The 144,179-nt window shown below is 35.5% G+C and overlaps 1 protein-coding gene across 1 annotated transcript; it reads right to left on the bottom strand.

Moving 5' to 3' along the window:
* Positions 1 to 34,474: 34,474 nt before the first annotated feature.
* LOC126956287 (60S ribosomal protein L23a-like) lies at positions 34,475 to 137,095 on the bottom strand. The gene is made up of 2 exons (XM_050793130.1): positions 137,092 to 137,095; positions 34,475 to 35,028 (listed from the first exon to the last, which is right to left on the bottom strand). Exon 2 carries the CDS (start codon positions 35,014 to 35,016, stop codon positions 34,546 to 34,548), a length of 471 nt encoding a protein of 156 aa, XP_050649087.1. The 5' UTR covers positions 35,017 to 35,028; positions 137,092 to 137,095; the 3' UTR covers positions 34,475 to 34,545.
* Positions 137,096 to 144,179: the final 7,084 nt, after the last annotated feature.

The raw sequence follows: 144,179 nt of genomic DNA, 5'->3' as shown, positions 1-144,179 counted from the left end.
TTTTCAGTAGAGATGGAGTTTCACTGTATGTTGGCCAGGCTGGTCTCAAACTCCTGACCTCAGGTGATCTGCCTCCCTCTCCCTCCCAAAGTGCTGGGATTACAGGCATGAGCCACTGTGCCTGGCCCACAAGTTGAATATTTCTAACAGGTCTATTTCTAGAGACAGGACTATTTGTTTGCCATCATGCTCACCTTTGAGTCTGATACATCCCGCCATAGTACTTTCTCCTATCAACAATGTATAGATGGCCATTTGTCTCCACCGTGCCAAGCCAGATATAACTAATACTAATAATTACATCTTATTTTATTTTTGATTTTCTTGGTTACTGGTTGTGCTGATTAGCTTTTCAAATATTTATTTTCTCTTAGAAGTACCTATCTCTATTTTGATGATTTTTCTATAAGATTTTTTTTTCATGTTGGTATGTAGAAATACTTTTTTTTTTTTTTTTTTTTTTTTTTTTTTTTTTGAGACAGAGACTTGCTCTGTTCCCCCAGGCTGGAGTGCAGTGGCATGATCTTGGCTCAATGCAACCTCCGCCTCCTGGGTTCAAGCAATTCTCCTGCCTCAGCCTCTTGAGTGGCTGGGACTACAGGCGCATGCCACCACATCCAGCTAATTTTTATATTTTAGTAGAGACGGGATTTCACCGTGTTGGTCAGGCTCATCTTGAACTCCTGACGTCGTGATCCAACCACCTCGGCCTTCCAAAGTTTTGGGATTATAGGCGTGAGCCACCATGCCCAGTTGGTATGTAGAAATACTTTATATAATCTAGCTGAAATCTAGATATAAAGGAGGCAGAAGAGTGAGGTAACTTCCCAGTCCTATGTTTTTTTTTTTTTTTTTTTTTTTTTTTTTGAGACAGAGTCAGTAAAGGCATCTGCTTCATAGTAAGGACCGAATAATTTTTAGCTATTTTTATTAACCTTCTATGACTATGTATTGAAATCAACAGTGCTCTTTCTAAAGAAGTCTATTATTAAGATTCTTTACGGAATACAAAAGTACAAAATAGGATAAACATGTTCCAAAAATGTTACCTGTATGTATTTCTGTTACTTGATGTGCAGATACCTAAAGGGAATCATTAAGAGGGTCTGTGGGCACTTGCCACATTTTAAGTAGGAACTCATTATTTGACACGTTTAATCAGTGTTGACAAAGGGAAGTTTTTCAGGTCTCCTCTCCAAATATATATCTATCTGATTTATCTAAATGTACCTATTGTATGGAATAATTTAATCAGATAATTGCTGATTTTTAATGAATTATTTGTAGATATAACTAATGTATGTAGAAGATTTATGAGAATTAACTTGAAATTTGTTACACTTTTTCAGGTTACTGGTAAATTTTGTGGAGTTCCACTATTGTCTATTTTATTTGACTTTCTTTGAAATTTTAGTTCCAGAGTGTTTATTTTATGTATAGGTATGTACACACACACACACACACACACACACACACATATAATATACATACAAAATATATATGTGTATGTGTGTATTTGCATATTTTATCAGAAAAAACATTATTTAGAGAAATAGAGGACAGATGAACCTAAATCTGACCAGCAGACATGCCTTTTTCTTGAAGAACAAGAATCTAATACTAGTGTCTATGCAGACAGATTTTGACAGGTAATTTTCTTTTATTAAAGAATATGTAAAGTCTTTTTCCCTTATAACTTTTCATCATTGTAATTCCCTAAAATTACTAATAATCTCCAAAGACTCTTGCATACTTTTATCACCTTGCTCTTTTCATCTTCCTTCAAGTTGCTTATGCTATTGCTATTTTATTTCAAAAATTGCTTCTTACCCACTTTATCTGCCAACTGAGGTTTTACCTTCTGAGGCTCTTCGAGTTGCCTTTTCTTGCCAGCTGACTCTGCATGCTCTCAACGTGCTTATGTACACTCACTCTCTGCCTTTTCATCTTTCAGTTTATACCATCTCTCTCTTTCCTCTCTTCTTCAGCTGCACTGAGCTTGTTTTATTTTGTGTGCATAGACAGAAAATGCCCTTATGACAAGACATGCCACTGCTAATCTTATTTTCCATTTCTAGTGTATATTTTATTAAATGTTTTTGTTTCATTTTTTAACCTATGTACTGACACAGTGCCAGGCTTATTTCAAGATTTTTAACTCAGGCAACACCAACTGGCATGTGTTAAACTAGGAGAAAAAAAAAAGAAGAAATCAAACAGAATAAGAATTCCCGGAAATCAACGGCACTTTCTGGATGAAGGACTTTGGTAATTGAATTGTTACATAGCCACTAGGCTTAGGGAAAGGAATACAGAATGCCCAAGATAAAACTGAGGAGAATTGCTGAGTCCGTTAAACTAGATTTGAATAATTTGTTCCTGTGATAGAACCTATTTCTATAGAAAGGCATCATATGACTGAACCTGAAAATAAAATTACCGTCAGATATAAAGCTCATTGTGAACACAGTAGCAGTGCTAGAAATGTAGAACATTAAAAAATGTAACCAAGTGCCCAGTTATGATTTACCATCAGCATCAGGAAACAAACATATTGCATAGGCATTAGGTTTAGAGCAACTTTTTTTCTATATATGTTAATAAGAATAAGCAAATGGAGAGATTAATTTTTTTTTCTGTTTCTGACATGCTACTGAATACATTGAGGCCAGCCTAGAATTTTAAAACTTCTTGAAAATATACTTTCAGCATTTCTATTCCAGGATAACTCTTTGAACATTTTGATGTAAATATTTCCTGGTTTAAATAACCCTACACATACATGTGTGTGTGCACTATAAGGTTAAAAAAAAAGGCAAATAGGATTGCTTTGCTCCAGAAAGAACTATTGATATATAATGATAAAAAATAAAATTAAATATTAAATGCAATGAGAAATACGGGTTTAAATTGGTTCGCAGTAACACATTGCAATTATCTTTTCCAAAGACAGAGGTCATTACTGAATTTATATTTGAAGAATTCTTTCTATTTATAGGCCTTCAAAATGGTGTACTCTTGTTTTGAAACTTGGAGAATGCCTTAACACACTATTTGCAGGCCAGATCCCTTGTTTCAGCTGTAAGAATAGGTTGGTTGGTCTTCCACAGAAATAACAACTTTGGTTCTTTAGGGTCTGATGTCTTACATTCTGGAAAAAAAAAAAAAAAAAGGAACTTTGAGTTTTTTTTGTTTTTTTTTTCTATAAAAATATGGTAACCTTAAAAATGAACAAAACAAAGTGTTGGTATGATATTTAAGTATATAATTACACAATAAATTTAGAGTTTTATGTAGTCTAGATCACATTAATATTGATTTTTTCAATCCATTCTATAAAGATGTATACCTCATCAAACATAAATTGCCATTTCTTTATATATCAGTGTAATTTGACTACTTTTATTCAAAAACCACAATTGTCCCATGGGTTTTTTCTAGTTACGTCTCCTGTGAAAGAGGAGAATTTATGCTAAGGCCATCCCAATCTCTGTGCATTTCTTGAGGATTGGAAATTATCTAGTAGATAAGTGATTCTTATGGAAAGCTAAGTGCACATTGAACTTATAAAGATATTAAAAAAAAAAAAACAAAAACAGGGCAGCCTTGGAATTAAAGTCCTGCTGCGTCTGCTTCAGGTGCTTTTTACTTTATCTTTATCATTATAATTAGGAAGACTCAAGACTGGAATAGCAAATGATTAGTCAAGTGCGCAATTTCAATTCAGTGTTGGAGATGTAGGTGAACATCCTTGTTTGCTCAGGGATTTTTTGACTCCAGCTCTCCTGTCATTGTCCTGTACTTTTTCAAATGTTAAAAACATACCGTTGGAATAACATTCAGTATGACAATATTTTGCGTACAACATGACAATGTCAATACAAAGAAATCACAATATACCAATGGCTGGGTCTGTATATTTTATGGCCAAGTTGAAAGAACAACAGTAGCTAAAGATAAATAACATATAGCTTTTGTTACATGCTGAATTATTGGGAACATTACACTTTCTTATATATTCTATTGCACAGGTAGGGATTCCGAATACTTTTGATGTGTTTGTGGTTGGTGATGTGGAACAAAAAGATGCAGTTTTATGTATGTGTGTGTGTGTGTGTATATATATATATATACACACACACATATATATATATATTTTTTTTTTCATTTTATCCAAACTGTTAAATGTTTCCTCTCCCTTTTCTACTGACAATAATAATACCGTTTAGATCATTGAGGATATATATTTCCTAGGAGCTCAGATTATAATAATATAATATTTATATAAAACCTTACAATTTATACAAATCTTCATATTTATCATCTACTTAGTGTGGTCTTTATTGTGTGTGCCATGCATTTTTATTCCTTAATATTAAAGAACTAAAAGGAAGACAGTTTACTTAATGTAGCCTAGTTTTCCTCAACCTATTTAATACTGTTTTCTGTAAACCAGGTAACTGATCCCATGAAAAATTCTAAAGGTAAAAATCATAAAGAAAATAAAAGGACTAATCAATAAAATATAAAAATAATTATTTTGTATTTATTCTGTATTTATTCTGAGTGTAGTAACTAAAACCCACATAGAGTAATGAGGAGAATAATGATGCAATAGCATTATATTTTGAATTGTTATCTGTAACATATTTTTAACAGCTTCCTTCTTCTACGGAAACTTTCTTCATTCAGAAGCTCAGCATTCACCTTCCTTGTTTCAGAAAAGGGATAAGACCACAGAAAGCAGAGAAAACAAAGCACATTAATTCTGAATTTTCACATTCAAGTAGCCAATTCAAATTGATAGCTAAGAGTTATGGCTCCTTTTTACCTCCTATACTCCAACAAGAAGAATAGTTGTGCCACAAAATAATAAATATGTAGAAGGATGGATTCCTAAGGAAAGGGTCTTGGGAGACATTGCTTGCCAGGAATGGGCCTGGGTAAAGCAATAATATTTTGGGGCAATTTGGGGACACAGAAGACTTCCCTTTCCAAATAAGGCACAGACAATGTCAGGACCCAGAGAAGGCTGTAAGACGTATTTGGTCAGGGATAAACAGATGGAGTGTGGAAGTTTCATGCTTCAGTATGGGCCCCAAATAACAGAATGAGCCCCTGTGTCTCTGGCCAAGTCATATAAGTAAATGAATGGACAGGAGTTTCTGAAGAAGCCCTGCAGTTGGAAAAGGGCTGGTTTAATTGTACCTACATGGACTGATGTTTGTGGACCTACTGGAGTTAAATGTAGCTAAAGCTCTGTTTAGATGGTTGTCCTACCTGCCCTGGCACAGCTTCTTGAAATCTAATGCAATCCTGGGTAAAGAAGCCTAAAATGATTGCAATTATGCCTGAATTGCTGAGTTGAATCAGGTTAATAAGTAGAGGATTTTTTGATAATATAGATTTGGCAGATTAAAGTTCTTACCTAATATAAGAACAAGGTTTTCTTTCCCTGAGGCTAAAGAAGATTCTATAACAACGTGGTAAGGGGGCATCAAGACAAATATAGTAGAGTTTAGACAGTGGTGGGTATCTGAGAAGAAGGGCCTCACACTACATCTCCCAGCCTGAGCTGGAGGAATGGAGACAGAAATTCTAAGTAGGGTGCATGTACAAGTGGTCCCAGGACTTTATTTTTTCCTCATTTCAGGGTATGCTCAAGGAGGTAGCAACATGGCATCAGGAAACAAGCCCTGAGTAGAGAAGGTCTTAGGAAAACTTGGCAGAGTTTATGGGCACCCGTGATAGCCTGGGAGGAGTGGAAAATGCACACGAGTGGCAGAGGAATAGATAGAAACTTGGTTCTACAGACTTTAGTGGTGCTTGTCAGAGAATAGTCCTGTGGACTGCAGAAGGATACTAATATATTAGGAAAAGCTGGGCTTGACTTGATGGTTTGGAAAGACAGATGATTTAGAATAATGTGCATGAACTAAGATTGAAGGCACAATGTGACCAGGCACCTCAGTCGATGCTCAGGGCATCCCTACCAATCCCGGCAAAGTACACCTTTATACTTTGCACTTCATGCTTTTGATCTGTGAACACATCCCAGAGATAAGAAATGGGAGAATGGGGAGATGGTGGTGAATTGCCTAAGATTAAGTTCTACCGCAGGGAGGAATCTGGACTCCAAATAAAATCATTTCATAGAAACCTATAATTACATTTCTTGATCAACTGAGTTTATGAAATGTGATTTATAATACTTTTTATTTACATGCCATTTTACATTTTTCAAAATATATTCTTTTACTTCAGTTGCACATCTGCAGCAGTAGGTGCTAGCAAAACATATTTTATTTTGCCCATGCTGTTAAAATAGAATCTTTATAATTGAGACCTACTGAAATCAGGCATTTTAAAAGCCTCTGAAATTAGAATCTTTGTTCTTTCTTTTTCAGAATTTCAGAATATTCTAGTAGTCTGAAAATATCTAGATCTTAATGTTCTTCAGACTTTTTTGATTAATGGTTGTTCTTGATCAGAGTAATTTAGGATATCAATACAAGGAGCTAGGCATCAAAAGTCAATTCTGATCCTTATATTGTCATTAAATGACTTTTAAAATAGATTATTGTGATTGTTTTGCTTGAATTTCTATTGCTATGAAAAAATTTTAAGTAATAAACATGAATAACTTTATTATAAGGAATTGCTAATTCATCATTTTATGCTTAAAAAAATACCTTCCAAAGCAGGAACATTTTATTTACACCTGGTAAATGTTAAAATACAATCTACATAAAATGTTATTAAGGGCCGGGCGTAGTGGCCCTTTATCCCACCTGTAATCCCAGCACTTTGGGAGGCCGAGACCAATCTGGCCAATATGGTGAAACTCCGTCTCTACTAAAAATACAATAATTAGCCAGGTGTGGTGACACACGCCTGTAGTCCCAGCTACTTAGGAGGCTGAGACAAGAGAATCACTTGAACCCGGAGATGGAGGTTGCAGTGAGCCAAGATCAGGCCACTGTACTCCAGCCTGGGTGATAGAGCAAGACTCCATCTCAAAAAAAAAAAAAAAAAAAAAAAGTTATTAATGCCTTGATATATTTACTATTAATTCAAAAGGTTAAAAGGTTACATGAAACTAAATACAAATTTAAATAAAAAGCTGGGCATATGCACTGGGCCGAAAGAGTTACGAGTTACTTGTAATTAAATGTTTAATGTTACTTGTATTTGATGACTATGATGTAACTATAAAGGCATGCTACAAAAGAATGGATAATTTTGATAAGTTGTTTAAAGCAGTATTTTATTAGTCTTAGATATTTTAATGGTTTGGATATCAATTGTATGCTATGCTATAGTTCATACTTCTGAATTTTATTTCATGGCTTGTATGTGGAGTTTAATCTCATATTTTGAGGATAGTCTTTTAACTGACACAGAATTTTTTGTACTTCTGCTACTGCTAGTTATGCTTTTGTGGAACTGTCTTAAAAATGCACATTCAAATAAATTTGCTTCTTTTAATTGTTCCATATAATGATGTTTCTATAAAAGATACAATTTTAAAAAGGGCTGCCTATGACTTTCGTGTCTAATTTCTTTTCATTCAGCTTAGCTGATGATAGCATAATTTTGAATTTCACAAGAGTACCAGTTGGTTTATTTCAGTTGGAGGCTAAATTTACAGGAACTTATGGAAACTCCAGGAAATTCACATCATTCAATTACTTGACTCTCCCAACAGCCACATCTTCCTCACACAAAAAAGATTTGTGTAGAGTAAGAGCTAAACACCTGCAAATGGACATGAAAAGAACACGAAAAACAGATAATACATGCAGAAACCTGAGGGATTTAAAAAAATTTTTAAATATAATCATATTATTTCCCTCTTAAAATGTATTAGGCCTTTCCGTGGCTTAAGAATACAGTGAAAAAAAAATACTCATCATTACCTATAGGACCTGTCATGTCCTGTTCCCTGCTTACCCCTCAAAGTTCACTTGCCATCTTTTTGTCTCTTCCTGTAGCTTTATTGGCCTTTTATGATAACTTCAGTGTCCTATGCCCTTTTTAGCCTTTGTTCCTTTGCATGTACCGATTCCCAAAGCCTGAAAACTCTTCTCCCTATCCTCTTCAATCTGGCTAACTCTTATGTGTCCTTCAAGTCTCAGCTTCAAATATCGTCTCTTCTGTGAAGACTCTTCTGACACTTCAAACAGAATTAGGTTATTGCTCTTGAATAGAACTTTTTTTGTGGCTGTTCCCTACCACCTACCTCAGATCTTGACACATTAAGGGCATTCAAGAATGCCTCTTGACTGAGGAATCTTAGGAATTATGAGGCCTCTCCGTTTAGATTTAAGTATAGAAACATCTTTATGTGGGAGTTATTGATGTCTCTGCTGTTTCACTACTTCGTCATATTTCTACCTTACAATCGTAAGCTTCCATTCAGAATTAGTATCCAGGTGCAGTTCGAGAGCTCTTGATTATCAAATATGGAGCTGTAACCTTCAAAACTCAAATGCCAAGTCTTTCTTATTTTCCCTTTTCTTGATACCCATCATGAGGACTGATGGGGAAATACAGAGCTGGGAGGAGGTTGAGCAGAAGAGCTCAGACATACCCCTGAAAAAATGTCACATTTATGAGACCCAAACATGAGGCAATAGAACATGTCTCATTTTGGCCATCAGATATAGGATCTACTTCCTAACTTATTTTATGCCCTGATAAAAATGGGTAAAAGCAGTATGAAGACAGACAAGGTTAGATTAATCAGTCTGCAAGTCTACCCAGAGGCTGCATGATAAGCATTGCATCATAGTTTATTTATATCTGTTGAAAAAGAAATCATGATTTTAATAATAATACATTTTCTGTTTTCATAATTTCATTTTCTAGTTCAAGCTTATTTTCTCTCTTTCTTAATTCATTGTGTCGTAAGCATCCTGTGAGAGTGGCCCAGTTGGCTAAACAGCAGTCTGGAAACTCAGGTGCTGCGTAGCCTATCCCCTGCTGGGCTTTTAACTTGCTGTGTAACCTTGAACATACTTCTTAATATCTCTGTGCTCCAACATCAGGATTTGTAAAATAGTGGAAAAAGAGTATTAAACTGCAGGCATATTTGTGAAGAAACACTAGTAAATGTGGTTGAAAAGCTCTTTGAAAATATAAAGTCCTAACCATAAGAAAAAGAGGAAATCAGCCAAAAGAACAACTGAGAATGCCCTTGAATGTACTTAGCTGTTGATGGAGAAATTTAGGTCTGATGTGCGGAAAATTTTCCTGACAGTAGGTTGTTAAAATAGGCTACCTCTTTGGCTTTTAATATTTTCCTGCTGTTTCACATTTTATTATGTCAATGACAATCTCCCATCAAGGTATATGTGGAAGCTATAGAATAGAAACTGTGCCATACCTTGTTATATGAGACATGGCCAGGTTTTGAGTTAACGGTCTTCATTAGTGATCAATTTTCATCTGTATCTTAGACAATTACTAGGCAGAATCTGTCAAGTAAATAACGTTGTTTGGTGGCTCCAGAATTTCACAGCTTAAAGTATTGGTCTTCCTGAGAATATTTAGTACTTAACAAAATAGTCAACCTAGAAATCCGAAGTTGTAGAAACCGAGGCATTTGAGACCAGGGAAAGGGTATTTTTATTTATTTATTTGTAGTCAGAGGTCCTTCTTGGGGCTGCAGAAATCACATCCTAAGTGATCGCTTGTTTTCAGCTTAATTCCAAATTCGTTATCCGATCTATTTAATCTCTTTATTGAGTACATTTCTGGAGGGAAAGTTTAAAAGAGTGATTTAGGAATTAAAATGTGTATGTAAAATATTGTCTAAAGGGATTTTTAAAATTTACTTTTAGATGTCCTATAATGAATTCATAGAAACAGATTAGTTTCCAGAATGTTAATATTGTTCTCCTAAACTTTAATATTAAAATTTATTACAGCTTCTTTTTTCTATTTGGAACTTTAGTCTTCTATATGTGTGCAAAAACAAATACCCTACCTTAAAAATCAGATGTTTTTGCAGTAATACCCGAACATGATAAGGTAATAATATTGATGATATTAACAAGATATAAAATCCAATGTAAAAATCCTACTGCATAGTATATGGTTAAGTGGGTTTTTGTTGTTGTTGTTGTTGTTTTTCTTCATTTTTAAAGATTTTCCTAAATATGTCTGCTGGGTATGGTGGCTCACGCCTGTAATCCCAGCACTTTGGGAGGCCGAGGCTGGAGGATCATGAGGCCAGGAGTTTGAGACCATCCTGGCTAACACGGTGAAACCCTGTCTTTACTAAAAATAAATAAACAAAATTAGTGGAGCATGGTGGCGGGCGCCTGAGTCCCAGCTACTCGGGAGGCTGAGGCGGGAGAAGGGCGTGAACCCAGAAGGCGGAGCTTGCAGCGAGCCAAGCTTGCAGGGAGCCGAGATTGCGCTACTGCATTCCAACCTGGGTGACAGAGCGAGACTCCGTCTTAAAAAAAAAAAAAAAAAAAAAAAAAGAAAAAGAAAAAGAGATTGTCCTAAATATGTCACAAACTCTGATGGATGTGCATGATATTACCATTAATTTATCATAAGTAAATATTGTGATGCTTACACAGAAGAAAGGAGTCTGAGGATTATGAGATCACTTTGGTTTATCCATAGCTTTTATTTCGCAATTTCAGTGATTTATCTCAAGTTTCAGTCTCTAACTTGTCCTCCCTTGATAAAGATTTTTTAAGGAATGTAAAAACGTTATTTTCAATACGTCAGTAAACTTGCAGTGTTTCCTAATTAAAATCTAAACCTTTAGGCATATAGCTTTTAATTATGACTATCGTGAAATAAAATTAAATTTGGCCTAAAGCTGCCTCTGTGGATAACAAACTATAACCTAACTTACTATATAAGCAAACTGCAACCTAACTTAAGGATGTAAACAAACTGCAACCTAAATTGAAAGCATATTCTTACAACAAATAGCTGAGTTACAGCCAATCACAGCAGCCACGCTTCAGCTAATCAGAGGCCGCCAACTATTCAGACCAGGTTCATATAAGGGAAACACCTAGCCATAACCAATATACTTCTGTATGTCACTTTCTTTTTCTGTCTATATAAATATTGCCTGCCCACATTGCTGGGTCGAGCTCTATGAACCTCTTCTGGTTCTGAGTGCTTCCTGATCTGTGAATCATCATTTGCTCAAACTCTGCTAAATTTAATCAGTTTAAATTTTTAAGAGTATATTTTATTGCATTCTAGTTGTTTAATTGTTGAAAATATAGTGCAGGCTTTCCTTAAAATCACCGACAGCTTTCTGAGTTATGGTCACAGCACAATCGGCTATCAAATTGAGACGGTTTCCCTTCTTATCCTCAGCTTTGAAGTTTCTTCTTGATAAGACCTTTGTCTTTCTGTTTTCAATTTCCAAATTTTTAAATGGCAAAACTACAATTTTTTTTCCTTTTCATTATGACATGATTGAAAAATCCCTAATCAATACTCAGTACAATATATAGCATTAATAACATTTTAGGCTTATCATGGATTTTCTTTTGTGATCAGAGTAAGCATGTTATTTTCCAAGAGGAATATACAAACTTTTCCTTTTAAAAGCATAGGTTAAAATGAGGGAATCTTTATGAGAGTGAATGGAAGAAGAGCAGAACCAATGAAGCCAGAAGATATATTTTACTTAGAAAAGCAGACACAAAATTTATAGTGCCCTCTTTAAATAATATATTAGTTTGACCCTGCTGTGCTGTATATTTTTATATATTTAATGTGAACTTGGGGACTCATTTAGGTTTGAACCAAGCTAGTCTTACCTGTATCTATACCAGTGAAGTTGTTGCTACTTACAGGACAGAAAGAAGCAGTGACTCATACATGTCAATCCTATGAGACAAGTTGAGTTTTATTAACTGTCACAAAACATTTTCTTGGTGTAGTGTCCAAAGCAGCATTCAATAGGTGGGAGCTTTGTCATATGGCATACGTTCTACTGGTCATTAATAATATTAATACTTCTATATTTTATATGATTGATAACATTGAAATTATGTGCTTTGTTATAATGGAAAGTGAAGAACTGATCATATTTCCTGAAGTATACTCTATTGGTTTAAACATAAATAGTCAAATAAATACCTTGCCTTCAAATTTAAGCTATAGAGAAACTCTTTTCTCTAGACCTGATTTACACATACCATCAGGATTTATTTTCTTTTTCCTTTTTCTTTTTTTTTTTTGTAAGAATTGACTGGTTAATGTTTACAAAGTATTTTGAAGGTGTAAAGTGCTGTGCAAGTGCTAAGCCCAATAAAAAGTATTTCATATAAAATCTGAGAGCTGACTTGTACAGCATCCAGCTTTGTGAGTGAATAGAGCAAAGATGATTAAAATCAACATCATTTGTAATTTAAAATACCGTGAACAACAAAGAAGAGCCAACTATGGCTTTCATTTGGCAGGCTGCAAATATAGATTGCCGAACAGTGGTAGTCTGTCAATATAAAGCAGTTAGCACTTCACTAAGCAACTTGAGAGTTTTCTACTTTAGGAAAAGAAATATGAAATCAGATTTGGTGTAACATTATTATTTTAATGGATTAACTATGTCATTATTAAAAAGAAAACTACAACTCAACAACATCCAAGAAAGTCTTTGCTCTAGAACTTACCAGTGTGGTGAATGTTTAGAAAGGTGAAACTCTTTCCATGAAGCCTTTCCCTAGCTCCACCTGTCTTGAATGTGCAGAGGGATGATGACAGAATTCAACTGAACAGAAGAAAGAAAGCATTGTATTCGTAAGAAAGTATTGAGAATAGATAAAAGGTTGATATTTGTTGATCACAGACCACTCATGTGAAGAGGAGCTTTGGAATGCAGATTTCCACAATCCTAGTTTCATAAAATGAAAACTATTTTATATTACTGTAATAAATGTTGATTGAGTCCACAAAATATCCTCAGAACTTTGAGAGAATGCTTTTACTACTGTATTTTTATAAAACAACTTCTAAAAAGTAATTTAATTCTGCTCTTAGGGAATATACAGATGAATAAGACACAGCTCACGAACTCACAGAACTAGCAGTAGGGAAATTATAATAAAATGTGTAAGTAAACACCTATACTACAAAAGAGAATGCGGAAGTTAGATAATTAAGATATTAATTTGATATTGTGGGATTTTAGAGGGCGACATTCTGCCTTCATCAGGGGAAATCAAATAATACTTTTAATTAAAGTTATATAGTTCTGCCAATTTATATACCTGTCACCTTTGAATTATTTCAGATAAAAGGATTTAAGGAAACAGCAACAATAAAAAGATTAATTAGTTCATTAATTCTACAAGTATTTATCCTAACTCTGATTGTATTTATATTTTTTATGTTTCTGTTGTTGTTGTTGTTGTTGTTTTGAGACAGGATCTTGCTCTGTCACTCAGGTTGGAGTGCAGTGGAATGATCGCAGATCACTGTAGCTTCCAACTCCCGGCTCAAGTGATCCTCCCATCTCAGCCACTGGAGTAGATGGGACTACAGGTGCGCACCACCATGCCTGGCTAATTTTTATTTTTATTTTTTTCTGTATAGACAAGGTCTCACTATGTTATCTAGGCTGGTCTTAAATTCCTGGCTTCAAGAGATCCTCCCACCGCAGCCTCCCAAAGTGCTGAAATGGCAGGTGTTAGCCACCAAGCCTGGTCTCATCCTGACTCTTACAGTATTTAAAAACAAAGATCTTGGGTTTAGAGAAATGCATTGTTTTGTTGGTAAATCAAAGCTATATGTTTATGGTTCAGAGATTAATTAATTTTTTTTGTGATACATTACTTAGATTACTATGCTTGAGGACAATCCACTCATTTTTTTAAAGTTGCAACAAGATTCATTTCCATATTTTTACCTAAATTCTGGGCAGATAGGTTATAGTCAGTATGTTTTAATCATCCCATTGGCCAATGGACCTTCTCAATAACAAAATGAGATATGACCTGCCCCCAAATGTAAAGAGAACTAGATACTATTGAAGTAGAAAAACTATGCTTTATTACCATTGTAATACCTTCTACTGATAATCTTATTCTGTAGCTTGTGGCCCTCTCACACCCAGGTTCCTCATGTTGCTTCTTAATCTTCTATCATCCATATTCCTGGGACCTTATCGGTCACCAGTTTCTTTTCTGCTGCTAGAGTTTATCATAACTCTCTTTTAATGTGCACATTTAATAAAAAGTATTTGAAAATTTTTAAAGTATAAGGACATTAACAAAATCTCTCATGATCTCACTATCCAGGATAATTATTTTTCAAACTATTTTGGTGCATTCCTTCAAACGATTTTTTCCAATCCGACTTCTTTAAAAAGTTGTTATAATATTATATAAATACATATTTACTTAACATCATTTAATCAACTTTCTAAAGATTTATTCTGGAAGGTGCTCCAGGTGCCTTTTCTCCATTATTTAAATTTCAAGAAATAAGAAATACCAAATGCATGTAAATCTCCAACATAAAAAGAAGTTAATTCACAAAGCTCAAAACTAAGAATATCATATTTGAATAATGCCAACATTACTATTTGCCTAAAATATCTGAGTATGAAACCTGTATCCATTCATGAATCGATATTTGTTGAATGCTCATTAAATGCTGTGAGAAACACTGGGAGGAGCACAGTATTTGGCAATGCAATGGGATGTGATGGGCTGGCAGGAGTACTGCCCCATTGCATTACTTGTGTGATCATGGGGTAACCGTTTCTACATATGTCAGGTTCTTCACTAGACTTTGGGCTCCTTGACGTTAGGATACATAATTCATATTTGAATCACTAGCACCTAACACAAAACATAACACATACTGGGTGGCTAATGAATTAAACAACTGGACTATATTGGATAACTTTAATCTAACATAAATTCTAATTTTGATGAATAATTCCTAAGCTATATATCAATCATTCATCACTAAAAAGACAACTAACTTTGGTCTTTCATATATGTCAAATTCTTATACTGTGACAGCCAATGTGTTTTAAATACATTGGCTATAACCTTCACAAACTCTAAGGGGCAAAGGCCCTTGTTTTCACGATTTTATAATAACTGAGGTTTAGAATATTAATTTTCTCAAGTTCTTGTAGCAAGTGGAGAACAGTATGTGAATCCAATTTCAACGCCTACTATAGCAGACTGTTTCTCAGATGATACCTTAAAGGAAGGCACCAAAGTTCAGGCAACTAGAACTTTCAGAACTTAACATCATCACTAGCTTAAAAGCAATCTGTAAAGGTCCTTAAATTTATTTGCAGCATTTTTTTTTTTTTCCGGAAGAGGAACCAAAAATTGTGACATGCTACTCTAGGTGAAATAATTCAGCTTTGTTAACTAGGGGTAAAAATGCTAGAAAGTTTTCTTGTACTATATTAATTTCTCAATTCTGCATGTGAAGAAGGATATTTTTAAAATGGGACTTATCCCAAAAGACAGTGAATAAACTGAAAACAACTTCTTTTAAGGTTAAAGTAACAGGGTTTTACAAGCTTGAATATCCTATTCAAAATATTCAAAATATTCTTGAACGATGCATCTGTGAAAGTCTAAATGAAATTTATCACATGTGGCTAGAGTTCAGACTTAAGAACAATGAATGGGAATTCTTAGGGAACTGAATCTAAGTCTTTAAAGGAGTATAATTTTAACAGTTATGGCTACCTGTCCCAAAAGATGGCAGGTGACTGTGTCTTTGATCTTTATTACCAGGGCCTGGCATCATGTCTGACCTTGTAGTCACCTTTCAATGTTGATTTACTAAGTAAATGAATGGATGTTCAAACAAACAGCATAAAGGGCTAGTTGGTAAGGTAGTGGGTTCCTATTAACAGAAGATTAATTCTCAGTCTTGATGGGGACTTGGCAGTATTCTGTGGAAGGATTCCTGAAAAGCCTAGTATGAGAAAAGCCTGGGACTAGGTCAAGTACAGATGCTCAGCTAGGAAAACCTGGCTGCCAGGTCAGGGTGGAGGTTAAAGTTGGACAATGAGCTAAGAATTCCTGCTTAGAAAGTAGATCAGTGCCAGTGCTGGGGGCGGGGATGAGGCTGCAGAGCTGTACTAAGAGGTTCCAGCTGTCAGAGAACAGGCAGGCCATTTACATGAGTAAGTCTTAGATGCCTTTGAAATAAAAGATTTTAGCATTTTGATGAGTTAAGATTACTTGAACACTTGGAAAAATAAAATTGCAGATCTTTTCATAAACTGTTAGTAATTACTAAAAAGAAATCATTTCCAGAAATAGTATGTTCAAATCAGTGACTCTCAAATATGACAGTATAACTCCCAACTGTGAGTATTAATTCTGACTTAGGAATGGGATGAAATTATTTCTAAGTTAACTTTTTACTTATAAAAGAAAAAAAAAAGAAAAGCCCTCTCCTCTCTTCCTACTACTAATAAAATATAATTATACAGTTTTTATAAGTTTCGGATGTTCTTTGATATATAGAAATATTTCTTCACTTATATTTATGAATGTCAGCAAAATAGTTTAAAAGTGAAAATTTAATGAACACTTTTAACTTTGTTTGCATTATAGTAAATAATAGTCTGATTGTTTTTATAATAATTATATTATTAAATTATCTAGAATTTTAGTTTTTAGGAGCCTAAGGTACCTGTTTTAATAGTTTCTAAAGTTAAAAATAAAGATTCTCTTCACTTTAAATTCAATTTTTCTCCTCTTCCAAATAGTAAGAACCCCCAAATTTAGCTGACTAACTTGCTGCCCCCCTCAAAGCCTGGATTCCTCCTACCAATGACTATGGACAAATGAAAATATTTTGATCAATGAAAACTAAGTATTATATGTAACTTTCAGGAAATACGCTCAAAGGGAATGAGATTGCCTTTCTTATTCCCTTTGCTTTTTTCCTGGGAGGTGGATAGGATGACTTGGGCACAAGCAACCATCTTGTGCAATGAGGCAGGACTGAGGATGGTGGAGTATCAGAAAGCTACAAAACAGCTCTGAGCTGTTAAATTTGAATATCTAATACTGAAAGTGAATAAATGTTTATCTTACTTGGCATCTTATACTGGTGTTGTTATTGTGGTTGCCATGGTTAACATCATATGTAACTGAATGCTGATATATCAGAAGATTCAACTGTCATGAATAAACACACCTACGTACTCTCACATTTGTGTAACACTGTTGTAACTGATTTGTATTGGAGCTGCTGAGCAACCTTTACAGATCTGACAGTTATAAAAGTTTACCAAATACCTTTGGCAATTTGAACCATCATAAACTGACATCAATGACTGATGTATTTCTAAATCTTACCTTCTGGGAAACAGGAAAGCTATCTCAAAATCTTTCTCCAAACTTAGTACTCTGTAAGTTGTTAAAATATATATTTGGAAAATGAATCATATCTAATTGAGGGAATTTTTTAAAATAACATTTTAAAGTTAGATAAATTGCCATATTGTCATTTGAAGTCTGTAATAATATACAAAATTTGTGATATTATTTTATTTTAATAACACTATAGTTTTGGCTATTCATTCACATGATGTGTAGTAGAGTGCTTGTATTGAGACCTAGCTCCTTGTTTTTGCTCTGTGGTCTGATATCTTTTTATCCCATGAGTTTGCTTTTCAACTTAGACTTGACTGCAATAAGTCAACTGAAATTTTGCTGAGTACCGTTTATGGAACCTGGAGTCAAAGGCTCCTTCCTCGCCTTTGGGTGCTCAGGGCATTGAGCCAATATTTTGATTTGAGGTCATGTTATTCCTTTATTCATGCTATTCACAATGTGGCTATTAAATGTATACCTATATTAAGAATTCCTGCTGTTATAATAGGTGTACCAAATAAAACTCAAATCATGCGTAAATGCTCCATAGGGAAATTGGGCAAAGTCTGTGAAACTGGTTTTTAAAAAAGCATTAGGGATGTTTTAAGAACATCTTTAGTAGAAGCATCTAAATTACTTTTCTTTTTAAGTCTTGTTTTAAACAATAGTTCATCTGAGGCAAGAAAAATGTGTAAAGATTTTGTGATTCTAAGAATATCTATGAAAGAAGATAATTGAGAAAATGCTTTACACCAAAAGTGATTCTAGATAATTGTTCTTAAAAGTCATGTGTTAAAAATAACATCTGAAAGAGTTATGTTGTAGAAAAGATTTGCAAATCACTGTTGTGCAAAAGTTACTAATACATGTATGATTACCATGTATACATAATAGAAGTCTGTACTTACGAACATTCATCTACACAAATGGATCCTATACCAGAGAAAGAAAGTAGGTTTTTCAATTATATTTTAGCTGATTCTAAAGTGGGACTAGGTGCACAGTTTGAAGAAATAAATTTATTTTTCTAATCATAAATAAGAGGTCAATGCCACAGATGTAGATATAGATAATATCTATATGTATGTAATTCACTCACTTCACTCTTTTAAGTTTTCAAATGTAATACACCTATATAAATGTGCATATATCATAAGTATACAACTCAACGGATTTTTGCAAACTGAAAATACTCAGGTAACTAGGACTTAAGGGAAAAAAAAAATGCCAAGTTTCTAGATACCCACTTTTGCTCCCTTCAAGTCACAAGTTCACCACAATGGTAACCACTGTCCTGACTTGTAGTAGCACAGAGATTTTTGCTTTTTGGCACGTTTTTTTTCATTTTGAAAGTTGAGAACTCAAATATTTTCAGCTAAGTGAAGAATGTGAAACAATTTTAAGAGTTCAGCTCAATAAAGTTTTACACATTTATACTTTTGTGTAACCATAATTCAGATCAAGATATAGATTTCTACCATGCCAAGATTATTCTCATGTTCCTCTCTAGCCAATAGTCATTCCCTTTCCAGAAAGAGGCTTTGTTAGCTGCTGTGCTGGCTGCAGAGGCTAGAAGTGGATGAAACATAGTCCTTGTCCCCAAGGAATATATAGTAGAGGATCCAGATCTATAAGCAGGAAATTTCAATCTTGTGTGCTAAGGGTTATGATGGAGATAAGAAAGGAGTGCCGTGGGGTCCCCTAGGAAGGGCAGCTAGGTCCCTCTTAAAACATCAGGCAAGTCAGTGAAAACAATGATTAAACTAAGAGGTAAAAGATGGGAAGGGACTAGCCAGGTAGAGAAATTACCGAAGAACTACATCTGTAGAACTCTAGAGGCCAGAAATCAAATGGCCTGGAGTTCAGGATGACTGTACCTTAAAATGTTAGGCAGAGAATGATAGAAAATGATCAGGAAAGATCATCAGAGACCAGGTCACATAAGAAATATGGACTTTGTCTTGAGGTTGTGGCAAATGTGACATGGTCAAATCTGAGCTTTAGAAAGTTCACTGGCTGTAGTTTAGAGACCGAATTGAGAAGAGCAAGGCTGAACCTAGGGAGAAGAAAGGTGATAGTCTCAGGATTCTAAGTGACAATAGAACCAGAGGCAAAATAACAAGAAATGTAGTCAACATTAAAGCCAACATTAATCAAGCGAGGTACTACTAAGTACTTGCACAACTTATCTCCTGTGAATCCTCACCACAGCAACATGAGTAGATTTTATTACCTCAATTTAACTGATAATGAAACAGACATATAAAACTGAGCAGCATGCTTAAAAATCACACAATAATTGATGGAGCCAAGATTCAAACTCAAAAAGGCTAACTCTAAGATTTGCCATCTTAAGTACTCTCAGTAAAATTCTTCTTTTTAACACATTTAATTCATTATTAGCAAATTTCTTAAGTTTACATGAATTATAAATTTATAGAACTTTTCTCCATGGGAAGAAACTTTTTAATTTTTCTCTTATTGAATCTGCATTCCCATCTTCACCTGTTCTTCCAAACATAGAAACATTTCTCATTTTCGATCTAAGGTATTAACATGGTTTGACTGTGTCCCCACCCAACTCTCATCTTGAATTGTGGTTCCTATAATCCCCTTGTGTCCTAAGAGGGACCTGGTGGGCTGTAATTGAATCATGGGGATAGATATCCCCATGCTGCTGTTCTCATGATAGCAAGTAAGCTCTCATGAGATCTGGTGGTTTTATAAGGGGCTTTCCCTCTTTTGCTCAGCACTTGTCTCTTGACTGCTGCCATGTAAGAGGTGCCTTTGCTCTTCCTTTGCCTTCCTCCATGATTGTGAGGGCTCCCCAGCCATATGGAACTGTGGGCCCATTAAACATCTACTTCTTTATAAATTACTCAGTCTCAGGTATTAGCAGCATGAGAACAGAGTAATACAGTAAATTGGTACTAGTGGAATTGGGTGCTGCTATAAAGATACCCAGAAATGCGAAAACGACTTTGGAACTGGGTAACAGGCAGAAGTTGGAGCAGTTTGGAGGGCTCAGAAGAAGATAGGAAAATGTGGGAAGTCTGGAACTTTCTAGAGACTTCGGGGACTCAGAAGACAGGAAGATGTGGGAAAGTTTGGAACTTTCTAGAGACTTGGTGAATGAGTTTGACCATAATGCTGATAGTGATATAGACAATAAAGTCCAGGCTGAGGTAGTCTCAGATGGAGATGAGGAACTTGTTGGGAACTGGAGCAAAGTTCACTCTTGCTATGCAAAGGGACTGGCGGCATTTTGTCCCTACCCTAGAGATCTGTGGAACTTTGAACTTGAGAGAGATGATTTAGGGTATCTGGCAGAAGAAATTTCTAAGTAGCAAAGCATTTAAGAAGAATCAGGACATAAAATTGGGAAAATTTGCAGCCTGATGATGTGACAGAAAAGAAAAAACCCATTTTCTGGGGATAAATTCAAGCCTGCAGCAGAAATTTGCAGAAGTAACAAGGAGCTGAATGTTAATCACCAAGACAATGGGGAAATGTCTACAGGGCATGTCAGAGAGCTTCATGGCAGCCCCTCCCATCAAAGCCCGGAAGCCTAAGAGGAAAAAATGGTTTCCTATGCCAGGTCCAGGGTCCCCCTACTGTGTTTAGCCTAGGGACTTGGCTCCCTGCATCCCAGCCGCTCCAGTCATGACTGAAAGGGGCCAATGTATAGCTCAGGCCATGGCTTCAGAGGGTGCAAGCCCCAACCCTTGGCAGCTTTCACATGGTGTTGAGCTTGTAGGTGCACAGAAGCCAAGAATTGAGGCTTGGTAACTTATGTCTATATTTCAGAGGATGTATGGAAACATCTGGATGTTCAGGCAGAAGTTTGCTGCAGGGGTGGCATCCTTATGGAGAACCTCTTCTAGGGCAGCGTGGAAGGGAAATGTGGAGTTGGAGCCCCCACACAGAGTCCCCACTAGGGCATTGTCCAGTGGAGCTGTGAGAAGAGGACTACTGTCCTCCAGACCCCATTATGGTAGATCAAACAACAGCTTGCACCATGCACCTAGAAAAGCCTCAGACACTCAATGCCAGCCCATGAAAGCAGCCAGGAGGGGAACGTTACCCAACAAAGCCACTGGGGCGTAGCTGACCAAGGCTGTGGGAAGCCCACCTCTTGCATCAGCATGACCTAGATTTGAGATATGGAGTCAAAGGAGATCATTTTGGAACTTTAAGGTTTAATGACTGTCCTACTGGATTTTGGACTAGCATGGGGCCTGTAGCCCCTTTGTTTTGGCCCGTTTCTCCCATTTAGAATGGGTGTATTTACCTAATTCCTGTACCTCCATTGTATTTGAAAAGTAACTAACTTGCTTTTGATTTTACAGGCTCATACATGGAAGGGACTTGCCTTGTCTCAGATGAGACCTTGCACTTCAACTTTTGAGTTAATGCTGGAATGAGTTAAGACTTTGGGGGACTTTTGGAAAAGCATAATTATGTTTTGAAATGTGAGGACATGAGATTTGGGAGGGGCCGGGGTGGATTAATATGGCCTGGCTGTGTCCCCACCCAACTCTCATCTTAAGTTGTAGTTCCTCTAATCCCCATGTGTCCTGGGAGGCACCCAGTGGGACATAATTGAATCATGGGGACAGTTACTCCCATGCTGCTATTGTCATGATAGTGAGTGAGTTCCTGTGAGACCTGATGGTTTTATAAGGAGCTTTTCTACCTTTTGCTCAGCACTTCTCTCTTGCGTGCCACCATGTAAGACATGCCTTTATTCCTCCTTCATCTTCTGCCATGATTGTGAGGCCTCCTCAGTCATGTGGAACTGTGAGTCCATTAAACCTCTATTTCTTTATGAATTACCCAATCTTGGGTATGTTTTTATTAGTGAAGTGAAAACAGATTAATACAGGTATCATAATAATAAAACTCACTAGCAAATTTTTAACTTTTCTGCTACTAATTTGCTACGTGAACTTAGTACATCATTTAAACTTGATGGGCTTTATTTTCTTTGCAACAAACCAATAAACAAAACAAAACAAACTACATTTTTATTCTATGTTGTTCTATTTGTCATCTAAATTCAGTGCACACTCCTTAACATAACACTCCAGACCCTCTGAATTCCTGATGCAGTCTGTGACTACACTGCTTTTCCTCACTCCAAATGTCCACAGATCAGAAGATAAATCACCTGAAATTCTTGTTTTTCCTTGGACTTACCTGATTCTCTCATACTTGGTTTTGTTCCTGTTTTGAAAGCTGTCTGCTTCCCTGTTTAAATGTAAGGCAGTATTCAAGGCCTAGGTTTGGGAATTATCACCCACTCCTCACACCTATCCTTCAGACTCCATTTAGTTTCCCTCCTCTGCTAAACCATTGTATTTCTGAAGCATTGTTTTTTGTTTATACCTTTATAGTGCTCAATGAGCCCTCTATTTGGTGCACGCTATGCTTTGATTGCTTCCCCCCAAAACTGTGTGTTGCCAACTCAGTCCTCAATACAACAGTGTTGGGAGGTGTGGCCTAATGAGATGATTAAGCCATGAGGCCTCTTTCCTCATTGATGGATTAATGCCATTATCATGAGAGTATATTTCTTATACAAGCCAAAGTTTGAAAGTAATAGTTCCATCTCTCTGCAAAGGTCAGCAATGTTACAGATCATTTTCTGATCTTGTAGTCAAGTTTCAGGAATTTGGTACTTTCCTCTGTTTCTGACAATCATCTGGCCTATTCTAATAACTGAGGCCCTGTTTTGTTTCCCCTTGTTTAGGTCCATGACTCAATTTATCCTACAGAGAATATGGTCTTGGAGGTGTAAAAAGGGACATATAGTTTAGGGAAACCTTTGACTCATACCTCTAGGAAGACTAGATACTGGATTGTTTAAATACATATATATGCATGCACACACAGAAGGCGAGAGCAAAACACAACAGCAACAAAAGACATGAGCACAACTGACAAAGTGAAAAAGGAGAATAATAAGGGGGCTGACTTGCTAAGAGATGGATGAAAGGCAAAAAGAATAAAATGCCTAGGAATACAGCTAACCAGCAAGGTGAAATGTCTCTTCAGAGAAATACAAATCACTGCTGAAAGAAATCAGAGATAAGACAAACAAATGGAAAAACATTCCATGCTCATGGATAGGAATAATCAATATTGTTAAAATAGCCCTACTACTGGAAGCAATTTATGTATTCAATCCTATTCCTATCAAACTAACAATAACATTTTTTACAGACTTATAATCAACTATTCTAAAATGTATATGGAACCTAAAAAGAGCCAAAATAGCCTAAACAACTCTAAACAAAGCTGGAATCTGGAGGCATCAAACTACTGGACTTCAAACTATACTATGAGGCTACAGGAACTGAAACAACATGGTACTGGTACAAAAACAGACACATAGATAGACCAATGAAAAAGGTTAGATAATACAGAAACAGAGCCACACACCTAAAATCATCTGATCTTCAATAAAGCTGACAATAACAAGCAATGGAGAAAGAACTCCCTATTCAATAAATGATACTGGGAGAATTGGCTAGTCATTAGCAGATGATTGAAACTGCACCCCTTCATTTCACCATATACAAAAATATACTTAAGATGGATGTATGAGTCCATTTAATGCTGCTGATAAAGATACACCAGAGACTGGGCAAAAAAAAAAAAAAAAAAAAAAAGAAAAGAAAAGAGGTTTAATGGGACTTACAGGTCCACATGGCTGGGATGCAAGGCACCAAGTCCCTAGACTGCACACAGCATGGGGACCATGGGCCCAGCCCACAGAGCCATTTTTCCTCCTAGGCTTCTGGGTCTGTGATGGTTTGGGCTGCCATGAAGACCTCTGACATGCCCTGGAGACATTTTTCCCATTGTTTTGGGGATTGACCTTTGGCTCCTTGTTACTTATGCAAATTTCTGCAGCCAGCTTTAATTTCTCCTCAAAAATGGTTTTTTTTTTTCTACTGCATCATCAGTCTGCAAATTTTCCAAACATTTATGGTATGTTTCCCTTTTAAAATGAAATGCTTTGAACAGCACCCAAGTCACCTCTTCAATGCTTTGCTGCTTAGAAATTTCTTGGGTCAGGCATGGTGGCTCACACCTGTAATCCCAGCACTTTGGGAGGCCAAGGTAAGTGGATCATGAGGTCAGGAGATTGAGACCATCCTGGCCAACATGGTGAAACCCCATCTCTACAAATACAAAAAATTAGCCAGGTAGCCAGGTGTGGTGGCGTGTGCCTGTAGTCCCAGTTACTTGGGAGCCTGAGGCAGGGGAATTGCTTGTACCCAGGAGGCAGAGGTTGCAGTAAGTCGAGATTGCGCCACTGCACTCCAGCCTGGTGACAGAGCAAGACTTTGTCTCAGAAAAAACAAACAAACAAACAAACAAAACAGAAAGAAACTTCTTCTGCTAGATACCCTAAATCGTCTCTCTCAAGTTCAAAGTTACACAAATCTCGAGGGCAGGAGCAAAATGCTGCCAGTCTCTTTGCTAAAACATAGCAAGAGTCACCTTTGCTCCAGTTCCCAACAAGCTCTTCATCTCCATCTGAGACCTTCTCAGGCTGGACCTTATTGTTCATATCACTATCAGCATATTTGTCAAAGCCATTCAACAAATCTCTAGGAGATTCCAAACTTTCCCACATTTTTTTGTCTTCTTCTGAGCCCTCCAAACTGTTCCAACCTCTGCCTGTTACTCAGTTCCAAAGTCATTTCCACATTTTGGGATATCTTTTCAGCAATGCCCCACTCTACTGGTACCAATTTACAGTATTAGTCTGTTTTCATGCTGCTGATAAAGACATACCTGAGACTGGGAGGAAAAACGGGTTTAATTGAACTCACACTTCCACGTGGCTGGGGAGGCCTCAGAATCATGACTGGAGGTGAAAGGCACTTCTTACATGGCAGTGACAAGAGAAAATGAAGAAGATGCAAAAGTTGAAACTCCTGATAAAACCATCAGATCTCGTGAGACTTATTCACTACCACAGGAGAGTATGGGGGAAACTGCTTCCATGATTCAAATTATCTCCCACTGGGTCCCTCCCACAACAGATGGGAATTATAGGAGTACAATTAAAGATGATATTTGGGTGGGGACACAGAACCAAACCATATCAATGGACTGAACACTTAAAAGTAAAACCTAAAAGTATAAAAACCCTAGAAGAAAATCTAGGAAATACCATTCAGGACATCGGCCCTGGCAAACATTTCATGATGAAGTCTCCAAAAGTAATTGCAACAAGAGCAAAAATTGACAAGTTAGACCTAATTAAACTAAAAAAGCTTTTGCAGAGCAAAGCAAACTATCAACAGAGTAAACAGACAACCTAGAGAATGGAAGCAAATATTCACAAACTATGTATCCAACAGAGGTCTAATATCCAGAATCTATATGGAACTTAAGCAAATCAAAGCAAAAACCAAACAACTCCATTAAAAAATGGGCAAAGGACATGAACAGACACTTCTCAAAAGAAAACATACATGAGGCCAACAGGCATATGAAAAATTTCTCAACATCCCTGTATTTAGTTTCTTTAATTTGCATTAGAGAAATGCAAATCAAAACCACAATGAGATACAATCTCATACCAGTCAGAATGGCTATTAGTAAAAAGCTAAAAAACAAAACAAAACAAAAAACAGATGCTGGTAAGGGTACAAGTAAAAGGGAACACTTATACATGGCTAGTGGGAATGTAAATTAGTTCAGTCACTATAGAAAGCAGTTTGGAGATATCTCAAAGAACTTAAAACAAAGCTACCATTTGACCCAGCAATCCCATTATTGAGTATATACCCAAAGGAATATAAATCATTCTACTACAAAGACACATGCACAAGCATGTTCATTGAAGCACTATTCATGATAGCAAAGACATGGAATCAATGGAATATATTCTGTGTTATATATATATATTTATACCATGGAATACGATCCCTGACAACATTGACGAATAGTTCTAATTGTTCTTCCTTAAGCGGACCCTTATGTATTGCTTTGAAATATTCTGAATCATATTAAAAAGGTTTGTAGCTATTTATGGATAATGACAACATGTAGGATTTGAAGTTATACTGTTAATACATGGATAACATGATCAGTACATTTCTGTTGGTGAGGCTACGGATGATTTTATTACATCTTTGGTTCTCTCACTCGACCAAATTTTTCTGCATTAAGAATTTTGTTGTCTTTTACAGAAAAGCAAAACTATTAATGTTAAAAAATATTTGGAGAAAGAATATAAACACAAACATTAAAAAATAGACTCAAAGTCATATGCCACCTTATTTACAAAGTCTATCTTTGGATGGTTGAAATATATGCATTTTAAATTTTATTTACTTATTTATTGTTTTACTTTGTATCTATTAACTTATCCAACTTTTCATCTCCTGGCATATATTATTTTTAATCAGAGAAATATGAGTAACAGTATAGATTAAAAATATGGGAAGAAATAATCTGAAATATTAAGAATGGTTATCTTGAGATGGTGGTACTTTAGGAGATTTCCTTCTGTAGATACTTTCTTTGGATCGGTTGCTATAATGGAAACTATTAGATGTTAAGCTTTATCTAAAGTAACTCAACAAGTTGGTATCTAAATATTGCATAATTAGCATGCAATACTTAGATAAAGAGTTATATACCATAATTAGTATGAATATAGAACTAAAAAGTTATATACCATATATAGCATAATTAATTATATACCATAATTAGTATGGTATATAACTCTTTCTAGAACAGTCTTTTTTAGAATGCTATATCACATTAATACTTACCATATGTTCTAAATAACTATCATATTTCCTTTTATGCATGTCTTTTTGACAATGCCTATTTTTAAAATCCCTCAGAACATTCTCTGAAATGTTGGAATAATTAATTGCCTGATGCAGTAAGCATTAAGTTAATAATGTAATGTTTATTCATTTATTCTGCAGCAGTACTTCAAACTGCTTTTATTTGAATGTGGGCAATGTGATAATAAATGAAAATATTTTCAAGACTGATTTTATCGATAGTCACTCTAACTCAAGTGATTAAAGAGAATACCATAGTCTGTAGTTACTAAATGATAGTTTTATTCCCTGCAAAATAGTTATTCATCTTGGTTGTCTGCTCTAGTGGAATTTTGTTTAAGACTCTAAGACTTGTATTAGAAGGCAGCTGTGTCTTAGTCTTGCTTTAAATTCTTATTAATATAGTACACAAAGAAAGGACAACTAGTCAAAGAACCAAAATGTATATATCTTAATCCTAAAAGTGCTATCACTTCAAAGTGAATTACAGCACTATATGGGAAAAGGCTTGCATTGTTATTTAAGTTCATCCATTCATTTCAACAGGATTAAAATAAATGGTGCACTTACCTCACACAGCATTGAAATGCATGGTGATGAAAAGAAAGGGTGAACTTCAAAGACTCAATGTGCAAGATTTCAGATTTGATGGAGGGATTTACTTCTCAAATTGTCATTGGCATTGACTGGATTTACTAATCAATGAGCAAAAATTGAATGAAATGAGAAGCTGTGCCTAAAACTAGTAAATCTATAATTCATATTTTACTTTTGCTTGTTGAAAGACAGGGCGATTTTGATCGGTGGCTGAGACAGCATTATATATGAACCCTAAACTTTTATTCTGGGCCTTTACCTAAGGCTGGTTCAAAATCACACCTAAATTTGTTTAATAATATAATTATTAATTTAGAAATGTTTCTTTAAAAAACAGTATTTAGAATTATACATTTTAATCATGCCTTGATTTTTCTGTCCTTGTGAATTTATGTTCAGGTTTTACATTTTTAGCCTTTGTTTATTTTACATTGCTTCAGCTATTTTTTCAAGCATTAGGTTGATTATCTAGGTCATAAATCTTACTTTGTCACTGAAATTTTGTATTATACAAAATGCCTGATTAATTAAATAAAATTAATCAAAACTACTGTATAGACCGAGCAGGTTTAGTGATTAGTTGTCATATATTTTTCCAATAATTATTTTAAGCCAATTCATTTCCCTTCTAAAAATACATACATGAGTACTAATCATGATTAATTTGAGGTGTGTGCACCATGACTTACAGCAGCTATGAGCAAAATATCTTCTTTTAAAAAATATATTTTTTTCAGAGGTTAGCTTTGGGATGATTAAAAAAAACTTTTAGAAATAATAGTAATGGCTGTGTAACATAGTAAATGTAACAAATGCCACTGGATACTTAAAACTGTTAAAATTTCATATTTTATACTATATATATTTTATTACAATGAAAACCTTTAAAAAGAAACAAGAAAAAAGAAATTAAATTGTGTGTTTGCTTTATAATCACAACTAACATTTTTGAAACTTTAGATTTGGGGGTCAAAGGATTTATGTCACGATATCACAACAGGTTAGTGAAGATGATAGGTTTTTACTGGAAATTTTGGAAAAGAAATAGTTCTTCTTATCAGGAACTTTGTACCAATTCTCCTTGGTTAAATATGAACTGGGCTTTCAAAGTCTGTTGAGTGAAAACTGCAGCATTTTCAGTTGGTAATGTCTTGAAATTTTCCATCTGATTTAGTCAGCTAGGGATTTTAGGAGTTCCCTTTCCAATATTGAGGTTGAGGTGGTTGGCAACTTGATCCTTTTATTGCTTCTGGGTCCCTCCCTCAACTCTCTACAGCAGCCAAATGCTGTTCAGAGGCATGTGGGGAACCAAAAAGTGTGAATCTCACATCCTCTTAAAATTCTTTCTTTCTGTTTGGACTAGTCATCCCAATATACAAAACCATCTCTGAGAAATGGAAAGGGAAAAGCTCAGAGTGAGAGAAGTGGGATATTTCAAAATTTTGCCAAAAACAGCAAGGCCGGAAAATCCTTGGCAAAACAGAAGAGCTGGCTACTTTAACACCTTTCTCATTCCTAGGATCCCGGGTGATTGAATCTGGCCTCCCGTTAACTACAGTGCTACTGTCCCCAAAGGTTCTGTTTTTGCAGGTGGAAAAGCAGTCGGAGCAGCGGCACCTTCTCTCCAACTCAAACATTCTTTTCCAGGCCCTCTATGGGGCAGTCTACTTCAGTGAGCACAGCATTCAGTTATCAGATCCCTGAAGGCCCATTAGACCTTAACCAAATGACAGCCTGTAAAGTTCCTTGGCGCGAAGAATTAGGTTGAGCTGTTAACCTTCCCCATGCAAAGGACAACAAAGAAATTCTAGGAAGAGGTAAAAGGACAGATACTCAATTTACTGTTTTACTATTAAATTCTCATCTTTTGCTCATGGAAATAAATGTGCTCACTTTTCACAGCCATTTTCCTTTGGCAACTGGCATAGGGGGCTACCTGTAGCAGCAGCCTCTTTGCCTCTCTGTCATTTATTATCCCATTCCAGCTTGCTGCCTACTCCACTCAAGCACCTTATATAAAGTGATACCGCTTAAGCTGAAGTGCTGAAGTCTACCCGCCCTAAATGGGATATGGAAATGTGGGAATATTAGCCCTTAAACAGTAGGCTAAAATTTCTTTCATCCATAGATCCCTCAGGCAAACTGGGTTTTAAAGCCAAACTCGCAGGTTGCCTTTTGCTTTGTAAATCAGCAGTTGGATGTGTAACTGGGACTTTTTTTTTTTTTTTTTTTTTTTAATGTCAAAATGACTCTTGGGTGTTGATCTGGCAAGTGGAAATAACATAGAAGGGTTGTATAAGTAGTTTTGGAATGGCAGTTAAAATCTCATAATCTGCCTTTAACAATTGGTTTTGCTCCAAATTTCCATATTGGTATTATTCAGCTTTTGGCCCAGGATCGGGAAATGGAACTTTTCCCAATGAAACTCAGACTAAGCTTCATACCGGACTTACCCTGTTCATAGTTTGGGTAGGTACATTTTAAACATCTGATTTGCAGGCCAACTTCTAGAAAAAGAAGATGAAAAGACCATTTCATTTATTCCCCTGGTGGGATGGAACATTTTCTTCCAATATGTTTTCCAATTTACCTTTGAAATTTATGGAGTTTAAGAAAAGTACCATTCCATTATCTAACAGTTCTTGCTAATAGGCAGTTTCCTTAAATACCCAGCCTAAATTTTCCATTGCTCATCTGACTTCAAATCTTCACCATTTTCCAATCGTATGGATTTTATAACTTAATGTTTGCTAAATCCTTAGTTATTAGACATTCTCAAGATTGTAATTTTAAAACAATGCATATTAAGTGATTTTGTTCCCTCAGAAATTCTGTAAACTACCGATTGAATGCCTGAATCATTTATGCCCTATCTGGAAAAGAGTGAAAACTTTATTTGTAAACAAATGCTCTGGAAAGCGAGAGATGAACCCATTTATTTTGCCTAGCTAAGAGAATTGTTCTGCTTCACTTGATGCTGTCAGAGTTTTTAAGAAAGAATAAAATGTAAAGTGAGCATGCTTGTGGTTATTCTCTGAGATTGAGCCAAGAATAGTATATATGGAAAGAAACAAGGCATTTTACAGAACTGGTCAGCAGCAATTTCTTTCAATCAGTAGTAACCTGTGGGGTTTTCAGTCATTGACCTAGCAGCAAAAGGTTGCATCTTTCATTACCAGTTCTTTGATATATTGGAAACTTTTTGTCCACTCACAGTTCAACTTTTATATTAGGTATTGAAAAGCAATCTTTACTAGACTTGCCAATTTAGCTGCTATATGGATTAAAATTGTTGCAAACCTTTTCTGCATATTCCTCCTGATAATTAATTTCAGCTATTTGGTAATAACAGCTAATATCAGTTGAGTACTCACTATGTACCAAACACTATTTAAAGTGCTTTATCTGAAATAGTTTAGTTTCACAGAAATCTTGTTTATGAGATGTACTTATTGGCCCATTTTACAGGTGAAGAAAGTAAAGCACTGATTGAGTCATTTGCCTAAGTTTTCACCTCTAGAGTGTGGCAAAACCAGGATTAGACTCCTTATTCTTGGTCTCCAGAGACCATGCTTTTAACCACAATTTTATTATAGTGAAAATGTGAATATTTTTATTATTAAAGAACACTTTACAGCAGCATGTATGGAGTATTCTTGCCAAAAATATTAAACATGAATTTGATCAAGCCTCCAGATCCAATTTCAAATTTACAGGAAATACAGAGGACAGAGGAATGTGTTAAGGAACCGCAGCGATGCTGTCAGCAAAATCCATACTATGGGAAACTGGATACATAAGGAATCTGGTTTCTTCAACAAATAAGTTGCAAGGAAAAGAGAGAGAGAGAGAGAGGAAGCCTATAGATTAAAAGAGACTTAAGAAGCACATATTAACCAATAACAACGCGTGCACCCTATCTGGACCTCTATCCAAGAAAAAAAAAAAAAAACCTTAAAATTAAGACATTATGAGAATAAATTTAAGTTCTATACATTTTGTAAATAATATCACGAAGAGAGTACATGTCTAATGTCATCGCAAAAAATGTTAAATACTTGAGGTTATGTATACGTTAGTTTGATTTAATTTTTCCACATATTAAAAAATCATAACACTACTTGTATCCCATAAGTATATATAACTGTAATTTGTCAATATGTAGTAAAAAATTTAAAAACGAGCGCTAGAGACTTGTTAGTATTAAGAAATCATTGTAAAAATTTTAAAAAGTAATCATGTTTTGGTAATGTTTTTAAAAAAAGAGACCCATATATCTGAGCCTTTTAGTCCATATATATATATATTCAGTCCATACATTTATATACAAACTCTATATACACATATTTGCCATACATTATATATATATATATGTATGTATCTAGATAGATATGAATAAAATTATATGTTCAGGATTTCCTTAGAAATATAATATGATCAGAAATATAATCAGGACGAGCTGCAGTGGCTCATGCCTGTAATCCCAGCACTTTGGGAGGCCGAGGCAGATGGATCACGAAGTCAGGAGATCGAGACCATCCTGACTAACACAGTGAAACCGTGTCTCTATTAAAAATACAAAAAATTAGTGCCGTGTGGTGGCGGGTGCCTGTAGTCCCAGCTATTCTGGAGGCTGAGGCAGGAGAATGGCGTGAACCCGGGAGGCAGAGCTTGCAGTGAGCCGAGATCACGCCACTGCACTCCTGCCTGGGCGACAGAGTGACACTCCGTATTAAAAATAATAATAATAATAATAAATATATATATATAAAATCAAGGATGTGATAAGTGGGTAAGGGTATCAAAAATATGTATTGGTCATGTGTTGAAAATAATGATATTATGTAATAGGGATATGTAGGTTTGTCCTATTTTTTATCGCTTTTTGTATGTTTGAAATTTTCCAAAATTAAAAGCAAAGAAAATTGAACTAAAACAAAAATAATAATTAATGGCAGTTCCTGCAATCATTTGAAAAAAGTGATTTATAACAATTTATAAAATTAGTTACTACATAGAAGCCAAAGGTTTCAAATGCTAATGGTTTTATGTTATAAACTGCCAATTCTCCTATTTGAATTAGTGTATATTTCTTTCACAGAGAACCTTGTACAGCATCATGGTGACTTTAAGAGTTAGTCTTTAGTGGGAAAATTTATTTTCAAAAGGGATCTGACAGCAAATAAAAAGATTGGAAAAATCTTTCAGAGCAGAGTATGATCAGATTTAGTATAAGTGGTACTCATTTACCAAAAGTGATTGAATTATAGTCAGGATGTACCTGAAGCACCCACTTCAGTAGACAGACTAGAATATATTTAGGAAACATGGAACACTGCACTACATCTATGCTTTACCTTTCACAAACTAATCTTATGTTTCCATTATAGTGGCATGCACTAACTCTGCTTTCATCACATATTTCATTGGTGCTTAGAACATGAAACATGTAGCAAAGACCATATTTTTCTTAATTTTTTTCTATACATACTGGAAGACAAACTGCCTATGAAAAACAATCCTTGACTCAAAAAAAGTTTGGTATAATAATGAGGGTTAGAAATGCCACAAATGGGAATAGGATCAGCTATAACAAGGGTGTTAACTTTTGCTGGTAATGCATGTCTGGCTTCTTTTAAGCAAGCATAACTATATGCTTTGGAAAAACCTTACCCTAGTAGTTATTAGATGTACTTCCTCCATAAATGACAGAAATATCTGTTCTTAAAATTAACTATTCAATGTAAGAGTTCCTAAATATATAATCTGTCACAAATCATATTCTGGCCTTTGGATACTCTAAAAGAAATCATTATGAATTTATGGGGCCAGAGCCATATATATACACACACACACACACACACACACACATATATATACACACACACACATATGTGTGTGTATATATATACACTTGCACACACACATACATCTACAGTGTACTATGCTTATGAGAACTACTCATTTATCACATTTGAGTGTAGTTAAGCGGAGTACCTCAAAGCTGCATTTGACTTCAGTTTCACTTCTCCACTATAAGTTATCAGCACTCAACAGAGTGAACACATTGAGAGGTGTACAACTCTTGATCTCTTATTGATCTCTGTTTTCTCTGATATAAATTATGAGTTTTCATTTTCACTCAACACCCTGCAGGAAAGAGAAAACAGATTCAGACTAAAGCACGTGCCTGACAATATGTCTGCTGCATTGCATGAGGCAGCCTTGCTGCAGCCAACCATGGTGGAGTAAGTTGCAAATCTATAGCACCGAATTGCTTTACATCAGTTATTTCATTAGATTTTGTGCATTACCACAAACCCCGTTTTCTCTTTTCTTTTTTTTGACAAAAAAATGTTAGTGAAATTCTGTTTCAGGAAATTACTGAAGCTGCCTCATTGCCTGTAATAGTTTAAATTAAATATTCTACTTGTTTTTTAGATGTTCATGATGAGATACAGACCAAAGTCTTTTTGCCAAAAGATATATGAATTTCTAGGAAATGTCATCGTATCAGATATGTAAAGGATTTTTAAAAGTATGCTGTTTAAAAACAATGCATTTTGTTTACAATGTTTTGGGAACTGTTTTATGTGGTCTATCTTAAGGAGACAATGTGAATTTTTATGAATTACTGTTGTTTGCTTTGAATACAAAATTACTTTTCTATTAATTGTGACCCATCATTTTCTTTCTTTCTTTTTTTTTTTTTTTTATGTTGAAAAGATATATATATATATATTTAGAATTAGGCAGCTGGACTCAGTTTAGATGATCCCAATTTTGTTGGCAACATCCAAAGCATCGTAATCAGGAGCCAGTCGAACATACGCCTTTTTCTCTCCATCAGGCCGAATCAGGGTGTTGACCTTGGCCACATCAATGTCATAGAGCTTCTTCACAGCCTGTTTAATCTGGTGCTTGTTGGCTTTAACATCCACAATGAACACAAGTATGTTGTTGTCTTCTATCTTCTTCATGGCAGACTCAGTAGTCAGTGGAAACTTGATGATAGCATAGTGGTCAAGCTTGTTTCTCCTGGGGGCGCTCTTCCGAGGATATTTGGGCTGCCTCCGGAGTCGCAGTGTCTTGGGCCGCCGGAAGGTGGGTGACGTGCGGATCTTCTTTTTTTTGTGGCTGTGGACACCTTTCAACACTGCCTTCTTGGCCTTTAAAGCCTTCGCTTTGGCTTCGGCTTTAGGAGGGGCAGGAGCTTCCTTCTTCGCTTTCGGCGCCATCTTGTGAAAAAGCTGTGACCCATCATTTTCTCAAGAGAAGGATGGGTTAAATAATTAATTTATGCTATGACAATTGTGATTCCCATGAACATAATTTTCTATTATCTACACATAATAGTGACTACCTTGTTTAAAATGTTGATGATCAATTTCATTTATCTGTCAGTGTCACCCATAAAGTTATAAAAATGGAAGGATGAGACAATTGAATAAAAATTTCCTTCCTACTTTAAAATAGTTTCAAAATGAGAATATATTATGAATTGACTGAGTGGGAAGAGATGGTATCATAGCCAATATAATTTATACAAAGTCTTGATTTTGTGTTTCTGTCATAAACCCTGAAAGCTGGAAAAAGCAATAGTCTGTCACTTTTTCATTTTTCTCAATTCATGTTTTCTTGAAAAGCTGATTCTACTCTAAATGTTTGTGCACATACCAAACAAATATTTTGCCTCACAACCATTTGTTCATCCCAATGTGACCATATTTCTCCCCTGGTTTACAACTTTTATGACTGTGTACATATTATTAGCACGTGTTTTCACTCTAAAATATCCTGGGTCAGACTATAAATTATATTATCAACATAGCCCGTATCTGTGTGCATAATTAATTCCAAAAATTCCAGTTGACTTTAGAATGCCACTTTTTATGAAATAGATCTTATTCAATTATGAGCTAAGTAGTGATTTGCAATGCCTTTTCTATGAATGTCAAAAATAAAATAAGAAATGCTGTAAATGTAAAAGGTTTTAAATAAACTTAGAAAATATAATTTTGAACATATTAAACATTTGTATTTTATTAATTTTGGAGAAAAGGTAGATTATAGTGAAATAAAAATATACTTTAGCAATTATTCATTGATACATAAGCATACAGACAGGAGTTTCTCAAGAATTAAAGTATATTAGTCCGATAAATACTTTTACAAAATATTTGCTCTGAAGCCGTCTGTTCAACAATGCCATTGAGGTAAAATATTAAAGGTAGAGAGAATTTAAAGTATTACAATATATTTGTTATGTAAATTATATTGGAAAGTTAGCATTATGCATATATATATTTGAAAGTGGGTCAAGTACAGCACCTTAATTGATCAATGGGGAAATCAGCTTATGACATTTAGATTCACCCATGACCTGATGTAAAAAAGAAATTGTTTCCTCTGTGACATTGGATTGGCATCAGTTATCTCCGGGGAAATGGAAAACCCTGAACTGATGCTTTAAAGGATAAAGAGCCTTTCAGGCACCTCTAAAGTGTGTTTTACTAAACCATGCAGATTAATGTAATAGTATCCCAAATGTAACTTTCACAATGAAATATGATTAATAATTAGGTAAAATGTTATTTCAAGATTTTATTCCCAAATGGTCCATTCCTTTGGTATTCTAAATTCCAATGACCTTGTAGGTCTAATTAGGAAGCTTAATTGAAGAACTCCAAGTTAGCAGACTGCCCTGGCACTTGGAGGATATTGTACCTGATAATGATAGTGCTGAATTGGACAGAAAGAATACTCACAAAGGTTAGTAGAGATACATGTATTTTATAACTTTATTTTTTAATCATATGGAAAATTAAGCCTGAGCACACTTATTTTCTTTTTTTTTAAATCTAATATTAAACTATCCATCGCTTTATTCCCATTCCCTGCCCACCCTGGAATCCCTTCATTCGTAAGTCATGGATAAAAATGCACAAGCAGTAGTAAATTTTAATTTATTATCATTATTTTTCTGTTAATATCTGTGGCTTAGTTTGTTTGAAATGAATGCAGATTGAGGCAAGTCATTCTATGACTTGCAGTCACTCCTTCCAAAATAGAACTATTAGAACAATCGAAGCTAAAGTTTGACTAAGGGCACAAGAGATAGAATTGTCTATATGCATTTGATTTCATACACATATTAGCACCAAGTTATAACACAGCCTTACGTTGTCCTAGCATATTGTCATGATGCACTTCAACCCTTTCATATGGGGCCTTTGTTGGCATGTCTTTTATCATATTAACATGGAGGCAGGTATTTTCTCCGCTGAGGATGAATACCACATAAAACACATGGCAGAGAGTTCATTACTTGTGTGGTATTTACATTTTTCTGATAAATTGTATGCAATTATTGTGTTGTGCCATTAATATTTTTTCTCTTAAGAATTATACTTACATCTTGTGAGTCATTTCATAAACAAAAAAAGTATAATTACTAATAAAGAATCATTAATCATAGTTTTAAAAATTTAGAACGCAATAGGTAATATATACAACAATAAGATGTATGGTCAAAGGCATTTTAATAACTTTTTAAAGATATAATTGACTGTGGGCTTTGTCAAACTCCGTAATGAGAAACACAATAGTTGCTTTTTTCTTGCAACAAATGAAAAGCTAAAATTGGATATAAAAGTTTTCTATTTCTATCTAAAGATGATTTCTTAGAATGATTGTCTATTGTGTTTTCTTGTTGTGATAGTAAATACTTGTAAATAATCATTTCACTGCTCCCACTGCCCTGCTCTCATTTTCTAAAGCTATCTCCTGAGTTTGAAGGTCATTTTTTTATATCCATTGACATTCTAACCCAGTATTCAAATGACTCAGACAGACCAACTTCTTTAATTTCCATACATTAATATTCTCTAAATTGGCACCAATAGTACTAACAATTTTCTCACTGACCCAGCAAGTGTTACTTGTCTTTAGTCATGATCCAGAAAGACAGTCTTTCCCACAAATCCTGCATATAAAATTAGTGCCTCATTCGTGGGACAAACGGTGAACTTTTGTATTGTTATAAGGTTACCTAATGGTCAAATCTCCGTGTGCTGCAAGTTTCCACATTCATCTGCCTTCTAATGTAGTACATTTCAGTATCATACATCTGGGCTAAACAAATACAGCTCATGTTCAAATAGTCTATACCTGTCAAGAAGTTCAAATACATTGGAATTGAATTTTTCCTTATTCCTATGTAGCTGTAAAGGCACAGAAGCTAGAGAAACAATTAACATGTTTTTGAAGCTAGTGCTTACTGATGTTTTGTTCAATTATATGAGGAATTGAAATGTGGTCTTTTCTTCCTATAGTTGACATTTTGTGTGTCCTTAAAATATGTAAATAAGAGAAAATTGCTAAGAATATAGTTTTGTTATAGCTTAAACACTTCCTGCTGGCCAATCCGCTTTTATTTCACATAGGTTTTTATCTTCTGTAGTTTTCTCTACTCTGGTTGAGAAAACTGGAACTACACACAGTTTTGCTTCCAACAAGTGTTTTGACAGAAATTTTCAAAAGCTGTGTGTTCTTTGCGAAACACAGCTTCCACAAGTTGTTTCTGTCTGCCATCTTGTTCAAAACTGTATCCCCTCCCTGAAAGAAAAACTATTCTACCTTTAATCTTCTGAGTTTTAAATGATCAGTGCTTAGTTAATGACAGCTGTCAGGCATTACCAAGACCGCAGGGAACAAACTTGGTGAAATAGAAAGTAGAAAATTTTGAAATATAAAGGAAGTTCTAGAAAATGGTGTATAGTTAATAAGAAGTGTTCACCACAAAGTTATTGCTCTAATTTGCAGTTTTAGGTAATTTTCATCCCAAAAAACTAAATCAGATATAAATAGGATACCTCCATTTTTATTGTGTTAAGAATACTTACTAAATATGATCTCTCTTTTGCATAAATGTGTGTTTAACTTAACTTTCTTATTTCAGAGACAGAAAATTATATCATCTCATTTCAGCATAAGTTTTAGTCTGCTAAAGTAATTTTTGTCCTATGACAGAAATTAGGAAAACTTTAATGTCTATCTTATCAAAAGTAGGGCCTCACTACACAGTTTTTTTGTTTGTTTTTTTTTTGTCTGAGCACTATACATTTTCAAAATTAAGACAAAGTATAGGTATCTGGGTTAAACAACTACTGCTCAAGTTGAGATATTCTATAGCTGTTAGGCATTTAAAATAAAAAATTAAATTGCACCTTGTTCAATGCTAGAATGTCACGTTTATTGTTTTAAAGATCACACACATACATAGTATATAATTGTACGTAAATGTGTGTGTATGAGTGTGTGTGTTTGATGAGGAAGAAATGGCTGTTTAGTTCTTTGAATTAAATCAGATACATCAATGATATTTTGGGGAGATATTTTTGTGTAGTTTTTCAATATTCAATGGCTATATTTGAATTTTACATTTCAAAATAATTTTATGATAAATGAAGAACCAGTAAATTTCCATTTAGAGCAAATTGTATGTGAAACTTTCTTTTAGATGAAGCTTTGTTTTCATTTGCTTTAAGTATCACTTTTTAAAGCTATGGATTAATATTAGCAAATAAAAATCCAGAATTTGAATTGAACTACTATACTGAATTCAACACTTTGGGATCAAGAATAAAATACGGTTAACTACTAAATTGTACCTCACCTAATGTACAAATCTGTTACATGAGTATTTACTTTTTCATTTTAGAAAGCACTAAATCTCTTATTCTTTGAAATTTCTTACAAAAATGAGTATTATCTTTTACTCAAATAGTTGTAAGTAAAATAAACAGTTAGCTTGACCTTAACAACTTTAACTCCTGTGTTAACTTCATACATGCTTGAGAATTATAGGCACAGCTGAGTAAATTACAGGGAGAATAATTAGAAAAACAGAACAACAGGTGACAATTTGGTCCAGCTGCCAAAATCCTAGATTATTAATTTCTTATTTATCTATCCTTTTTCATTTTACAGTTTTTCTCTTGACATCAGATACTGTGCTCATTCCCTATTGCTCATTTTAATGAATACTTAAGCATATGAAATATTTGTTCATTTCAAGGGAATTCCCCCTGGTTTCAAAAAAGAATGCAGAAGCCATTTCAGAGCTTAATTAGGGAGATTTGGAACCTCTATGCCTGTTCAATCAATTTTATCACAAGTAAAAGCATTTTAACTATTCCCTTTGTCTATACAGTCATTTGCAACCCAGCAGAAAAATTCCATTCCCTCCACAGTAAGCTTAACCAAGCAGGACAGTCAGTTGGAGTGAGGTCACACTGGAAAATGTTTTTAAAAGGGTTTTCTAAACCCTTTAAAATTTTAAGTTAAGTTTTAATGAGCATTGCAGAAGAGTTAGATCCCCAGGGGGCAAATCAATTTTGAGTGTTGCACTGCCTGTTCCTTTTAGCCTCTGAAGTACCACCTTAGCTGACTTTTCAGTGGTTATGTTGAGCCAGATATTCAGGATGAAAGAATGCAAATATACAGCCTGTGAATTTCTCTCTCACCCAGGGGTCACCAAATCCTTCAGCCATTTTATTTTTTCAAGTGGTGAGAGGGATGGAATGGGTAGAACAAAGTGGTTGGCTATTTCAATACTAAGAGAGGTGTGAAGTTTAAAGTGGGCTATGGAAGGCTTGGGAAGCCTGGGATATGCTTAGTGAATTTTGTTTTTTCTCCCTTGGGCCTAGGTCAGTTCCTGGTGTATAGTAAGTTGAGGATTCAGCCTGGTACCCACTGTGGTTTAATGTGACAACCGAAATATGAAAGAAAGCTCCCTAGTGACATACAGTGAAGTCCGGAGCCCATGTTTACTTTTAATTTTCTCTCATATATATGCTGTTTAAGGGATTTTTAGACTCTTACAAGCTTGGAGATGTAGGATTCCTCACTACACAGGTTGCACAATTGCTTCTTCTTCACATATTTCCTCAAATAAACTGACACGAGGCATCCTACTAAAAGGGCATTATGCTCCAGAGTGTACTTCTCTGGGACTATTTACTACATTCTGCTATGTCCCAGCAGTAAGGAAATTATATATTAAAGATTAACTGAGCATATCATTTCCTCTCTCTAAGCTGCCATGAAGTAAGCCTGCAGACTGCTGCTCAGTGTTTTTGCAGTGTGTCCCTGTGAAAGAGAAGTTTTGAGGCTGGATGAGTATATGTCCTTCCTTCTGCCTATGAATAAATATTTAGCTTTTGATTCATGATAAATAATGTACAGTATTGAGCTTTTGTTCTAGAAGATATTTTATTACAATTTTTTACCTGTTATCTTTTCAAATCATTACTTAAAGCTCATCTTCTCAAAAAGATCCACATGATAACCCTGTTTAAAAGTACCACACCCTGGCTGGGCGCGATGGCTCACATCTATAATCCCAGCACTTTGGGAGGCCAAGGCAGGCAGATCACAAGGTCAGCAGTTCGAGACCAGCCTGGCCAATATGGTGAAAACCCCTTCTCTACTAAAAATACAAAACTTAGCCATGCGTGGTGGTAGGCACCTGTAGCACCAGCTACTTGGGAGGCTGAGGCAGGAGAATGGCAGGATCCCAGGAGGCAGAGCTTGCAGTGAGCCAAGATCACACCACTCCACTGCAGTCTGGGTGACAGTGGGAGACTCTGTCTCAAAAAAAAAAAAAAAAAAAAACGTACCACACCCCACTCTTTTTCATCTTCGCTCAGTTTTCTCATGGCATTTCACCACCTGACACAATATATACTTTTCTTAGTAGTTCTGTCTTTCCCTATTGTAATGCATGCTGCATGTGGGTAGGGAGTTGTGTATTTTGATTACTTATGCATCCCAAGTACCTACAACAGTCTGGCACAGAGAGGGTGTCAAACAAATGTTACATTCTGTAAGTTTATTTAATAATTATTATTAATAAAAATATAGTTTTGGATACATTAATATGAAGTTAACTCATGTAATAATTGCATTCACTTTTATAGCTGAATTTTATAAATTTATTTAATATTTACACCAACCCTATGAATAGCTGATATGGTTTGGATGTTCGTTCCCTTCAAATCCCATGTTGACAGGTAATCCCCGATGTTGGAAGTGGGGTCTGGAAAGAGATGATTGGATCATGGGAGGTGAACCCTTCATGATTGGTTTAACACCATTCCCTTGGTGTTAAACGAGTTCTCTCTCAGTTCACGTGAGATATGGTTGTTTAAAAGTCTGGGATCCACGCCTCCCTCATTCACTCCTCCTCCTCCCATGATTGGAAGCTTCCTGAAGCCTCACTAGAAACAGATGCTGGTACTATGCTTTGTGTACAGCCTGCAGAACCATGAGCCAATTAAACTTCTTTTCTTTATAAATTACCCAGCCTCGGGTATTTCTTTATAGCAATGAAAAATTGGAGAGGTACAGTGGCTATTATTCCCATTTTACTCATGAGGAAACAGAATTTATTCAAGGTCATGGAGCTTGTAAGAGGTCAAGAGGGAATTATTTATTTATTTATTTATTGAGATGGAATTTCCCTCTTGTCGCCCAGGCTGGAGTGCAACAGCGCAATCTCTGCTCGCTGCAACCTCCGCATCCCAGGTTCAAGTGATTCTCCTGCCTCAGCCTTCCTGGTAGCTGGAATTACAGGCACCCACCACCACACCCAGCTAATTGTTGTATTTTTAGTAGAGATGGGGTTTCATCATATTGGTTAGGCTGGTCTCGAACTCCTGACCTCAGATGATCCACCTGCCTTGGCCTCCCAAAGTACAGGGATTACAGGCATGAGCCATCGTGCCCAGCCTCAGGAGGGAGTTTATGTCCATTTCTATCTGACTCCCATGGGCATATTCTTTATACTGTCCATAGTGCTTTATTTATCTTTGAAAGGTCTAAGAGAATGCCTTGAAAAACACATGTAATCATATTAATGTGGTGAAACGTTGAATTCCAAATGGATTCGTGTTGATTAGAAACTTGCTTTTTTAAATCTGAATTTTCTTTGGGTATTTGAATTCATCTATAGTAAATAATATCCAACTTTGTATAGCTCAGTTATCCTAAAAAAAAGTGGAGTCTATTCACTGGCCAAAATTCAGGCTGAATTTACATCTCCTGGCTTCTTTGCATTTATTTGACAGACTTATATATAATCCTTAGACTTCTGGTAATAAGTGACACCAAAGATGACTGACATCTTATTTTCTTTCTTTTTGCTTTTATTTCTCTTCTTTTCTTTTTTTTTTTTTTTTTTTTTTTTTTTTTCAGACGGAGTTTCGCTCTTGTCACCCAAGCTGGAGTGCAATGATGCGATCTCAGCTCACTGCAACCTTTGACTCCCGGGTTCAAGTGATTCTCCCGCCTCAGCCTCCTGAGTAGCTGCAATTACAGGCACCCGCCACCACGCCTGGCTAATTTTTGTATTTTTAGTAGAGACGGAGTTTCACCGTGTTGGCCAGGCTGCTCTCAAACTCCTGACCTCAGATGATCCACCTGCCTCGGACTCACAATGTGCTGGGATTACAGGCGTGAGCCACCAAGCCTGACCTAGCATCTTATTTTCGTACTTAGCTATTTGGTAAATATTTTGTAGCTACTTTGTAAGAAGTTGCTTGAAAGTGTAAGGAGCATACACAACAATAATCGTAACCAATTTAATGTAATTTTATCTGGGTGAATTGTCTTAAGTACCTTTAGAGTGACTGTATAATTTATTTTAGACTTTTTGATTGGATGCATCCCCTCATTTAGAAGCACAATAAAGAATACAAGCTATTTAAAGTTTCATCAGTAGTGGGGGGAAAAAGATTAAAATCATTTTTCTTAACATGAATTTTCCAAGACATCATTACGTTTGACAGAATAGGTTAGATTATGCTGAGGTAACAACCTGAAAAATCTAAGTGGTTTACAATAACAAAATGTATTTCTTCTTTGTGGTATGCATCCATTGCTGGTAAGCTACTGTTCAGCATATTCACTCCAGGACTTTGGCTGAGATCTGCCTCCATCTAGAACATTACCACTTGTTCCAAAGAGAGGAAAGAGATGTAGCGACTCACATGCTAGCTCTTACAGCTTCTGCTCAGCAGTGACATTTCATTGACACATCACTTGTCTGTCCCTGAGTTTAACAAGGCAAGGAGGGGCACCGTGAGTCACATGCCACAACCAGATGACAATGGGGAGGGGGATGCATATTTTTCCAGGGAGATGAAATGAAAAATTTTACACAGTAATAAGACTGACTTAAATTTTCTTTTCAAATTTGACTCACAGAATTTTTAAATTGTTTTTTATCTCACACTAATATGAGAGTATTTTCCCTCCATTTTTGCTGCATCTGAAACACAGCTAGGTAGATTATGTTGTGCTTATATAACTCTCTAAGATCATCAATGACTTCCGCTGACTTTCAACTTATGTAAAAAACAACATTCCCTTCTACATTTTCTTGAAGGTAACTCTATTTACCATTAGAAATAGTCTTTGTTCTGAAATTTCACTTGTTAGAATATCCCATCCAACACCTGCTCTCCCAGTTATTAAGTTTACCACGCTTGTTTACACACATGTTTGTTGGCATACCTCTGCTAACCTGTATCAAGTATGCTTTCCAAACTATAGTGCATTTCACATAATAAGAACACAGCTGGCATAGTGGACTGACTCCATGTACTCTGAACATATGGCTTAGAAAAGGACACAGGAGTCCCGATCAGGAAACTTAATTCCAGTTAGAAGAGATGTATTGGGGTCCATAGTCCTGTGAAGAAAAATACTAATTTATAAATATCAGCTTCTTTAGGCACCTGTCTGCACAATTTGCTGAAGTTATTGAAGTTTTAAGTAAGAATAGCAGTGAAGGATTATACTTCAGTTTGAATATCAAAATCTATTTTGACTAAGGTCAGAACTACAAAGTAAAATGACATCTAAACCTCTTTCATGCACCTCTCACTACTGGTAATCTGAAGGTTGACTTCAGTATTCATTTGGGATTCCAAATTTCCAACAGGCTAGTACTGTTCCTCTTTGTCCCATGAGACATTTGGATAACTTTTGTCCTCATGCCAGAGATACTAAAACAGTAAGGATTACAGCCCTATTTCTCTTTATTGTGGTCTTCAAGAATGGGCAAGGGGTGGGAAGTAGATATGTGAGCAATGCCCTATGGGCCTTTCTTAGTCCCAGCAGAGTCAGATGGCCCCTTGCATTGGATCTTTCATCCCAGGCATTATCAGCTGCCTTAGGCTTTTGGATAACTTTCAGAAAAACAAAAACAAACAAACAAACAAAACACAACTTTTTGCTAATGTGAGAGCTAGGTGTTGTAGTTCTGTCAGCTGTTTCCACCAACTTTCCCTTATCAGTCTTGAACTCCCAATAGCCTTAGGAGAAAGCAATTCTAAGAGACTACTGATCAATATCAATATGATTCTTTTGGAGAAGTAGCAAGCAATAATCTTGGGGGTGGACTCTTCCCCTCCCTCCTCAATCACTTACTTTATTCAAAAGTTCTACAATCTAGAGTGTCTATTAGGACACTAGAATGCTGAACATTATTCTTTCATGCAGCAACTCCTTTAGGAAGCACTATTTGATCTCCTATGATTGCCTGGTAATGTTAGATTTTGAAACACAGCATGAGATCCTTGTATTCCTTCCACAGCCCATTAGCTTAAGGTGATTTCTAACACTGCATTAGTGTACATTGAATACGGAGTCAAGTTGTTCCCTCTATTCAGTGCCTTTCCTTAAAGGAAGTATAAGGGATTGTGCACAGAACTTGGTGGGTTTCAAGGAATGGCTCTGAGTTTTCTACAGCTTGAGAGGATCCAACACTGTGCTTCAGGGTTTTCCAGGTATCTATCCCTCCGGATCCATCATTCTCCACTTTGTTCAGTCATAGAGGTGTTGTTATTGTGAAATGCATCAATAGGTACACCTGCCGTCTGGCTTCTGGTTTGATCAAGTTAGGCGTGGGCAGGAGATTAGAGGGTGAAAGGAGAGTGAGGTAGTGGGCGTTCACTCCCACAGCTCCTACCTACTGCATTCCTTTACAGCAGCTGCCCCTTCAGTCCTAAAAGTGTAACGGATTCCCATGTCGCAAGCGCTGATATTCTGCACCATCTCTTATTGGTTTACCTTGACACTACCCATGTTTATAAATAGTCCCTTTGATACCTCTCATCAGTTACCCCTTTTGATGTAATATCTTTTTTTTCTGCTATGAATTTGACTGATATAAAAGCAGTTTGAATTTAACAAATGGTTACAATTTTGAGTGACTGATCCAAGCAATTATGCATCTCCACTGTATATGGCTCATTCTTGTGATGTTGTTTTCTACAACTTATGGGTGGAATTGCTGCTCTTTAATTGTAACTCACCAACTTTTATTTTACCACTGTGTTCTTCATTTCCTGATTTGAAACATTTTCCTTCCCTACCTAGTCTTCCAGCTTTGATAATATATGTTCCTAGATTAGAATACAGTGGTATGTAGATAGTAATCTTTTTATGCATTGAATATATGTAACTATTTTTAGGAGAGTTGAGAACAAAGAAGAGTGTGAGAAAAGTCAGTTAGTTCTATGATAGATTTTGTAACTCTGAGAAAGACTTTTAACATCTCTAGATTTTAATTTCTCCTTATGTTTAATGAGGGAACTGGACCAAATAAGTGTTTTGTCCCATGACTACAATTTATTATTTTATTAATCCTCATCTATATGCCAGGCACTCAGAGACTGCTTATGGTGTGTTAATCTAGAGTAACTTAGTGGAGAATGGTGCTAGAAGTGTCAATTTGCTCTTAAATGATCTTCCTCGATTCTAGTCATCCTTTGGAAGACTTATGGATGACGGTCTTTAGGTAGGGTGTGAAAGTCCTTGAAACTATGTTAAAAAACTATGTCCCTCCATCTTCTTCTGGGGCAACTGTCCACAGATTTCTAGATTCTCAAAGAACTAGTGACTCTCTTTCTCACAAAAGATTAAGGACCACTCTCTTCTGCCCTTTCCTCACCCCTACCCACAGAAGACATGGGGTGTTAGAGCTCCAGACTGCCAAATACATAATTTGAATATATTTAAATGCTTCCATAAATGCATTTATCATGCACCATGAGCCATTTTCTTTTCACAGGTTTTCAAATTTCTTTAGTATCTACTGATGGATTTTCAGATGAAAAGATCAACCCTCGACTCATAGAAATGAGAAAGAGGCTTTTTGTCTATGTGACTTACTTTATAGCTATAAACAGCAGGTACATTCAAGGACTCTGCTAGGATAAAGGGAAGAAACTGATTTCTCTCAGAGAGAAAATCAGATTAGGAGACTTTATTTTAAAATGAAGTGTCTGCGTTCTGTTTCTCAGAGTGCTTTTCGTTCTCGGAAACACTGACTTATCTTACGGAATTCTCATTGAAGCTTCTGTCTTTATCACACTGCCCTATCAAGTCTTTGGTTTTTCTTGCATTGATTTTTTTTTCTCCTGTTTTCTCTTTACAAGAGGCATCAGGACACATCTACATGATAGCAAATGAAATAACACATCAGTGTTTTCATACAGGCTCAAATTCTAGAGGAGGTAGAAAATTGCTTTGACTATGGGTGATGTTTGTGTTTCCAAAATATTCCTCTCTCTCTTCTATATATGTTACCATCCTCAATATTTGTGCAAAACAGATTAGCTGGTTTAATCAATGATTGTGTTTCTGTCTCTCTAATTGCCTATCTACCTATCTTTCATTTTATCAACATACATATATAGAATTTTGAAGCAGTTTTAAGTACCTCACAAGAATTAACCCATACTTAGCAAAATCCTCCAAACCAGTGATTCTCAAAGTTTTTAGTCTCAGAATTCTTTTATACTCATGAAACTACTGAAGAAACAAACAGCTTCTGTTTATGTAGGGTTTTTTTGTTATTTGTGTTTCACATTAGAAAATAAAATTAAGACAATTTAGGCCGGGCGCGGTGGCTCAAGCCTGTAATCCCAGCACTTTGGGAGGCCGAGACGGGCGGATCACGAGGTCAGGAGATCGAGACCATCCTGGCTAACACAATGAAACCCCGTCTCCACTAAAAATACAAAAAAATTAGCCGGGCGTGGTGGCGGCGCCTGTAGTCCCAGCTACTCGGGAGGCTGAGGCAGGAGAATGGCCGGAACCCGGGAGGCGGAGCTTGCAGTGAGCCGAGATCGCGCCACTGCACTCCAGCCTGGGCGACAGAGCGAGACTCCGCCTCAAAAAAAAAAAAAAAAAGAAAATAAAATTAAGACAATTTAAACTATTTATTTACTAATTTTTAACAACCATAATGATGAATCCATTACGTGCTAACCTAAATAACATTTTAAATAAAAATAAAATATTTCCAACATAAAAGCAATGTCATGAAAAGAGTTATACTGTTTAATATTTTTCAGATATTTGTAATGCTTGGTTTAATAGAAAACAACTACACTTCCCTATCTTCCTTTGCATTCAATCTGTTGTAATTTTGAAGTTTTCAGAAAGCATATGAAGAATTCCAGCTTCATTTAGATATCTAGTTGGAAAATGAAGGATAATTTCAATAAACTAAAGGTTATTTCCAACGTTGAGTCTGAAATCATGTCAATACATTTTTCATAGTCTGTTGCATTTGAATCCATTGGAACATTTTGCACATTGAATGAATATTTTTACCCATGTACAATTTTGGAACATCATGCATTACTTGGAAAATGTAGGTTTACTGAGATATGAATGTCTTGGCAGGGTTTGCACATGTCATTATACAACACAAAATATGAAGATATAATAAAATTAATACTTTTACTATTTAGTGATTCACCAATAACCTCCTTAAAGGAAAATGGCTTTTTTTTTTTTTTAACTGCAAATGGATTATAAGAGAAATACAATGATAATACATTTTAGGGTTACTACCATGGTTTGTGAGAATCAACACAGGGAAAAGGGCAAATAATGTCTAAACAGTATTATGGAAGCAGTTTTGACTTCACAAAGCTCCTGAAAATACCTCTGGGATCCCCACATGTACACAGGGCACACTGTGATAAGCACTGCTCAAAATAGTCCTTTCAGTAGGTTGGCATCCTTATCCTCGTTTTATAGGTGGGAAAACTGATGAAGAGAGTTTATGTGGCTTTCTCTAGGGTACCCAGAGAGTAAATGAAGGAAGAGGTATTCATTTACCAAATGCATGCCCTTAAGCCCCATTTTGATAAATAAATAACATTTTTTCAGTCCTCACCTCACTTGACCTATGTCAGTTCTCATTACTGCTGTTTCCTTTCTCAGCTACTCTCTTACCTTTGCTTCCAAAGCATCATTCTCTGCTAGTTTTCCTGTACCTCATAAGTAACTCTTTTTTAGTCTTTTGCAGTAGCATTCTCCTATACTCATCCATTCTAAAAGCTGGAATACCTCAAGGCTTCATTATTTTTTCTCTTCTCTTCTTCTATTTGAACTCTCTCCAGGCAGTATCTACGAGCATGGCTTCAATTACCATTGATATGCAAATGACTCACAGATTTCTATCTCTTGCTCTGAATTTCTCATCTGCAAAATACTTTATTTTTAACTCATTTTACATGATTTCTTCTCGCAAAGGCATCCTAAACTCTAAAATTGGAATGGGCATCCTCCTTCTATGCCTAACCCTAGCCTAAAGCTGGTTCTTTTAGGTTTCTTATTTAATAAATGTGATTACTATCTACCCAGTTATGAGACAGAATCTCAGGAGTTACTCTGTTACTTTTTTCTCCCTCAACACCATTCCTCACTGCCTTAAATGCCCTCATCCTAGAACAAACGGCTGTCATATATATATATATTTTTTACCTCCTATCCATTCTCCAAGTGCAGCCAGAGTATCATGCAAGTTCAAACCTGATTTATTTCTGCTAAATTTTTTTAGGGACACTCCTTTGCCTTTAAGATAAAAGCTGAAACTTCAAGGTGGTCTATAATGAGGGCAACTATAGGTACCTGAGTTACTTGGTACCTTCCCCAGCTGTGCCTGTTTTATTAGTAAGAACCTGTTTCATTTTCAAATGTGCCTTGGTTTGTATGATGAACCTACATGGCCACACTATGCGAATAATCTGATCTCTGACGTCATCATGTACAAAGGTCTCCCCTACTCTACACTTCCACAGAAATGTTTTTTTCCAAGTCCATGAGTTACACGCATTTTTATTTATTTGCCTCTTAATTTTTCAGATTTTAGCTCAGTCTTCCCATTTTAGGATAGGCTTCCACATTCTCCCTGTTTCAGTCCCATAGCTTCATAGAAACTCTCTTTCACAGCTGTTGTCTCATTTGTAGTGGGGGGATTGTGATAAATTTCCATATCCCATCTTAGACTAGAAGCTTTCTGAGGGCAATGAGTGTGTCTTTTTAAGCTCACTGTTGTATCCTCCAGTGTCTTTCAATACTCAGACAGAGTGAATATTCAGTGATTGTTTGAAGGAATAAATTCACAATGCTTGAGATATTGTTAGTAATTCATATTTTTCCAACCTTTGTGGAAAAAGTTAATTTTTAGTTATTTTGAACGTTCTTTTAAAGTGCAAATGTAAATAGCTTTAAGGAATGTTAAGATCTCCTTTTTCTGAGGTGGTTCATCAGATAATTCCTTCTCTCTATAGGAAGAGATCGGGGATAAAACTGGACTGAGAATAAAGGAAAGAATAGGGTAGTGGTAGGAGTTAAAGTGTGTGTGTTTGTGTGTGTGTGTGTGTGTGTGTGTGGGTGTGTATGTGTATGTGGCAGAAGGGAGGAGATTTTCTTTCTCTATTTAACTCCTGCCTTGTAGTTCTGTGGAGTAAAGTGTCAAGTAAAATGTGGACACCTGCACTGGAGAAAAATATTTTGATATAGGCAAGCCAACGGGACTTGTTTTTCTATTTTTCTCTGGTGAGGGGTTCTAGTGTTGGCTCACCAGTCTCTCTAGCACCTACAACAATTGCTGTCCCTCTCTGCAGAAGAGGCAAGGGAGAATAGTGCAGGATATGGCAGGTATAGAGGTAGTCTGAGAGGTCACTGTAGCTTTGTTTAATGAGCATATGAAAGACACAGCCTCTGCCCCTAAGTCTTCAGGATTTTCCAGAAGTTCCATATTGATATAATACTCTGAGTCACAGGTAATCTAACAATGACCTCTGCTGTAAATACCTTGAAGAAAGCTTTCTTAAAAGGGGTCATTCTAGGATGATGCTCAATTTGATAAATGTTCTCACATATGTTAGCCTATTGTTTGTCAGGGGATCTGAAAGTATAAACTCTGGTTCTAGTGGCAGGGACGTCGTTTAGCTAAAATTATGAAAACACCAAGTGACCTTTGATCTACTTAGAGAGCAGGAGATACTTCATATTACTTTGCTGACCCAGGAAGTGGCAAATGACTACTATAATTACATGATTCAAAGCTCCTCCTCAGCCTCTGCTTTCACCTTGAAGGCAGATGATGTAATAACCACATGTCAAAGCATCTGAGAATATATCGAAGGCCTATGGTATGTAATTTATTTAGTCCCAAGACAAGACTTGTAATCTATTCCCTTGAAAGATACCAGACACATTTGAAACACAGTATTGTGTTGTTCATTTTCTGTGACTTAATGGTAGTTTTGTTGAGCAGTTTGAAAAATCTTTCCAATGACTAATATTCAGTCATTAATACAATAACTGACAATGTTAGACCATTTTATAAAATAAATAAAAAATAAAACTTATTCATATCAGTCACCAAAATTTTCTTTCCTCATGGTTTTCTTCAACTTTACTTTTATGATTGTTTTACTCTAACTTTGCATATTTAATTTAGTCATCAGTGTCAATATCTAGAGAAGGAAAACTTTCATTTCTGTAGTCTCGTTGTTAAGTGTAGCAATGAGGATTATTCCTTCAAATCTACAAAACTAGTCAAAGAAATCAATTTCAATTGACAGATTGCATCATAAATTCATTAACTTACTGTGTACTTTTGAGAAAAATTTTAAACTTTGCTTTACTTTATAGCTTTTGTTTCATAACCCAAGTTGTTAAAGGAAATCTACTATTAGGATAAAGGTTCATAAATACATAAAATAATGTTGTAAACGTAATAACTCAAAGCTTGATTGTTTTGAAACTTGTGACTCAAATTTTATAAACGTAATATTTCTTTACTCACAATGTAAATTAAATGCCATCTAAGAACATTTTCCACAGTGAGTGATTCTCATCTTGAAGTTTAAATTATACATATACATGTTAGCTCATATACTTTAAAATAGATGCTCTATTAACTTTTTTTTTTTTTTTTTTTGAGACAGAGTCTCGCTCTTTGCCCAGGCTGGAGTGCAGTGGCACAATCTCGGCTCATTGCAACCTCTGCCTCCCGGGTTCAAGCAACTCTCTTGCTTCACCCTCCTGAGTAGCTGAGACTACAGGCACCCACCACCATGCCCAGCTAATTTATGTATTTTTAGTAGAGACGGGTTTTCACCATGTTGGCCGGGCTGGTCTTGAACTCCCGACCTCAGGTGATCCACCTGCCTTGGCCTCCCAAAGTGCTGGGATTACAGACAAGAACCAGTGTGCCCGGCCACAAATTCCATTTTGTAGGTAAGATTTGATTAAGTGGTTTTAGAGGTTTCAGTTTAAATGATTTTCTTGTATGCTGTCATTAGAAAAGGAAGAGAATGAAGAAAGTGCACAATAAATAGGTGTTGAATGAAGTAATGAACCTTTAGGATAATTGTTCTCCATTAAGTCTATGTTGAAGAAAAATAAAATAAAATAAAATGGAGTTTGTATCCTTACCACAGTACATTCTCATTGGTTTTGGGATAGTAAAATCTTAATTTTCAGAGTTATGGAGTTGAAAGGCTACCACCACAAAATGTGCATGATGACATTTACACAGCCTCAGTGACACGACACTTTCAAATGAGAGCTCCAAGTCTCTTGACTGAGGCCCACCTGCAAGTCATTATAGACCATAATATGGTTCTCAGAGCCTGACCATATTATTTATAGAACTTGACCTGACTGTCAGGAAATAATGACAGCATTTTATACTTCTGCTGTGCCCTACTTCTCCGTGTTCCTTACCAACATGAATAAATTCTTATATCACTTCTGTGCGGTATTGGATAAATATTATGACATCAAGTTTTACAGATGGGGAAGTAGAAAATGAAGCACAGATGTTCAATAATTTTCTCCAATTTCCAGTCACTATGTAGGACTTTTCCATAAGCCATTTAAATAATATCAAGGATAAAGACCAATGTATAGGGAAGTAGAAATGGGTGGAGGGGAGTGGGGCACATTTGAATCAATTGAATATGGACAAGCCACTGTGGGAGTAGTTAAGCTAGAAGGTGATTGAAAAAAAGGTGGGGGGATTAAGTTACTGTGATTTATTTGTACCTTCTTCCCTACTAATTGCCAAAAATGATTTGAAATTGGAGAATTTAGTATATCTGTTATCTCCTTCGGTATTCCTCCCGGAAAAAAGAATGGTAACAGATTCTAGTAATAAAATTGTGTAGATTCCTAATGAGGGATTATTGCTCAGTTGGACTGATTATACTCTCTGGGAATGAGTTTGAGGATGGACTAAAAACGAGTTGGTTGGGAATTCCTATTTTTTGACATATTTAGCTCTAGAATTATCTTCCTAATTTTTTTCTCTCCCTTAATCTTTATCAACATCTGCTCATAACTGGTCACTTAATCACTCACCAAACAATATATATTTAGAGAGAATGTATTCATATACATATATTATATATATTCTAATGTGTCTCTCTCTGTATATATTTTGTACCTATACACATTGTACAATGTATTATATACAGGTGGCTCTCCATATCCATGGGCTCTGTATCCATAGGTGCAGAATTCTTGAATACAGAGGATTGACTGGGAGATCTGACATCTGCAGATTTTGTTATCTGGTTATGCAACCAATCTCTGGTGGATGTGAGAGGTGATTGTACTTAAGGTGAAAGTCAATGGAGAGGCCCCATATTGGAATATGGCCAAATCAAGGTGACACTGCAAAGAGGAAGTTTGGAGAATAAAAACCCTTTCCATGACTAAACTGTACTGGAAGCCAGAAAGTCAACTGCTGTGATCACACAGATGAGACTTCTGGCTTGGAAACAGGAAAAATGTGAACAGCAAATTGGGAGGGACAAATAAAAAATATCTAACTTTTCCTTCCTACCAAAAATTTGAATTATGCCCTGATCTATTCTCATCCTGAACTGAGCTCTCTTTATTCCAATTGTTTTCAATGAAATTCTGACTTTGTTTCAGATGCCAACAGAGGTTATCAATATGAAATGGATATAAATTGATTACAAATAATATTCAAATAAAAAATACTTTTGATACCTGCTGAAAAATGTAGTGACTGACATATATCTTAAATATGCATATCCTTTAATTTGGCCTTTTTATTAATAATGTGGTAAGCTAAAGGCTAAAGGTGGTCCAGTCTATGAATCAGGAGTAACATATGCATGAGTTTTTCTTATGTCTGCATATACACTTAAAAGTTGTTTTTTTTTAGATATAACTTTAAATCTCATAAAAAGTATTGTTACACAATTTGGAACTGAATTTTTTCTTGTGTAAAAATGAAAAAGTAGTGAAACTAGGCAAAAACAGAATGTAGTAAAAGATACTCTCACCTTGCCATCAATATGGAAACATTTAATTTAAAATAGTCAGTTTCCGGAAACATCAAGAGAAGATACATATTAGTGTGTTAATTATTCTCATTCTCCATAGCAGGCACTATGTTTTATTCATCCTTATACTCCTGAAAGCCAAGCTGGCCAGTACAAGGTTTATAGAAAATGTCTTATTAATATGTTTGCTTTATTGTACAACTTTCTGTCTTATTTATATAAAATGTATATATAGAGAAGTGATTTTTTCCTATTACTCATAAATATTCATTTCACATGTAGATGATGTGCAATGCAGATGTAGATCCACATTTGACCAAACTTGTTCATCACAGAGTTATCACAATCTCTGGGTCTAATCTAAGAAATATACTGTTCTCTTATACTAAGTCAAAACTCTATGACCTGCTCCTCTACCTACTTTCACCATTCTTATCTTCTCCTATTTAGAGCTTCAACAATGGCCTCCTCTGCTAAAAATGCTCTCTGATTAGTCATTCACTGCTTCCTGACCTATGAAGACATCTTCTAGGAATACTCAAGATCTTTTGCTACGTGGCTTCAATTAATTTTAAGATTAATTCCTCATTACCTTCTCACACAAAGTCACCACTAGCAGCTGTACGAATTTTCAAAAGGCCAAAAGATGTATCTGCCAATTCTAGGAACATATAAACCTGAAGGCACAAATCTGGGCTGGAGCACGTGGTTGCCCTTGTGAGAAGAAAAAGCCTCCTTCCTCTGAATGGACACACCCTGCACACCAGGGCACAAGGTTTGTGGAGAAGAGCACAGCTGAACATCATAAAGTGCAGAACCACACACCTGGCATCCTTGTCCCTACACAATGTATGTTGCTGTTAAAGTACAATTTATTACTCTCCAAAACACACTCACAATTCCCTTCTTGGGTGCCCTGATGCATGTTACTGCTCCTCATTTATGTATTTGGATGCTTTCTTATATTTTGCCTCAACCTCTACCTCATTCAGTTAGGCACTCAAACTATAGTTCACATACACCTATGTAGCAGGTCTTATGACCAGAGCTGGGGATGCAGAGAAAATGCAGATTTCTTATTCGTGACATAGCTTCTCATCCCCACAGATCAATATGATAATTCCTTTCCCTAACCACCCCACTTCCCAATGCACATAGTATTTTATCTGTACTTTCCTTTGGGAATTTGCATTTCCTACTCTTTCTAGTACTGTTTTGGCAAACATATGTTTTCTTTGCCATTAAACTTAATGGCATGGACTTAAAAATCTTGATATCTAGAACAGTGCCTAGCCCTGTAACTTGAGGATATAAATTACACTTAATTGAATTATTCATTACCTTCCTTGTAACTTTAACTGTCACATTATGACTGTAACTCAATCCGTGTATTATATGTCAGCAAAGTTGAGCGCCTTTTCCGTGCAGTTACACTTTGAGTTACTTAAGCTTCTTTTATTAACATATGCAGCCAGACTCTAGCAAAACTCACTACATCCTTTTGCTAGAGTTCTCAACCAGCATTTAGTGGCATCTTTCAGATATGTAGCACTTGCACAGCTGGAGAAAAGATGGTAGAATTATATGTCTTTTCCGTTTTCTTCTTCTTGGCAGCTCTTTACCTAATGATGTAGACTATATTTTATACACTATAACTTTCTTATTCTGCTAAATTCCTCATCAACACATGACCTCAATAGGTATTGCCGTCAACATCTTCAATTTCTTCTTTCTATTTATCTTGACAAATCCCTGGGTGCAGTATTAATTTTATCTACCTTAGCATGGAGGTGATTATTTTAGCTCATTTTCATGCTCTTTCTAGAGTTGCCCCTTAGTGTTTGCAAGAAGTTGGTTCTAGAACCACTACTCCCCGCTGCCTCACTGCAGATACCGAAACTTTCAGTTCCTTATATAAAGTGGTATTTGCTTATAATCTACACACATCCTCCTTTAAGTCTTCTCTAGATTATTTAAATTACCCATTATGATGTAAATGCTCTGTAAGTAGTTATACTCTACTCTCTCTATATATATATATTTTATTGTGGCATTGTTATTTTTATTGGGTTTTTAAAAATATTTTCTGGCCGGGTGTGGTGGCTCACACCTGTAATCCCAGCACTTTGGGAGGACCACTAGGTCAGGAGAGCTAGACCATCCTGACTAACAAGATGAAACCCTGTTTCTACTAAAAATACAAAAAATAAGCCTGGCATGGTGGCATGCACCTCTAGTCCCAGCTACTCAGGAGGCTGAGGCAGGAGAATCGCTTGAACCTGGGAGGCAGAGGTTGCAGTGAGCCAAGATTGCACCACTGCACTCCAGCCTGGGCAACAAGAATGAGACTCCATCTCAAAGAAAAAAGAAATATTATTATTTTTTTCTTTATCCATAGTTGGTTGAAACTGCAGATGAGGAACATGCAGATACAGAGAGCTGACTATATTCTGGTCATCATTTCTTCTTTTTGTTCCTTTGGACCTACCAAGGGTGGTTACAATTCGGCCTTTACTAGGCCTGGGTTATCTCAGTCTCTTTGTAGTGTGATGCAACTTTTATAAATAATCTCTTTTTTAAACCCTCTTCAAACTGTCATAATGTAAGAATGACATTTGTTTTCTGGAGGGGAGACTTCATGATTAAAAAGACAAAAACAGAATTGAAGTTTGTAACTATATGTGCAGTCTTAAGTGGAAACGACATACAGATACTGCCTAGAAGGCAATTATTCAGACATTAAGTTTAAGATCACTCAGCCAGACTGAAGAACAAACCTGTGGAGAACAGACATTACTAATTAGAAAAAATAGCGGGTCTAAAATTCTATGAAAGCACCAGAGTATAAGAATGAAAAGATTATGTCAAAGCATGCAGCACAACAGACATGAGACTTGAGTGAGAAGTAGGGTCTTGGCGTTAAAGGTGATTACATCCTGTTCCATTTATACTAGGAACTGAAGAGATAGGGACAAGACATGTATCTGTAACTGGTTGAGCTGCTGGTTGGAAGCACATAATTAAAATAATGGGGTACAGCACTAATTTTCTTTTATTAACATATTAAAGCAATTAATTTATTCATCCTCTGAAAAGTATGCATTTTAGGGCCATATATGTATATACTGATCCTCCTCAAATGTCTTCCAGTTCTTCTACCAAGTCTGAACCCCCACTATTACATAGTGATCTGAGGATTAGACAATCAAGTTATAGGAAATTAGATTTAGAATTATTCAAGTGTTGTGACAGGCATAATGATTACCCCAAAAGTTGTCCACGCCCTTATGCCCAGAGCCTGCGAATATGTTACTTATCTGGCAAAAGTGTTTTGCAGATGTAATTTAAAGTTAGGACCTTGAGACTAGAAGATTATCCTATATTATTCACTGGGCCCATCTAGTCACATGAGTCTTTAAGTGCAGACAACCTTTTCCGGCTATGGTCAGAGAAAGAGATATGATAATGGAAGAAAGAAAGGGTCAGAGACATGTGACATTCTTGGCTTTGACAATGGAAGAATGTGGGTGGCATCTAAATGCTGGAAAAGGCTAGAAAACAAAATTTTCCCTAGAGCCCACAACAAAAAAAGTTGCAATCCTGCCAAAACCTTTATTTCAGCATGATAAGACCCCATGCTGGACTTGTGATTTATGTAAACATAAGATAATAAATGTGTGTTGCTTTAAGCTAATAAGTTTATGGAAATTTTTGTTACAGCATTAATAGAAAACGAATACCAATATCAGTTTATAGACTACAGAACTTGGGATACTTTGGATAAGGAAATAAAATATAACAGAAAATCCCACCTGTCTTGGAAGACTTGATAAGGTCAAATGCCTATAAGGAAAGATCCTATAAGGGTGAAAAAAAATGATAAGGAAAAACAAGTCAGTAGGTCAACTGAGTTTGGCCAGTGACCTATATAAAAAGTCAGCAATTTATGAGTAGAAAATTTGGTATTATTTAGAAACTCAAGACTATCCACTTTTTTTTTTTTTTTTTTGAGATGGAGTCTCGCTTTGTTGCCACGTTGGAGTGCAGTGGTGTGATCTTGGATCACTGTACCCTTTGCCTCCTGAATTCAAGCGATTCTCCTGCCTCGGCCTCCTGAGTAGCTGGGACTACAGGTGCCCGCCACCACACACAGCTAATTTTTGTATTTTTACTGGAGACGGGGTTTCACCATGTTGGCCAGACGGTCTCGATCTCTGGACCTCATGATCTGCCTGCCTCGGCCTCCCAAAGTGTTGGGATTACAGGCGTGAGCCACTCTGCCCGGCCTATCTGCTTTTTTGTTTTGTTTTGTTTTTTTGACAGATGAGAGATGACAGTGATGGAGATAGCTCACTTCTGTGTGCTCTTAACTGTTGCATAGTACACTTGTTTACTTTTTTTTTTTTTTTTTTTTTTTTTGCCATTGGCAGAAACTGAAGAAGCCCATTCAGTATACAGACCTGAGGGCAGCACTGGCAATGATTACAGGAATACTGGATTTTGATCACAACATGTTAATAATATCTGCAAAATTAAAATAATTTAAATGTTGAGAAATAATGTTTTCTCCATTTCAGAAAGATAAATAAAACTGGATATGTTGTGAGAATGATAAATCTGGATGTGCTGTGGGAATGATTTTCAGATAATGACCCGTAAATCCTCTCTAGCCAATACATTTAAGGAGATACTTTAGAGTTGGAGAGTATGATTCTTCCCTTATTTAGGGCTAGAGAAGAAAAAGCTCTTCACATTTGAAAGGAAAGATATGTTAAGGTATACAATGAATTGTATCTTTCCTTTGAAGTGTGAAAGTCAAGATATACAATTAGTCAAGGTATACAATTCATTTCAAAAGCAGTTATACCATAATAAAACAAGATTGAAACATTTTCTAAAAGCCTTCAATATTAAAAAAAAAAAGATGTTTTAGATTTTACGATGAGTATGCATTTAAAAAAACAGAAGTCAGCTGGTTAATTCAATGAATGTAGATTTTTCTCACATTGTCGTGTTTCAATACAATTCACAGCTGTATAAATAATGCCATTCACAAATAGAACTCAAGCAAATTCTATTCTGTTTCTATTAATGTGAAACGTGCTAAAATTTTCCACTTTTGTTTGCCTAAAGAACATGTATGTCTTGGCACACAAAAGCTCTCTTGTGTTTCTATAATTGTAAAAAAAAAAACCAAAAACGTTAACCACCACCTCAAAATCCTACGAGCACCAAGCAATTATCTTTCCAAAGAGGTCTATATTTTCAGACATGACGTATGTTACTGATTGTGGAACAAAATCCACTGTATAATTTCTGCGGTTGTCTAAAACTGACAAAGCAGCTGAGAGAAAAAAAACTGGTTGCAGTTTCCCCAGATTTTCTTTCATCTAGCTCGGAGAAATTCTTTTTCAGAGTATACACAACACAATCCAAAAAGAGGGGCTTTTTTGAATGAAACATGTTTTGTCTTAAGCAAGTTCTAAAGTGATCCAAATGTGAAGCTTTAGAATCTGATGATACCTACTCCATGGAGGCCTGACAGTAAGTCATGTAATACATCGATGATTTTATGGGTTTCTCTGTTAGTAATTCCAGATGGTGTGTCTGTGCTCTGGCTGTGCACTCTAAGTAAATCATCTCACTCATAATCAACAGATATCCAGAAGCACTTTAATAGGAAACACTTGTTTTTACCAGTTATTTGTAACTTTTAATACAATCTCATTTAAGAACATGGAGTCCCTTGTTTTTCATAATACTGAGCTCTTTTTCTGGAGAGCAGGTTTTGGATGGATATGTGCTTTCTGAATCAATGGTGTTTTCTGAGAAGTTGTGTGTCCCATATATTTGTGGTTCAGTCTTCAGAAATGCTGCTATAGCATCTTCTGCACCTCTCAACACCACCTTCTTGCCAGCTCTTATTCTGGGCTAAAAAGGACTTCAAAAGAAAAGCATGTTTGCCACAGTTGACAAATGATTGCTGTTAATGCCAGGGTCTTAGTATCAGCTCTTCAAACCACCATCATTAATCTTAATTAGAAAACTAAATCAAATGTTTTTTACCATTTGCAATTAATATGAGACCTAATTTGAATTCAGATTCCAAACAGAACTCACTGTCTGCCTGTGTTGGAAAGTGTGTTTTATACCTGCCGGTACCAATATTGTTTTAGTAACCGAGGAAAGAACAGAGCATTGACTGACATCAGAATAATCTGTGTCGACCATAAGCATTAATCTTATTTAGAAAGTCAAGCTGAACTTTGTCAAACAAGAAAGGTTTACGAAAAAAAAAAAGTTTACTTCAAGGCTATACAGAAGTATCAAAACACAGAGGTTCATCTTAGAATTTCTTCCACTGAGGCAGCAGATATGGCCATTCATAACAAAGACCTTGTCTTTTGTTCTTTCTGATATTATTCCACATTGAGATAAACATGTGACAGGTAAGCTCTTCACAAGAAAACTGGGAGATCTACTCACGCTACCCTGCATGGAAATGATTTTTTAAAACTATATAAAACAGCAAGTTGAAAGTAATATTTATAAATAAAAATCTCTACATATTTAGAGATATTTAGAGATTATTTAGAGATATTACCTCCAACTTTGTAAGCATTTCAAGTAACTTTGAATTTTAATTGAATTTCACTGAGTTACTAAATCCAGAAGTAACTCTAAGGAGATATTGACCAAAACTAGACGTAGTCTGGCTCTGTCGCCCAGGCTGGAGTGCAGTGGCATCATCTTGGCTCACTGCAACCTCCGCCTCCTGAGTTCAAGCAGTTCTCTGCCTCAGCCTCCAGAGTAGCTGGGATTACAGGCGTCCACCGCCACGCCCGGCTAATGTTTTTTGTGTTTTTATTAGAGACAGGGTTTCGCCATCTTGGCCAGGCTGGTCTTGAACTCCTGACCTCGTGATCCACCCGCCTTGGCCTCCCAAAGTGCTGGGATTATAGGCACGAGCCACCGCGCCCGGCCTCCTCTTTTCTTTTCTAAAGGTCTGCAAATGAAGGCTGTGAGTTTGAGGACTTCTCTGTAGTATAATGGTTGGCAGAAAATCAAGCTTTGGTGCTTGTATCCTAAATACAAATTTTCTGGTATTAAGAATATTTTATTTTTAAAACTTTTACCAACTGCTATAGTAAACTGATATTCATATCCATGTAAATAAACATATATAAACATATAAATATAAATAAATAATTCTATTGTTTTAGAAATATAACAATTTTACTCTTATATAAATATATTTAAACATATAAACATGTTTATTTACACAGATAAAAATAACAGTTTACTCTCTATATAGTTTATACATATAAAAATTATAAACTGATATGTATTAGTTTGCTATATATTAGTATTTACACATGTATAAATATTGGTTTATCACAGCACTTGTGTGTGTGTATATACATATCTGTCTACTTGTTCACTTGTCTTTATACATTTTTCAATTATGGAAACAGAAGGATAAGAGAAAGTATATAGTAGCAGGCAAATAAAGGCTAAAATTCTTAGTATTTTTAGTATTTAAGTTTTAATAAATTAGTAACTAACCTGCCTTTCAGCTTTAACACCCTCCTGTGAACAAAGCTAAAATCTGTATTTGAGTGTTTGACCTAGTTGTATTTGGCTGGGGTAGAGGGGTGTGATTGCTAAGCATTGCCCTAAAAGGCTTATAAATTTCTGATGCTAGTCTCATATTGTGCCTATTTAACCACACTTTTTGTGTCTTGACCTTAACAAATAAAGAATACAAGGTATTAATATGGTTGAAGACGGATGTTGTATATGTGAGAATTCATCATACTAATTTCTATAATTGTATCCATACTTGAAAATACCAATAATGCTATATTAAAAGAAGCAACATGGCTAAAAAATATTGATGGATAAAAGAATAAAATGAAATTGAAACTCAAACATGACCTCTTGCTCTATTGACATAAAAATATGCCCCAATATATAAACACTTTCCTCGGAGTATATCCTTCTTATCATTCCTTTTCAACCCAGAAACTTTTTCCAAACAAATAGAGTTCAATTTTCCCCATCACTAAATACTTTGGTAATATTAGAATTGTGGGATTTTGGCAACTGTGAAGAATTTTGCTCTTTCAAAGAGTATTCACTCTCGCCTTGTCAATTTCAGCATGGGAATGCAGTTTTTCTCAGGCTTTTATATAATATGGTTTTATGTGTGTATACAAGTGACTTTTTAATGTTAGAGTATCAGAATTCTATTAAAATAGTTATATTCTGGCTCTAAAAGATCTTGGATGAATTAACATGGGGATCATTTATGTAGGCAATATTCATTATTCTTATTTAGAAAGTCGTATTTGCTGATGGCCATGAAAGGGTTTTATTTTGTTTCTGAATTTTCAGTTGGCAACTAAATCAAAAACCCATTTTCAATAACTGCCAGTAAATAGCTCACATATTTCTATGCTTCATTTTCTTCAGCTAACCTGTAAAGTTTAAGTGTGATAAAGCTGCAGAATAATCTTTTCTTGCAAAGGGCATCAGTAGACACCTAGTTTGTATTTTCTTATCACCTCGTGTTTCTCACTAAATACAGCATTGTCTTTATCTTCTAATCTCTAGTTATAAACTCCTTCATTAAAACCTGAGGGGAATTGTATTAGTAAACATGATGAATTGAGAAATGTCTTTGAAATCTGTAGTCGAGTGAATAGCTCCAGCAGCAGGTGAATACTTCGTAATAAATTTGAAAATACTTTAACTGTGGAACATATTACCATCTGCTTTCAGTGTTTTTTTTTAAGGCTTGGAATCCATAAGGTTTTAAAATAGAAAAGAAGAATGTCACAGAAAAAAATTTTTGGCAGTCCCAATGGTAATCCCTGTACTGCGTTTAGTGCCACATGTAGAAAGACACTAATGCCAAACTGCCTATTGTGGCAAGATATACATTTTTCCTATTTGTTGGAGTCCCCCTTAGAATCAATACTATTTTTTCTTTATCAGAATAGGGAACAGATCCAATTTACTAAAATACAGAATGAAGTTGAAACAGTAATATATTTTGAAGATATGAACTAGCTAGTTCAATATTTCTTGATGAACATATTAGTAAATTGATTCACAAGCCTAATTACCCTGCCATTTAAGATCTTTCAACATATAGAGATTATAGACCAAGAAGTGAGTGGACATTTTCCATACTGAACACAATATAGTGACATTAATTTTGCTATCTCTCCATCAGCACATTAATTCTGTCAGATCTGGTATTAAGGCTTGTAAATAGAAGCCTCAGAATTTTCGGTAAAAAATAGGTAATCTAAAAAATCTATTATAAATTACATCTAAATTTTGAGTTAAAGGCAAAATGCCTAGAAAATTCTTAAGCAAAATTTTAAAAATTGATTATGCTCTTAAAAATAATTTTTATTATTCAAGGAAAACATCTTCTTATAAATTCTAAATATTGGCACTGATACCTGGGAAAAATTTAAGAAACAATATGAAGAAAACCAGAACAATTATTTTCACATAATTTTCTAACAAATATACAGAGAGGGATAACAGCAACTTTAGATCTGACAGGATACCAAAATCTGAAACTATCAAATAAGAACAGCCTATGAAGTCAAAGTAATGTATATCTAATTGTTTTAAGTTAAAATAATACTCAGCATCTTTTAGAATTCTCAGTCTTGTGAGATAGACATGTTCAGGTTTGTAATATTCATCGTATGATATTTCTACATACCACTAGAGGCCACACAACTCCAAAAATGAATGAATAATTACATGACCTGCTAATCAAAGCCTGAAAGAAAATAGAAAGCTAAGTGGAAAGATTTACCATTGTCTGTATAGCAAGACTTTATGTCATGGGCCTTTCCCTGGAAGAGTTTAGATTGCCCTTGTGAAGCCACCAGAACTTGTAGACTTTTTACTGCCCTCTCTATTTGCAGCATATTCTTATTCTACCACCAGAATGTATGAGATGTGTTCGCATGCATAGCATATGAACAATGGAAAGAAATATACCTCTGAACCTTCTGGATACTCTAATAGAAAGTTGTTAGAAAAAAATGTACATACGATCTTATAATTTACAATGCTAAATATTTGCTTTCTTTCCTGTTAGAAACTTTAAATAACAATGTTTACTTCTGTAACAAAAATATGACATTCTCTGTGTCAAACTTTACATTATATCACACACAATTTTATAATAATTTGGTAAACATCCATGGAAACGAGCTGCCTTCTTCCTCTACAAGCCCTCCTCCTCCCAGATGATCTGAGAATTAAGCGTGGGAATACATGTTTCATTGCCAGTAAACAGACCAGTCTTCTGGATGTCTTCTTACATCCTAAGTAAAATTAGATGTAGCATTTTCAGCCTGGTTTCTAAATGTTTTGTCTGCCAGCCGGCAGCTTGTCACCTTGAGCAGACTTAACCAATTCGTTTATTTCTCTGGTTCTTGGCTAGATTTGAATCAGGTGAAGCTTTAATGCCATCTCAGCAAAAATTTAAACTGTGACCTCTACTATCAGTAAGTATTGTCTGGGCTCTGGAAATTTATTTTGTGAAAAACTGGTAGCACCTGTGCTAAGTTTTATGGAAGACATAATAGTGTTAACCAGCATTTCACTAAGTGCCTTTACTCTGAGAACTTCTGACTGTTTTCCTGATGAAGAAACACAATGTTCCTTCTTTTTCACTTAGAGACAATGTGAGACAGACAGGTTAAATGGTAGTGTGATAGCAAACTAATATCTAAGATAAAAGGTCCCAAGAATTTTAAACTATAACCTTTTACATGGACAATTCATAAAATATGCTATTTCAGGATTAATAGATCAAAATTCTAAAGGCTTTCTCTAATATTCAGAACAATGTAGAGATTGTTCAGGGGAGACAAAAACATCTAAAGGACAGTTCTTCCTTCCAAAAAGCTAACAATCTAGATATAATCCTAAAAATACATCTTCAATAACAATCCGACAACCTCTGTTTGCAGTATATATCAGAAAGAGTTAAAATGAAAGGCTGGTCAAGGATATGAGGTTATCACTAGAAAAATAAGAACAGAGAGTGAATTCTTCTTAAACAACAATTCGAAGCATAAAATATTAAACCAAAAAAGAAATGTTTACCTTATATCAATAGAAGTGAATACAATCTTCAATGAAGCTGAAAAATTATTAATATTTTTTCTTGAAACAAGATAGCTTCATGACACATAAAAATGCTGCAAACAATGAAACACAGATAAAGAGTTTAGTGGGATTCTTTAAAGCATCATCAATATTTTACAAATCAACGGAGTTTAAAAACAGGTATATTAATTATTTTTGTCATATAAATAATTTTAATATAAGTATGTTTATATATGTTTATACAAAGCCATCAAATATATCTATATTATATTTACAGAAAAAAAATCTATCACCAAAAAATGGTAGAGAAAATAATCAATAAATCCTAAAATGTAGATCTTTGTTGCAACAATATTAAAAAATAACTGTAAATTAATAAAAGCTTTAAATAATGCTAACCGTTAGCATTCACAAAAATTACCATGCAGAATAACCTTTACATGAAGATTTATATAACTTGAGAGGTATTTAATGTTTATGCATAGACATACTTAATATTTTAAATGTGTCAAACTTCCTAAATCTAGAGTCAAACTACCTCAAACAAGCTTCTTGAAACAATAAACTGTTTCTAAAATGTACATGGAAGTGCAAAGGATCAAAAACATGAACCCTCTCCAGAAAAAGAAAAGAGGGAAGAAAAGTAGATAAGAAGCCTTTTATAAAACCAAAATATTAAAGACTGTGTTGGGGTCATTCAGAGATAGGCAATCACCAATAGAAGAGAATAATCACAAAATAGACCCCATACTTACGAGGAATTTTGCTTTAGGACGGATATGGCATGGCAGGTTTTGGGGCAAAGAAGTGACTATCCATAAGAAGAGTTGGAAAATGTGGATTTCATTAACTAGAAACAAGGAAGCAACCATACATAAAAGATTGACAAATTTGACTATATAAAAATTAAGAACTTTAGGTCATGAAAATGCATTTCAGAGAAAATGAAAAGACAAAACACAAACTGACATAAAATGGTTGCAACGTACATAGACAACAAAGCATTCATTTCAAAATATATGAGAACTCTTATGGAACCATCAGAAAACAAGTGAAAAGAATAGAAATAATATTCGGACATAATCAGATATTTTGTAAGAAAAGTAATACAAATGGCCAATAAAGATATGAAGATGTGCTGAACTCATTAGTAAGAATAAAAGTATAATTCAAGATAACTATGAGATATTATTTCAGTCCCATTCAAAAGGCAGAAATTAAATCTGACCATACTGAATTTTACAGGTGATGTGGATCACAGAGGTCCATTATGCTGGCAGGAGCATAAATTGGAACAATCAGTATGGAAAACAATTTGGCATTGTTTTGTAAAAATGAGCTTTTGCTTCCCCTATAACCCTAACAGTTCAAGTCCTAAGTATTTATCCAAGAGTAACTCTTTCAGAAGTCTACAAGGAACATGTACAATTAAGGTTCAGAAAAGTATTTTTTTGAACAGAGAAAATTTAAAACATCATGAATCCCAAGAATATGATAAATACATAAATACATTGCATTACAATCATACAATAGAATATGTATCAGAAAACATAATGAATGAATTATAGTTATTGTAATAACATAGGCAATCTTATTATAATAGTATTGGATGGAAGGTCACATGCAGTATGATCACCTTTATATATAATTTGAAAATAGGTAACATATACAATTTGTTGTTCAGTTGTATGTAAATATGCAAGCGCACACACACATATTGGGAGGAAGGGCAGTTGAATAGAAAAAAAGCACATAGAAGAAAATCTCACATAAGTTAATGGTGATCGTTTAATTCTTGTGTCACATGCTGAGTTGTCATATGTTCATTACATTATTTAAAAGTAAATAAAATAAAGGAAAAGAAGGGCATTCATGGAGTAATGATACTAATGTATTGTGACTTATGGATTTGATTAATTCAATCATATATGCCTTGGATCCTTTTTATTTATTTATTTATTTATTTTGAGATGGATTCTCACTCTGTCGCCAGGCTGGAGTGCAGTGGTCCAATCTCTGCTCACTGCAAGCTCCGCCTCCTGGGTTCAGGCCATTTTCCTGTCTCAGCCTCCCTAGTAGCTGGGACTACAGGTGCCCAGCTAATTTTTTGTATTTTTAGTTTAGATGGGGTTACACCATGTTAGCCAGGATGGTCTCGATCTCCTGACCTCATGATCCGCCCGCCTCGGCATCCCAAAGTGCTGGGATTACAGGCCTGAGCCACCACGCCTGGACACCTTGGATCATTTAAACGTAGTGTATGGTTTAAGGAGGAAATTTGGTTTAATATGGTTTATGGAAATATTAATCCAAACTGTTTAATAAACATTACATGTGAACGTTGCACTTTGAAACTGTTCAAATATACCAAATGATTCATATTATTAATTAGAACAAAAAGTCCAAAAAGAGAAAACTACAAATTCTATTACACTGTTTAAAATAGCATACAAAAACAATTTTGAGCAAAATAATATAAATGCAGAAACTGATAAATAAAAAAATAGAAACATAGAATTAATTCAATTTAATCCTTGTATCATTGGATACACACACAGACATCAAAGAGAGAGAGAACACGAAATATATTAAAATATTAGGTATGGGAAGAAGGTATATATCCAAAATTAAACATAAATTTAACTGCTATCTGGGTTATTATTTTAAAATCTCAAATGAATCTATATCTGAGCAGATACAAATTATTTACATTTTTCTAAAGAGTTAACTGATAAATTCTCAAAACATTTCAACTATCAGAAAAATCATCATACTGTGTAAACAACTGCAGAAAACACAAAATAATAAATTCTCATGTTTTCAAACTAACAAAATTCTTCTCTTAACCATTTCCAAAACACATAAAAAGAAAATGACATCATTCCTAATATTTATTCAATTTTTAAAAAAATTAACAATATAATTCAGCAGTACATTATAGAAATAATAAGTAAAGTTAGTTCTAATATGACAAAGGTGATTTAATATTTGAGAATATGTAATATGAAGCAAGTCATTCCAAATGAAAATTTTGTAAACATATTTATATTTTTGTAATGGCATTTTAGAAGATTTCAATTATTCTGTAATTAAAAACTTAACTATTTTAGGATAAGAGAGATTCCATGAATATAGTGAATAATAAATAACCTACATCCTTGTTCATTTTAATTCAACTTAATAATAAAATGATCTTACTTTCTTTTACCAGAAACATTCATAATTGTTCTGGCAATTCTGATCAGTGAATGATGAAATAGAATTACAGTTCTGTTTCCAATTATTTCAAGGAAAAGGGTGAGGTTGAAGATATCTAAAACTTTATGTAAAATATACAATATATAGATAATATATAGATATCTATTATATCTAATGGATATATAGACATTACATAAAGCCTTAGTCACTACTTGTTATTTATATAAGTTCAGTATTTTTTTGACTATAAATACTCAAATTATGTCATCAAAGATGGAAAAATAATTGTGTTTACAATTGTTCCTCCAAAAAGTCACAAAAATGACATTGGAATAATTATAGAAAAAAACTAATTATATAATAATAAATTACAAAAATTTTACAGTTATCAATTAAATTTAAATATATGAATAATCACAGTTTAACCTTAGATTTTAAAAAATCAATTCTTTCTAAATATTTTATTAGTTTACACAAAACAAAGTAAAACTCCGTGGTACTGATTTTGTCTCTTACCAAAGTTTTTGCCAAGCTATCTGGAAAAATTAATTTCCAGGAATAATTATGAAAAAATAAAGTTATTGTCCAAAATACTGTACTGAGGAAAAGATTATTTCTTATAAACAGTTGTATTAGGATTTCTTCTTATCTTGTATCTCAAAATAAATTTCAGGTTGATTAAAGTATCAAAGTTATAAAATGGAAGTATTAATGGAAAACTGAATAAAATACAGGTCAATATTGAACTAATTTGTGGATAGGAAAAAAATGAAATGATTAAAAATATAACAGAAATTTAATATATCACTAAATAAAAATAAATGGTACTGAAGAATGTTACTAAAATTGAATGTAAATGAAGAACTAGGAACATTATAAGGAATATAACTAAAAATTGGTATCTTTAATCTATCAAAAGCATTCTAGTGATAGAAAGTGGATGTGAGAAGACAACATAAGGAATATGACCTGAAAATAAAAATTAAAAATATTTAATTTTAATTATAAATGCTATTAAAATCAAACTGACTTATTAACAGTAATTCACAAACATTCAGGAATGATGAAAATCATAATAATAAGCTAAACAGGGAATTTCACTTTTAATAGAAGGGTAAATGAGAACAATATCTCTGTAAAGCAATTCATTATTATCTGAAAATATTATTCTTTGAAATAGCAATTTTTAGAATCAGTTCCTTGAAATAATCAGTGACACAAAGTTTTATATATAGGATAAAGATATTCATCATAATATGATTGACAGCAAAAAAACCTGAGAAACAAATGAAATATGAACTATAAAAATTGAATTATAGCCCTAAAATGAATACTAATCATTGAAATAACATTTTAAACTTTTCAGAAGAATCATTCAATTATTTTATACAAACTAATATGTCAACATTATTTTAAGAAGCAATGAAAAGAGACAAATAAAGTAACCAAAATCTATCTCTATCCGGAAATAACACATTCAGAGCACATCATTATTGGTCTCTTAGTATACAGGTTTATACAGATTCTTCGAATTCATTATATTTTGAGAACATTTTTGTTTTGTCATATGTAAGCCAACAAAAGCTGTTTATAGTATTATTGTGTTATAATATATTCTCTTCAGATCTATAGATAATTCGTTCACTTGTGTCTGCAATTCGTTATGAAAAAATCTATGGCCAATGTGACTAAACCTACCACTCATCTCCACGAGTGACTTGATATTTTCTGCATGGACCCTGAAGAATTTTTCATTTTTCTACTTCAATAGTATAATCGCAATATATTTTGATGTCTCTTATTCTACGTCATATTTTTTTAAATGTCGTGTACCATTTTAATATTCATACATACTTTTATTTAAATGTTTGTTTCATTTGTTGGATTACCTGCTTTTTCCCCAGTGGAAGCCTTTTTTACATAAATACTTTTTCAGACATGGCTAGTCGAACACAATGTTTCTATTTTAGTTTTTATTTCTATAAGTTTTGTATGGATCCTTTTAGCTATAAGCTCACTGTTTTTTCTTGATTGTGAGGCAAAGAGGTATCTTTTTTTTTTCGTTTGTCCCTTGCATTGAGTTCTCTTTCAGGTTGGGGTCTTTGACGTTTAAATAAAAGTGACATGCATTTCCTTTATCTCTTTCCTTGCTATGCTTGCTAATTTCCCATGCATTTTCTATTCATCTTGTTCATGAATATGGTTAACTGTGCCAAAACCCTTGTTTGTTGTTGCATCCTGTGAATCAATTCTCCTTGACTCCTTCAGTGCCCTCTCTGAAAGCTATTTTCCTCCACATTCAACTACCTTTATGATTTGAGATATGGGCTTTTTGTTTCACTTTGAAGAAAGAGTTTTGTGGCAACTCTTTCCTGCATTGGGTATCCTGAGCACTGCTTAACTTTCGTTTATTTAATGTTATGAGCCAGGGTTCTCTTTACTTAGGCAGTAGTATATCAGGATCCCTAGGCAGAAGACTCGGGGTCTTGAATCATTCCCTACGGTTCCTCTTGCAGCACTTGAAAATGGCTAGGAGAGTTTATTCTGAAAGGTTTGAACCGCTGCTTTTCCTAGACTTCTAGTAACTACGTTTATCAATTTATTTTCGAATTTGATACTATTGAGAAGTTTGGAGATTTTCTTGACTCACATTGTTGCCCAAAATGACATCAAGGTGTTATAACATAAACATTGATGCAGTAGGTTTTTGTTTGTTTGTTTGTTTTTTGACACAGAGTCTCGATCTGTCACCACGCTGGAGTGCAGTGGCGCGATCTCGGCTCACTGCAAGCTCCTCTTCCCGGGTTCAAGCGATTCTTGTGTCTCAGCTTCTCTAGTAGCTGGGACTACAGGCGCCCGCCACCACGCCCGGCTAATTTGTGTATTTTTAGTAGAGACGGGGTTTCACCGTGTTAGCAAGGAGGGTGTAGGGTCTCGATCTTCTGACCTCGTGATCCGCCCGCCTCGGCCTTCCAAAGTGCTGGGATTACAGGCGTGAGCCACCGCGCCCGGCCGCAGTAGGTTTTATTTCTTACCTTGGTCAAACTATTTTTAAAGATTATGACATGAAATTTTAATTCTAACTTTGCTTATAGTTGTTGGAGATTTTTGCTTGGATGTTACTATTTTTTTTCATTTTATGTAATATTGAGGGAAGTAGATTTTATAATTCTGCTTTATTACCGAGAATTCTCCTTTTAAAATGATACATTTTTTTGGGAAAAAAAGAGACAACCATATAAACATAAAATACCTATTTTCTAAAACAAGTAAGTATTTTAAAAAAGAAATGTAAAAGAATGAATAGTTTCTTTTAATTATTTTTTGATTTCTCCTGTTTTTTGAAGTAATTCTTATGAATATTTGGAGTGTCTAAGAAGAAAACAACAGCATTATTTTGGAAATATGCAAAACATTCTCAATCATGAAAGAACTAAATTTAAAAAATAATATTGATATTTTGCAGGATTTAATTACATTTTTAAAGTTAGCATGTAAAATGTCCAATTGGCAGAACCTTGTTTATGAAGTCTTTTAAATATACAATGCAAAGGAAGTTTAAACACAATAGTATGCAAATACGGGAACTTTTGAGGAACAGACAGAGGTTTAACTTCAAATGAGTATTTAAAAAAGAAATGTAAAAGCATGACTAATTTCTTTTGTTTAATTATTTTTTGATTTCCCCTGTTTTTTGAAGTAATTCTTATGAATATTTGGAGTGTCTAAGAAGAAAACAACTGCATTATTTTGGAAATATGCAAAACATTCTCAATCATGAAAGAACTAAATTTAAAAAATAATATTGGTATTTTGCAGGATTTAATTACATTTTTAAAGTTAGCATTTAAAATGTCCAATTGGCAGAACCTTGTTTATGAAGTCTTTTAAATATATAATGCAAAGGAAGTTTAAACACAATAGTATGCAAATACGAGAACTTTTGAGGAACAGATAGAGGTTTAACTTCAAATGAGTATTTTTTTAAAAAGTGTATTCAACTCTATATCTAGCACTCATTCCAATGGAAACCAATTCTAGGAAATCTCCCTTATTTTCTGAGCCTGGGCAGCTGAAGATATTGGTGTGAGCGCTTTTCCTGCAGCAGGAGATTCTTTCAGCAACTGTGATGATCAGATTTCTGGTTTCCACAGACCAAACCTACCTCAAATCGGCTGTTACGTCTCAGTCCTTCACGACTGATACATTACCAACATTTGTCAAAGTTCCAACAGTAAAACAAATATTACTGTAGCCTCTTCTCATTAGATCCTAAAAAATAAGATTGTATACCAAACAACCCCCCTAAATATCTATAGGCTCTGAGACGTAAGAGCCGATTTCCATAGTTTGTTCCCTTCTCTTAAAATTGTTTGAAACAGAACACTTTAGAGATCTTCCAAGAAATTTAGAGGGTTAAAGTTTCAGTTTTCAAAAGTGAAGTACTGGTTTAAGATTAAAGTGATGCTAATCATAAGTTTTGGAGTTGTGACTGCTGAAAAGCCAATAGTTTTCTCACAAACTATTGGATTATAGAATAACCATAGTAGAAAACATGGGGCTGTGGAGCACATTGTTCTAATGTGAGGTATATTATATATAGCACATCCCTTTTCACATTAGGAGGTGAGATGTGTATATTTCACTTAATTGGAAACATCCTTTCCCCCCAGGAAAGGTGATTCATAAAGTCCTTTTGGAGAGGGCACACTCACAATTCAAGATATAAAATGGACTCATGTAGTCACAAAACAATGAGGAACGGAACCTACTGCAGGCAAATCACTTCAATTCATTATAAAATGAAATTTAGGACTGAACTATTTCATTCTGGATTGCTTTTTGCAACCTCGTAATCTGTTTAATGGAAGTAATTTGTTAATAAAACAGTGGTAATGAAACAGAAGTATCTGTTTACAGCAGTTCCCTTATAGTTCTTGTGCTTATGGCTGCTTTCATTATTCATAGAGAAAGGTACACAGTGTAGTCTGGTGTACATCAGTAACAGAAAACCACTTACAGGAGGATGGGAAAGGACATCATCAGTAGAGTATAATGTCTGTATTTGGAATCATTATTGCCCCCTTTGGAGTGTTTTTTTCAACCTTAAAGGCAATAGATCTTGAAGCAAGCTAAAAGCTACAATAAAAATATACTTTATCTTTAGACCTTTAAACAATATCTCTTTGATCTAAATGGTCTCTCTGCTTCAGCAATTACCACTTAAGTTTTTTCCTTTCTTCAGTTGGGAGCACATATATTCTAGTCTGAACCAATAGTAAAATTCTAGAAACAAAGCGCTTTTTCAAAGATAGATGAACAATTTTTCCCTTCATCTGTGGAAGTTGTTTTTTTTTTGTTTTTTTTTTTCTGTTTAACCACATTTATTGATAACACATTTGGGTTCTTTCTGTAATCTGCATGAAATCTTTAGATCCCTTAATAAAAGCAGGTGGAAGACAAACAATCATAATCCCCTCTAACTAAAATGACAACAATTTTTTTTAAAGTTCCTTGAAAAGTTAGTAAGATTTTTTTTTGATAATCTATGAATAAAATAACCAGTTATATTATTTCAGTTCTGAATGAACTGATTTCTTTTTTTAGATTTAATAAATGAATTGCAAGTGGAATCTTTAAAAAAGATATTTACTATGTAAAATATAATTTTAATTGGGCACATTTGCTGAATATGTGTTATAACACAGAATACTGTATGAAAGAAAAGAATGCCTAAAATGAAAATTTTCAACTATACTGTGAACAAAAATCCCTTTAAAACACAATTTATGTTTTAATACCTTATGATATCATGCATAAAAATCACATTATTTGCAAATCAGTTGATAAATGTTATAAAGGGTGATAAAAGCTTTATTCAAAATATCAAAACAAGTTATATTGAATAATACTGGGGGAAAATACAAAATTTCAATTATAAGATTAGTAAGTTATAGAAAATCTAATGTAAGCATAGTAATTACAGTTAATAATTTTGTATTGTTTACTTGAAATTTGATGAGAGCAGATTTTCTTTACCTCCATCCCCCACATGCAAAATGGTAACTATGGGTGGTTATGGGTGATGATAGATGTGTTGATTAATTTTATTGTGGTCGTCATTGCACAATGTATACATATATGAACTCTTCACATTTTATACTTTGAATATATACAATCTTTATTTGTCAATTGTAAAGCTGGAAAAAAGCCTGGGGGGGATCTTCTGATTTAAATCAGTTAAAACATTATTTGAAAGGATAGATAGGTTTTTAATTTTTGAAATCATATATATGAACTAAAAATTAGATGGGAATTTTAAATCCCAGCATTACTTTCAAATTAAGAATTTTCTGTGTATTAGGACATGACCAACCTGCCAATTATTGTATTGCCAAATATGGGCCATATGTAAATCTTAACTTCATCACACTTCATTGCTGGTGATGTTACATAAACCATTTGAGGTATTTCTTCATATGTGAAATAGAAATAAGGATAATTTCTACGATATATGGATTTCCATGATTAAATGAGATTACACATCAAAGCACAGAATTTGGACTAGATGCAACATTCAATGACGTTAGCTCATCATTAGTAGATGTTTGAAGAGGTAGAGAACAATGGTGCTTGTTTCCAGTCTTGTGCCTTTTCTCCCTGACCCAGCTAAGAGAGAACAAAAATGGTGCTTGTTGGACTGTGCTGTTGGAATGAAACTCAGATTAAGGGAAGGCAGATTTTATGTGTCCATTCAAATTAACTTTCCTGGGACTAGTTCTAACAGATTTTAAAAGAAACCATTAAGTTGCAATACTTAACATATGTCATTCAATTTCTAAGTGTTGCATCTGATGTGATTTCTGGTCTCTAGTCGTCACAATGTCATCGACAGGAATAGACACAGAACTATATCCATGTAAAGGGAGAGGGCATTTACCTATAAAAGAAGATAGAAATGTTCTTATGAGCTTTCCACAGAATCTGCCAAATGCATGTGAATGGCTTTGACTGTTAAAATCTTCTATGTTGATAACTCTGTGCAAGAGTGGCTATATACTTTGTGGGGCTCAGTGCATAATGACAATGCCAAGCCCCTCTTTAAGTAGTAGAAAACAAGTACTGGTAAATGTACTAAAATATAACGCTTTTTTTCTTTCTTTTGAAGTCTCTCTTAACCTGAAAAAAAAAAAAAAAATATATATATATATATATATATATCTCATTCTTCCTCAGGCTTGGGGATACCTATGGGGCCATTGCAGATATTCACAGGCAACTGAGGGCCCTGTCCTATAACTAAGCAGGCTTGCACGGGCCCCCAGTTGGTGTTTCCCCTCTCCCTCAAGCTGCCAGACCAACAAACTCTATTTTATAGAGGGCAGGAACATCAAGCTGGGCCACAACTTAAGTGGACTAACAACTCGGGTGGACCAACAGCTCCAAAGAATATTCAACTTCTGTTCTGGAGGGTGAGCACTAGTTAAACATATCAGTGGTGGGTAAAGAATGACCTCCACCAAGTCCCATTGTGCCCCTCCCCAGGACTGCACAGGGTGAGCACCCCTTACCCACCCTCCAGATGCTCCTTCTCAGGCTCCAGCTGGTGACCCAGGACAGCAGCAGACCCTGGGAAGGAGAGGGGAGGGAGAGACCAAGAATATGTCCAGAGGAAGTGGCGGGAGATGGAACTGCTAGTGAGCAGAGGTTCCAAGTACCCGTGGGTATGCTCTGTTTTCTAAAGAGCTTCACCAGCAACACACAAATTCAAAGATAAAAGTATTAAGATTTTCAAGATAGAGATGCTAAGCATTAAACCCCAAGTGCTAGTCTCTCTATTCCCAGAGCCTTGCCCTCTGTCACTGCTCTTATTGCAAGCCCATTGAGAGAGAGAACAAGAGAGAGAGAGAGAGAGAGAGAGAGAGAGAGAGAGAGGAGAGAGGAAAGAAGAGACAGGAAAGGGGAAAGAAAGCTATTCTTAGCATTTAGGATGTGCCTCACAGGAACATCAAGTAATGTTGAGATGTTGGTATTCATTTCAACTTAAGTAATATCTCTTTATTTAAAATCTCATATTTATGAAAACAAATAAAACATAGTAACCTCTGAATAAAGATTCCTTGGTAGACTGTCTTTAGAGTTGGATGCCTCCCTGACAGCAACCTGCCTTTCCCAGCACTGCTTTTCAGATAGATCCACAGGGAGATTTGGGTGCTTATTATCCAACTGATTTTCCTAACTGCCATCCACACTGCCCTCATTGACTAATGTGACTAAATGCTTTTCCTCCTGTTTCAGTAGATAGCCTATTAGGGTTCTCTGTGTGATTTAATTAAATAAGTTTCTCCCCAGAGTTCAGAGACAAAGTCAGAAAATACTTTTTGAAGTTGAAACAATTAGGTATACACATACAATACATGAAATTAAGTGGAAAGATCTCTAAGAAGCTGTTTCTGTTACTTCCTTTTTAAAGAAGTCCACCCATTCTCTCATTCTCCACATGCTTAATTCTGGGAGTGAGAATAGGAATGTGCCTTCTGCTCTTGACCAACAGGCCGCTTATTTGAATAGTTGATATTGTTTTCTCATATTCCTCACTACTCTTAGCCAACACTTCTTTACATGCTTTTGAGAATTTGGCAACTAACTTAGGATGTGCCTCCCTCTTTCTGGTCTCTCAAGTTACAGTGGGAGCCACAAGGGCTGTTGGCAAGTTGAAGTTAGCACCTTAGCAATTTGATTTTCATGAGGAAAGCATGATCTCCGTCCTACTTCAGCATCAACCCACACCTAAAGTTCCTCAGTAGAGCTAGTCATCACTGACACTCTTTCAGTTGTGAAATCTTAGAGTCAGTTCATTACTTGACTCTTACACAAAACTTCCTATTCTCTGAGTTCCTATTTCTTACCAGCTTACTCATATTGAATTTGTTCATCCCACACTCATCCCGATTTCCAGTGCTGTGCCTTTTCTCCCTGACCCAGCTAAGCCTTTCTTATCTTTCTTCCCTTTTCCACCCTCAACTCCTTGGGCTGTCACCATAATCTTGCCTGTTTTCTCTTCCATCACATACACTTGCAAGATTTCAACTTTGATTCCATTCATAACACCCGTTTCTGTTTCTATGCCTTACAAGTGTCATAGTGACGGGAAAACAAAAACAAAACAAAAAAACTACCACTGTCATGGAATTTTACTTCAGATTTACAGTTCATATCTTAAACCAAGCAATACCTTCACTGTTCCTAGAATTTGTTGTTTGGCCATCACCAGGTTTTTCGCCCCTTCCTTGGATGTATATTCTCACATTTTTGTCACTTTCCATGTGGCCTTCATTCTACTTTAGCATTTCTTCAGCAAATAACCTTCCCACTTCACAGAAAGTAGAAAGGTAGTTAGAAATGAAAACTATAATGTGTGAAAAAAAATAACCAGAGGGATGAATGGGATATTAGATACTGCAGATATTAGATACTAGAAAGCTAGAAACGATTTGCCCACACCTCATATATTCATTCCCCCTTCCTCTTGACGCTATGAAGATATATGTGTCTGTACCAGTTCTGGTCTTTCTCCTTTCAGACTCCTTGTGCATGAACAGAAGTGATGCCTACTCTTTTTTTTTTGGGAAATGTGCTTTTCTGTTTTTATCTTTAACACTATCTTATAGCTTGGCTCTTTTCTTCCAGCAGATGAGCAGTTGCTAGTTTCCCCACCTTATCCGTATGGAAAACAAAAATGAAAACTTAGTTTATGGTTAAAGTTTTTGAAAGACTATTTATTCTATATTGGTGGTGTTATTCTATATAGGTGGTCACATACAAAGTATAAGCAAACATTCACTTCCACTTGATCACCAAACATTTTGTAACTCAAGACCCCAAGGATGTTCTGAGGACACTGTCTCACTTCCTTTTCTTGCCCAGTTCTGACTTTTCTGAGGTATTTGGCATCACTGATTACTACTACTGTATTCTTGATTCTACCTTAAGCCTTTGGTATTTGTCTTTCCATTTTTCTTATTCTTCCTTCCTTGACCACTCCTGCTTTGTCCATTTTATAGGCTTTTCATTGTTTTTTATTTTTTTTTTTTGGTTTTAGTATGAAAGTATTCAGACCTTCATCTGTATCTCATTTTCTTCAGTTTCTATGTGAAATTTAAATCTAAACACATGAATTTGTACTCCTGCAAATGACCAAGATGGAATAACAAGGACAGGATTTACTCTCATGCCTAAACAACAAAAAATATAGATGGAATCTATGAGACAATGATTTTCAAAACATTGGGCATCAGGCATTGAATGGCATTGAGTCATAGGAGACAGGAAGCAAATTAGGTAGACACTAACTGCCCCAACTTACTGGCTTCAAGCCATTTCCAGGTCACAGTTTAGGAAGAGGATACCCAGGTAGACTCCAGCACACTCACCGAGTTGAGGAAATGGGGCTGAGATTCTGAGGACACCAAGACAGGTTGAGTTCACACATCAGAATACTAGATAGCAGAGGTTCACAGAGAGAGCAGAGGAAATTTACAGGTTCTCCTCTAATCTTCAGCGGAGTATTGATCAGCAGATGTTTTCAAGGAAACTACTTGAGACAGTAAAAAGAACCACTCCAAAAGATGAGAAGAAACAATAGTTAGAGCTCTCACAAGAATAAGAAGAGTGAGCACCTGCCCCTCAGCCAGACTGGACAGTTTTATAGTAGTTGTGCCATCAAATAGATACTCAGAAAGGTCTGAGAAGTGGGAAACAATTCTGCCAAAAATAAATGCTGCTTTAGTCCTGCCTGGCAAGTCTACAGAGTAAGACCTGAAAGTATCTCTCAACAAATAAGTTAACTGTATTCTAGAACAAAGCTCAAGAAAATTTACAGTAATACAAAAATATTCATTACTTAACAAGGTGAAATTTATAATATCTGTCATATAATTTTAAAAAGCTGTAAGGCATGCAAAAGAGCAGAAAAATATGACCTATAAAAAGGAAAAACATCATTCAATCAAAACAAACTCAGAACTGACATAGATCTAAGTATTAGCAGACAGGGACATTACAATTCTTATTTTAAATGTATTCAATATATTTTAAAAGATAGGAGAAATGTTGACCATGTTGAGGAGGGAAACAGAAAATCTAAATAAGACCAAAATGGAACTTTTAGAAATAAAAAGTATGATGGGTTAAAAAGAAAAATAACCTGAAGGGATTAATGGAAGATTAGATATTGCAGAAGGAGAGATTAGCAAACCTGAAGTTACAGCAATAAAAATTCTTCAAAATTAAAAACATAGAGGGGAAAAAAAGAAATAATGAAACATAGGAGACCTGTGAGACAATGTGAAATGGCCTGATATATGTATAACTGGAGTTTCTAAAGGAAAGCCATAACAAAACATTTATTTGAATAAATTATCACCAAAAATGTTCTTAATCTGATGAAAATTATAAGGCCACAGATTCTAAGAACCAAATGAACCCCAAACTTATATACACGAGTTTCAACTTCTCCATATTTGTAAATGATTTTTAACTAGGGAAGGTAGTTCCCTACCTGGATTCCAGGTATACACTTTAAAGGCAACACGGCTAGTCATTCACTTACTTGTTTGTTCAACCAATATGTTACATGAGTGAAAAATAAAGGTTTATGTGTGAAGCCACTGAGATAAGCAACTTATTTCTCATAGAATGGGTCTGACATAACTGGCATTAGCTCCACATCAAAGCCTTCATGGACCACTCTTGTTTGGGTTGTATGCTACCTTCTTTCTATTTCCAAATACACAAAACATATGTCTCATATGATACTTATGCCAATATATCATTTTTTAACTTATTTTTCTAACACAATGCATTCTGAGTTCCCATTAAGTTATGGATCTCAAGTATCATGATAGCGTCATGTCTAGCATGATGCCTCATTCCTAGAAAATGATCAGTAAATATGGAGACAATAATGATTTCATTTATGGGTACTAAAAATACTGAAAACTTGAACCACACTGGATCACATAACTGAAAAGTTCACAGAGGAATGGTTACATACTCGCAGGGCCTTGTGGAAACAGAAAAGGCAGAGTCCCTAGTTCAAAAAGCAGGAAAAGGTGTGCATGTAAATCTATCAAAAACACCTTTACATTACAAATATTTTATGCTTACATACATAATGGGGTCATAGTGATTGATAAAAAATATAAATTTACAAATTATAAAATTAACAATATTTAAGTTTCATAATTTTATGTAATGCAATAAATAATAATGCTTTTAGTGTATATATTTTTTGAGTATAGTATTTTCTTGGCTTGTTTTTCTGCAAATTCATTTGTTAGGTTATCAACATTTGTATTTTTAGTGGCTTGATTTTCAGTTGATATAATTGAAGCTGATGTCAACAGCCCTTGGCAAATCAAGATTGCAAATAATTTTTGATAATTGTAATTTAGAGAAAGCTCCAACTGATTCAACTGCTTCTGGAGGTGTTAAGAGTCTTTATAGGCTGTGATCTCTTAGGAAAAAAATTCTGATAAATTATTTTAAAATATAGATTTTGATATAGCTAGAGCTGATGATTCTTGAGGAACATTTTTTTCTAAAAGAATTTCATTCTTTATACAAATCAATTGCCCATAACTCTGAATTCAACTTCAAGTGTAAATTTTTTTTTTTTTTTTTTTTTTTTTTTTTTTTTTTTTTGAGACGGAGTCTCGCTCTGTCGCCCAGGCTGGAGTGCAGTGGCGCGATCTCGGCTCACTGCAAGCTCCGCCTCCCGGGTTCACGCCATTCTCCTGCCTCAGCCTCCGGAGTAGCTGGGACTACAGGTGCCCGCCACCTCGCCCGGCTAATTTTTTGTATTTTTAGTAGAGACAGGGTTTCGCCGTGTTAGCCAGGATGGTCTCGATCTCCTGACCTCGTGATCCCCCCGCCTCGGCCTCCCAAAGTGCTGGGATTACAGGCGTGAGCCATCGCGCCCGGCCTCAAGTGTAAATTTATACAATGACATTTTATTTTGTCTTCTGACATTTTCTTAACTTGTAAAGATTGTTCATGAAACCAAAAGTGATGTTATAATTTGTAAATAATTCAAATGCCTGTTTATGCATTCTACGGTTGTATCTGCAATTGCAAGCAAACATTAATTTTAAAATTATCTCATTAATAATTGTTTAATCTGAGACTTTATATGAATATAATGTTATTTACCATCAGATGAGACTATCTTTAAATTTAATTTCTATTTATCTAAGCCCTTGAATATTTGCTTTGCAATGTTGCAGCAGTTTTCAAAACCAGAAATTCCAAACTCTTTGAAGGATTCTAATAACGTCTCAATATATTTTATTGCAAAGTTCAAGTATATTCTTTGAGTTAATTGTAATTTTCTGACAAAATGTATTGCCTGAGTGTCAACAGTTTTAAATCTCAGTCCCTGGAGTTAACATTTTTACAGATGCCAGTGGGCTAGGCTAGAGAAAAGGGCAAGCCAGCTTCCACGCACTGCAGCTATGAGGAGTCTCCCTTCTCTTGCCAGACCATTCATACTGTGGTCTTCACTGCTATTTCTGCTGATGCTGTTGAGTACAGATTTGTATCCAACTTCTCATTGGGATTCCCCCTCAGAGTTTCTTGGACTGCCCTAGGCATGTACGTGTGTGCTAGGCCAAATCACATGTGTGCTAGATGCTGCTGAGTGTTATCTTCTATGCTCAGGGATATGCTCCACTGCCCCATAGGACTTGATTTACAAACACAGTTTCAAAGATAATAATTATGAATTTCAAAATAGCAACAGTGGAGCATTAAATCCACTGTGGGGGGTCCCTTTTGAGAATGAACCCTGTGGAACTCTCCGGATTACATGCCCCTAATGTAATCTATTTACAGAGGTTGCTCACATTCAGGTAGTATTTGATGCAGAAGTTTTATATCAGGCTCTCATTTATTTTTCTAAATCTAACTTCTTTCATGTATTGATTCCATCCATTGAATAGTGTCCTACATGGTTGCAAAAATGGCTGTAGGTCTTCTAGGTCTCTTGGCCGTATATTATTACAGTACAGACAAAAGAGTGTTTGCTCCATAATTCTCATTAAGTGTCCTGAGATTCTCACCAGTTACTCATGTTTGGGTTGCATAATTGTTTACCTAGGGGATAGGCTATATGATTGGCTTAGTCAAGCTTGTATGCTCCCCCAGTGCAGTTAGTTTTCCTGGCTCCCAACATGGAAACTGAGGATTTCTGGGAAGTAGGACTTGATCCTGTGGGAGAAATCACAAATGTACACTTCAATATATTTCTTGAAATAATGACTGACTGGCTGGAATACTTCATTCTGGGATAGGGTCTGTAAATATGTCTCTTGTTTCCAAAATCTTAACTGGAATTGTAACTAATACTATATAACCTGCTGTCTAGATAATCACAATATGGCAATTGTTAAAAAAACATTGTGATGAGAAAAACCCTATTGCCTTCTAAGGGATATTAGAAAATAAGTATTTGGAATACATGTGCTGTTTTTGTTTTGTTTTGTTTTTGTTTTTGTTTTCTTTAGCACTGCTAGAGGAATAGATCTCAAAGGTTTGAATGACCAGTACTAATTCTTTTCTCAATATATGTATCTCTAAAGATAGACAGGATTAAATACTGGCTTGATGTAACATGAGATTACATAATTTAAAGATTATACCAAATGGGTCAGGTTCAATGGCTCACACCTATAATCCCAGCACTTTGGGAGGCTGAGGCGGGTGGATCACTTGAGGTCAGGAGTTCAAGACCACCCTGGCCAATATGGTGAAACCCTGTCTCTACTAAAACTACAAAAATTAGCTGGGAATGGTGGTGTGTGCCTGTAATCCCAACTACTGGGGAGTCTGAGACAGGAGAATCTCTTGAACCCAGGAGGTAGAGGTTGCAGTGAGCTGAGATGGCACTACTGCACTCCAGCCTGGATGACAGAGTGAGATCCTATCTCAAACAAACAAACAAAAACAAGTGAAAAATATTATACCAAATGTAAAAAAAGTTTATATATTTATCTAGAACACATACATTGAATAGTAAAACCAGGTGTTGAATGAAGAAAAATTATTTATTTGAATATTAAAAGATGTGACATATAGTTTAATTAATTCCCAAGGCATTTATTTATTTATTTATTTATTTATTTAACGGTGAAAGCTGCTAAAGTTTACCTTTGTGGGTCAAGTTATTCCTATAAAATAAAGATCAAGGAAGGTTAAATTTCACCCTTTCAATTTATTCTTGGTTTGTGTGTTCAATTAACAAGACAATAAATTACTACTGTTTGAATCTGGCAACTAGCCATTATTTTTAATTGAAATGGTATTTTGCAAAATAAACATGTAATTACACAAGGAGTGATGTTGATGTGATAAGAGAAGTAAGCTATAAAGAATGGTCATTATATATTTTAACATGCTAAAAATTTTTCAAGTTAGCAACTGATAAAATTGTTAAGAATGTTATACCAAGTTCATTTGTTTCTTGGACAAACTTGAAGAATGTAAGTGCAGTTTAAAGATGCTTTAAATTTTTTTAAAAAATTTTTTATTGTGAATACTTAATATAAGACTTATCCTTTTAAACATTTAAGTGTACAATATAGTATTTTTGAATATAAGTACAGATGTGTTGAAATTATTTATCTTGCTGAATGAAATTTTTTGTCTATTGTGAAGGGGTGGCCTGCCCCTCCACACCTGTGGGTGTTTCTCGTTAGGTGGAACGAGAGACTTGAGAAAAGAAACGAGACACAGAGACAAAATATAGAGAAAGAAAAGCGGGGGCCCAGGGGACCGGCGCTCAGCTTACAGAGGACCCACGCCGGCACAGGTCTCTGAGTTCCCTCAGTATTTATTGATAATTATCTTTACCATCTTAAAGATAAGGGAGTGGCAGGAAAATAGGATCATTGTAGGGAGGAAATCGGCAGTAAGACATATGAACAAAAACCTCTGTGACATGAATAAGTTTAAAGGAAAATGCTGTGCCTTGAGATGCATATGCAAACATCTCCATAAGCCTTTTAGCATTATTTCAGCCTATCACATGGGGAGAAACCTTGGACAATACCTAGCTTTCCTAGGCAGAGGTCCCTGCGACCTTTGGCAGTGTACATGTCCCTGGGTAGTTGAAATTAAGAGAATAGTGATGACTTTTAACCAGCAAGCTGCCTTCAGGCACTTGTTTAACAAAGACACATCCTGCACAGCCCAAAATCCATTAAACCTTGAGTCACCGCAGCACATGTCTCTTGCAAGGACAAGGTTGGGGGTAGGGTCACAGATTAACAGCATCTCAAATACAGAACAAAATGGAGTCTCCTATGTCTACTTCTTTCTACATAGACACAGTAACAGGTTGATATCTCTTTTCCCCACATATTGATTTTAACTCATCGTGTTTCCCCTCCCCAGCACCCCCTGGAAATAACCAGTTCACACTTTGATTACATAAAATTAACAATTTTAGATACTCCCATATAAGTGGAATCATGCAGTATTTGCTTTGTGAGACTGGTTTATTTCATTTGGCATAATGTCTTTGTTTTACACGTGTTGTTGCATATTTAAGAATTTTCTTCTTTTTTAAAGCTGAATAATGTTCCATTGCATGTATACCCCGCATTTTCTTTATTCATTCATCTGTTGATCAACATATGTTGTTTTCACATCTTGGCTACTGTGAACGTGGTTGCAGTAAATATGGGAGCACTGATATCTCAAACCCTGATTTCAAACTCTTTGAGTAAATACCAGAGCTGGTATTATTGGATCATATGGTAGTTCAATTTTTAAAATTTTGAAGCACTTTCATTGTATTTTCTATGGAAGCTGCACCATTTTTCATTCCCACCATTAGTGTATGAGGGTTCCCTTTTCTCCACACCCTCGCCAACACTTGTCATCTTTTGTCTTTTAGATAACGGTTATTTTTACAGGTGTGAGGTGATATCTCTTAGTGATTTTGATTTGCATTTCCTAATGATTAGTGATGTTGAGAATTTTCCCATGTACCTATTGGCTATTTGCATTTCTTCTTTGTAAAAATGTCTATCCAAGTCTTTGGCCCCTCCCCTACATTTGTTTTTTGTTTTTGTTTTTGTTTGTTTGTTTGTTTTTGAGATGGAGTCTTGTTCTGTTGCCCAGGCTGAAGTGCAGTTCAGTGGCATGATCTTGGCTTACTGCAACCTCTGTTCCCAGGTTTAAGCAATTCTCCTGCCTTAGCCTTCCAAATTGCTGAGATTACAGGTGTGTGCCACCATGCTTGGCTAATTTTTTGTATTTTTAGTAGAGATGGGGTTTCACCGTGTTAGCCAGGATGGTCTTGATTTCCTGACCTCGTGATCCACCCACCTTGGACTCCCAAAGTGCTGGGATTACAGGCGTGAGCCATAGAGACAGGGTTTCACTTTGCTTCCCAGGCTGGAGTACAATGGCTATTCATAGGTGTGATTATAGCACACTGCAGCCTTAAACTCCTGGCCTCAATGGATCTTTTTGCCTCAGCCTTCTGAGTAGTTGGAATTATAGGTATGCTTCCCCATGTCTGGCTGACCAAATTTTATCGGGCAATTAAGTGATTTTTACTATCGAGTTGAAGGAGTTCCACATATATTTTGGAGATTAACCACTTCTTAGATATATGGTGTGCAAATATATTTTCTCTTTCTATAGGTTTCCTTTTCACTCTGATAACCTCCTGCTATTATTGTGGTGGTGCATGTTATCCTCTTCAGTTCTCTCAATGTTTACTTCATATATTTAGGTGCTATGATATTGGGAAATATGTATTTATAATTCTTGTATTTTTTTGATTAATTTATCCTTCTGTTATTAAATAATGACCTTTGTGTCTTTTCACAGTTTTTGGCTTAAATTCTTTTTTATCTGATATAAGTATTGCTACCTCTGCTTTCTTTTATCTTCTATTTGCATGGAATAGCTTTTTGCACTTTTTCTGTGTATGTTGTGTCTTCAAACTGAAATGAGTGTATTGTAGGTAGTGTATAGATGGGTCTTCTTTTATATCTATTTTATGTCTTTTGACTGGACTATCTAATCCATTTACTTTCAAGTGAATTAATAATTTTCTGTAGTGGTGTGTTTTCTTTCTCTTGATTTTTTTGTGTATCTACTATAGGTTTTTGCTTGTGGTAACCATGACGCTTATATAAAACATTGTATGGTTAGCCTATTTTAAGCTGATAATGACCTAACTGCAATCACATACAAAAACTGTACACTTTTACTCTACCTGTCTACATATTTTATGGTTTGGTGTCACAGTTTACAACTCTTTATATTTCATATCCATTTAAAAATAGTGTAGCTATAGTTATTATTATTTTTGTCTTTTTACCTTTATACTAGGGATACGATTTATTTATGCACCATCACGACAGTATTAGAGTGTTCTGAATTTGAATCTATACTTACTTTTGCCAGTGAGTTTTATATTTTATATGTTTTCATGTTATTAATTAGTGTCATTTTATTTCAACTGGAAGAACCCTACTTAGCATTTCATATAATGAGGGTCTCGTGGTAATGAACTTCTCAGATTTTGTCTGTAAAAGTCATTATTTCTCCTTTATAGGACAGTTTTCAGGGTAAAGTGTTCTTGGTTGACAAGTTTATCTGTCCACAATGTAAATATTTCATTTCACTTTTTCCTGGCTTGTAAATTTTCTGCTGAGAAGTCTACTAATAGCCTTATGGAGTTGCTCTCATTGTAAGGAACCCCTTTTCTCCTGATGCTTTCAAGATTCCCACTTTGTGTTCAATTTTTGACAGTTTGAGTATATGTTTTGGTGAAGTTTTTTTTAACTGAACTTGAGTTTTGATCTTTGAGCTTTATGTATCTAAATGTCCACGTTTGTCCCTGATTTGGAAAATTCTTAGCCAGTCTTTATTTATATAAACTTTCTGCCCCTTTCTGTTTTGCTTCTTCTTCTGTATCTTCTATTATGTGAAATAGAGCTTTCTTGGTGGTGTGCATCAATCCCACAGGCTTTCTCCATTGTTTTTTGTTCTTGTATTTTTCCTCTGAATGGGTATTTTCAAATGATGTGTCTTTGAGCTCATAGGTTCTTCTTTCTCCTTGATTAAGTCTGCTGTTTACAGTCTCTATTGCATTTTCATTTCATTCATTGTATTATTCAACTCCAAAATGTATGTTTTGATCCCTTTTTATGACTTCTATTCATCATTAAACTTATTTGGTTCTTGTGTTAGTTTTTATATTTTGTCACGTTGTCTATCTCTGTTCTCTGGCAGCTTATTGAGCATCCTTAAAGCATTATTTTGAATGTTTCATAGGTAATTCATAGATTTTCATTTCTTTGGGATTGTTTACAAGATTTTAGTATGTTCCTTTGGTGGTATCATGTTTCCTTAGGATTTTGTGCACCTTGAAGTCTTGCACTGCTGTTTTTGCAATTGAAGTAGGAGTCATCGCCTCCAGTCTTTACCAATTGTCTTCAGGAGAAAAACAATCTTACAAAACAACCCAGCTAAAACTTCCGAGGCTTCTTAGACTGTATTCTATTGTTTCATTTACTTTATGTTTTGTTCCTTCTTTGGGGTGTGGATTTCTTAAGGTTATATGTATTCTACTGCATAACCAGGACAAGCATTTACAGCCTCCTATTTGTTTTCTTTAGGAAAGTACCCCCAAATGCTGAAGTTTGTATGCCTTTTCCCAATCCTACAGTTTCAAACCTTTTGTCTGTGGAGAAACCTGACAAACACTACCTCACCAAAGTAAACAAAGTTAACATTTAACAGTGATATTGACAGTATGTACTCTTGAAATTACGTGATAGAATGTTACTTTACCTCTGTGTTCATCCTGGCTAAAACCTATGATTTCAGTTTAATCATAAGAATAAACATCAGAAAAACCAAAATTGAGGGACATTTTACAAAACTCTGGTCAATACTCCTCAAGACTGCCTGGTCATCATAAAAAAGAAAAAAGCCTTAGAAAATGTTATAACCAAGAGGAGCCTAATGAGACACAAGGATGAAATGTAATATGGTATCCTAAAACAGACATTAGGGAAAAAAAAAATTTAAAAATTATCAGGTAAGAACTAAGGAAATAAAATGTAGACTTTATTTGATGATATTTAATAATAATTATTTATTGTGAAAAACTGTATTATATGAATGTAAAATATTCATAATAACAAACTATGCATGGAATATGTGGGAATTCTCTACATCACCTTTGCAACTTTTCGGTAAATCTAAATGTTTCAAAATAAAAAAAAATTAAAATTTCATAAACAAAGTAAAACAGAAAACATAAGTAATATTCTCAACATATCAGAGAAAAATAAATGTAATACACAAGGGAGTAAACAAGAACAAATATTTAATAAATGAAATCTAGAAAACTTGAAATTCCCTAAATTTATTTATTTTAAAATTTTATGCTTTTATTATACTTAGTTTACTAAAATTTTATTTGAAAACACATTGATTCATTTTCTACAGTATAAGCGCCTCCCAATAATTAAGGATTTTAGGACTATAGAACAGGTGAGGTGAGATATACATTTTGTACTGGCTTTCACCTTCATGCATTTACAAATACTATTAACATATTTCAAATACTAGTGGCTACACTGGGCATTCAAAAATGAATAATATGAATGTATTCCCTTATTGAAATAAATTGAAGAATCTCACAGTCTAGTAAGAGAGATTAATACATAAACAGTGAGTTGGAGTACAATGTGATATGTGCCAAGAAAGGACAAGGAAGGGAGTGTATGAATATCTTAGGCTTCAGAAAACACAGGTTTATAAAATCTCTGATAGCCCTATTACTTGCTTGATTGAGGTATGAAGTTACTGTTACTCAGAACCCTGCTCTTTTGAAACCCACTGATGTTTCAGCATTATTTCTTTATTATGCCATAATTTTTTTCTTAATAAAGACATGGAATATTAATATTGAGACAATACAAAAAAATTCAAGATTATGTATTACATCTCCCTAAATTACCCATAAGTCCCATGTGAAATAATATGAATCAAGTCATCTGTCCTATTTTTGAGCAAGTTTAAGGATGGAAAGCTCAATATACTTTAGGATAGCCAACTCCATTGTTGTAGCAAGCCAATTATCCCAAATTTTCTTTAACAGTAACTCTTAATTTTGCTTTTAGTCATTTTTCATTTATTATAGACCTGCCTTTGTTTCTTCCAACCTTTAAATAGAGGGCATTAATAAAACATGAATGTAATTTAAAATTTTAATTACTTTGCAGGTACACATGGCAGAATCAATTTATAAACATCAATGAAAACATACTTTTTACAGTTTTTAATGCATCACAAATTTAATAGCTATCATTTTAGTGGCATATCATTAAATATTATTTTCCCAAGTTTTGGAAAGCATGTTTCAGTTTATGTTACTAAAAAATGTAAAGACCTTTTCCAATTCATTTTAAGCATGAATTTTGATCTAATAGAAGTAAGTTAAAGTTAATGGGGTAGTTAAAAACATGCCTTTATCTTACCTGAAAATTTCATTGAATAATATTCATAGATTTTGAGCATATCATTAGAAAACATTGTCAATTAGGGATATGGTATAGAAAGATACATTTAGATGTATATATATCTAGCTATCAAAGAATGTAGAATAATATTCCTCTTGTTAAATTTGTTACAAAAAGAAAAGAATAAAACCAAATTATTGTGTGACATTGAGATTTTATAACTGTTAAATTAAACAGTAATGAAAATATTAGCAAAAAGAAATAGTGTAAACAATTTTATATGGGCTTTCACGTAATGTTTGTAGTGTTCACAACACATTGAATGTTCAACTCTCTGGATTAAAAAATTTATTCACCTTCTGTAAGATTAAAACTAAATTATTTTTTCTCCTAATTTGATGTTATGTTGATTCCTAACATTGGCCAGCCCGTTCTGTATTCCTGTGAGGTGATAATGTACAGAATTGAAGAATTTTAGATTTGAATGATAAAATACAAATACTTGTATTCATGTACTTCTACTAATACAAGTTAAAATTATTTTATTGTCTTATTTTCTCATTGCTGTCTTGACAAACTTCTATGTATTTTGAACTCCGTCTTTTTTTCACATAAATGATTACTTTAATGTACCGAAAATTATGCTTAACTTAGTTGGAACTATATTTAATATAAATATAGACCTTTATCCCCAACCAAATTTACTTTTGTTGGCCTTACATTATTCACTGCAAGGGATACAGATATCTGTCTTACAAAATATCTTACAGTGAACCTTGGAAATGATATATACAGTACAGCAAAGACTAAATAAAATAAAAAGGGTAAAATGTGTGTAGTCTGAATCATTTAACTATCATCTATCTATCTATCTATCTATCTATCTATCTATCTATCTATCTACATTTATGAATACAATAGCACTTGCTATTGGATTTCCTGTTTCTGGTATGTCATATAAGGAGCTTAGAAGTTGCCAATCCATTTTACAAACATGTAAAAAAAAAATTTAAAAATTGAAAAATCAATATTTCTTCTTAGACCCCTAAGAGAAATGAGATCACAAGGCAAATGGCTGCCCCCAAAATTAGAGAGATAAACAGACAAAAACAGAGAATCACAATTTACTAGAGCAGAAACCTCTGTGGGAATCACTGTTAGTAGAACAACCTAAACTGTAACTAATAAATGCTGGAGGCTTGGTGTGAAAAAACTAAAAGATAAAAACTCTAGGGTGACCTAGTCATCAGGGACCCCTGACAGTTTTGTGAGTTTTAACTCCTGGAGTGCTACCAGGTTCTCACAGTGAACAGCACAGAAAAATAGCAGAGAAAATTCCCTTATGTTTCTGGCAGGTGACAGAAAATGACCCATCTGGAAATAAACTATAGCATTCTGTTCTTCTTAACAAGAGTGGCCCTGAGGATAAACTATTTAACCAAGCCCTGACCTACTTAAGTTTTATTAGAGCCTAACAGACCTGGAGGAAGGGAATTATCCAAGTCTACACAACTCTAGTCTTTCATGTGTAGGAAGGGAAATACCAAATTTTAGGTCCCACTACTCTTCCACAGGGGAGAATGGAAAACCTAATTCCAATGCACTCTAGCCATCCTTTTGTACCTAAAGGAGGGTGGTAACTGAGAAGTAATGATGACATTCACAGTCCAGAGGCATAGACACAATATAAGAATAAGAAATAATCATAGGGCTATAGAATGCTTCCCCTTCCCCCACACCTTACCGTGACATTACTAAATTCCAATTTACAGCCATTCCTTTTGCCAGTGGATTATGTGTGGCAATCAAAATAAAATTATAAGGCATAGTAAAAGGCAAACAAAATGAAACAGTTTGAAGAGAGAGAGACAGCATCGGAACCAGACTCAGACATGGCTGATATTTTGGAATTAACGATCAAATAATGTAAAGCAACTATGATTAATATGCTAAACACTCTAATGGATAAAGTAGACAATGTTCAGGAACCGATGGGCAATGTAAGCAGACAGATGGAAATTCTGAGAAGGAACCAGAAAGAAATGGGAGAGAGCAAGAACAATGTAATGGAAATGAAGAATGCTTTTAATGTGCTTGCAAGTAGATGGATACAACTAAGGAAAAATCTCTAGCTTGAAGCTATCTTTATAGAAACCATTAAAACTAAAAAGTAATGAGAAAAAAAAGAGAATGAAAACAAAAACCAAACCGGAACAGAATATTCAAGAACTATGGGGCGATTACAAAAGGTGTAATGTACGTGTGATGAGAATACCAAAAGTGGAGTAAAGAAAGAAAGCAACAGAAGAAATACTTCGAACAATAATGATTGAGAATTTCCCCAAATTAATGGTAGACACCAGACCATGCTGGAAGTTGAAAGAACATCAAGTAAAAAAACGGCACCTAGATACGTTGTATGTAAGCTACACAGCTTGTGTTTCTTTTATATTTTGCGTATTAATCCCATATCAGATGTATACCTTGAAAATATTTTTTACCCTTCTGTAGGTTATCTCTTCATTCTATTCATTCTTTTTCTTGCCTTTCAGAAACTCATTAGGTAAATGTAATCCCATTTATTTTTGCTTTTGTTGTTTGTGTTTTCTGGGGTCATATAAAAAATTATTGCCTACACCAATGTTAAAAAGTTTTTTTTATTCTAGAAGATTCTCAGGTCCCCCATTTATTTTGTCTCTCAAATTTTAGGAATCTCCTCCTTTAATTAACCGATCAACCTCTAATACCAAGTATTTAAAAAAGTAAATTTATACTCAGACTTTAATTTTAACAGAGAAGCAAGAAGTTGCAGCTCAATACACCATGAAACTGAGTCAAAATGGAGACACCTCAGCCCCACCTCTCTGGAACAGGAAAGATGATCAAGGAAGAAACACAGGGCAGTATGATGGACATGGAGGTAGTAGGTTGGTCTCCCCACCCACCTTCTCACATTATACTAACAGGGACAAAGACACATTCAGACTCCTTTAAAAAGCTTTGTCCCATTCTGTTTCAAGATGGGTGACTAGAGACATCAGACACCCACCCTCCCAGGTAAAAGAAGCAAAATTATAAATGCATAATCATATCTCTAATAGAACATCTAGGATGGAACACTAGAGACCAATAACAAAAATCATGGAAAGCATCCGAGACACAGAAGGAGAAAAAAAGCAAGGGGCCAGCTTGGCTGAGATTGGCTGGGAGCCTGAAGGGGCTTGGTATTGTGTGAAAAGCATCAGTGAGGGAGTTTCAGTGGTTCACATCCCCATTATGGACTTCTGCAATCTGAACCATGGGAAGACTCCTGTAACCTAATGAACTGTGATACTAGCATGGGTGGTGATTTGGAGACCACACAAGGTCATAGCATCAGAGAACTCACACAGGGTTACCCAACCCCTTGCCAAGACCTGAGTGCTGTGGCAAGGCACCATTTGTGGAGCATAGCCATCACAGGATTACATCCAACCACGGGAACTACAGCCCTGGTGTCTCCACATCCTAGAAGATCCTGCTGAGATTTCCCAGTGTCTACCTGGAGGACTATAGTGGCATTGCACTGGCTAGACCCAAAGATGTTGCATGTCCCCAGGACTCTAACTCACAGGGATTACTACCCAGTGTGGAAAGGACAGTGCAGCATAAAAAAATGGTAGCCTGTGGGAAAAGGAAACCAAAGTATGTGCTTCCCAGAGCCTGAGAGCTCTCTGTCTGGGACTATGAGAATTTACTCTGCCCGCAACAATTGCACAAACTCTGTGCCTAGTTTTGTAAGCAGAGAGTAAATTATCCTACCAGTGAAAGATCAGCCTCTGAACTAAGGCTCAGAAGTACAGACTAGGACTTCTCCTCCACCTCAAAACACCTAACTCTTGCCACTACTGGATGCTTTAGCAAGTGAACTGGAGGGCTGCCTATTTGGGGTGCCACAGAGAGCAGGAGCTCCTGAGAGCTGCATATCTGGAGTTGTGGGCAGCGACCCCACACTCCAGCCACCACTTAAATCAGCCTGCATCACTTGGGTTCAAGAGAGTCATACTACCACTACAACTACTGTATCCCACACCATGCTGGCTGCCCAGGGATCTGAGCACCAGCCCACCCACTTGGCCCACCCCTGCCATGACTAGAATTCATGCAAACCACCTGGAGAGCCAAGAATCAGTCCACTGGTAACCACCAACACAAGATCCCCTGTGCGCTGCCTTTGGGCACAAAGATAGGCAAGCTCAGGCCACCTCTGCAACCACCAGGACCCAAAGACTGGCCCACCTGGCTTCCTAGTCCCTAGCACAACCTTATCATAGCCTTCAATAATAACCACACCCTGACCCTCTGAGGAAATCACAGAAAGCACCAACACTCTTTACAGCTAAATAGATCTTACAGAGACTGTACCAGTACAGACACCCAGAATTAAAGCCAAAGTGCTTTATACAACCAACACCACCAATACATCTTCAGAAAAATGTTCTCTATGAATGTAAATTCAGAAACAAGAAGCAACTGTTATACTAGATGTGCAGATGTCAATGTAAAGACACAGAAAACATTTTAAAAAGCAAGGAAATATGACACTTCCAAAAGAACACAATGATTCGTTAGCAGTAAATTCTTAATAAAAAAGGAATTTTTGAAAAAAAATCAATATATGAATTTTTAAGAAGCTCAGTGAGCTATAAGAGAATTCCGAAAAAAATACAAATAAATCAGCAAAACAATTCAGTATATCAATTAGAAATTTAACAAAGTGATAGATGTTTTTTAAAAGAACCAAATGGAAACTCTTGAACTAAGAAATTGTTTGAAGGAAATACAAAATACACTTGAAAGGTTAAATAATAGACTAGATCAGGCAGAAGAAAGAATCTCAGAACTCGAAGACATGTCTTTTGAAATAATTTTGTCAGACAAAAAGAAAGAAAATAGATTACAAAGAATGAGCAAAGCCTTTGTGACATTTAGAACAATATAATGTAATTTAACATCACAATTATTTGCACCCCCCAGAGAATAAAGAGACAAAGGAAGGGTTAGAACACCTATTTAAGATCAAGTATGGTGGCTCATGCCTGTTCCATTCAATTTTGCTGTGAATCTAAAACTCTTCTAACAGATAAAGTTGAATACAATATTAAAACAACAACATGATTATCGTCGTTGTAACTATTCAATGACATTTATGCAGGGCAGAGGCTATTGGACTGTCTCTCTCTCTATATATAAAACCTTAAAGTCTCCCTTTATATATATACACACAGTTATAAATATGTAAGTATAGATATAGATGAAGCCTAAAAACCTAGTTTAATTATGTTCAAGTTGCTTAGAGAATATGTAATTTTACCTCTTGCTTTGATTATAATGGTCTTGACTGGAGCTAGCCATGCACATTTTCACTATGCTAAATTTAAAATTGGGCTACTATAGTTTCGAACAAAATGCTGATTCCCCTCAGACTCTTTACAACATTGCTGTGAATCATACGAATTGCCCTTAATCAATAAAGCAGCATTCATTCGACTTTCACTGTAATGTGTAACCTTCTGTCTCCAAATATGGTAAACATAGAGAAGCCTTCCATTTGAGAAAGTTTGGGTGGGTTTTACTCCCATTTACCCTAGTATTGATTTGTATATATGGCAGGAAGGAGGGAAAGGGATGTTTGGCATGCTTCTCAGTTCCTATCCCTAAATTTTTATCTTACTAAGCACTCAAATGCTGTTTCCTTTTTTTTTTTTTTTTTTTTGATGGGGTTTAGCTCTTGTCACTCAGGCTGGAGTGTAATGGTGCCATCTTGACTCACTGCAACCTCCGAATCCTGGGTTCAAGCAATTTTCCAGCCTCAGCCTCCTGAGCAGCTGGGATTACAGGCACCCACCACCACACTCAGCTAATTTTTGTTTTTCCAGTAGTGACGGGATTTTGCCATGTTGGTCAGGTTGGCCTCAAACTCTTGACCTCAGGTGATTCATCCACCTCAGCCTCCCAAAGTGCTAGGATTACAGGTATGAGCCACTGCACCCAGCCAACTGTTTCTTTATGATTGAATGACAGCCGTAACTAGGACAATTTATTTGGATGTTAACAGCTTGTGCAAAGATCTACGAATGCAGATCTAGAAATATGAGGATTAGAGCCCTAATGATACGGGATAGAATGGACAGAGTTCAGAGCCAAACTTCTCCCAACTTAATGTATATTAGCACAATCACTGTGGAGAACAGTTTGGAGGTTCCTCAGAAAACTGAAAATTGAGCTACCACATGATCAGGCAATCCCACTGCTGGGTATATATCCAAAGGAAAGGAAATCAGTATACTGAAAAGATACTTGCACTTCAATGTTTGTTGTAGCACTATTTATAATAGCTAAGCTTTGGAAGCAACCTAAGTGTCCATCAATAGATGAATGGATAAAAAAATGTGGCACATATGCACTGGAGATCATTAAGTTAAGTGAAATAAGCCAGGCACAGAAAGGCAAACATCACATGTTCTCACTTACTCGTGGGATCTAAAAATCATCAGCTCATGGACATAGAGAGTAGAAGGGTGGTTACCAGAGGCTGGGAAAGGGGAGAGCTGGATGGGGTGGGGAGGTGGGGATAGCTAATGGATGCAAAAAATAGAATTAATGAGACCTACTATTAGATAGCACAACAGAGTGACTATAGTGAATAATAACTTAATTGTACATTTTAAAATAACTTAAAGAGTGTAATTGGGCTGTTTGTAACTCAAAGGATAAATGCTTGAGGGGATAGACACCTCATTCTACATTATGTGCTTATTTCACATTGCATGCCCATTTCCAAATATCTAATGTACCCCATAAATAATACCTAATATGTACCAACAAAAATTAAAATAATAGTAATAATAAAAAGAAAAAAAGACTGATAACTCCCAAAACATCCAGGTATATTTGAAATATCCAATAAAGAGATGGAAGGGGCAGATCAGCTCTTCAATAAGCATCACAAAATGGCTCCATTCATTCATAAAGCAACAACAATGACAATCCGACTTCTGTAATTTGTTTTATTTTCAAATCACAACTCAGGACCATTTTTCTTTCTTTCATGCTGTGATACAATACAGTGATTTTGTCCTCAAACAACAAAATCTAAAGCTAGCTTTACCTACATTTAGATAAATGTACTGACATTATGACATGTTAACTTGCTATTTATTTCACACTAACAATTTAATGACAATAAAAGAGATATTTATAATTAATTAATATTAAATACATAACCTTACAGACTATGTAAGGTTTTTATAGTTATTCTTATTTTCCCAGGAGCAGTTAACATTAAAAAGAAAATATAACCGAAAGAAAACCCAGCTATTGAAGTCACAGGAACCTGGTTTTGAATTACGAATTTATCACTTTCCAGCTCTTTCATATATGAAAATGTATCCTTCTTATGAATGTACATTTAAATAATCTGTATGATAAAGATAACATAATATCACGATATTGTGTTAAGAATTCAAAACATTTCTGGAATGTTAACTTTTTTTTTCCTTTCTAGTCATCTCATAGAGGGCTCAACAATCTTTTACTGATTTTTCCCTGAATAATTTACCAATTGTTATTTCAAATTTAGAGAAAAATATAAGTGTTTATATGTAGTCTTTATATTAAGAGGTAGTATTTTATCATCTACCATAAATTAATGAACTTATTTCCTTAAAAGGATATTGTAAATCCTGACAAATTTAATCATATTTTCTTAAAATTCAGAAGTCATGAGATAGAGAATGTGCCCATGAAATTACCTAAGACTGTACGTCTGAAACCAGGATTGTCAATGAAATTACATGTCTGGCTGAGAGTAATAGGTGACTGGTGAGTGGTATTTCTGTATTCTACTGTTATCATAATGAACATTTGTTAGGTCCTTACACTTTATTTGGAATAAAATTAGCATGCTCATTCATGTCTCAGAAATTCTCTGTGGTGTCCCTTGGGGTGAGAGAGATAGAATTATGTGATATGTGTAAACAGGGATTAATCTAATCTTAGGCAAATCCACACTTTGCAACGTGAGTGAGGTTTGCAGAGGATTATAAATATGATTAAGTTGGATACGGTTTGACATCTTGTTTTATTGAGCGTTAATTTTTGTAAAAGCTTTTAAAAAATCACTTATTAACTTTTGGTATGCAAAATCACACAGGAAAAAAATCAATTGAACAACAATTCAAGTTTACTTTGAGTTGAGTGTTAAAAATGTCTCTTACCTATTGGAATGGGAATTAGGTTTGATGTGATTCTAAAAGGCATCTCTATCTTCTTTGCAAAATGGCAATTGTCTTGCCTAGAGACATATGTTGAAACAATCCACATAACTTGGGACATCTTGTTCATTTTGATTCTCAGCACTGTTCATCACTCGACTGCACACCATTTATTTGGTGGCAGCCTATGAACTCTAAAGTAGATGAGTCTGGTTGCAGGGGTGGAGGGGGTAGAATAGAGGAGAGAAGCCTAACATACATCATGTGGCTGAAAATTATATAATAGGAAATTACAAGCCATGACACTCATCTGAGGTTTAAGCGTTAGCTATTTCTGTATTAAAAAAAAAAAATAGTTTGGGGAGATTGGACTTTATCCAAAATCAATTTACAGCTATCAATTTAAAAAAAAAAAAACTTCACAGAGGGAGATATGGATTTGACACCTCTATTACAGCTAAACTTCGGAGACTATCAGGGATCAACATGTCAGTTTAATGAAGAATAAAAAAAATCCAATCAATGCAACATTCAGGGTCAAGGTATGGGATGAAATAGAGTAAGTTGGGGTTTTCTTTCAGAAGGCTAATAGCAAAGTACTGTTAACTCCTGGGGTGTTGATAGGTATTAGAACCTGGATTATAGAAAAGAATAGATGATATAATTAAAACAATAGAAATCATATCTGTTTTCAATATCTAGGGTAAAAGAGTAAAAACATTTGAAGTTATTAAAGGTATTGACTGGTCAAAGAGTAGAGGGAAAGGCTGTAGGTCGTAAAAGGTTATAGTTTCTCTAGAGCCAGAAAATCAGAATAGAGAAATAGAGAAGCAACACTACATGTGCAGTATAAATGGATTCAGCTGTCCATGACTATGACTATAAGCTGTTGGTGATTAGAATCCAGACTATTCTATCACAGCTGGAGCCATTAGAATGGTCTTGGGTGGGATTTAAAATGGGGGGAAAATTCTGCATTTGAATGTTAAGTCTGTCTTTCAAATTATAGAAAGTCCTTTGAGGCTTAATTCCCAAATAAAATTGTACAAACTAGAAAAGAAAACATGGGTTTAACTACAGGTGTCCTAAAATGATTATGCTCACTAAATCAATATTTAGGTGTAATTGTAAAAGAACAAATTGAACGGTTCTTGAATGGTACTGTAAGAGTCTAAAGCTCTAAATCGAAGAATGTGGTTTTGGAAAAATTTTCAGAAAATAACATTTTTATGCGTTTGTAATTTTACAAAAGAAATGTAATAAAACTATTTAGAGTATGAATTAAGGAGTTAAAACTTTCATAATGAACCTAAAAATCATTCTGGTTTCAGTAATTTAGAGATATTCTCTATATGGTTTATTAAAACACTTTCTTTAATTAGTCACTACTTAACCTTCACAATATCCTAAGTATCTCATTCTTTACCTCTATAAAACTGACATCATACCTATGTGGCTATTTTGGCTGTATTCTAAATGGATTTTTCCTGTCATTTTATAGGTATCCTAAATTTGGGACCATCATTCTCTTGATTTCATTACTTTAACAGGTGCTATGCCCAGGTTTTGGCTATCCAGCTTTGTTCAGGGAAGGTTTTCAGAAGCAGGAGGGAAAAAAATAGTGTAATGCAGACCAGGCACCTGCTGTCAAATAAAATCAACATGGAATAAATCATCCCTGCCTGGGAGGAAAAATTTTAACTTTCCCTTGGCTGTCTGCAGAGCATAGCACAGCACCTGAGACATCATTAATTGGACTGCTTTTTTCAAAGGGCACTATTGCCCTTTGATATCTAATGCCAAAACATTTATGCCATATCTGGGATTTGTAAGACTTACTTTGGATACTGGTTGGTGTGATTATGTTTGTGTTTATTTTATTATTATTTTCCTCTTACCTATCATTTCACATTTTTCACTAAGTTTAACGACACATTTTTGGCTACACAAATTTCATGATTTTAAAAAATAAGTAGTAATATGTTTTGCTAAGAAGATTTCATGAAAGTCACATGGTTCATAAAATGAGAAAATTGTATGAGACAGTTGGCAAAAATACACTGATTTCAAAATGTATGGAAAAGAACTCTTGTTCACCAGAATAGATTCTTATCCCTTTTATTGAATCACTTCATGTGTAGTGATAATCATTCAATTTTTGAATGGGCACCTACTACGTAAAACCCTTTTCTAGACACGATGAGATTTAAGATGAAGAGTAAGAGTCTAACCCATTCCCTAGATATTTATAATACAACGTGATCAGGAAAAATAATATATGCATATTGATATGTGAATTTTAAGACAAATAATGTAAAGGCCATGATCCAAAGTTTCTCAAAGTTTGTTTCTCAAATTGCAGCATCAGCATCACCTGGGAGCTTATTAAAAATGTATATTCTCAAGTTGCATCTCAAACCTACTGATTCAGAAAGTAGAGGATGGGGCCAGAAATCAGTGTTCTAACAAGACCTCAGGTGACGCTGACACATGAATTAGTTTGTGAATTACTGTGCAATGCAGTTATAAACAAGGTGTTCAAGAAGTAACACAGAGTTGTTTTCTTTTTATTGAAGGGGAGGTATTAGTCCATTTTCGTACTGCTATAAAGAACTACCTGAGATTGGGTAATTTATAAAGAAAAGAAGTTTAATTGAGTCACTATCCTGTATGGCTATGGAGGCCTCTGGAAACTTATAATCATGATGGAAGGCAAAAGGGAAGCCAGGCATGTCTTATGTGTTGGCAGGACAGAGAGAGAAAGAAAGAGAGAGAGAGAGGAAGTTTCAAGCAAGGTGCAAAAGGTTTTTCTCATTTCTTCTTGTTACTTATGGTAAAATGTGAGAGGAGAGACAAAACTGATGGAAAAAACACGTTAAACAAAATCAATTGTTAAGCAAGTGTCCCCTGCAGGAAAAGATATAGTAGAGGGGTTGGCCAGATGCTGTGTAAGCACATGCAGAATCTGAAAGAGGGAGAGATATTCCCACACAAGGTCATAAGTCCAGTATAGGATGTGAGGACTCTATCTCTTGGTTGAGTTCCAAGCTCACCTCCTATACTTACATGGGCAAAACAGGGTCCAAAGACTGAAACACATCAGACTGCCTTCCCAAATTAAAAAAGGATTCGATGATTTGGGAAATGTGTAGCCTATCCATATGGTGGAAGATTCTAAAATTAAGATATTGCTTCCAAAACATGGCATAGAGTAAAAGACAAGGGTGTAGCCGTATAATTGTTTGCCAAAAGCTTAGAAAGGAAAAAAAATCAGTCACAGGAAAGGAAATTTTAATAGATTAAGAGTATGCCTTACAGATCCTCTCAAACAGACTAGATCACCTGTAAGAAGCTTAAGAGTTGTCCTCTGACCATTGCAGCAGGAGCAGGGGAAAAAAAAAAAAAAAGAGGAGGTAATCTCCAAAAGATGATTTATAGCTGTGGCTTTTGTTTAATAGGGGGAAATCAGGAAATCCAGGACAATTCCCAGAAGACTGATGTATTTCTTGAGAAAATTATATCAACAAAAATACATCCAGGTTGGACTGAAAAGGACAGAGAAAGTAGGAAATGAAAAGAAGCTATCATGTATCTGAAATTCTACTGCGTAGAAGCAGGCTAATGAAACTGCTTAACTGCAAGTGCTTGCTACCTTTAATGACGACAGAAGGATGATTCAGAACGTGAAATCAAGAGCCTCGATTATGACGCTGAGAGCCATAAAGGATTGGTCCCAGGTCTTGAAGCTGGATCAAGGAACTCTGGCCTAACTGGATTTCAAAATTGCTTTGGCTCAGTGACTCCTTTTACTTTGCACTTTTATCTTTTTTGAAATAGAATGTCTATAACTTTAACCTATGCCAGTTCCACTGTTGTTGCAAGGGCACATAATTTAGGTGCATTATTTTATCTTCAGTTTCACAGGTCCACAGATATAAAGAAAATGTGACCGAGGATGGATTATAATTTGGGGTCTAATCAGTCCTAATTTTGGGCATTTAAATGTTAAATGGTGAAATTTAGATTTAATAAATGATGAAATGTTAGACTTGAGCTGACCCTGTAATGGAATGAGATTCTTGGAAAGCTTAGGAAAGGATGATTGTATTTTGCATTTGGGAGAGACAGGAATCTTTTTGGGAACAGAGGACAGAGTGCGTTAGGTAGAATTTAAGTGACCTCAGAGATTTCTGGACTCTGGTGTACACATGCCTTCTCCTATTATTCAATCAAATATTCATCTAGCTACTGCTGTGAAGGGATTTTTCATACATAATTAAGAACCTAAATAGTTTAGTTTTCTTCTAAACTACATGGGAAAAACAAAAGAGTATTTTTAAGTAGATTATTTGTTGAATTAAAGTTGTTTTGAATAACAAAGTTAAATAATTGATATAAAGTGACCACTGTTCTCCTAAATTAAATATTATTTGCTTTCTTTTATGCAGTCCTAGAATTATCACGTAAAGTACTACACTTCGAAAGAATCCCTCCATTTGTCAAATGATAAGATAATCATTGCCTCTGATTATTCTTTTGTCTGAATAGTCTGATGTACCTCCCATTCACTTCTAGGTCACCAGTATTAATCTCAGATGCCTTGTTTTTTCTATTTTTTTCTGTTCCTTTTTGTTTTGCGTAGTTGTCCTTGGAATTTACTTTGAGCCCAGAGTTACTTTAACTTAATCTATGGTTTTTGAAAATAATGTTACACTTCCATGGATTATATTTTAAACAATTATATGGTATATCTTTATTTATTTATATAAACAATGTAGACATTTTATTTTAGACTATCTTTGGTGTTTCAGAACTTTTGGGCATTCATTAGAATAGATATGTACTCAGTTTCTCTCGGTACTTGTGGTAGTCAGTGCTAATAAAAGGGCTCTCAAGTAATAAAAATTTGACTTTTCTAGGTATCACAGCGATACAGTCCAGGCTCATATCATATATAAACCTAGTGCCAGCCAAAGAATAAAAGCTAATTGTTCTGAATGGAACCATAAAGTCTGTCACCACATGAATTGGTGACCGGATTTGTTCTCCTGAAAGATCCATCAGTGAATTGGACTATCAATTTAAATTTGACTGAATTCAAACCAGATGACCTTTATAAAAGCCTCATGGGCACTACTGGGGAAGGAAATGAGAGAGTAGTATAGAACTTCAACTGCCACATTATATACAATAATGATTTTAACTACTTTATTCTGAGTACCAAATTCCAGATTTTTGTAGACTTCTTGGAATATATGGCTGAGAACTTCACTTTAGAAAAGATATATATAGCCCTCAATACTACAAGGTGAAATTAATTTTCCAAACAGAACTCACCTAAAAAGGGTTATTATTTCATGCTGAATGCTGTTTCTTCCCTTGCTTTGAATTTTCTCTATGAAGTTGAAGTTATTTAAACTTCAGTATATGTTGGTAATGCTAGGATTGATTCCATTTCATTTTGTGATCCTTATTTTGGAATAACGTTGATATTTTTCTGCAACATGAATAGGGTATTGGCAATTTCTGAGATAAGGAATAGTTCAAATGAGAGCAAGAGTGAGAAAGGTCTAAGATAATCTAATTAACAAATATTTATTCTTAACCAAGCTCACCAGCTAAAATAGAATCAATAACTATTGATATTCTAAACTTATAATCTTACTCTAAACTTATATTCTAAACTTCATAATCTTACCAAATGGACATTATCTAAATTGTATGGGTTTTACCTCCACAATATTCTTTGCGTTGGACACATCATTACTTTATTAATTGTCCTTTTGCTGTATATAATGTATACATGGGTACACATATATGCACACGCATTCTATTTGTCATGCACACTCTCTAAAGCAACGTGAGAAATGTCAGCAGACCTCCTGGAGGCAGGAAGTGAGACTCATTTCAATTTCAAACTACATTAATTCTGAATGAAATCAAACCTATTCTCACATTTATTATGGCAACCTGGTCTGAGTGAAAAATTGCAGAATTTTAATAAAGCCATTTCCATTGGTTTCGTTACATTCCTGCAAACTCATAAATCAATTTCTGTCTGTCAGCTATTACAAATTTATCAGTTCTTATGAGTAAATGTGACAGCCAAATACTATTTAAATCTATAAAGCTATCTCTGTTAGTGAGCTAAATAAAGTGTTGGCCTCAAAGATGCCCTCTTTGTTATTTAGAGTTTATTTATTTCTAGCTCATTTAAACTATCTGAAGCAACAGGAAATATTTTATCAGAGCAACAAAAACAACAACAATTAAGTCAAAAGTCTGTTTTTTGAACAGTAGAGCACAAAATAAAATTAAATTGAAAATCAAGTTAAAGTAAGAAAAGCAAAATGCTTTATTCAATTTTTTAAAAGGGAAAAAAACTATGCATGTGAATTATACTATTAAAAAATACCTATTAGTATCTTTGAAATTTACTCTTTAGATCCTTAACACCTTTGCATACACATGGTAAACATTAATTTCTGGGTAATAAAAATGTGATTTAATACCACCTTCACAGCTTTCTGCATATTCCAAATGTCTCAGCAGACTAATTAGAAGTATCACATTTTATGGAATGAGCATTCCTCCTTATTTTCTTGGTCTCTAACTACTGTGTAAAATTTAAATAAATGAGGTATGTCTACAGCAGAGAGAAAGGTGGAGAAAATGCTAAGTAGAACTGTAGTTAGGCTAATAAGGTGAATGTTTTGGGTCTATAATTTTTGCACCAACAAAAGTTCTTTAGAAGGGTCACAGTCAGAAAGTGATGATAATCAGGCAAGTAAAATTTCTGAACATTACAGAATTTATGACACTATCCAAAGCAGTAACTCCTCAGGCCAGTTGAGTAAGAAGTTAAGAAACAGTCAGTAGTCCTAATTTGTGTCCATTATTTCTTACTGCCAGTCAGGTAGCTTTGTAATTGAAATGCTCAGTAACAGTTTTCTACCTAAATTCTAATGATGCCCTTTATAATTCTCTTTTTAATGCAGTTCCTGAACTTTAGAAAGGTTGTTCACTGCCAAATGTCAGTTCATTGTGAAGTGCTGCATTGGAAAACCTCTTGGTTTTTAAAAAAGATGAAGTATTGTTCATTACGCCTGTTGAAAATCGCATCGTCCAATCATATGCTAAATTGTTGATCAGTTGTCTCTTATCAAATAACAAGGTAGAAAAAGATTAATAACTTATTTTCTAATTTAACAAATATGCCATATGTAGAATATTTGAAAACAATATTTTAAAAGAATATGCACAATTTATTAAATTACAAAAGATTATCCTAAAAACTTTATAGCCACTTAATTTGTGAACTCTAGTAAAGAATTATTATCATAGCATCACCATTAAAGTGACCAGGTAAAATTTATCATCATCACTTTCCATCCAATTCATACCTTCTGGAAATAATTTTTTCTCCTTTTCTTGTCTATTTTGGAATCAAAGATCTTTTTGCTTATCCTGATTTTTTGATTGATTGTTAAAAACATGTGAACTCAGAGTTTCTGAGATATGCAAGTTAATAATTAAACTACAATTTTTAATAAAAAGAACATAAAAAGACCACAGAATTTTTCAGAGTAAATAATTACTTTTATTAAATTTGTTATTTAAAAATTGGATGGCAATTGGACAATTTGGAAACTATGTCCCACATTGAGCAAATATAGTTTAAATACAGTTTAAATTTAGTGGGAGAGACTGAAAAATGAGTGTATTTTGGACATCTGGATATTGATTAAGATTAAGATCCCTAAAACTAGAAGATCAAAATGAAAAGCCAACTAAAGTTTTATTTATCCTATTGTGGAGGAAGTTTAATAAAATATATTCTGTTTATACCTATTTAACTGATATGTTAATTTACAAACATATTGAACAAAGGTACATGTGTCTCTTCTTGGGATTTGCAGCTTTGGGAGATTAAGAATTTCAGATCTGCTTTTCTTATGGAGCTCTGTCAGAAGTCGTTTATGGGTAAATTATTCTGATTAGGACTAGATGGTTTCTCAGGACTGCCATAAAATAAATCTAAATGTCTCAGCTGTGTTTCTGGTCCAGTAACACCCTCATTAAAGAAACACCACACAATGCTATGTTGGCAGCCTTGATTTTAAACACCAGTCTAGGCTGCATGTAAAAGAGAATAAATTGCCTTCTTATTCTTCTAAAAGTCCATAGTGCTTGTAATTTAGTATTGAGAGGCACTCTGAGAACAATGTCCAGAAGCATAAACTACTTCTCCCATAAGGGTATGATACCTGTGAAACAGATGTCATTAACCACAACTCTCAATTTTTCATGTTTGACAGGCAAAGCCAAATATTTTAGGAATTATGTAACCACTCTTAATAAGTGATAAGTAAAAATACTCCCAAGTTAAATTTCATTTCCAGCTTCAGAGGACTTCATTATCCTTAGAAAAATCAATAATCAGAATATGAGAGAAAAAGAAAACTGAATTTGAAAGCTCAAGACACTAAAAAATTAAGATTTCAGTGGGGCTTCAGTCATGTCATATATCAACTACAATATTTTTCTGTGGTGCTGATTCCAGAATACAGACTCTCTAGCCTATGTATTTAACTGAGACAATCCCTTAGGGTTTGAAAATATGAGAAACTGGTCCTGTCAGAATGCAGACTGCTTAGAGGTAAATGTTCGGTATCAAATCTGCTCTTATTTTTAAAATGTGGCTTTTGGAATAGTTGTTTACCACTTATTATGATGTTGCCAAGTGTCATTTGTGCTGAACTGCTGTAAAAATGTGAAGAATTGTATGTCTCAGAGCTAAGAAAACATACTGGATGTGAATAAAATACTTTGCCTTGAAATCCCATTATGAAAAATGGACAAATTTTAATTACCTATGCACATACCATGGATGCATATGATAAAGGACAAAAAACAAACACAGTTTCTTTGCATCATCATAAGATAATCTACAAGTTATGTGGAGTTTGTGTAACATTTTATTTTAGTTAATTGACCTCATTAACTTTATTCTCCTTATCATGATGACAGAATCATTGAACTGAGTAAAATATTTGACAACACATGCTTTTAGCATTTTGATTCTTTGGTCAGATGAGGAAGAAAATGTTCAATTCAGTTTAGCGTCCATTTAATGAGCACTTACTCTGTTGCAGTCACTGTATCAGACACTGAGATGCATTGCATAATGAATAAACCAGAGACTTTATGTATTTATCTAGTTATTGCATATTCAACTCTTACAGACTTTCCAACTAAGAACAATAACAACAAAAATCAAAACAAATTAATCAAAACAAACACCTTCAAAAGTCGTCCCAAACATAAAATCACTGAGTTTCAACACAAATATTTCCTTTTCTTTTTGCCACCATCTTTTCACTCTAATTCTCACTGTATAAATAAAATTACTTAAAAGTTTTCCAGTTGAGAAACAGAAGCAATGAAAATTAGGTAATTTATTCAGTCTTTCCAGAAGCCATTTAAAATTAGCAGGTGTGAGAGAAGAAATACAGATCTCTGGCTTTTTATTGAATAGACGAATTGAATTAGAAGACTGTGCTCTGAATCTGGCTCCAAAACCTCCCATTTTTGTAATTTGGTACAGTTGTGTGATTTTGGAAAAGTCACCTAAATTTGTAGTACCTTAACCATTTCACCTGTAAAATGACCTATAATACCTTTCCTTTCTAACTTACAAGGTCTAAATGCTGATTAAATGAAATAATATACATACAGAAACACAATTCAATATTTTCAGTTTTGTAATTAATAGATATTTAATGCAAAATAGCTTGCAGACATTAAAGGTTTCTCATATTGAGAAATGCCAAACATTCTGAATGGTCAAAAAATGGGCATTGCCAGGTGCAGTGGCTCATGCCTGTAATATACGTGGCTTTGGGACTCTGAGGAAGGAGGATCACTTGAGGCCAGGGGTTTGACACAAGCCTGGACAACATGGTGAGAATCCCAGATCTACAAAAAATTTTTTAAAAATTATCTGGACATAATGGTGCACATCTGTAGTTCTAGCTACTCAGGACACTGAGGCAGGAGGATCACTTGAGCCTAGGAGTTTGAGGCTGCAGTGAGCTAGAATTATGGCACTGCACTCCAGCCTCAGTAACAGGATAAGACCCTATCTCAAAAACAGAGGGCGGACACCAGATGAAGTTATTAACTTTAATCGATATGGTAGTTAAAGTGGTATTTTCACTTATCCATGTTCGAAAACCAATTTTCTGGGGTTTTTTGTTTCTTTCTTTCTTCTTATAACAAAGGCTTATACTCTCAGTTAAAGCCTCCTTTGGGATATGCTATGTTAATGCTCTGAATAACACTCTGAAGATTTTTTATAGGTTTCAAGAGCTGATATTCTGAAAATCTCTATTAGCATGACTAGTCATTCTAGAACCTGGTGGACAAAGTAATATATCCAGCAATAGAAGTAAACCCTGCAAATGGAATGGCCTTTGAAAGGTGCCAAAGCATTATTGGTGCCCTCATGGAGTTGACAGGAAGCCAAAGCTGAAAAGCAGATTTTAATCACTTGATTTAATTCAATTATCACTGTAGCTATTATAAGAAAAAAATTTATACTACCTAAGTAATAAATATATATATGAGAGTTGCTTGGCAGATCAGTGGAAGAATGACATTTACTGAAAACTGAATTCTTACGATTGTAGAAGTAACAAACTTTATAAGGTCTGAGCCAGTAAGTATTTTCCATATTATAGAAATGATTACCCCTATAGACACTTTAATTTGTTCTTAAAATTGATGTAGCTAATTTGGAATTTGATTACCTTTATCTTTAGACAGAGAACAGTGTCCATTTATTCTGAAGGTCGGGAGGCAGCTTTTGGATACTTCTTGATAGTTTAGAATAGAGCAAAGGGAGTTGCTGCATTTGCCTGCCTGTCTATCTGACCCCCCAAAAGAATCTGCAAAGCAGCTGAAGACAAAGTGTCATCAGTAAGGGAAAGAAATTTCACAGATTAAAAAAAATATATCAGGATTTGAGTTAAAGGGTCAGCTGATGTTTGATTTATGAATCTTGCTTGGGAAATACTAAAGAAGTGAGTTCATGTGTAAACATCTACCCTGAAGTTTTCTTTCAAGATCTGTCAATGGGATTTTTAGACAACGAATAAAAAGAAAAAGAAAGATCAGAAAAGGTCACATTTATTTTGGGTCTGGGAGATTGTGCTTTTATCAGAAAAGATGAATTTTGACAAAAATTAACAACAATAACAAAAAAAAATTCTGATTTGACAGCGAGGTTCCCGCACATGAGGTTGCAATGTCTGAGTGGGGGCGATTTGATAACATGAAGGCATACTTTTCCGGACAGTTGGTTAGAGGGTGCAGGTGGCAGGTGTGGTAAAGGTGTCAGCTGAATATTAATTGGCCACAGGATTGGATACTGCTTGTTCTCTTTCAAACATAAGCTTGAAGATGTTTCTCTTTCAAACATAAGACCAGAAGATGACACTTAAAACCTCTACATTCAAAACGGCGCAGTAGTTTTTAAAATTCTTCAAAGTGGCCAATGTTGTTTCCACTACTTAAATGCCCAGAACGTCTAGCTAGATTTATTTACCTATTTACTACTTAAAACAATTAAACTTTTGGTGCTAAGGAACAACTACAGCAATAATATTGAATAAAATGTCTTTTTTTTGAATTTTATTTTTGGATTTTTATATATTTGGTTCATTTTATAGCCTGCAACACAATCAGTAAGATGGAATGAGCAATAATTTTGGAGTCATAAAACCAGACTTGGAAACTTTGCTGTAGCACTGAAAATATACTGGATTTTTTGAAGATTACAGAATCGGAGTGTTAGCTGCTTCATCTGTAATATGGCAACAATAAAGTTAAGTACTTTTTAAAAGAACATAAATTAAATAAATCAATTTCTGAATTTTCTGGAACATTGCCCAACAAACAAAAATTGTCCAATGACTGTTCAATTATCTTATATAAGAAATGAGACACATCTGATGTTACCTACCTATTATATTTATTGTACATTTCTTTTTAATGTTACATGGGTGTAAGATAAATTTATTCCAAATCTTTTACTTTCAGTTCTATTCAGCCAATTGACAGTGTTCTATTAAAATTTAATACAATTCCAAGGATAACAGTTTTGTTTTCTACTTCTCCTTCTTTGACTATATGCTTACTTTTAGATAGAAACAGAAGAAATTGTTTATTATGATATGTATTATAAATACATACAGTATTGTTTTGACACAATTTTCTAATGCTGCTTAAAAAGTTAACAGCTGCAGACAAGATAATTCCATCTCACAGTTTAATTTTACAGCATCGCAGGATAGCATATGTGCTCATCCACAGTGTGGCAAACTTGTCCACAGTTTCTCAAAGAGCAGATACGTTTTTCATGGTAGAAGAAAAACATGTAGTCTTGGGAATAAAACAATTATAATCTCTCTGTTTGATTTTTGTTTTGTTTTCTAGAGAGCTTTAAGTGTTATTTTATTTTCTGATTAACCCAAGGAGAGCAATTAAAGATTTTGTCTCCATTTTTCAAGACCTGTGATTTGATATTGTGAAAGGACCTAACTTTGTTAAAATCCAAACGTAACAATGAGCTTTAATAAGCAATAAATAAGAATCAAATATTGATGATGAGGATGCAGTGCCACTAATAACAAAGCTATAGGCTACAGAGAAAAACAAAACCTTGAGTTCTAGCTATAGTTTCATTCAGCAATTCATCCTGGGAAAATGATTGAACCACTTTAGGTCTTAGGTTCCTCAACCATAAAACAGAAAATGACAGTAGAGACACAGGCAGGCTGGCTAGTACTAAAATATGGGGGCTTAGTCTGGGAGGATTCTTGGGTAAATTACTGGTGTTAAAATAGCAATCTTTTATTGAACTGAAGCTTCTCCTTTGTGGAGCAAGACTCACATGTAGGCAGCGTGTCAGAGCCTTATTTTTGGGCTGTTGGCAACTGTATTTAAATCCACTTATGCTCCCTTTCGGTTAATGCAAAATCAGGCACGTGTTAATGCAAATTGAGGGGTGAGTTGTTTAGAACTTTCTAGGAAAGGGGCAGTAACTTCCAGGTCATTGCCATGGAAAGGGCCAGTAGCTTCCAGGTCATTGCCATGTCATTTGTAAACTGTCATGGCATTGGTGGAAGTGTCTTATGGTAATATGCAAGGAGGGCAGCTGGGGATCATTTTCCTTGCCATCTGCTGGGTTCAGCAGATTTATTCACATTATCCTGTCTGGACCAGATCCTACTTTGGTCAGCAGGTTTGTGACAAGGAAACAAGTCATGCAGGGCCGGGCGTGGTGGCTCACACCTGTAATTCCAGCACTTTGGGAGGCTGAGACGGGCGGATCACGATCAAGACCATCCTGGCTAACACGGTCAAACCACGTCTCCACTAAAAATACAAAAAATTAGCCAGGCATGGTGGCGGGTGCCTGTAGTCCCAGCTACTAGGGAGGCTGAGGGAGGAGAATGGCGTAAACCCAGGAGGCGGAGCTTGCAGTGAGCTGAGATCCGGCCACTGCACTCCAGCCTGGGCGACAGAGTGAGACTCCGTCTCAAAAAAAAAAAAAAAAAAAAAAAAAAAAGGAAAGGAAAAAAGAAAACAAGTCATGCAGGTCTCCTAATTCAATAGTAACCATTTTATAAAGTTAGCTTGAGAATTAAATAAGATAAAGCTTGAAAGCATGGAATATCACTGGCACATTATAAGCTCTCAATATGTTTTGCTTTTATTATGACAATATAATGATAACTATATTATATATACTTCCACATAAACATATTCGAAATGGGATGAACATTAATCTATTCAATTATTCAGGTGGTATTAAATACTAATTGTGCTATCTGCATTTTTGATAGACACTGACTTCCTCTTCAGTCTATCAGATACTGGCACACTGGAGTTTGGTTGGAGTAGAAAACCGTGAATTTCCTGTTAATCAGCTTATTTCAAAATTTAAGATAATACAAAGTAACACTGGCTCACGCCTGTAATCCCAGCACTTTGGGAGGCTGCAGTGGGTGAATCACTTGAGGTCAGGAGTTCGAGACTAGCCTGACCAATATGGTGAAACACCATCTCTACTAAAAATACCAAAAAAATTAGCCAGGCATGGTGGCACACGCCTGTAGTTTCAGCTACTAGGGAGGCTGAGGCAGGAGAATTGGTTGAACCTGGGAGGAGGCGGTTGCACTGAGCCAAGATTTTGCCACTGGACTCCACCATGGGCAACAGAGCGAGATTCCCTCTCAAAAAAAGAAAACAAACAAACAACAAAACCCAAACTAATACCCATAAAGCATTCTTGTCAAACAAATCAATTTAAAAAACCAAACTAGGATCTGAGGAAGCCTCTAGAATTCCATTATATTGTAGAGTTTTTATGGGGATACCTCATTTAAAAATACACATCAACATACCAAGCTTATTTATCTGTGAGTAATAAAATTTGGGCTATTTGGAACATGCAATAATAGCTTAAATATAGCAATAGAAGGGGTACGAGGGATAGAAAGATGAGCCAACTTCAAAGGGATTTTAAGGAGAGGCATTGCTTGGAGACAGGGATTAGTTGGGGTGCTGTTAGACAAGGGCTGATCAGGTTTTCCCAGGTCCAAAGAAGAGGGTTATTGCCAAGTTTGATAGTTCTATAGAAGGAAAAGTAGACAGAAGGTAAGGAGAGATGGCTTATTAAAAGGACAGTTTGTAAAGCATAGGCTATCTGGGGGGAATGTGAAAGGGCTGAAATTTAGGGAAGAGTATAGGCTGAACATATAGCTGGTACAGATCAAACAACAAATTAACTGACCAATAAAACACTTTCTTAAAAAAATAAAACATTTTAGCTCCTTTTTGGATCCCACATAGAGAAAGTTTCCTCTGCAAAAAGCTGAACTGTTTGTAGAAAATAGTTTTTATTATAAATACTCTTTCCTTTTTGAAAAACTTTATTTTCTTATCCTGTTGTTTTCTTGCCTTCTGTTGGGATTGTTTGTAGACTTTACAGCGAAGGAAAATTAATGCTTATAAAATAGTTAAATTTGTGAGCATACTTTGAAAAATTATTTTAATTGTTTACCAAAAGGGAACACAAATCTATTGTTTTACTTGACTGAAAATATATTTTTTTAAATTTATCCTTTCAAAACTTGCCTTTGTTTGTCTTGCCCTACTCATGTAGAGAAACAGCAGGAAGTAGATTTTTTTTTTTTTAAATACAAGAATTCATTATCACCCTTGTATTACCTCCCTGTGGATTCTAGAAGAATGCAATCCTGGCTATAATCCTTGGCTGCGGTGTTTGCCTATGCATGTTTTGAAAATGATTGCAGCTATTTCATATTATCAGACCTCTAAATTATCCTTTTCAAACAGTTGCTCAATTTATTTTTCTCATCCTTCCTCCTTGTCTTGGCTAGAGGAATTATAAGCCCATGGTTTTTGTGACCATCTTATATAATTTGAATATTCACTTTCTTCTTTCAAAAAAAAATCTAATAAAAAACCAAAGCCCTATTCTGGTCCTACATATTAATGAATACGTTAATGCAATCCATTTAGAAATTGAATTTGCTGAGGTAGAGCAAACTAAAATCTACATGGAAAAGGAAAATCAGCTTTACACTGCAGAATTTTGTGGTAAAGAAAAAAAACTAATAGATGATTTTTGAAAAGTCATTTGCTAACAAGAAGGACACTTGAAATAGCATTGTAGTAAACATCAATAAACTCTGGGATTAATGTCTCATGCATGTAAAGTAAACATTTTTTTCTGGGTACCATTTAGTTTATTGGAAAATAATTTACTTCACATATCTAGGATAGCTGATATGGCTAAGTGGCAATGCGAATTAAGCAAAGTAAAAGTCAATGTGAATGAGAGTAAAAATGACTTACAGTGGATTTACTTGACAGTTTCTCTCCTTTCATTATGAATCAAACAAACAAAAATTTTAAGTAAGAACAATGTTTTTGTAGGTGTAAGATCTCCATTTGGTTACTTTAAATGGCTATTTTAACACCTGGACATTTTTCAATGCATGTTGAATTTCTCTTTCCAATAAAATCCTGGTGTCTGAAATATTCCCCATATAAGATTTGACATAGGGATATTTCATCTAAATGTGAATTAACACGTGTTGGTACTTAAACAATGCAGTGTAAAGCTTAAGCGTTTAATTGTACTTGTTATACAGTACATTATGTTCTATTTTGCCTCAGGATCTAAATGAGACTGGGACATTAAGGATACAAAATAAATAAAACAAAATGGAGCAATAGAAGTGGCGCCTCTAAAGAACCTTGGGCTGCAGAACCTGAGTAGGCATTACCTCTTCTCCAAACTAATAAATAAATGAAAGTAGTGTATTATTGAAGAGTATACACAATTTATTTTCTAGCCATTCTGAGAATAAAGAAATATTTTTCATATTGGGATATATAGAGATTGGTGTGTAAGCTATTTGATCACCAGGTATATTTGTCATTTTGCTGAAGACAGAACTTTTATTTGATAAAAATTTACTTTGAATACTTGGTTTAGTACACTTTACTTCTTTTTTTTTTGAGACAGAGTTTTGCTCTTATTGTCGAGGCTGGAGTGCAAAGGCACGACCTCGGCTCACTGCAACCTCTAATCCTAGGTTCAATCACTTCTCCTGCCTCAACCTTCCGAGTAGTTGGGATTACAGGCATGCGCCACCATGCCTGGCTAATTTTGTATTTTTAGTAGAGACGGGGTTTCTGCCTGTTGGTCAGGCTGGTCTCGAACTACCAATCTCAGGTTATCTGCCCTCCTTGGTCTCCCAAAGTTCTGAGATTACAAGCGTGAGTGACCGCACCCGGCCCACTTTTCTTTGAAGGGGAAAAGAAGGTAATTAAAAAGTCTGGATTTAACTTTTACCTCTATGAAAGACCAAATTATGAATAGGCCAGGAAACTTAGAAGAAAATATGAGTGGACAGAATTGTGGACATAGTCAGATGTGTAGTTTGCATTTCAGAAAACAAATTCTGGTAAGTAAAAAACTATAGCTATAGCCCATAACACGCATAATGTGGGAATGGAAAGCCAGAGTAAAGGTAAAATTTTTCCGTCTATTAGGAATTTCAAAATTATGGCAATTAGAGATACGAATATGGCTATACAGGACACAGGACAGAACATTTGTAAGACTGTAACATAAAAAAAATGAATATGTAATCTTAAATTCCTATCATATTGTTAACTATCAAAGTTCAGGCAGGAACAAACACATAAAGACAAAAGACGTATTTCTCTAGCATTTCTTATCTGCATATGTTCTGATATTGTGGAGTCATATACAAATATTTATGATGACAGTCACTATTATTGAAAATACATTTTAGACCTTACAGTAGCTAACAAACATCACATTTTCAAGCTTTATCTCCCTCATAGCAAATATCATCTTATTTCTCACAACATAAGAGTTTTTTTTATGAGGATTTGATATCTTACTTGCTCAGACTAAAAATGCCACATTCAAACATCTGTCTCATTTTCAATCCAATTTGATTTCCAGAATAAATGAGAAAGTACACTTAAGAGGCAAAACTATCATGACTGATGCAATAACTTAGCTTATAATTCAGATGTTATTAAATGATAATTATTAAAAGGTGGGCTTTGGCATTACACACACAGAGAATAATAATTTTTTAACCAAACAACCACAAACAGAAATTCCAAATGGTCTTTGGTACCTAGTCTCCAGCAACGATCTCCAGTGAACTACATCTCCCAATATATCCTCCCATAGTACCCTCTCTCACTGAATGTGGAAGAGGTGATTGTTTGCCAGTTCTGGGCTGTGCCTTTCAGAGAATCATCAGCATCCTTTTTTGCTCTTGGGAGACCCACTTTCATAAGCCACGACAGAGGAAGTCTGGCTCCCCCACTGGAAATACCATGTGGAGAGCCCCTGTCAATGGAAGCCCTGAGACTGAGTGAACGAAAAGAAACCCAGCTATACCAACATTTCAGTCTCACACACAGATGAATCCCCTCTTCACTATCACATAACTGGAACTACATGGGAGTCCCCAGGTGAGAGCTGCACAAACACCTAAATTAATCTAGTCAACCTCAGCAAACTCTAAGATATAAAAACACCTCTTATTTTAAACTATTAAGTTTTAAGGTAGCTTGGCACCAGAAATGGTTCCAGAGAAACAGAGCCTTAATATGGGAATCTGTAAGGAAGTCTCTGGTCTAAGTAGATTTAGAGACATCCATGGGCCTGGCAGCATGAGTAGCTCATGGCATGCAGTGGCAAAACAGTTATTTGAACGATCACATGTCGTCACCTGTAACTAAATGTCAATAGAAGGAAAGTTTCAGGTAAGCAAGGAGTAACTGCTGTAAAAACATCAGGGTACATAAGAAATATAATGGGAGATGATTGGTTGCTTCTAAATGCATTGGAAAATTAGAAAAATAAATAAATAAAGAGCTTAGGGCTCTAAATCATCTACCCAAGGTCCAATTTAGCAATGAAAAAAATGCCCATGACTGCCCTAAACACTACCTAAACAATGCCCTGTAGTTTCATGGGCAAGGTTTCTGAGAACCCAATTTCTTCTTCCTTAGTTATATTTAGGTTTGTTCACACATTTGATTTTTACTTTCTCAAGAGTTAGGACCAGAATTCCAGTTATTATTACCTCAGGACCAAGCTCAATATCATGCACAATGGTTACCAAGCACATGCTGAGTGAATAAATGAATACTTGAGAAGACATGGTTCAAAACAATCAATATGGTGCAAAGTAAAGAGAAACAATGTTTATGATTAAATGCACTCTGATTTCATCTTAAGGAAGATGAGAAAGAGAAAATATCTGTCACCTATCATATGAGAATTAAAAATTCAACTTTTGACTCTCTTGATTCTATCTACTCGAGGAGACCTATGGGAAACATGTATCGTATATGTTTTATATATAATATATACAATACTTATATATAATAGTTTTAGTGTTGCTTTTTGGTTTTCTACCTATTTTAGTTAAAGATTAACCTTAAGAGATATATTTTTGGGGGAATGTGTTTTCCTAAATTCAAATATTTAGAGCTTTAAATTCCACTTCCAGTCATGATCATTCAGTTATGTTTTAAAAGAGGAAGCAAATTGTTTTCAGAATCCCCTTCTGATTTCTCGCTTGAAAATGATTCCTTAAGTCAAATATTGTGATAATCACTTTTGAATATCAAGCAGCTTACATGTGTTACCTGATCTGAAAAGCACATCAGCTGGAGCTTTTAGCCACAGTTATACAGAAGCACAGCTCACCATGATCCTGGTGCAAGGATTGGATTTCTGTTTGTATTAACTTTCCCCCAAGAGAAAAACACTTGGCTGTTTACTTCTACTTCCTGTTCCAGAGTGTCATTGTTGCTGCTTCTGCATGACATAAACAGCCTGTTCAGCTTAAATTCACCAAACTTTTAGAATGCAATCTAGTATCTGCTAAAGCCTTAAGGTAAACAAACACAAATGCCAGACAATATTTCATATTGGAATATTCCCCATCCACCTATGTTATGAAGAGTGATCTTCACAGAGGTAGTTGCACTCTATTCTCTAAATTGTTTTTGAATTTCCTTATGGCTGGCTTAAGTCAATAGAGCAGGGTAGTGTACCTTTTGAAAAATCTCCTGCCTCAATTCTCAATACTTTCCTTTTTTTTTTTTTTTCATTTTAAGCAAGAGCAACTCACTGTCATACACTGTATAGTTATCTGTGATCTATTGGTCCAACTCTGCTGGATTGATGCCAGATTTCAACACTTAGCTCCCCCCTGGCGAACTACTTTCCCACCACTGGTTTAAAAATGATCACTTTTATGCTTAAGCACACACATTGACATCTCCTGTCTTGAATTCTTCTGAAAAAGAAGAAAAATAGCTAGAGAAGTCTACCATAGCAGCCCCTTCTGGCAGGGATTTGAAAGTAAAATAACATTTCCAATTTCAGTAAAAACCAACTGGTTCAGAAAAGTTCAGATACTTCAGAAGTTAACACAGGGCTCCCTTTGGTCCCATCAGGATTGACATTCCTATTGGCCCAGTTTGCTTTTACTCAGTTCGGTTGTTTTGTTATTACTTGTAGAAAATGTTGCCTCAGCTGGAAAGCAGAATCATATCAGAAACCATTTTTAGAGGAGTTTAATGATGATATTTCAGTGGGACAAAAGGAAAAGAGTGCCCCCTCAGGATGTCTTTAAAATCCATAAAGCCAGATTTTGAAAAGAATATGATTGGAATGCAGCAAGAAATCTATTCGTAACAATTTCCCTTCACTGAATTGCTTGCTGGTTGTTCTTTATGGCGACACTTAATGGTATAGGACACCTTTACAAGCTGGAAAACATGGCAGCCTTCTCATGAAAGTAATGCTGTCAGTTTCACACAAAGAATTAAAATCAATTATTTTATGTCTTTTCTCTTTTTGGATGAAATTTTAAGCCTTGGTCGAGAGATTTTTGTTTTTCTTCTCAAGGGCAAATAAGAAATCCTGAAATTAAAAAAAAAAAAAAAAATAGACATATATGCCAATTGAACTTGAAAAAAAGGCTAGTGGTTTATTTTCTTAAACTTTTTTGTATTTTCTTTACTTTTTAAGGTGGTTACTGAAACAAATGGAATTGTTGGACTACTGCAGGCTATTCATGACTTATCGTCATAAAACAGAATATAAATACCACATCATTTTGATGAGGCATTAAGTGTAATCAACTTAAGAAGCTTTCTTAGGTATTTATGAAGAATATCTAAATAGATAAATTGGTATTCACACACAAAAAGTCACAGTAAAATTAGAAAAGATGCACCAAAACAACAAGTAGGCAAGAGTGAAAAATGGTGTTGAGTCATATGGTGTCCTATATGAGAAAGAATTTCAGTGCAAAACAATCTACAGAAGGAACTTAAAAGGCAGAGAAGGTGCAAGAATCAAATGCTCCTGCAGTAGGATTTGGAAAAAAATAGAGAGGTACAATTTATGGTTGAGTCCATATTATCTTAACTATGGTAGAGGATATATCTTAACTTTCTGACTCTTTAGGATAAAGGAATGCACATTTCTAGAAAGTCAATGTAAACAAAGAAACTCTAGAAGTCCTTACTTTTAGTTAAGGAGTATGAACATATTTGTAAAATATATGGTAAAAGAGGAAATTGAAAGAGGCTAGGAGAATGAGAAAAGCAAGAAAAACAAGAATATTGTATCCTTTTGCAAAGGAGAAGACAACATTCAGAAGGAGGATGTCATAAACAGTTGCAACCTTTAGTACAAAGTTCAAGGAGAGTGATAAGTGGCTGAAAGAAAAACAAGGATAGAAAAAAAAAAAAATCAATAGACTTTGTAACAAGATTTTTGTTGACCTGACAGCAATTTCAGTGTAGTGGTTAATGGAAATTTAAAGAGATAAATGAAAAATCAGGGGTAGGATATTATTATGCAAGAATTTTTACTGAGAAAGAAGGGAAGAATGAAGAATAGGATAACAATCAGAACAAATAACTATAGCAGAAGATTGTGTTTGTGTATGTGTGTGTTTTGATATATCTGGTGTTTTATAATTTTTTAAAAAGTTTTTTCCTATATAAATTGGAAGAAAATGAGAATGAATTGCCACTGCAAAACTAGCGAGAAGACATTTAAAAATAATATTCCTCAAGAATTAGAAGAGGATCTAATAAGATTAGTGGAGAAATTAGTTTCAGAGAGACGTCTGCCTGTCACTTTAATATCACAGGAAAAGATGAGCCAAAAAAAATTAGAAAAGGATTCAATTAAAGATGAGGATAAATATGTAAACACACATGGAATTATTTTAGTAGGTAAATGAAGGCGATTACAAGTAAAAATTGGGAAAATGTTTGAGATTGACAAAAGATCAGAAAGGTGGCCTAGCATTTACCGGCTATGAACTAGAAAGTAGGAGGAATAACAAGCAAAGGTTAGAGCAAAAACTGGAGTTTCATAGGCTGAATATTCAGAAAGCTAAGTTTCCTCCATAAATGAAGCAAATAGACACATTTCTATGTGGTATGAGTTGTGTGTGTGTGTGTGTGTGTGTGTGTGTGTGTGTTTTGAGATGGAGTCTCCCTCTGTCGCCCAGGCTGGAGTGTAGTGGCGCGACCCTGACTCACTACAAGCTCCGCCTCCCGGGTTCGCGCCATTCTCAAGCCTCCCGAGTAGCTGGGACTATAGGCGCCCGCAACTACACCCAGCTAATTTAGTAGAGACGGGGTTTCACCGTGTTAGCCAGGATGGTCTCGATCTCCTGACCTTGTGATCCACCCGCCTTGGCCTCCCAAAGTGCTGGGATTACAAGCGTGAGCCACCGCGCCCAGCCCTGTGGTATGACTTTTGAGTCCTGAAAATCCTTCACCTCTTAGCCCTGCCATAGTTCTTCAACTTTTCATATTATTTTTTACTTTAGGTTATATCAATGAAGGTTTCTGTTAAAGTGAAGATGGTAATAAAATGATTACTATATCATTAGTATTGTTAATATTAATTGGGATATCCTGTTTAGTGTAAAGAAATGGCTCTTTAATAATGGATCACTGGAACCTATGGTATTCCGCTCATAGCTAATTTTGTAAAAGAGATATCCAGTGGTGTCCTTAATAACTACTGTCAAAGTTAAATAAAATATGAGAGGAATCTTTGAAATGAAGACATTGTATTTGAGAAGAAAAAAACTGCAATTTGGGGCATACATGCAGATTGACTGCTTTTTGGTATGTTCGAAGAACAAAGGGAAGGCTAGCAGTTTTATAAAGAGGAGAAATGTTACATGTTGCTTTCTGAGAAATTTCATTGGTACTAGCAAGGTCTTGAGGACCTGTCAAGTTCTGGCTGGTAAGTGATAGCAGCAAGTAAATCTAGTCTTAGAGTTGTACAGCAGGTTGTTTCAGTAGCCATTAAATAAAATTAGTGTCAGTTTACAGTGGGCAGTTTCAGCTGCTATGCTTGCAGAGATTACATATTTGGAGTAATGTTTTGTACATTGAATGCTCTTCCCCAGCGTCTTGATTCTGTTTTGGTTGAGTATGAGAAGAATGAGTCAGTTTGTATCATCAACTTTCACACTACTTTCATTATTTATGTGAATGATTGGCTCCTCATTTTATTAACTCTTCATTTATATGTAATTAAAAATATTGAGGTCAGGAGTTCAAGACCAGCCTGACCAACATAGTGAAACTCCATTTCTACTAAAAATACAAAATTAGTAGGGTGTGGTGGGGCACGTCTGTAATCCCAGCTACTTGGGAGGCTGAGGCAGGAGAATTGCTTGAACCCAGCAGGCAGAGGTTGCAGTGAGCAGAGATGGTACCATTGAACTCCAGCCTGGGCAACGAGAGCAAACCTCCATCTCAGAAATAAATAAATAAAATAATATAAATAGTATATTTTCACTAGCTTCTGGTGTAAATATAGCTACATCTCTCTTATTTTTAAATAATTATTAATAGGTGTTTTTATTAAAAAGAATCCCAGTATCTGTATTTGGAGGCTTCCTTGTCCAGAACAGTTCAGTAATTCCATGGTGTACTCAGGATATACTCATTCTAAGTGAATTTTGCTTCTTCTGTCAAACACAGGAAAATGAGAGGGGAGAGAGAGAGAGAGAGAGAGAGAGAGAGAGAGAGAGAGAAAGACAATCAGAGAACTCAACTTCCTATAGTTATTCCAGTTTCTATACTTGTGTAAAAATCAAGGTCATTGAAGAGAGAGAATAACCAGAGGAAAAATTCTTTTATAGCACCAAAGAGGAGTATACAGAAGTAAAAAGGGGAAAATAATAAATATTTCAGTAATATATTCCTCCTATGGTCATTGTGAGGTTGAAATGAGTTAATATATGCAAACCCATTAGAACAATCCTGGCACATGGTAAGCATGCAATATAAATGTTAGGTGATATGGTTACCCTTGACAATCTGCTGCCCCTACTGTCAGTCTGCAAAATACTGCTCTTCTCCCTTTTTAGATATTGGCAAATAATATAATCACACACATGCACACACACCCCCCCAAACATTTAAAAAAAAATATTTCCTGGGATTATTCAGTTCTCCTTGCTTCCTATGCATTATGAGAATACGAAAGAACTGAGTAGAGATACAAAATGATCTCAAAAGAAGCACAAACCCAGTGTGAACATTTGTTTTTTTCTCCAGTGCATACTAATCTAAAAAAACAAAACAAAACAAAACTAAACATTTGCATACTTCTTTGTAAAAGTAAGTTTACCCTTTTATTAGAAAGTGCAATTGCTGCTATAGCAATTAAGTGATTTTTATTATTTTTCTGTCACTGAAGCTTTTCTTTTAGAGGAATAAAATTTCAGGTAACATCTACTATAGAATTTGACTATCATGCTGCACCTTGTTTATGTGATATTATTGTATAAGAGGTATTTGAGCCGAGTGTGGTGGCTTAATCCCAGCACTTTGGGAGGCCAAGGTGGGTGGATCACCTGAGGTCGTGAGTCCAAGACCAGCCTGACCAACATGGAGAAACCCTGTCTCTACTAAAAATACAAAATTAGCCAGACGTGGTGGCACATGCCTATAATTCCAGCTACCAGGGAGGCTGAGGCAGGAGAATTGCTTGAACCTGGGAAATGGAGGTTGCGTGAGCCGAGATCACGCCATTGTACTCCAGCCTGGGCAACAAGAGCGAAACTCCGTCTCAAAAAAAAAAAAAAAAAAAAGATATTTAAAGACAACAAAATGTTATATTTTTAAATACAAGGAGAAGACTATCTCAGAACACAGATACATATATTGATTCATCAGAAAAAATTATTGCATACAGTGTCATGCAAAGTTTCTCTTATTTTATCTACATTATTGAATATTGGTCATTCATATGTATTTTTATGTCAAATAATAGGTATATTCAGTTAACCAATAGTAATAATGTCTTTGTTATTCTAAATTATAAATATAAATTTATTTTATATAAAATACATCAGAAGCATAACAACTTAAAAAACTTGATGTACTGTATTACTACAATTTTCCCTTATTATTTTGAAAATAAACACAAAATTTCAAATATTAAACCATAAAGATAAAAACTGATACTAGGTGGAAGAGATTATATTTGGAGGAATTATGCTCCCTGTGAAAATTGCAAATTTGCCTTTGATATGATAAAAATGCTTATTAAAACAAAACACTCCCCTTGCTTTCCAACATACATCAATTTTATTTGAAGTCTCTTACAAAATATCTTTACATGGTGATCAGTTTATTAGGCTTTCAAAGTTGAAACCTGGAATTTAACCTTTTGTAATAAGGAATTCCTGAACACAGGCTTCTGTCTTAGAACAGCACTTCAAACTTGGGATATAATTTAGCTCCTGGCAGCTTTGGACAGATTTTTGGTATCTGCTGCATGCTTTAAGATTTCATGGACTTGCTTATGTATATAGATATTACTTTTGATATTTTCTACGTCTTGGTTTTGTCTTTAGTTACCTATTTTTTTTTTCAAAGCACACACATGTCCCCAAATTTCATTATTATCCCTTAAACTAAAGGTACAATCTGTCACAACCTTAGGGATATTGTGTTTCCTTTTCCAGTCTGTGATGATATGATACAATGAATCTGATTATCAATGTGAATTAAATTTTTATAAAACACCCAAAGACCAAGTGCGGTGGCTCACGCCTGTAATCCTAGCACAGCACTTTGGGAGACTGAGGTGGATGGATCCCCAGGTCAGGAGATCGAGACCATCCTGGCTAATATGGTGAAACCCTGTCTTTACTAAAAATACAAAAAAAAAAAAAAAAAAAAAAATTAAAAAACAAAACCCTCAGCTATCTTGATACTTAAATTTAAAAGAAATTTGTCAATTGGCTGGTTCATTTGCAACATTCTAAAATCACTGACAAATATATACGTATTAATTATATGTATATATTTACATATTAATATATGTAATATACATATAATATGATATAGTATGATTAATGTAATACATATTATTTGCTAAACACTTAAGCTTAAAATTATAAACTATTACTTAAAATGCCTTAATTTTATACTTTTTGTCTAATTAATCAGTCAACTGTCTTCCTTGCTTTTATTTTATTTATAAAATAACACAAGTGCAGTTACAATTACAGAACTATGCAATGTAGACCAAACTTAGTCACTCTGTGTCTGGAATTTATTCCTTCCGGTGGGTTCTTGGTCTCGCTAACTTCAAGAATGAAGCTGCAGACCCTCGCAGTGAGTGTTACAGCTCTTAAATATGGTGTATCCAGAGTTTGTTCCTTCAGATGGTCAGATGTGACTGGAGTTTCTTCCTTCTGGTGGGTTTGTGGTCTCGCTGACTTCAGGAGTGAAGCTGCAGACCTTCGCAGTGAGTGTTACAGCTCTTAAAGGTGGCGTGTCCGGAGTTGTTTGTTCCTCCTGATGGGTTTGTGGTCTTGCTAACTTCAGGAATGAAGCCACAGACCCTCGTGGTGAGTGTTACAGCTCATAATGGTAGTGCGGACCCAAAGAGTGAGGAGCAGCAAGATTTATTGTGAAGAGCAAAAGAACAAAGCTTCCACAGCATGGAAGGAGACCCGAGCAGATTGCCCCTGCTGGCTCAGGTGGCCAGCTTTTATTCCCTTATTTGGCCCTGCCCACGTCCTGCTGATTGGTGTGTTTACAATACTTTAACTAGACACAGAGTGCTGATTGGTGTGATTTTACAAGAGTGCTGATTGGTTTGTTTACAATCCTTTAGCTACACACAAAAGTTCTCCAAGTCCCCACCTGACCCAGAAGCCCAGCTGGCTTCACCTCTCAACTCAGATATGAGAAAAATAAGATCTAGGTAAATGGAGAAATCTCTAAATTTCACGTTACCTTCAGGGATGGGACTTGCCTTCTAGTTTTATAGAGAAAAAGTTGAGAGCTGTATGTTGCATTTATATTCTAGAATATGCCTAAATCAATGCTAAGATAATGCCTTATATCTTAGCATTTGTTTTAAATGCTAAGATATTGAAAGATGTCTCATCTTGTAAATGATGAAGAATAGATGAAGTGATACTTACTCTCGTTATCAAATGTGTTCACTGGGGGCCAAAGGGAATTCAGATTAAAGTATAACAACAAAGAAAATGACTGCAGTTGGCTAACATGAATATAATGTTATAAATTTTTCACTTTGTAACATTATATTTTAACATTATATTTTAATAGTCCTCAGAATGAGACTTGGTAGTTGTTTCACTTTCTCATATCTTAGAAATGTATTTAATTCCAAATCTAAAAAATGGTTATCTGTGCACACACTTAATATGTTTATCGAATAGTTAGAAATATACACGCATGATTTTCACAAAAGAGGCTTTATGCCTATTCTTTTGTATCACTAGTTTCTGAATCAAAGTTTTGCCTAAGTATGTCTGATTGACAGAGCTGGGCCCCTTGCCTGAAATCTAGTTTCAAGAGAGTCCAGAAAATTGTGTTGCTCATTTCGATCTTGAAGATTTTTAAATCATTGTAAGGGCTAAGTCACTGAAGTAAAAGTATACCTAAGTGCAGTTGCTTGCAGAAAATAGTAGGACATTTTTTTTCTCATATAGCTGTCCCAAGCTGAATGCACAGGCTGCAGGGTGCCTATGCTCTGCATGTGCATTCTGGGCCTAGATCTTTCCATTCTCTTGCTCTGTAATCTGCAAGGTCACTGTTTACGTCTGCATAGTCAGCTAGATTGCAGACACATCACTCTTTCAATTCAGAGGGAGAGGAAAAGAGAACATTAGTATAGAAGTGGTCTACCGTTGACGTAAGAGACGATTCAAAAGTTGTAGTAATCACTCTCCTCACAACTCAAATACTTTTGCAAAGGAGGCTTGTGTCTGGTCCATTTGCCCTGCTATAACAAAATACCTGAGATGTGATAATTTATAAACAACAGATTTGTTTCTCACAGTTCTGGAGGCTGGGACATCCAAGGTCAAGGGACCCACAGATGTGATGTCTAGTGAGAGCTGCTTTGTGCTTTCATCTTCGAGAGGGGGCAAACTCAAGGCCTTTTGTAAGTGGCCTAATCCTGTCCATGAGAATTCCCCACTCATGACATAATTACTTCCTAAAGATCTTAGCTGTTAATATGATTACATTGATGATTAAGTTTCAATATGAATGAACTTGGGGGAACATACTCAGGTCATAGTAGCTGAGAAATGTCATCTTTAGCTGGCCAGCCATGTGCTGTGCTACGACTCTATTATGGAAGAGGAAAAATTGTTCATTTTTGACACAGGAGTCATGAATTTATATCTTAGACAATTCCCCAAACTTAGTAAAGGTGTTTAAAGCTGCTGAGTAACTGCATGTACCTTTAAACAACGTTTTTAGTTATTTAAGCAATTTACATAAAATAAAATTCTACAGTAGAAATTACTGATCTACATAACTTAAAATGTGTATTTCAGAAAATGTAATATTTTAATGACATATTTTTACAAGACAACTAACTTATGCCAATCATAAGTTCTGCATGACAGACTTAAAAAATATCTGAACAAAAATATATTAATCAGAAAGAAATGGAGGCTCTTTTGGGTCCTCAAGAGCTTAAGTTGTCTTTCATCGTGACTGATGAATGAGATTCCATTTGCTCATTTATTCTTTTAATAAATAATTATTCAATAATTGTCTTCAGTTAAAAATGACATGTTACCAACATTCAAGGGAATTAAAATTTAATAAGAAATACATAAACACAGCGCTAATAAAGATAACTTCTACACAAGGTAAAATATAATGTAAATGCCCCTTTTATTTTAGTTTATTTGCATTTTGAGGACTTAATTTCCAGAGGTACATAGAAAATACCAGTCCAAGGAAAGAGGGATCAATTCTAGTTGTGTCCTAACTATGGAAATGTCTAAAAATCTTTGATGTATTTTAGAAAATCTCTTTTCTAAAGGAATAATTGACCAGAAAATGTTATGCCTATATTGTTCATAATTACTTAAATTTTTAACATCTGCTTCTCAGTAATTTCCCAGCTTCTATGAGATGAGTTCAGAAAACCCCAGCCAGTCGTGTCTTCTCAAGAAAAGATAAGGAAACTGTCCAGGTGTCAATCTTCTCTTCCCACCAGCTTTAAGAATGACAGGCCACAAATCACTTTGGGCAGAAAGAAATGAATGTCAACTGTGTTTTTTTCCTCTCTGGGTTTACAGATGAAGAAAGCCTCTTAAACTATACATTAATGTGTAGTAATTGATATATCTGGATCAACACAGATGCTGTCAGTCCCATTGTGTGGTTTTTATAAACTCAGCACTTTAAAAATAACCATTTGCCTCCAAGCCTAGGAGCAGAAACAGAAATCGGCATAATTTCCTACCAGTTTATATACATGGGTAAAAATCCACTGTTAAAGCATTTTAAAGGCCATGTTTGTTTTTTTACTATAGAGTAGACATATCATGCACATGTGACACAATAAAAAGATTTATATTCTTTTTAGGTCTAGTTTCTCAGAAATTATTTTGGTAGATTTTATAGGAAAAACTGATGAGACATTGAGACCTACTACAATGGTTAAAAGAGCATGCTTATGGCATTCATTCTTCTCATTTAAATCCACAGATGTTTTAGGGACTTCCCTGAATCAACTGGAACCAAATCCAAAGTGCTGCTTGCTATGTATCCCACAGGTTCTCCTTCTTTTTAATTTTGAACCAATCGTTGTCATGAATACCTATTTATAATTTTATTCTCTTCTTGTTGATATATAATACACATGCAATTCAATTAAAAAATTTATACTATGCAATTCAGTAGTTTTTACTATATTCAGAAAGTTGCTTACCATCACCACTATTTAATTCCAGATTATTTTCCACTCCAAAAAGAAATACTACAGCCATTAGCAGTCATTCCCCATTTCCAACTCCCCACAGACCCTGGATACCAAAAATCTACTTCTGGTATCTACAGAGTTTTCTGTTCTGGAAATTTCATAAGTTGAATCATAAGGCCTTTGAGTCACATTGAATCATATTAAATATGTGCCCTTCTGTGTTTGGCTTTATTCACTTTCCACCATGTTTTCAAAATTTATCCATGTTATAGCATACATTGCTACTTCATCTTTTTTTGGTGAATAATATTCTGTTGTATGGATATACCACATTTTATTTATCTATTTATTAGGTGATGGACATCAGGATTGTTTTCACTTTTGGGCTATTATAAGTAATGCTGCTTGCCAACATTTGTGTACATAGTTTTGTGTGAACACATGTTTTCAGTTTTGTTGGGTACATACATAGGAGTGGAATTTCTGGGTCATATGGTAACTCTGTGTTTAACTTTTTGATGATCTGCTGTTTTCCAAAACAGAACTACCATTCTGTATTCCCATGAGCAATGTATCAGGGTTCCAATTTCTCCACATCATTGCCAATAGTTGTTATTGTTTGTCTATTTGATTACAACCATTTTAGCAACTGTTGTTTCTACTTATATTTACCTAATTTTCTTAGTCGATTCCTGCTGCTATAATAAAATACCTAAGGCTGGGTTATTTATATATAGTAGAAACTTATTTCTCACAGTTCGGGAGGTTGAGAAGTTCAAGATCTAAGTGCTAGATCTTAGGTTTTGTGTCTGATCATGCCCTGGTCTCTGCTTCCAAGATGGCACCTTGAATATTTTCCTCACATGACCAGCGGAATGGAAGGGCAAAACAGAGACCTAGGTAGACCCTTTTAGCCCTTTTGTAAAAGCACTGATCCAGTCAGGTGGGCAAAGCCTAGTTCTCAGTACTTCCCCAAAGCCACAACTCTTAATATTGTTGCATTGGGGATTAAGCTTGAGCACAGATTTTAGAGAAGACACAAACATTCACACTATAGCTATAATGAATAATGATGTTGAGTGTCTTTCTAGATGTATTGGGTATTTAGATATCTTCCCTGAAAAAAATTTTTATTCAAATCCTTTCCCATTTTTTTAAATGATTGTTTATACTCTTGATTTATAAGTGATTTTTAAGTATTCTGGATACTAGATATAAGATATGTTAGTTACAAATGATACTGAGATATATTTAGATATATCTACTGATATACATGAATTATAGATGTTTTCTTAATTTCTGTTGGTATTCTTTTCACTTGTGTAACAATATCCTTTGACACACAAGTGTTTTAAATTTTGACAAGGTTCAATGTATTTTCTTTTTTATTTTCCATTGCATGTGATTTAGGTATCATATCTAGGGAACCATTGCCTAATCTAAGGTCATGAAAATTTGCACTTATTTTCTTCTAAAAGTTTGATCATTTAGTTCTCATACATATAAGTATTTGATTCATTTTGAGTAATCTTTGTATATTGTGTGACATGGGGTCAATTTCATTTGAGTTTCTTTCTAAAGTCCTTTCATTTTAGTAAAATATTACTTGCATTATAAATCTGATAGCAAAAAATTTTCTCCATTTTTTAATATATGTGGTCATTTTTAATTTTTTTCTCCAGTTTTGTTTTCTTGCATACAGAATTTTAAGTTGATACTTTTTTTTTTAACTTTCAACACTTCTCAATATGTTTCCTATAGCCTCCTGTCTTCCAAGGTTTTCAATGAAAAATCAGCTGTTAATCTTATTGAGAATCTGTTATACATGATAAGACACTTCACTCTTCCTGCTCTAAAGATTTGCTTTTTGTCTTTGCCTTTCAATAATTTGACTGTGATGAGTCTAGGTGTGGAAATGTTTGAGTTTTTACTACTGAGAGATTGTTACATTTCTTGGATTTGTGGAATCATACTTTTCCTCAATGTTTGGAAACTTTGGGGGTTTTTTCTTCAAATATTTTTCTGTTCTATCCTTTCTGTTTTTCTACTACTGGATTTCTATTATGCATGAATTGGCAGGCTTGATGATGTCTCATAGGTCTTTGGGACTCAGTTCATTCTTTTATTTTCTTTCTTTTTCTTTCTTGTCCTCAACCTGGATGATATAAATTGACCTATCTTCAAGTTTGTTGATTATTTTGTCTATGTTCTTAAATTTGCTGTTTAGCTCCCACTATGAGGATTTCATTTTAGTTTTTTATTTTTAAATTACAGAATTTCTATTTGTTTTCTTTTTATAATTTCTATCTCCTTATTGCTATTCTCTAATGTGACAATATTGTCATACATTCTTTTACCTGTTTAGTCATGGCTCTTTTTACTTTTTAAACCTATTAAAGTAACTGATTTAAATTATTTGCCATAAGTAGGTTTAAACTTTTCAAAGACCCTATGGATATATCCTTCTCCATGTTTTTCTTGTAAGCTTTTTGATTAGTCCTTTGTTTGCTTTAATTATTGTCTACTGCCCCAGGGAGCTGCAAAGTTAAACAATTACCTGTACTTTTTTTCAAACATACACTCCAAGGAAAAGGTTTTTCATACTGGGTGAGCTCAAAATAATGTTAAAAAAAAAAAAAAAAAAAAGATAGTTTTGTAAATGAGATCTTCCAGAGAATCACCTGGCAGGTCAATGATGAAAAGTATGTTGGACTTTGACAGTGTTACAACTCTTTCTGCTCCTCTGTTGACTGTCAGGTTGTTGGTTTTCACTGTGATTACAGACTGGTGGTTTTCAGGGTTGTTACCAAGATAGAGAACTGGGATAGTGATGAAGACAAGTTAAAATGCCACAGAGGTCACTATTCTTACTGAGATTCAGCTGTTATTATTGGATATATAGCCCCAGAATTGCTGCAAGACTTTGGCTAATTTCCAGGGTTCTGAAAAAGTGGATTCTGACAATTGTTGCAAGATTCCTAGTTGTTTACATGTAGAAGAAAAATTTTGGAAATTTCCAATCTGCTGTTTTCACTAAAGTCATGTCTCCTGAGAACCTATTTACTTGGAAGGTAACTTTATTTTCCCCTTCATGATACAGTAACAGATTTTAAATGTATTTTGAATCAAACTGTTTTTTCAGCAGAAGGGGCCATGAACAAACAAGATCCAGATCATTGTTAACCGTCATCATTCATGGCAATATAATTGGTTTAACAATCCTTACAACAGGGTTCCATCAGCATTACGAGATAAAAAGAATCAAAGTAAATGTCTAAGCAACATGAGAACAGTTTTATAATTACTTATATAATTAAATATCACATACAAATAATCTCAAAAATCAACATTAATTAGGAAAATATGGACTCTGAGGCACTGGTAGAAACCAAATTGTACACTGATGGACATATTCTGAAATATGATAGGAAAGCACAAATCGTGTTATTTTAAATAGTGACAGACGTCTTTGCAACTTATGTGTTCTTGGAAGTAGTTCAAATGTAAAAGCATCCTTTTGAAGATAAGCGTTGAATACTGAGAGATAATAGTTGCTTTAAATTTACCAATTAAAATTTTTCACTTGGAAAATAGAAGACTGCTGTCTCAAGTATACAGTTTCAAGAAAATCAAAATCAGTGGAATACAAAAGATATTTTTGAGAAACATGGAGCATCAGGCTGGAAAATTTAGAGGTAGGGCCTATTTAATTCAGAAGTCAAAGTGGCTTTTATTAAATGTTTATTGGAGCAGATCTAATAAACATGTTTGTTGTGCTATAAAGAAAACTTAAGTTTAAATAATTCAATTAAAAATTTCCACTGGGTAATTCATGATAGAATGGTTAGAGAAAAGCCATATTGTATAAAATTTTCAATTGTTGTACATTTAAATGTGATATCCTAAATGTTGGGAATGCAAGTAGGCAGAATTATTGTTTCATTTAAAAATTGTGGCTTGAAGGACAACAGTTTTTTAAACAACTCAAGGCTCACCAACTCAGAACCATTTTTATCAGATTAATTTTATATTCTATACCATTTGCCAAACTGTCCTACATGAAATCTCTAAAGTCCCTAAGCTTGTGGTCATTCAAAAAGCCATTTGTCAATTGGCTTGTTATCAACTTGTCATTTGTCAATTATACTTTTTCCATAAAAATAATCTTATAAATCATAGTTTGATTTTAGATCAGATCACAGATTTCTGAAAATAAAATGTGTGATGTATATACAGTAATGGTGATAAAGACAGGATTATAGACTTGAGAATGGGTGAATTGATTTAAAAGGGGATAAGTTTTTTTTTCCCCCCTATTTATGGAAGACTGACCAATCTTCAGAAACTTTAAAAGGAAAATACAAGTTTGTTTTTAATGTATACCCTACCTTCATTTTATTCCTCCCTTTTAACTGCTTCTTGATGTATTTTTTCATATATACAGTCATAGAATTTTTAAATAAGCAAAAGATAATCTGTTCTCTATACATCAAATGTTTTCACTTTCCCTGTACTGAAATTCCATGCTACCAGCTATTATCTAGAAAGCAGTCAGATAGACCTAATCCCCACAACGTTATGATTGATATTTGTAGTTTTGCAATGGTTAAATGTGAGGAGAAGGATGGCTATCTAGTTTGATTATCTATTAACTTGAATCTGTGCTGTGTCACTTACTAGTTGCATGATACTAGGCAAGTTTCTTTTCATACCTCAATTCCTCCATCTATAAATATCAAATAATAATAGTCCTATGTCGTACTGACTCATATCATTGGGAGTAAACAATGATACACTATATCACTGCATTTAGGACCTACGCCTGAAATAGAGTAATTAGCAATAAAGATCAATTTTTACTCTCAGTAAGAGAATCTTTAATTTGTGAAACCCCATTGTAACCAAGTGAATTGAATGAAAGTAAGAGCATGGCTAGAGGACATTTTTTATCAGGAGATGGCACACTCAAATTATCTTTGCCTGGGAGTGGCTTCTTTCAGCTTGTCGTTGCCTCTTTTCTTTCTTCAATAATTAACCAGAATTTGGCTCTGTTTAAGGTCTCATTAGATTTGCTTGCTTGGTTTTTGTTTTTTTGTTTTGTTTTGTTTTGAGATGAAGCTTTGTTCTTGTCACCCAGGCTGAAGTGCAATGACGCTATCTCACCGCAACCTCCGCCTCCCAAGTTCAAGCCATTCTCCTGCCTCAATCCTGAGTAGCTGGGATTACAGGCACCTGACACCACGCCCGGCTAGTTTTTGTATTTTTAGCAGAGACAGGGTTTCACCAGGTTGGCCAGGCTGGTCTTGAACTCCTAATCTCAAGTGATCCACCCGCCTCGGTCTCCCAAATTGCTAGGATTATAGGCGATAGCCACCACGCCTGGCCTGTTTGCTTGTGTTAATAGTAGTTTCTCATAGCTGCTCAAATAAATTATCACAAACTTTGTGGCTTAAAACAACTCAAATCTTTATCTCAAAATGCTAGTGGTCAGAAGCCTAACAACAAGTGTGTAAGACTAAAATCAAATTGCCAGAAGAGCTATATTCTTTCTGGAGGCTCTGAAGGAGAAACGTCTTTGCTTCTAGAGGGCATCCAGATTCCTTGGTTTATGGCCATCTTCCAGCAATGGCATCACCCTAACATAATCCTCCGCCATCACATTTCCTTATTCTGACTTTTACCTTCTTGCCTCCCTCTTATAAGGACTCTTGTGATTAAACTGGATAGACATGCCAGGTAATCCACTATAATCCCCCCATCTCAAGATCCTGAAATTAATTACACACAGTCCCTTTTGCCATCCAAGGTAACATATTCACAGGTTCTGGGAACTGGAATGTGTGCATATGTGTGGCCCATTTCTCTTTCTCTCACAGTTTTATTACAGCAGATGAGGAGAAAACAAAGTAAATTGAAGTCTTCCATATATACATACACATATATATGTAAATTATATAAAATGGAACATTATATATATTCATATATACTTATAAATATGTGTATATTAGAATGGAGCAGAATATTTATTAGTATCCCTTAATCACTGACTCTGCTAAGTTCTTTATTATGATGCTGATCACACTAACCTATGAAGTACATATTACTACTTCGTTTTATATAGATAAGGAAACAGATTTGAGAGGAGTTAAATAACTTGATCAATACCTCAAAGCTCGTAAGTAGGAAAACACATTCAAGTGAAAGACCCTGCTTTTCCATGTTGGTAATAAACCTTAGCCTATTTTGTAAACATCCCCTAAGAGTAATAGTTCTTAATTTCAAACTGTTCTGGTTATCTATCTATATGGATGACAAGCTTTCACTAAAATAGGGTAACAAATAAGAATTTTTTGAAAACAAACTGAGGTAAGTGAAACAAAATTTTACCACTAGTGATAGACTTTGAATAAATTAAGTCACATACTCTCTGATCTTCCATTTTGGTACATGTCAATGATTAAGAATGAATATATATATATATTTAATTCTCTAACCTCTAAGAGAGCAGTGACCACTCCTGTCTTACTCAGTAATATAATTCCACTGCTTAGCATATAGTAAGCATGCACTGCACAGCATAGATGCTCAGTAAGTATTTGTTAAATTAATATTCTATCTACCTCGCAAGACATAGCATAACATCTTTCTAAATAATCTGAAATGTTTAAAGGACAGGTCTTCTGGTCATACATACTGGTATCTTCATTTCACATTGAAATGCCCTTTCTTAGGGCACTTAATAAGAATATACTTTCTAAATAATCTGAAATGTTTAAAGGACAGGTCTTCTGGTCTATACATACTGGTATCTTCATTTCACATTGAAATGCCCTTTCTTAGGGCACTTAATAAGAATATACTTATTGTATATTCTTACATAAATCTGGTAGTTAGATACAATTGCCCAACTATATTTCCATAAATAATTGAGAGTTTGAATGATGGACTAAGTTTGTAAGTATCTGAAGAATCATGAGAAAATAAAAAGCAAACATTTTCTAGTGAAGTTGGAAAGTGGTTAGGTAAAAAGAATTAGGGAGTAGCGAAGGATATGAATGCAAGATGAGAGTTCTCAGGAGAAAGTTGTTTATATATACTGCAATGTTGACCAAAGTAAACAGCAACTGATGGGGGGTTATAATGGAGATACACTGCGTAATATTTGTGAGACGGTGAAAAAGGCTTAGAAGTGTAGTTTGAAAGACATGATTTAAAATTTTGCTTTGTTACACTGATTGCTTTTCTGAAACAGATACTTTATGTTTTTAAAAATGAATTTCACATTTACACTGTTCCCGATGTAGTCATAGTAACATTTTTATATAAAAAGTATATGCTGCCGAATCACATTAACCACACATTATTCATACATGAGAACATGTTCTTGTTCAAGTCAACTGCCTAGCTGAGCCTTTTATACTTGTGAATTCCGTTATTAGGATGGAACATTCTATGTTTTGGGAAAATGAACAGAGAAAATGATAATTTTTCACAGGCTTAAAGTGAAATTGTTTTTTATTAAAAAGATGTGCTTAGACGTACTATTTCCAGATACACTGGACTTAGCCTCAGCAGCAGAGAGCTGGGGGCAGTATGAGAAAAGTTAAAGTCTTGCTTCTCCAGGGAACAGAACTCTTGGCTAGGAGCTGGGGAGAATGGAAGCCCAGTGTCCTTGGCTGCAGCCATCTGGAGTGGAGTCTCTGCCTTGCTGAGTTGGGGTTATGGAGGAGTCCTGCGGCAACTGAAGGCATCCGGCCAAGGCCACTCCTCGTTGTTGCTAGAAGGCCCCCAGACTGAACCCAGTTCCCTACTGCCCACCCGTCAAGGCATCAGTTAAGACCTCCAGACTTTTCTCTGGTTATCTTTCCTTTCTTCTTTCGTGGTTTGAAATAGCTCCTATCTCTACTTTTATAATGTTAAGGATTTTGATATAGGCTGCACAAATGTTATTAAGTAGAATCAGCATTTGGCTCAGCAATCAGATATGCAATTCAGAACCACATGATTTCCATTTGTTCTTAGAGGTGCCATCCCCACCCCAACAGTCGCGGGTGCAGGCTGCCCACAGTGGCTCCTCTCCTCACCTCCTCCCCTCCAGATTGGGGCACCTGGGCATGTTCACCGAGTGCATTTCCAGTGCCCAAAAGGGTGGGAGTGAGCTGTGCACACCACCCCTGGCCCAGGGCAGTCTTGGGTGCCAGGGACGCCAGGCAGCTGGCTGGCCAGAGCATCCCACTTGCCATCCCCTCCAGCTAGGCACCCATAGAGTCTTTCTTCCCCTGGCCAAGGAGTTCAAATCCGTCCAAACCGGTAGAGAGATACAGTGATTAAAGGATCCCATTTGCAAACCTCCCCCTTTTGTCCCTTAAGCTGTTTTATTTCCTTTTTCCTTTTCTGTGTAAGAGGGTACTTTTCCTACCTTGGCACTGTGCTTATGATAGGGAGGCAACAGAGGAGTGACCCTGACTAACTAATAACTGCAAGTTTAGTAGGGCCCACCGGGGGCTTAATCTGAATGGACCCCCTGAGGCACTTTTTTTTTTTTTTTTTCCTCAAACTCAATTCCAAGCTTTGGGTTGAAGCCCTGGAAAGGAAAACCAGATCTGAGGGATCCAAAATGAGACACCAAGCACACTGTAAATGGGCAGGACAGATTGCTGCTGATTAAGCTCCAACTTCATAGAAGGAGGCCATGCTCCGTGGCATAGATAAAGCCTGGGGAACCCAAGAGTTGCCGACAGCAGCGGGGATGGAGGCATAGGGGAGAGCAGACAATTCCTGTTCTCTAGGCCCTCGCTGTTTCACAAGTGCAGGCCTCAGTGGCACCCGTGGGTGGCGTCCATCTAAGGTTGCCAGGTCTCAGGGATAAAAAGATGGAAGAGAAAGCAAAGATGCCTGCTTTCTGTCTCCCTCACACAGCAAGTTTCTGCTGAAAAAAGAAAGGGAAACAAGGGATGCCTATTTTCCTGTCTTTCAGAATGGGCAACCAGCTATCTTCACCACCCGCAGTCTATACTCCTCTGGAGTGTATCCTGAATCACTGGGACTGCTTTGACCCTCAGACTCTGGAGGAAAGATGCTTTATAGTCCTCTGCACAATGGTTTGACCAAATTATTTATCTGCAGGAAGGACTGGGTTGGCCTCAGGAAGGAACTATTCATTGCGGTACCATCCTGTAGTTGGACCTTTTCTGTAAACGTGAGGGCAAATGGTCTGAGGCCTCATATGTGCAGGCTTTTCTTTTCTTTTCTTTTTTTATCTTGCAGGGTATTTTATACTTTCCCAACAGTATAAGATTGATCCAGCCCTCCTGTTTTCCATTTCAGGAAAGGCAATCCCAGGGAACTAAAGAAATGAACCCCAGAGGCCCTTTGAGAAGGTGAGCGAGCCCCATCTAGCCCTCCTCTGGGTCCACCCCATCCTCCCTATCCAGATTCTCTCTCTCTCACTTGCTCTTTCCTAGAAATCCTCACCCTAGGCAAGCCCAAGTCTCACTCTTGCCCCTCCAAGAGATGCCAGGTCCAGGTCTCCTTCTCTCTACAGGACTTAAGGCAAATTAGGGAGATCTTGGCAAGTTTTCAGATGACCGTGACAGATATATAGAGGCTTTCCATTATTTAACTGAAGTATTTGACTTCTCCTGGAAAGAAATTCTGTTACTTTTGAATCAAACCCTGACTAACACTGAAAAGCAGGCCACTCTGCAAGTGGCAGAGGAATTTGGGGATGAGTTTTGTATCACATATAGTGTCAGGAAAGGGGTCCAATTTTATCCAAAGAGAGGAAGTACCATTGCATGACCCTAAATGGGATCTCAATGACAAGGTGGGAGAATGGAAGAGGAGACACTTTCAGGTGTGCATAAGGGAAGGCTTACACGGAACTAGAACCAAGCCTCTCAATTATACCAATGTATCCATGATAGACCAGGGAATGGATGAGAATCCCACTGATTTTCTGGAACGGCTAAGAAGGGCCTTGGTAAGGCACATGTCTCTATCTCCTGACTTAGTCGAGGGACAATTAATCTAAAGGATAAATTTATTACTCAGGCAGCCCCTGATATCGAGAGGAAGCTGCAGAAACAGGTCCTGGGACCCAACAGTACTTTAGAAAACCTCCTGAAAGTAGCCACCTCGGTCGTTTATAAGAGAGATAGGGAGGCCCCTGAGAGAGAGAGAGGAGACAGAGGGAAGAGACATAGGCTTTAATGGCCACCACTCAAGCCCCAAAACTCCAGAATCCCTGAGGTGCCCCTGTTAATGCTACAGATGTGGCAAGCCAGGGTATTTTAGGAGATTGCCCCCAAATGGTTCAGCAGCAGGACTGATGGATCATAAAATTCCCATCTGTGACTCTGGTGATCCAGATTACCGTTACCATCCAGGAGCCCCAGAAAATTCTGGAAATAAAAGGGAGGAAAGTGGACCTCCTTTGGGACACTGTGGCTGGTCTCTCAGTTTTCCTCTACAATCTGGGCCCACTCTCAAGCATGATCATGAGGAGCATCTCAGGAAGGCCTTTAATCCGATATTTTTCCCAGTCCTTTAGTTGCAATTGGGAAGACCGCTTTTTCACCTATGCCTTTCTAATTCCACCTGAAAGTCCAACTCCTCTATAGGGCAGGGATATTCTGACCCATATAGGGACCACCAGACTGATGGCCCCAGGACGAACTCTTTGTCTCTCCCTAGTGGAGCCCAATATTAACCCAGAAGTTTGGGCAATTCAAGAGAAAATTGGCAATCCACAGCCACCATACCGGTCTAATCTATGTTAAGAATCCCATCTCCTTTTCTAACCAGAAACAATAGCCCTTGAAACCAGAGGTTAGGAAAGGAATATAAGCCATCATTGATAATTTAATGCTGTAGGGTCTCCTTAAACCCTGCAATAGCCCTTGTAATACCCCAATATTAGAGGTACAAAAACCCAACAGGGAATGGAGACTAGTTCAGGACCTCCACCTCATTAATGAGGCTATGGTTCCAATTCATCTACTGGTTCCCAAATCCATATACCCTGCTAGCTCAAATACCTGAGGGAACTAAATGGTTCACAATCCTGGACCTAAAGGATGCTTCCTTCTGCATACTGCTGCATCCTGATTCCCCATATTTATTTGCATTTGAGGATCCCTATAACCAAACCACCCTGTTAACCTGGACAGTTTTACCTCAGGGATTCTGCCCCACTTGTTTGGTCAGGCATTGTCAAGAGACATCTCCATGTTCCAATATCCTCAGGTTAAGGTTTTATAATACATAGATGACATTCTCCTCTGTGCTCCAACTGTGGAAATGTCTAAGGTGGGAAGTAAGGCTTTTCTTAATTTTCTGGCTAACAGAGGATATAAGGTTTCCAAATTTAAAGCTTAGCTCTGTCAGACATCAGTGAAGTACCTAGGCCCATTCTTGTCAGAGGAGACCAGGGCATTGGCTGAATAAAGGATTAGGCCCATTTCTTCCTTTCTCCTTCCCAAAATCCTCAAGCAACTAAGGAAATTCTTGGGCATTACAAGATTCTGCAGACTATGAATACCTGGGTATGGTGAAATAGCTTGTCCCTTATATCACCTAATAAAGGAAACTCAGACAGCTAAAACCCAGTGTCTAATTTGAGAACCAGAGGCTAGAAAGGCCTTTGACCAACTAAAACAAGTCTTGCTTAAGGACCAGCCCTTAGTCTTCCTATAGGGAAGATGCTTAATATTTATGTATCAGAAAGAAAGGGAATGGCCTTGGGAGTTCTAACACATGCCTGAGGCCCAGTCCAGCAGCCTGTAGCCTACTTAAGTAAGGAGCTTTATTTGGTAGCCAAAGAATATCCAGTCTGCCTCTGAGCAGTTGCAGCAATAGCCTTGCTGGTACCAGAGGCTACTAAGTTAACCATGGGAAAGAGCTTAACCATTTATACTCTGCATAATGTGGCAGGAGTGCTGTCAGCGGAGTCTCTGGATAACAGACAATTGCCTCCTCAAGTATCAAACAGGGATCTGCATTCCAATTAAGAACCTGTCCCTCCCTAAATCCCGTCACCTTCCTTCCAGAATAAGGTGGGGAGTTTGAACATGGCTGTGAACAGATAGTAGTAGAAACCTATGCAGCCAAAGAGGACCTCAAAGAAGTCCCCTTTGAGAATCTAGACTAGATTTTCTTTATGAACAGAAGCTATTTTGTAGAACAAGGGACACTTAAAGCCGAGTATACAATAATTACTCTTAATGATATTCTTGAGAATGCACCTCTCTGCTAGGGTACAAGTGCTCAATTAGCCAAACTAATTGCCCTCACAAGGGGAGTCAGATTAAGCAAAGGAAAAACAGTTAACATTTATACTGATTCTAAGTATGCTTTACTAGTCCTCCATGCCCATGCCACTATCTGGGAAGAGAGCTACCCACTCCTTACAGCTAATGGGTCTGCCATTAAATACCATCAGGAAATTAATAGACTATTATCCTAAGTTTTCCTTCCAGAGGAAGTGGCAGTAATATATTGTAAAGGCCACCAAAAAGCGATGGATGAAGTAACTGAGGACAATTGGTTGGCAGACTAAGCAGCTAAATCGATAGCAAGATGGTCCCAGATTTCTGATCCACTTGAAGGCCCACTGATCTGGGTGGGCCCCATGAGAGAAATAAAACTTCAATACACTTCCATGGAAATAGAATGGGCCACCTCTTGGGGATATATTTTTCAGTCCCCAGAATGGCTACAGTAGGAGGATGGCAAACTTTATCTACCAGTTGTCAACAAATGGAAAAGTCTTAAAAGCCTTTACCAGACCTTACACCTAGGTAAGGATAAAACCTATCAATCAGCCCAGAGATTGTTCTCAGGTAAAAACTTGATACAAATGATTAAGCAGGTGGTTAATGCTTGCAAGACCTGCCTAAGAAATAATCCCCTTAACAGACAGCTTCTTGCTCCAGGAACCCAAAAAGCAGGAGGCTACCTGGGGAAAGACTGGCAAAGGGATTTCATCCATATGCCAAAGACAAAGGGCATCCTGTACCTCCTAGTATGGATAGATACTTGCACTAACTGGGTAGAAGCATTTCCATGTCAGACAGAGAAAGTCTCTGAGATAAAAAAGTACTAATTAATGAGGTAATTCCTCTCTTTGGACTCCCTAAGTACCTCCAGAGTGATAATGACCACTTGGCAGCTTCCCTTCAAGGCAGCTGTCACCCAGGGATCTCAAAGGTATACTGTATACTAGGTATACCATACCATCTTCATTGTGGTTGGGGCTCACAATTCTCGAGAAAGGTAGAAAGAACAAATGATATTATCAAATGGCACCTCAGGAGATTCACTCCCCTCGACTACCCTCCCTGCCATAGCCCTACTACGTGTTAGAAACACCCCTTCAAAGCTAGGCTTGAGACCCTTTGAGAGGATGCATGGATGGCCTTTTCTCACTGATGATTTCTTGCTAGACCAAGAAACCTCTGTTTTTATTAAACACATAACTTCTTTGGCCTATTTCCAACAGAAACTGAAACAACTGTCAGAGGCTCAATCCTGTGAACTAGGGCCACATCTGTTCAACCCAAATGAGGGCCTGGTGCTGGTAAAGTTACGTCCTTCCCCTTTTCCCTCTATAGGCCCAGATTGGCAGGGACCTTACACCATACTTCTTTCTACTCCTATGGCAGCGGAGGTCACTGGAATAGACTCTTGGATTCATTACACCCAAGTGACTCTTGGATTCATTACACCCAAGTGAAGGCCCGGAAAGCTGATGGAACCACCTCTGTCAACCCAGAAGAGCACCCAAAGTACCAATGTAAAGAGATTAGGGGCTGGGCATGGTGGCCCACGCCTGTAATCCCAGCACTTTGGGAGGCTGAGGTGGGTGGATCACGAGGTCAGAAGATCGAGACCATCCTGGCTAACACGGTGAAACCCCGTCTCTACTAAAAGTACAAAAAAATTAGTCGAATGTGGTGGCAGGTGCCTGTAGTCCTAGCTACTCGGGAGGCTGAGGCAGGAGAATGGCGTGAACCCGGGAGGCGGAGCTTGCAGTGAGCCGAGATCACACCACTGTACTCTGGCCTGGGCAACAGAGCAAGACTCTATCTCAAAATAAAAAAAAAATAGTAATAATATTAATAATTTTCCCCAGTTTCAACAGGGAGTGTGGATTGGCAGACCTCCTTATACTGTCAGGTTGGAAGTTGATTCCCTCTTCCTCCATGTAAACTTTTGAATATGCTATTTTTAATTACAAAAATCTTTTTATTTTTTATTATGTGATTTTCTTATAAAGCTTCTCAACAATATAGACCTTTGTAAAAATAATATAGTCAAACTCCTCTTACCCTCCAGTCAATTCCATGCCCTAGGATAAACTACTGCTAAGTAAAGTAAATAAATAATTTTTAAATGACATAAATTGAACTTGACAGTAACAGGTATCTCCTGTAAACTGCATGTGACACAGTTATTTCAACCCTTCTAATATCAATTCTGTAGTTTTCAAGTAGCATAACTTATAGGCCAAGCTGTGCAGAAGACTTAATCTGTGTTAATTGTTTCTAGCTCTGGCTTATTTCTGAGAAAGGAAAATAAATCTTGGGGTCCCAAATCACTAAGCTAAAGGGAAAAGTCAAGCTGGGAACTGCTTAGGGCAAACCTGCCTCCTATTCTATTCAAAGTCATCCCTCTGCTCACTGAGATAAATGCATATCTGATTGCCTCCTTTGAAAATGCTAATCAGATACTCAAAATAATGCAAATTTGTCTCTCACCTACCTGTGGCCTGGAAGCCCCCTTCCTGCTTCATGTTGTCCTGCCCTTCATTTGAGTTGATCCATCTCTTTGCACAGAACCAATGTACATTTTACATATATTGATTGATGTCTCATGTCTCCCTAAAATGTGTAAAACCAAACTGTTCCCCTACAACCTTGGGCACATGTCGCCAGGATCTCCTGAGGGTGTGTCACAGGCACACGTTCTCAACCTTGAGAAAATAAACTTTTTAAATTAACTGAGACCTGTCTCTGATATTCAGGGTTCACATTTCCATAAACTTTAATTAAATCCAGTGTTCAATTCCCAGAACTCATTGTATCTGAACCACTGCAGACTTTTGATAGAGTTGAACACACCCTCTTTCCTGAAACACTTTTCCGCTTCCTTTCGGACTCCTAAACCTCCTAGTTCTCCTTATACTTCTATGGCTGCTCCTTCTCAATCAGTTGTATTGGTTGCTACTCTTTTCCCTGACCTAAGAACTTTGCAGTCCTGAGTTAGATCTCTGAATCTCTTTTCTGTCTATGCTTAAATCTTTTCTGATTTTCAACCGGACTGATAACTTTAAACGTTATCTATACACTGATGATTCCCAAATGTGCAACAACAGTTAGACCTCTCCTTAAGCTTCAAACACACGTATCCAAGATGCAGGCTCTTAGTTACTAACGAGAATCTCTAAATTCACGTAGTCAAAGATGACAGCCTGATGTTATGCTTCTCCCCAGTCTGCTTCTCTCACAGCCTTCTCCAGCTCAGTAATCAACAGCATCGTTCTTCCAGGTACTCAGGTCAACAATCATGGACTTAACTTCTGTCAAACCCTATATTCAATTATTTAGA

Source organism: Macaca thibetana, chromosome 6 (genome assembly GCF_024542745.1).
Source record: "Macaca thibetana thibetana isolate TM-01 chromosome 6, ASM2454274v1, whole genome shotgun sequence".
Lineage (NCBI taxonomy): Eukaryota > Metazoa > Chordata > Mammalia > Primates > Cercopithecidae > Macaca > Macaca thibetana.
The sequence above is the reverse complement of the archived record's forward strand: the minus strand, read 5'-3'. Positions and strand labels throughout refer to the sequence as shown.

Excerpts from the sequence above, each read along its gene's own strand:
- LOC126956287 (XM_050793130.1), bottom strand. The coding sequence starts at position 35,016 with ATGGCGCCGAAAGCGAAGAAGGAAGCTCCTGCCCCTCCTAAAGCCGAA.